General features: G+C 41.7%; 2 protein-coding genes across 2 annotated transcripts; both read left to right on the forward strand.

Moving 5' to 3' along the window:
• The first annotated feature begins 38,055 nt into the window (after positions 1–38,055).
• cox10 (cytochrome c oxidase assembly factor heme A:farnesyltransferase COX10) lies at positions 38,056–68,944 on the forward strand. Its single transcript, XM_080048867.1, has 7 exons — positions 38,056–38,161; positions 40,294–40,436; positions 40,584–40,983; positions 41,638–41,762; positions 62,443–62,513; positions 65,966–66,198; positions 68,023–68,944. The coding sequence occupies exons 1-7, from the start codon at positions 38,131–38,133 to the stop codon at positions 68,439–68,441; spliced, it is 1,422 nt and encodes a 473-aa protein (XP_079904993.1). The 5' UTR covers positions 38,056–38,130; the 3' UTR covers positions 68,442–68,944.
• Positions 68,945–73,435: 4,491 nt separating this feature from the next.
• hs3st3b1b (heparan sulfate (glucosamine) 3-O-sulfotransferase 3B1b) lies at positions 73,436–95,196 on the forward strand. Its single transcript, XM_080049226.1, has 2 exons — positions 73,436–74,302; positions 92,040–95,196. The coding sequence occupies exons 1-2, from the start codon at positions 73,713–73,715 to the stop codon at positions 92,656–92,658; spliced, it is 1,209 nt and encodes a 402-aa protein (XP_079905352.1). The 5' UTR covers positions 73,436–73,712; the 3' UTR covers positions 92,659–95,196.
• Positions 95,197–144,179: the final 48,983 nt, after the last annotated feature.

The following is a 144,179-nucleotide window of genomic DNA, read 5'->3' on the forward strand; positions in this document are numbered from 1 at the left end:
CACTGCATAAATATGCAGTTTAGGAGTCAATGACATTTTAATAAGGTAAAGCTGACAGCTTACGGCTCGCACACAAACACCCAGTTGTTTCCAGAGTCCGAGAATCAAAAAATAGACAAGCTTGGGAGTCCATGTCTACACAGAGTCACACTGTGAGAAAGAATGTTGTTTCTTTGAATATGCATACCCCCCCTCAGCTGTCATCACACACACACACCCCTTCAAATTGTCAGACACTGGTGTGTTCCCCTCACTCCCTCCCCCCCCCCCCCTTCAAATGTTTCTATAATTTTTTCCAGGCGTTAACTGGATTCAGCTGCCTGTGAACTGCTTTGGCTCTCATCTCCACTTTCCATATTATTTAGAAGGGGGCCCGTTTTGTTGATGTATGGCGCTGAGCTTGTTTTGCTGACTGTTCTCACCGACACCTCTCAAAGTCCTCATTGTGTTCAGACAGAGGCAACGTGATGTCATGCCTCCAGAACACCTGGGAAATCCTGGAGTTGGTGTCGCAGTCTGTTTGACTGGAACTTTTCACTGGCGACTTGCATGTGTAGGGTGCATTTTGAGCAGCTTATGTTTGTTAGACAAATTATAGGTGTCAAGGAGAGAAAGCTGTCCGATTTCTCAGCATGATTCATAAATAACACCAAAGGTTATGGTATTATCATTTCTACTTATTAATTAAAAAGAATTCCATTCACTCGTCAACAAAAGTTCGCTAAAAATATAAATGTGAATAACTCCTGGGAAAGCGTGTTTCCATCCAACGGCTTTAAAATTAAAAACAACCTGTGCGTAATGACGTCAAATGCTGTTCTGCAATATAATTGGTATATTGTTAAAATTTCAGACATTTTAAGGTGTTTCCATTCATTTTCACTCTCAATCACACAACATTCATGCAAACATTTGCGAACAAAGGTGTGTTAGCCTAAATGGATCGCACTGTCTACCAATAAATGATTAATATTGCAAGTTGTAATGGTGCATATGTGCCAGCTGATAGCCACATACTGTATCAAGCTATAATAAGACCACAACAACGATGGTATCAAAACATCGCTACGATGCAGTTGCACGACAACGGCGGTGACTGTTACATCATTTATTAAGCAAATAACATTTCCATCAGTATTTATCGCATAAGCCTTTTACGGACTAAGAGAAAATCCTATGAGATCGAGTGTACAAACTTTGTGTCGATATTCATGAAATTCAATCACATTTTACTGTTTCCATATGGCATGTTTTATTCCATATTCCTTAATTCGCAAAAAACTTGTTTTAAGAAACATACTTGTTACTTTCTTATTATGTTACAACAAAACTGACATTAATCTCTAATGCCCCTTAAATATGTCACACACTCAAAATAGTTTGACTCTTCTGTGAAACATCCAACAAATTACCGAACACAGTTTATGTATTTATCTCATAAAGACCCAGAGTCAGGCACTTTGTTATTTCATGCCTGGGCTTCCACTCTGCCTTGTCAGTCAAACGTAATGCCTGCTGTCATTGCGTCACAGTCGCAGACAGACAGCCACCCTGTTTCACGACCGGGGGTCAACAGACAGGACTACGACGGCTCCAGATGGGCTGGAAAAACATCAGCTTCACAAACACACACACACACACACACACACACACACACACACACACACACACACACACACACACACACACACACACACACACACACACACACACACACACACACACACACACACACACACACACACACACACACACACACACACACACACACACACACTTTTTTCCACTCTTTAAGCAACTGCGATTAAGTCCCCTCACTCTTTTTGGCGTGTTGTGTCAACTGGGATCTCAGTGCAGTTGGCGGTGTCCCTCTTTTAGTCCCTTCGTCTTTGGAAAGAATTTCCCTTTTAACGATAGTAATCCCAAAACTCCAACACACATTCTGGAGCATCTATTCTTTATTTGGATCCCCATCATTAGGTTCCGTTGTTAGAGGGAGTTAATAACATTTTTTTTCTAGCCTCTGTTTACCCGCTGGCACCTAATGGATCACATTTAGCATAGCCTATCACCCCGGGACACTAGGCCTAGAGAGGAATGTGGAGATGGATACAGGCAGAATGAAGGGCTAATGGGGATGATCCTTTCCAATGCAGGCTGTTGCTCATTGTCGCTGTGGTTTGGCCATTCTTGGCATTAGAAAGATCAGTGCGAGGACATGGCTCATTGGACTCCAAACGTTTGTAGTCGCGCTTCCTCCCTTTTGTAATGACTGAACTCGGAGTGAGCTCAGACTAATGTCGACATGATAGATCTCAGCTGTCTCTTGATGTGGCAATAAAAAGGCTAAATCTGAAGCAAAGAAGACAGTAAAGCACAGAATAGCAAGGCTTAAAAGTCTGTCTTTGTGTTTGTACTTAGTACTTAAAGCTATAGTGCCTAACTGTTTTCATATAAATGAATGTTTTTTACATTCAAGCCATTGCTAAATAAGTTGACAAAAAAGGTGCTTAAGCCTATCAGCTCCACAGAACTCTCTCTGTATTTATCAGTATCGCAGCGTAAACAAACTAGGGTCAGCCCCAGACACTGGCGCAGGAGCTCAAAATGCGCCCAAGAAATGTTTCAGTTGTTGATTCTACTGCTAAGAAAAAACCTGGATGTACAGCAGAAGGTATAAAATCCATGAGCGATCACCAAGGCTTACTTCATGTAGATGCGTGGACAGTGTTGTTGAAATTACTAAGAATTCCTCATGGGGGCGACATAAGTTATGCACTATAGCTTTAATTCGGATTTACAAATCAACTAGGAACCAGGCATAGCTTAAACATAAACATTGCTATGGAGAGACTTTGAAATCGTCTAGACAAATCATTGGTTAGTCCGCACTGCGGTCATTCTGCCATTCATACACATGTTTTTTGGCCTCCATATTTTAAAAGCAGGGTGGCTGATATCTCATTAGGCGACAGCCAGGCCGGTGATAAGCTGCAGTCAGACAAGATGAATCCCTGTCTCGTCTGCAGGACTTAGACACCACACCCAGTCCGGGCCAGGGACAATCACACACACGCACGCAATATATGAACCTTTGCACACGAGCATACGTATACAGTACTTGAATGTACACACACACACACACACACACACACACACACACACACACACACACACACACACACACACACACACACACACACACACACACACACACACACACACACACACACACACACACACACACACACACACACACACACACACAGATACACACAACATCCTCAGCTGTCACGGTCTTCACAGTTGATTTACCGTCTTGCCTTTGAAAATGTGGCCTGCCATATACTTACTGAGCAGGGCAGAGGAAGGGTAAGGCTAGTTTTTTTAAGCGCGGTCATGCATCACCTCTGATTGTAAAACGAACTTATAACCGTGCTGCTGATGCACTATAACATCTAATTACTTTGTGCTATTTTCTCCTGTGAGGGTTGTCCTATTTGTAATGTTTACTACGCTGCGGTTGAAGACAAAGTAGCGCATATTATTTTGACATGTGAATATAAAAACTACAACTTGCAATTTGAAATTGTGCCATTTAGGAGATGTTTTGAGCTTTGGTTATAAACAGTTTTAACAACTAATTCTCTCAAGTAGCACCAGAGACGGCAAAACACATTATTCTTCATACAGTAGTTATATATTTGCTTGTTTAGTATGGGCTCCTAGGTCCAGCTTCCAATGCAGGCTATTTTTTGCATGGAGACAGCATGATGATAGCATATAAATCAAAGCTTAAAGCACCAACGTGCCTAAATACAGCATCACAGAGCAGTACCCATACTACCATACCATTTAGTATCCAAGAAAAGGATTAAGGATATCCCAAAACATGCATATCAAAAGCTGTATGGCAAAACTATCCAGATGCCCTAATACATCCAATTGCATTTTATAGTATGGAAACCAGCATATTTAAGTAGCTTAAGTATTAAAGTAAAAAGAAGAAGTATGTGGTTTGGAACGTAGGGTTCAGAAGTGGTACAAAAGGCATTTAAGTAGATATTTTAGGATGTTCTACTTTAACTCAGTTCTGATTTTCTATCATTCATGATAACAGCGTCACCAAAGCAACAAATTGAATTGGTCAAGCAACACAAAGCTTAGACGGATTGCTGCTACCTTAGCCACTTGATCTGGAGGTTAATCTAAAAGTGAGCCAAAAGACCTGCAATGTCAGGTATCCCTTTTTACACAGGAACAACTTATTTTCAGAAAATCTCAGCAGTTAACTGGGGAAATAAAATGTTATTATTCCCAATAAAAAGAATCACTAAATATGAAACTAAGACCCACATTATAATAAACTGCAATCATCATTTAGTCAACATGTGCAAAAGTTCTCATACACAGTATGTTTGGTTTACAAATGACTGTTATAATTTCACCCCAAAGCTTCTTAAGTATGTGGAGCATGAACTGCCAAAATGTAAATTGTTTAATAGTTATATATTATATATTTGGAAGGTCTTTTCTACACCACATGGTAAAACAAGCATGTTGGGGGATGGACGTATCTGAAGGACATGTTTAAGTGCACATTTGTGTGTTATGATTTAGATACGCTGTGTACACTATGGATATTTTTCTCTTCATTTTAGCTCATGTTTACATTGTGCCCTCGCCGTATAACAGTTTATTTTACACTTAAATCAATCTTTATTACTTGTGCCGAGTGTGCAGCGGTGCAGACAGATGGAACATCTCCAAATGCTGCAATATGGCAACTTCTAGGCATGTCAGTTCTCCCTAAACAAACCTGAAGGCTTTCCACTGGGGGCTGCCTTGTATCCTGCACAGCTCTAACTCATCAATGTCACCCCTGAAATGCCTCTTCTCTCCTCTCCTTCTCTCCTCCTCTGCTCTTCTCTCGAGAACCTAATTACAAGTCACGCGTTATAAGAACACAGCGCTTTGATCCGGACACATATTCTGCGCCAGACCCACATATTGAGCCATCTAATCCCCGTCACGCTAAATGAGTACCTGCTTTGCTAACCTTTCATCTGTTGGGGTTAAGACTCGCACTGGTCCAATTACATTCAAGCTCTTTATGAGAGGGCAACATCGTGCTCTTTCAAAACCACACAGAGTTAAGCCCCCATTTTTTTTATTACAAAGTGGGGCTAGTTTTCTCAGACATAACCCTAAAGTATTAAGGATTAGGGTTGAAAATTGAGTTGGCCAGTTTTTTATTAATGTATGGACATATTTTTGGCTTGTTAAATGGTTTAATTCAAACCCCCTGGCCCTTGAGGACCCTAAAAAAAACACCACAGGATTTCAGCGAGGCTGTTTTGAGGTTAAGTTTTAACTGTGAAATTAAATCGTTAGATGGAGCTTGCATAATGGACTTATGCATTGTGTTGCATAATAACTGAGATTGTCCTTTGGTCACTTCAAAATATCACTTTGAGGTTTAGCATTTCTTGATGATGTGAGTGTGTGTGGCTTTTTAAAATAGGTTGTATTAGCAATAACATGAACACAGCCTAGAGAGGCCAATGTCATATTCAACGCATATATTCTAATGGCAACCGAACAGTCCGAACACAGCCTTTCTTGATACGGCTAATGCATGACAAGAAGTAAAAACTAAGCACTGTTAATTTGCCCTGCATTGGCCATATTTAACAATACTCTTTTTAGTAGTACCTTGATGTTCACACTGTTTTGTTGACATTGGATCACCCCTGCACCAAATAGCACTTTTTTAAGTATATATTTTCCTACACACTACCAAAACGAAGTGCTCATTTTCTCTGCCTTTCTTACATATATATTCTAGTTTGTTATGCTAGTAGGTTTGTTTCAACAGGCCCTACCAGCCTTTGCCGTACACACCTCCATGTCTTTGTGTGTTCTCTGCAGCAACAGTTTCAGGCGTCTGGTTAGGAGCCCCATGGGAACACTGAGCTGTAATGGACAGAAAACTGATGAAACCTCCGTTCCCTGATAGCCCAGCGCTTAGGTGTTTGTTGTGTGAAGGGGGGTTGGGTGTGTGTGTGTGTGTGCGTGTGCCTGTGTGCAGCAAGTGTATGAATAACTGCTCACTGGGGTCTTATAGAGAGACTGGGATGGACCGATTCTAATAACAACCCTCTCTCCATCCTCTCCTCTCTTCACCACTGCAAGCCGCCACCCCTCCTGCTTAACATTGGCAGAGATTAAAAAAAGGAGAGAAAAAAAAGTCGAGAAGATCCAAAGGACCAATTTCATTTCAAAACTCAATCCACCAGTGTTTGGGATTTGCATAGCTAATTAGCGGCTGCCTTACCCTCTTTTTCCCTCTCCTCCTCTGAGCTAGGGCTTTGTACTGACAGCAAAGGGAGGCTCAGTCCCATGCAAAGACCTCTGAACCGGGCTTATCTGGCTAAATGAAACACCATGTTTTCTAATGTAAACTGTTTTGTAGCACATCCACGATGCCTCAGTGTCGGCTCAGGCTGCCTCTGGTGGGGGGTTTCTTTCCCCTCAAATAATGTACTTGTAGAGACATTATTAAGATTTATGGCTGGCCTACTTTTTACTTTTCACAGCAAAGGGAGGTTGTTGTCCTTTATGGCTTTCTTTAACTTGTGTACTGCTATTCTGCTAGTGTGTTGAATAGTGTAAAGATTAGTGGTGTACAGTAAGATTAGGGTATTTTACTCTCCTTCTAGCTACAAAAGGATGATTAGGAGACATAAGAGATGTGTGTTACATAGACATTTAGATGTATTTAATACAGCAGAGAGACTTTCCTATTCCTCAGGGTCCTTTTTAAACTTATAGTGACCATTTTTCTCTGTTAATAGGATTATTTCCATTATCTTCGTCCGTGTCTCAATCACTCATCCAGTGTCCTCCTTCTCCTCCTTTTCTCTCATATCTCAGAGCCTGTATACATTGGAGAGAGGGTTTTTTAAAAACACAATGGGTCACTAGAGTCAGGTTAAATCAGCATACGCCACGAGAATGCATTGGTTTTTCTCAATGACGAATAACAAGGGAATGATAAGACGCTACATTGAAATGAAGATGGACGCAGAAAATAATGGAGAAAAAAACAACAGTACTATGCAACCATGTGTCATACTGGGGATTCAAATGGGTATCACTCCATATAAGGCGATTTATTTTCTTTGCAATGCTTTTACACCTAATTACCCCTAAGTGCTTTTTGGAACGAATGCGAGGCAGGGGTCTCGTAATCATAATAGAAAATAATACCAGTCCGATGCATATGTAAATGACCGGGGAGACGGATGATATTTTGGCAAGGTGGAAATGGATAATGAGGGTTCAGGAGTTCAGCGGGAGCATTAGAAAATAAACATGTCCGCCGCGTGCTCATAGTGGAACTACCATGCCAGATGAACAATGGCTTTCCTATTGATTTCCAATATTGTATTCTTGTCCTAATGACAATTTAACGATTCCAGGATTAGATGGAGATAAATATTTACCTTGATCTATTACCCCGTGTTTGCAGAAATCAGGACACAAATTCCTGAGAATTGTGGGGGCCTATTGCGAGCGTCTCTCTATAATCACCCATAATGAATGTAAGTAATAGCCCCCTTTTAACATACTTAGTTAGAGCAGGTTTGTTGTGTGCACGTCCGCCCCTCTTTCTCTTTCTCCCATTCATTTGCGGTGTCAAACCTCTCCAGCGCCCCGGAGTCCCCCCTCTGAATCTCTTGTGTCGCTCAGAGACTTAACACTGTGTGTTTTCTTAATCATGTGCAAATTAGCCCTTCGTCGCCGATAAAATCCTCAAATCCCCCTTTGGCTTCCATCGCGAACAAGGCTCGAGTGAGTGAGTGAGTGAGCCGCTGGAAAACTCTGCCTCACCATCCCCATCACCATCATTTATTTTCACTACGGCAGAGAAAAATATGCTCTGTTTGTGTTTGTGGATGTGTTAAAGGGCCTTTCGACGTTTGGGTTGTAAAAACCCCTCTTCTGCAGGGCTGTTAATTCCAAGTTCAACATCGGTTCCTTGTAGCCGACTGTGCTGTCTGTTTTGCTACACGTGTAGCTATGCCGCAGCTGGGTTTGCACAGCGGCCTATACTGGTTGCTGTGTGTGTGTGTGTGTGTGTGTGTGTGTGTGTGTGTGTGTGTGTGTGTGTGTGTGTGTGTGTGTGTGTGTGTGTGTGTGTGTGTGTGTGTGTGTGTGTGTGTGTGTGTGTGTGTGTGTGTGTGTGTGTGTGTGTGTGTGTGTGTGTGTGTGTGTGTGTGTGTGTGTGTGTGTGTGTGTGTGTGTGTGTGTGTGTGTGTGTGTGTGTGTGTGTATGGGCCCCCCCCCCTTTTCTCTGTCTCACACATCAGGGGCTGCTGCTTGTCTCACGGTTAAGGCAAAGATCTCGCTGGTATAAATCACAGGCGGTTTTAATCAGAGTGAAGCAGCACAGGCCCGGGTCCCTACTATAAATGATGGGCGAAAAACTTAGTTCAACTTCCTCCTCACCTCTCCACTCCTCTCCTCTCCCTTCTCCTCTATCAGTCCTCCATTCTTTCACCCTTCTCTCTCTCTCTCTCTTTTAACAAGCTGCCCTTTATCTTTTCCCCGCGGTCCCACCATCACTTGGCCTCCTCCCTCCCCTTTACTATCTTGACTTTCTCTCACTCGATATCTATCCGCGTCCTTGACTGCCGGGCTCCTCCTGTAAACAAGCCCGGGGGAGGGGGGCGGATGGGGAAATCACATTTTGGCATTCCTGAAGCACAACTCTGGATTTGATTTTACAACCCAATTAAAGTTGAGTAGTAAATCAGCAAGAGGCCAAGGAATCATTCTTTACACTTCTCCTTTCGCAGTGGGCAAAACCGTGCACAATTTAGCACTCCCTTGAGCCACAAACAAATATGTGAACAGGTCCACTTTAATAGATACAAGGCAGTGGGAATATAGGCGACGTCTGATGAGCCCGTTTACGGAGCGCAGACGCCTCTGTGGGTGTCCTATCTTAGTGAGGAATGCCAAACCGCACACACACACACACACTCGCTCACACACTCACAGTCATACAATCATTCATTCGCACTGTAGCAACTGTCTCTTGTGCTTTATACACATATCTCCCGCATGCACACACACAAACACACACACACACACACACACACACACACACACACACACACACACACACACACACACACACACACACACACACAGCAACCCGACAGACCTGACTAGATATATGGTAAACCTGTCACTAAAACGGAGGCATTTGATTCATCAGAGAGAGAAAAAATCAATAGTGGAATATTCTCCACTCCACCACTGCGCCATTAATCTACCGGTAGATTAAAATGTCACACCGAGTAGCGGACGGGAGCCGCGGCGGCAAGAGTCTGTTTTTCAAAGCATCTCTGTGGCCCAGACAGTAATTGCATGTGCTAATCAATCAAAAAAGGGATGTGCACGATTGTCATTTTTCATTATAAAGACAACAGGTTACGACAGCCTGTCAACTTAACTGGAGAAATGTGGGCTAATACTTAACTGGTTTGCGGTCACTGTGGCGTATAATGAGTCGAGTGAGAGATGATGTGAATTTAAAAAAGGGGGAATCCACGAATTACAAATATGGGCTTATTTACTTTTTCACTGAAATATATTCAAAGGGAAAGCAGTTGCAATGTAGTAGCTAGAAATGAGACGCTCTCGACATATTAACTTATCTTCTGACTCATTGTTAAACATCTTCTGGCAAAGTGAGAGAGAGACTTGCCGAACGCCTTTGTAAACTGTTTGCTTTGAGGTCTGATTGGAAAAGCTCAGCAGACATAGAAACCATCGGGGGAATTCTCAGTGTGGCTTTGGATGAGCTGAATAAACGAATGTGAGTTGTGCTCATTACATCAGTAGCTCTCTCTCTGTCTGAACAAAGAAAACACACAGTCACACTCACAATCAAAGCCATATTAAAGGTGGAGTCAGTATTTCTGGTGAATGCTTGTTGTCAAAATCCGTTTTTGTCAAAATCTGTGAATATCTCCTCATTATCCACGACCTGACCGTTCTGTGTGTGCACCGAAAAAAAATAATCAGGTGTTAATGGCCCTAGGCTCCGTAAACTGGTATGTAAAAAGGGGGCCCACCATAGCTAGCAAAAGGCCAGTCTACAAAGCCTATAGGCTGTGTATTGACACTGGACATTTCACAACGCACACCCAGTACAGACAGGTAGCGAATTGTGAGGAGATATTAACAGATTTTTAACAACAAGCGTTCTCCAGAATCGCTGATTCCCCCTTTAATATGCTCATACTGAAACTCCCGTAGGAAAAACTTTATTTCTGGCTCATAAGCTTGATGCTGCTCAGTGATAAATGAAGCAAGCACCTTACAAAGACTGGGAGACCAAAGTTAATTTGGCCCCAACAGACTGACTGACGAAGTTCCATATTTCTGCCACTGCCTCACAAAGGCACCATTATGCTGTGTGTCGAGACGTTGTTCAACCACGGAGCTGCTTTACGCGAACGCTCCCAACTCCTTTATTAACTCTGTGGAACTCCTGTTGTAAAGTTGGAGGCGTTACAGAAAGAGGCATGAGACTAATCACACTCCAGACTCAAGCTCTCTTCTTTTTGCCAAACTACTGCCACAGCACTTTGACAAATTAAGATTGCAGCCTTGAAAAGTCCACGGTTGGAATTTTTCTCGCTGTATCTATGTTATTGCTTTGTTTGGGCCGAAATAGCGGACGGGGGAAAAATTAGAAATGGCAATTAGCGATGTTCGAATGAGCGCATACGGTCTGCCATGCATCACGGTTACTCCTGAAAAATTACCTCAAATACTAAATTATACGTCCCGCTATGTAGCGTATAGTAAGGAAAGGAATCCCCCCTGCCAAGGTCAGTTATACATGGTCGTTATGTAATGCTTCTCAGCTAAGATACAGTGCCTTTTACTATTAGCCCGGGCTGACAGTACTCCACACATTATGGATAAGAAAGAGAGGGAGTGGAGTGGATAATGCAACCAGGGTCAAAAGGCAAGAGGCGCCAGAGTCTCTCATGATTACGCAGGTATCTCAACAATGCCATGCTTTGTCTCCCTCGAAGGAGCCATGATATGAACGTGAAGTCAATATGAGCTCACTTTTCTTTTGGCATGATTTAAATGATGGATGTCCATCAAAAGGGGACTGATTTTCAAAACCAAAGTCTCTTGAAAACACTGTTGAATACTCATGATATCCCAGTCAAAGGAAATTCTGTGTGCTTAGCAAATCCAGCGTTGTCAAACACGCATAAGACACTCCATTTATCACACGTTTTGGATGTGTTTTCTCAGCTGTGGCCCTCCAGAATATTTTGGCAAAGCAAACTTTTAGGGTGGAGAGGGATCCCACCTGTGAGAGTGAGAGTGAGTGTGACTATTAACAATGAAGGCGTGACTTTTTAAAAAGTTTTACACGGTTTGATTAATTCCATCGCAGCCGTGGAGACGTGAGCAGCAGCAATTATATTTTATTTTGCAGGAGATTACAAGAAACCCTTGGTTTGTTTGCACTCAAGATTTCTGAAGGTTGCGTCATTGTTGCGGCATGCGAAAACAACCGTTACTGTTGTAAATATTGTATTGAGCTGCTTTTTTTATCTGCACATTTCCCTCTCCGGCCGCCTTTGATGGATAACTTACCAATTTAGTGGAAGGCACTTGTCAGATATGAACTCAACATTTCTAAAGCTGGTGAATAAAAGCAAAGGGCAAATCCTTGAGGGCTGCATTAGTACTGGAATCTGTCATCACAAGCAAAGCAGTGTATAGATGAAATCGTAAAAGCAGTGTTGTGAAAATGATTCACAAGTTAAACATAGCTGCATCCGCTTTGGGCCTTTTCATTGATGAGCAGTTATAAATCATCTCAACTGTGAATTCCATTTTTCTAGAGACTCTTAGGCTAGTTATTATTATAAAACTGTTTTATGTAAGCTTAATTCATCAGATGTATTCCCTTTTAAACAAGGCAGACTGTCCACCACAACAATATTTCAAAAAATTGCAAACAAAACAATACAAAATCTAGAATGGACAACAGCTAAAACACATACAATGTAACAGTATAGAGTAATTTACCATATAATTCATAATATTTCTCATTTGCTCTCTTTCTGCAAACAATTCAGAGTGATTGGAACATAAAAACATGACGGCTGAGCATTAGGTATATGGACACTCTTGTGATTCAAACTAATGATTGCTAAATGTCAAATAAGTTTACAATGACATGGACTGAAGTTCGCCCAAAATGACGAATTCGCAAATGAGAATACACCGATGACGCATGGACTGACACGACCAATCAACTCTGAAATCCAGAGCGTATTGACGAGTTAATGTTTTGATTTAGCGACGAAACTCAAAAACCCTGAGAAAGAACAGCAATAAGTGAGTCAAAGCACTGCGGTATTAGCTCATAATGAGAACATATGGCGACTAAACAACCTTTTCCTAGCGTAACGTCACCCTTGATGCCCTCTCCAGCTGTACCTAAAACTATTGGCGGTGGAACCTCTACACAGTACATGGAGATTGTGACTCATCAATGGGTGGCCCTTAACGCCTTCATTATTATGGGTAGTAGGCCTTACACTGCGGTTTATGCCATTGGTGGCATTAAGATCTCATTCCGATAGCTGCGTGAAATAATAAAATATCTGGGAAGAACAAGGGTTGAGAAACATGGAAGAGGGTCCACAGGGGCTGTAAAAATAAAGAAGAACTTATTGTATGGGGGTCTGTGAAGGGGCTTGAAGTGGTGGAGAACGGGACGTATAGGGGCTTCCCCAAGGCTCATCTCACACACACACACACACACACACACGCTGTTCTCACTACATGTTCTTTCCAAACCACTCACAGATGCATGCTCTCTCCCTCACTCCCATTGTTTAGTGTGTGTGTGTGTGTGTATGTGTGTGTGTGTGTGTGTGTGTGTACATGCGTGTGTGTACATGCGTGTGTGTGGAGCATACATGACTTAAATATAAGCAAGTGTGTTTCAAGAAGAGTTTTAAAAGCTTACATAATCTCCCCAGTACCATATGTTTATGCTCAGTGATTGTGGGGAACGGGAATTTTGAGTGTTCAAGTGTGTTTTGTGAAAGGAATTGAAAGAGGGCCCGTGGGAGATGTTTTGGGCCTGAGTGAGAGAAAAAAAGGACAAAACTGAACGACGGGATGCTTTCTGGGATGAAGGGCATTTCAGTAGTAGAACGTCAATAAAGCTGGTTTGATATTGACGGAGCCATTAGGTCGTTACTTTCTATTACACTTAACACCTAGATAGGGAGTAAGCATAGAGTACACAACTTAAAAAAATCTAAGCCATGTATTAACAACATTTAAATCCCCCTCTTTCTCTCACTCTAATCCTTTTCTTAGATTGTGCCTGTGGAGGTTTAGGGGAACACATTCATTGTTAGTATAACATGGGATTAACGTGAGTGTGAAGCCGCTAAACCCCACAGGATTACAAAGTTTAGTTTTCCTTAATTCATGCTGATAAGCGCCGAAGGAAACTGCTTTTTTATATATTTTACCTAGCCTTAGATCCACAGACTGATACATTAAAAGGAACAGATAGTAACAGATAGAAGGAATAAAATGTTTCAATTTTTTTTATAATACTTTTACTATTTCTATCCAGTTATTTTCTCGTCAAAAAGGCTGACATGGCCAAAGTTTTGTTTCAGCTAAGAACAATCAATAATTAATTTTTCGAAATATGTTTTCTTGTGATATCCAATTTTTTGTCTGTCATATTGTAGCAGCAAGCAATACTTTTTCAAAATACAGAAAGCACAAAATACTGTAATTATCCTCCACTGGGAATTCTTTCTCTCTCTGTTCAAAGGTTTTCAGCTGAGTCACTTTCACAGCAGCGATGGAAGGAATGTGAAGAAATAGAACACAATGAATAACACAGTCTGGTCCAAAAAAAAAAAAATGTCCTGCAAAATGTCAACTCATATTCTCACTCACTTATTACTTACTACAGTGGAATATGGGAAGCCACAGTCTAAATATTATGCCAAGGCTTTTGCTGGCGGTGACGCATTGGCATTTGATCACGAATACCGGCAAAATGGTGTTATCAAAACAGCCGCCCCGTGGGAATATGCCAACTCATTCCTAATCCAACAGGAGGCATAGAAAAAAGGCCAATTTCACAAACCAAAAATGTTTTAACCACACTGAAACATGCAAACCTGAACAGTCGCTAGCAGTGTGGCTCCAAGGATGCCATTGCCAGTCTGTCGCTCAATTGTCCCACCATTTTTGGATCCAGAATGAAATATTTCTATCACAGTTGGTTGGTTTGCCATGACATTTCCTACAGACATCTATGTGCCCCAGAGGATAAATCCTACTGGCTTCGGTACTTATTTTTCCCGCTAGAAAACCAAGGGGCTGACATTTGTGGTTTGGAGTGAAATGTCTTAAACAACTTCTGGATACAAAAAAAAAATTGGCCACACACATTTATGTCAGGGTGAACTGTTATTACTTTGCTGAGCCCTCAACTTTTTTTGATATTTTCAACATTTCAGTTTTGTCCATTACTTTGGTTTACAACCAAATGCCTAAAAAACCAATGGCATTCCCATCATCTTCAGCTGTTCTATTTGCTTAGTGCTTATTGTCCAATGTTACCATGCTGACATGCTAAATTAAGAAATCGAACATTATACCAGAACTCCAACCGTTTAGCCAAACATCAGCATATTGGCATTGTCATTGGTAGCACTAGTATGGCTATAGACTCATTTCTTATTTCCTCTAATATTAAAGCTTTTTTTCCAATCAGGGAACAATCACATTTGCCAAACAGTGAGCCTTGTTTTAGTTATATAAACATTTTATTTTCTCTTCTATATTGTCATGTAAAACAAATATTTTGTCGGCAGCTGTAGAATGACCATTTCAACCCCAAGGGGGATCTGAGCAACTCCTTAATTCCTTTCACACTTGCAAAACCTAAAGGTAGAAAGGTATAATTGCATGCACTCCCTAATAAAACACGCACACAGAAGAAAATGGGCAATATGCCAACTCCCTTGGGCGTGATGCCCCTTGACCGTAAAACCCACACTTAACACCTCACCCCAGTATAGGCACACCCTCAACAAAAGACAAAGAACAAGTGAACGGCCCTTTTCCTCGCCATCTTGCTTGTATCTGTCTATCATCCTCCTCTGTTGGTCCCGCCTTCTCGTGTCTGCTTTTGAAAAAGAACAAAATGATGATTAATGCCACGTTAATGTCTTCACTCTTATTAATACACAGCTGTAGATTGGAAAGAACAGACTTGTCCCACCAAAGGGATTTGGAGGGTATAGTGTGTGTGTGTGTGCTGAAGGGGGATTTGGAGGGTATAGTTTGTGCATAAGTGTTTGTGTGTGTGTGTGTGTGTGTGTGTGTGTGTGTGTGTGTGTGTGTGTGTGTGTGTGTGTGTGTGTGTGTGTGTGTGTGTGTGTGTGTGTGTGTGTGTGTGTGTGTGTGTGTGTGTGTGTGTGTGTGTGTGTGTGTGTGTGTGTGTGTGTGTGTGTGTGTGTGTGTGTGTGTGTGTGTGTGTGTGTGTGTGTGTGTGTGTGTGTGTGTGTGTGTGTGTGTGTGTGTGTGTGTGTGTGTGTGTGTGTGCGTGCGTGCGTGTGTGCTTGCCGAATGGGGATTTCTGTGAATCTTTGGGAGGCAGACAGGTGGTGCTGATGGGGCTACGTGATTCACTTTGCTCCCTATTTGCATACATATGACGACCATCTGTGCTAATAGGCCTCTGTGATGTCTCTATTAGGCTCCGTGCCACACTGTTTTTGCCTGAGGACTGCGGCGTTGTACCAACATTGAGCTCATGTCCGTCGGCTCCCTGCAACACACCAGCTGACGCCATCCAGTGTATCGGGACAGGAAGTGAAGCTTTTGATTTGGTGGGATTACAAGTGTGTAGCAGGAAACCATATGGGGCTGTACACTCGGGTCAAGCTGTATTTTTAGCAGTTGTTTAGAACAGCTTGGAGTACCAGATAAGTGGTGTTTTCCGCATTCGACGCTATACGACGACTGACGAAAAGTTTTGAAAGTCAACCATTCCATTGATAAAAGCTCATCTTGGCATAACACATGACCTACATGAGGACTGACGCAGAACATATCTCTCAAAATAACAGTTAGTACATAAAGCAAAGAGCCATTTCAGGTATTTTGCAGTGTGCGTGATGTGTCAGCAGTACAGTGAGAAACAGCATCGCCCTGCATCACTGCTTCACAAATACTTTAATTTACCAGGAAAGAGAAATCCACAGTGGAAGTGACAATAAACTGTGTGTGTGTATGGTGGGTGCTCCACACAACACCATGCAATAATGCATTACGCTCAGGAAATTGACTTGGGAATTGTCCCTGGCGGTGTTTTCGCAACTCAAGGGGGCACGAGTGCATGACAATTCAGCTGAATGTGGTATTCTTTCCTTGACACTCAACCTGGGAACATGATGGAGGCAGTGACTGTGGCAGGTTTTGTAGTATAGAGAAAAGTACAGCATGGTTTGCAATAATGTTAGCTTTCTTCATCAGATATTACATTGCAGCGCTTGCTTGTTTTAGTTGGTTTATTTTTAAAGAGGAAAACGTTTTTTTTATTTATTTTTAAAATACACATAAAGACGTCTTGACTTAGCTCTAGAAATCTCTTCAGTTGTTTACTTTCGGTCTAACAATTCTTTCAGTGAAATGGTAAATTAAACTGGCATTCATCTCGAAGGGTTGAATGCCATACCACTGACTGACTGGTATTTGTTTGCGGTAATGTGACAAGTCACAAAAATATGCAGGACAATTAGATAGGTAGCCAGAAAGCATGGTTGCAAACAAGATATTTAAACATGGCCTGCAATTTGTTGTTGAAAATGTTCTATTACGAAGGATGTGCCTTAAGAAAAAAATGTTAGGCCTCCAGGATACCTACAATGCATGTTTTTGTAAAAGATCATTCATTTTCATAAAAAAATTACATTTAAATTATTATTTTGCAATACATGCTATATACATACATCAATAAATGGCACCACTTGGGAGATGGTCCTAGATCCCCCAAAATTGACCTATTAGTAGAAGTTGGATCCTTTTACATTGGAACCAAATCTGTGAGACAGTGGACACATAAGGCACTGAACAAGATTGGTAGAGAGAGGGAAAAGGCAGACAGAGAGGCAGAAAGAGAGAGACAGATTACCCCATAAGGGAAGACCGCCAACGTCAGCACTCCATTTTATTGTAGATTCCAAGCTTTTTTTTTCTTAGATTTTCCTCCAGCTTGTGTTAAAGGAAACAACTCAGAAGTGTGTGTGTCTTGGAGATACATAAAAGTCGTTGAACTTGTTGAGTTGCCGTGGCGCCTGCCGAGTTCCAGGCGCTGCACTTTGAACAACTGTCTACGTCCGTTTCCATAAATTTACTAATAAGAGAAGAGAAAACAGAAGGGGCAAATAAAATCAAGCTTGTTCTTTTTCCTCTGCCACGACTCCTCCTTCCAAGCAAAACTTCCAAGCGGAGGGAATTGTTACCAGAAGATTTGAAAAACTGTGATCTCTGCCCCATTCTTGTTCAGTACATTCGGTCGGCAATATGGCTTTTCACACGCACTTTGCAGATTTATTCCCCATCTTTGAGTGCTTAAATCACTGAGTCATCTCTCTTTTTTAACATTAATTACGTCCTCTTTGTGCTCGCCTCCCGACAGTCCAACCACAAGAACATTATGACACTGTGACATTTTCATTATGCTCATGAAGACAAATGGACGAGGCCATTTTAACTTACACTGCAGCTAATTTCAAACTGCTTCAAACAGCAATTTTGAAGAAAAAAAGAAAGGAAGATATTTGTGCACAGTGTTTTGGTTTAATTTGTGTTTCATAAGATCGTTTGCTCAGATCTCCTACTCATGGTATCATTGTGGACCAGAGGGTCATTGCTGAAGTGCCTACAGAAACTAAATACAAAACTCCTTCGCCTCTTTTTCCTTTTATCTCTTATCTATTCCTTTATTACTTAAACAGTAATGTATTACTTAAAAAACAGTTTTCACAGTGTAGTGTCCAAAATATACTTTATATTTCGAACAGTGCCATTGCTGAACCTCCTCTTTTCAGCCTCTGTCTGAAACGCTCTGTTTGCCCCTGAATCTTACTGCCAGTTAGATTCAGGGGGTATCTTGGGGTGTGCGTATCTAAGTGAGGTTGGTAATGAGGGGGTGTGGCTTCTGACTTCTGAAGGTTTTTGAACACAGGTTTTCAGATAGGTGGAGAAACAGATAGAGGTTTGTTTTTTTCCTCATACTTTGGGAGTCTTTGGTCACACCGGGAACCAATAAGAATATTAAAAAACCATGATAAAGTGCATTTTGCATCACAGGTGACTTTGATTTACCTGCCTCCTCCTCCGGTGAGAGCTGATGTAGTTAATGTAGGTGTGATTAGTTCAAATCTATTGAACCTCTTCTTGATACCGTCTTCTTTTACACATTCCTTTTTCCTTTTCCTCTCTGTGGCGGCTCCACTTTGACTGTTCTTTTCCCTGTTGATAAGTGTCAGTTTGCAGAGGTGGGCTGATCTCTGTCTGCAGCTGCTCTACTGTCCGGCTCCATCAGTGGTGTCTGGTCCAGACAGTAGACTCCCTAGGTGGTGATGGCCACTCAACAGATGATGATAACAGCAGCCAGACTGAAACCATCCCATAGCATCCCTTCTCGATTTCCCTTTCTTCGACTCTTCCACATTTTCCTTGCCTCTCTTTGTCCCTCCATTCAAACTCTTCTGGCTCTAAGGAACAAAAACGACTTGGCCTCGCAGGTTTTTATCTTTGAAAATAAGCAGTTTGCTAACACAAGGAAGGATGAGTAAAGGTTGATTCTTTCAAGAGAAGCCGATAAACAACCTAAAACTTTCTTCTTATACTCACAAACTTCCCAGCCGTGCACCCGTGCCGCATATAAAATTAAAGAAATAAAAGTCAGTATATTATTAACGACACCCAACCAAACTCCACTCTGCCGAGGATAGATTTAATTGGCGGTCTCTTCACCTCTGAAAAACCACAAGCGCCCCCGGGGCCTCTCGTTGGCCCTAATCCTGTTGCGTAATGCTTTTCTCCACGTCGTGCCTGGCTGAAAATCAATTAGTGAGCGGCTGCAATCGCAGAGTGCAGGAAGACTCCTCCTGGATGCCATCCAAACCACTTCATTTGCTCCTGAACGGACCGGAATTATGCTCTGCTTGTCGTCCCGCTCGACTTTTTCTTGCCTGTGTCATTTGTTGAATAGACACAGATTTCTGGGTTAAACCAAAAATTATTTTCCCCGAAAACCTCCCAACCGCATTAGCTAATGAATGCTCACTTTCCACACCCTGCTATTCCCACTTGATAATTCCTCTACAGCGTCATACGGTCATCTTCTAACTCTCCCCTACAATCCACTATTCATTTGCTTTTTTTCCCCCATCACCCTGGAGAACAGTCCCTTAACAGAGGGACTCAGAGGAGAGGGCGTTTGAGAGAAAAAGCAGCTATTATCTTACCCTCTGTGCAATGTAGCTTTTCACGTACTGTAGAGTGAAGGACAGACAGCAGATAAATCATATCACCCAAAGGATTAGGATGAGTCTAGCTAGAGTGAGACCAGACAGACAAGGACATGCGCAGTCCTTTAGGTTTACTCATCTTGGAAGTTTGTTAATTCACTGTCTAGGCTCTGTAAACGGGAACATTTACATACCTTTTGTTACCAGTTTACAGGGCCTAGGCTGTGTATTAACAGAAGCGTTTTTTTCAGCACACAGTACGGACAGGTAGCAGACGGTGAGGATATGTTTACGATTTAAAAAAGAGTGTTCTCCAGAATCGCTGATTCCACCTTTTAAAATAACCGAAAGACAAACAGGCGATACACAGCCACACTCGGACACACAGAGCCATGCGGCATCACTGATGAGTTGAACGACCTCTCTGCCACGGGGGATGCTTATCTTGGAAGTGTCACTTTTATGAGCGAGCGGACGCGGCCATTAATAAAAGCAAGTGCCGGTGTCTCATTAGACTCAGAGTCCCCACCGTCCTCCAGGCTCGGTGGACCGAGGCGCAGCCATGCACACAAGAACTAACGGGCCCATCAAACAGCGGCGCAATAATGTCCTCACTGCTCAGACACACTGACACACAGGCCCACAGCTGCTTGGCTTTCACAGCTGTTCTCCTCGACGCAATCTCCTCTGCAACAACATTTGTGTCTGATGATAGTTTGAGTGAATAAACATGGAACATCAAGTGCAACACGACCAAAGTTTTGCTTGCAAAATATTTGTCTCCCTGGAGACAGTTTGTATTAGTTATAACCTTGGGGAAAAGAAAACTATTTGTTAGACCTGTATGCATTTTGAAGAGAGAAAATAGTGGAAGAGAAGAGAACACTAACCCTGTATATCTGGTTCTTCTTTTAATTGGGGTTAAAAGGTCCAGCACTGAGTTTAATGATAATTATAATTTTTTGCAATATACAATACAATTCTACTCTCATGCCAGTGTCTTAAGAGCCAGGAGGGGATTGCCTTAGCTCAGCATAAATCCTCAAAACAGAAGAAAACAGCTAGCCTAGCTTTTTCCGCCTGCCAGCACCCATTCATTTGACTAATTAGATCTTGTTTCTTTAATCTACACAAACAAAAATTTAAAAAAACAAAAAAAACACATTGTGGTTTCACATGGAGAACGCCTTAAGTCAGGGACAGGTGACTTCCTGGAGTCTTTACTTGCAACTTCCCAGGGATGACAAAGCATTAAATTGTCCTCCTTTAGTGTAGGGAAGCAAAAGAAACATGGTAGAATGTGTTATTAATTAAGCTTTGGACAACCAGGCTAGCTGTTTTCCCTTCTGCCTCACAGTCTTTATTCTAAGCTTTTCATGGAAAAGGTCAAACTATTCCCTTAATTCATATTCACAAATATTAAGACTCAGATTACAGTAACTTTGGTATATACATATTCAGTCATTTTCCTCTAAAATGATCCATCCAAATTCACCCTGATCTACAATAAGCACATCGCGCCTACTCTGCACAATGCCCCCTCCCTTCCGCACTCTCTCTCTCCCTCTCGTACAAACACACACACATGCACACACACACACACACACACACACACAAACACACACACACACACACACACACACCCACACACATGCACACACACACACACATAGATCGACATACCTATCTGCGCTTCTTCGACAGTTTTTCCATTCCGTGGCCACCCTGCACTGACACTTTATCCTGGACCATCTTCACCGCTGTGCTTCCTATTTATACTGTCACTGGCCAGGGGTTATTTATATTCTTTGCATTCTTATACTCCTCATCTTACAGGAACTGGATTATATATAGCCTATACGTATATATAATGTATATTATACTCACTACACTTATTTACATATGGTTTTGCATATTGCGCTTAAAACGACAGCTGCCTGTTTTCATGAAACCTAGGTTGTATTTAAAAAAAAAAGACATTCCTTTTTTTAAACTGTGTGTGTGAAGCGTATGAGAAACACAGCATTCTTCTTTGCTATATACTAGGTTTGCATTGGAATGAAAGATAAACAACTTGAACTAAAACCTCAAATTAAAATTGAACTTTTGAAAACACGGTGGTCCCAAACTATCCTGTATTCTGTCTGTGACTTAGGCTGATGCGTGTGTAAAGCCCCTGCTTGCCTAATGTTTGGATTAATTAGGGGATCTCATCTCCCTGACGTCCTCTAGGCAGACGCACTTCATCACTCCACAGTCTGTGTCTGTTTACCAAAGCAGACTAAAGCAATCCAAGCTGACAAAATGTCCTCTCCTTCTCTCCTTCCCTTATAGCTTTTCACCAGAGCGATCGAGCAATTAGGCGTGATTGATTGATTGGTGAGAGTGAGAAGAGGGAAATCTGCCTGGGGGGACATCGAAGGAATCCATACAGTAGCTTTAAATTAGTGAGAGAAACGGCAGGACTCTCTCCTCAGACGTCTGCCTGCAGTGTGGCTAGGCTTCATCTTAGAAGACAGATAAGGAAATTAAGCCGGTGTGTTTAACACTGAGGGGAAGTGTTTGTGTGAACATGTGCATAAAGGCCAGGACACACCAGTCCGACATGTTCCGACTACGCAAAAAATGGAGTCGGCCGTTTCAGGAAGCTCCAATCTTCCCGTCGCGGCCAAAGAACACACCGAGACGACTGTTTATTTTCCGTACACTCGCGGGACGTATGTCTCCACAACAGCAGGCGGCGCTAATCTGTATTGTGGCCCGAAAAAATACGAAAGCCGGAAATGATTGGACATCTCTCTAGAGCATAAACATAGATAGAAATACGTATTTATATTTATGGACCATAAGAGCACAATTTTTAGCAGAGAGTGTCGAGCATGGTGTCGAGCAGTCAACAAGGGTTGATGCATGTGAGTACTCTCAAAACGAAACGAACAAACACATTAAAACGATGGCTAGCTGTTGTTAGCTGTTTGTGCTACCCGCCTCACTTCCGGGCTTCACTGATTCGCTAGCCCTCCACCAATCAAATTGCTCCAAATGAAAGACGGTCGGCCGCCGATTGAACATGTTCAATCGGCGGCCGCCAGGCTCAAAACAAGCCCGACGACCTCTACGTCGGCCGACGTCACGGCACACACCAAACAGATTCGTCTTTTTTTTTGACGACGGCGATTATCGGGCTGGTGTGTCCTGGCCTTAAAGCTGCCTACAACCAGAGAGCAGATGGATAACGTACATGGTTAAGGGTAGACAAGATAACTTTAAAACTATGTTGAACAAAATAAATAGGGTGAAAATGTTATTAGTCTCTGAATGATAGCAGAGTGGGGTCCAACACCCGTCATATTTTCCCAGGGTACATTGCAAATACAGTGTACATACATTCCAGGGAGATACCACTGTAACATGCTGTTAAATTCATGTTATATCAGATCAAAAGACAACAGTGAGGAGGCCATTTCCTCCGCGCGCCGTCGACCTTAAGCTGTCATCCAAGACTCCAGCGGACTTTTTGAGGTCATGACTGATGAATAGTTGTAAAGATATACAGCTCTATTTGTTTTTTTATTCCACACTTCCATGTTTTTCCCTATCTGTAACTGAATCAAGACAATACCTGTCAGATAGCGCTGTGTTCCATTACCATAAACACAGTATATGGATATAGAAAAGAAGCACGTCGTCCATCGAAGGGTGGGATCTTGTTTTCAATATAATCCCCATCACTTTCAGTGCTTTGCTATTTGCCGGTTAGGTGAAAGGCCAACCCTAATAAACAAATCTCATTGACCTCAATTGGAGAATACTGGCTCCATGTGGTGCACAGTAATGTCGGCTATTTCATTGTTGAACCAACCGACCGATGTTAAACGGGCTCTGAAATGTACACAAGATTATCTATGGGGATCTGTCGGAGCCCTTCCTGCACATATGGCTCCTTCCTGTTTTTTTTTCCAGCCAATTATTGATATACGAGGGTATTAGAGATGACACCTGTGTCACAGACAAATCCCCCACACTGGGGTTCAACCATTCCTTTAACCGGCACTAGTTTATCCGCCGCTGGTGGCAGCTGCATGACCGAGATTATACTTCGAGGTCGTCTGCCCACCCAAGCAGAACAACATCCATACGTTAGCGGTGTCTTCACGGCTGAAGCCCCTCACACACACATACGACACATTAACGCTCACATGAAGGCAAATACTCAAACTACCATTGAAAGGTGGAGCCAGTGATTCTGGAGAATGCTTGTTGTCAATTTTTTTGTAAAAATCGGTGAATATACACTCAACAAAAATATAAATTTAAAAAAAGCATTTTTTTGCTTTATTGGGGGTCTGGGGACTCAGAACCAGTCAGTATCTGGTGTGACCACCATTTGCCTCATGCAGTGCAACACATCTTCTTCGCATAGAGTTTATCAGATTGTCAATTGTGGCCTGTGGAATGTTGGTCCACTCCTCTTCAATGGCTGTGCGAAGTTGCTGGAGACGGCTTATGGTGGAGAAATGAACATTCAATGCACGAGCAACAGATCTGGTTGACATTCCTGCTGTCAGCATGCCAATTGCACGCTCCCTCAATGCTTGTGGCATCTGTGGCATTTTGCTGTGAGACAAAACTGCACATTTCAGATTGGCCTTTTATTGTGGACAGTCTAAGGCACACCTGTGCACTAATCATGATGTCAGATCAGCATCTTGATGTGGCACACCTGTGAGGTGGGATGGATTATCTCAGCAAAGCAGAAGTGCTCACTATCACACATTTAGACAGATTTGTGAACAATGTTTGAGAGAAATGGTACAATTGTGTATCTTGAATAAATTTTAGATCTTTAAGTCCATCTCATGAAAAATGGGAGCAAAAACAAAAGTGTTGCGTTTATATTTTTGTTGAGTGTATATACTTCTGATCCATTACCTGTCCATACAGTGTGCACGCTGGAAAAAAAGTCCAGTGTTAAAAAACAGCCTAGGCTCTGTAACCGTGTGTGTTGCAAGCTATGGTAGCCCTCTTTGTTTACCTTTGCCATTTTAAAGAACCTAAGCTGTGTGTACACACCAGATTTGTTCTAGTGCACACACAGTACTTACAGGTAGCGGATCATGAGGAGATTTTCACAGAAATTTGACAAAAAGGGATTTTGGCAACAAGAGTTCTCCAGATTCGCTGACTCCACCTTTAATCCTTTTTTTAAATGACGTAATATTTCTCTCAACTTTCCATCCTACGTGGGACATTTACAGGAAATTGAAACACAAGAAGAGAGGCCATTTTTTACAAGAGCACGCGTCTGTCTGTGCTGATGGAAACGCACACAAGCACTTTTACACAGCGACCAATTACATCTAATACAGCATGATTCAAATAAGCTGGCAGAGGGAGCAGGTAGGAATTCCCGTTGCTGACAAAGTTGTTTTGTAATGATCACACTAGTCTGAAACATGCAGCAACACTTCATTTTCCTCTCAAAGTGGTGATAAAAGTGTAATAAAAAGCAATGGGCAGTTGGCATAAAGCGTGTGTCAACAGCTTTTACAGAGGCTGAATTAAACATGAGAAAAGTGGCTGAGTTATTCATGAGCTGGATGGAATAAACCGAGGGGTTTGGGACTCCTCGGCGTTAGGATGTGCTGAGTGTTTAGCATGCGTGCTATCTCTTTAGAGCGTAAACGATAGATGACAGAGTCAGCTGAAACGCACATGCACAAATCGTCTGTGAAATCTCAGATTCTCTCCTGTGTGACAGTTTTTTTCTATTCCTTTTTTAAAGCTATAGTGTGTTACCTCTGTCGCCCCCGCGAGGAATTCTGAGTAATTACAACAACACTTTCTGCACACTGACTTGAGGTAACCCTTCGGTGAATGCGCATGTATTTTATACCCTCAACAGTACGTCAACTCGTTTGGCGATGGCTTGAATGTAACTGACATTCGTTCCTATGAAAAAGTTAGGCACTATAGCTTTAAGTCTGGTTTCTGGCAACGGGACAAATAGTTCCGTCTTGCTCTCCACCATTTATTGAGGGTAATATCCGGCTCTTTAGCTGCTAAATGTTTGTCATCATGCCTATAAATGGGCCTGTCAGAGCTTTTTGTTGCAGAAAACAGCTGCCTGACGTGAGTGAAAATGGGATGGATGAGAGCAGTGTGATCAAATCAACAAAGTTTTGGGCCATAAACCCAAACACTACGCTAAAATGCTCTGTAGAACTGCAGAGTTGGGCGATAAATCTCGGTAGGCAACCACTTAACATTATACCTGGTACTGGGATCAATTGCTTATCTAAAACATATTGTTCAGTGCAGCCTCAAAGGAAAAACAATGTCATTAGACTAGACACAAGCAGGCTTCAAAAATCCATCTTGGTCTCATCAACTTTAAAGGAGATTTCCTCCCTAAAGGCAATAACACTTTGTACAAACAAGGTACCAGCGTGGGAGAAGGGGTCGTAAGTGGCAACCAACTCCTTAACACACTCTCGTTTCCAGACTTGAATTTCACTGTTTCCCAAAAACCTTTATGTCCTTGTCTAAAGCAGTCCAGTCCTCCTTTTGAACATGATCCAAACCCCTGGCAGTCTCCTCCAACACCTAATGATGGGAGTGTATCCGGAACTGCTTCGGAATTCCAGCTGCAGTCAAAGACTTCCTAATTAAAAAGGAACTCAACTGCTCAAACGATACCCATTCACAAAGAGGTTTTGCCCTCAGTTGATCTTGATGTTTCCATTGTTTCTCCATCCATTATTGCTCTTAAACACGCTGCTTGTTTGCACAAAACATTTTTTTTAAAGGCACATTATGTGATCCCGTTGCCATTATGCGGGGCTGTTTTGTTTCACTTGTGAGATGTCACATGCAATCTCTCCGCGCTTTTGTTCTCAAGGCTGAGAAGTGTGACCTCGGGATTTTGGTTTTTCCTTTTGAACTTGAAGAGCTGCCAGTAAACACTTTGTTTATGGAAAACCTCTTTGGAGAAATCCAGGAATGGGAACCACTTTATGTGTCGGGAAAATGTTGCAAGAACAGAACAGCTGAAACATAACATGCATTATTTTATGGACAGAATTAACACCAGGTTTTTTAATCAACTTTTAATAAGCAACAGCTAAACCAAAAAAAAGAACAAATGTTGTAAGATAATAGCCTACACGTTAATAAAAGCTTCACCTTCTGTTTCCACTCCAAAGAGGAACACAGCCCATGGGAAAAACAAATCATTGTGGTCTCATACCACTGCAGCTGCAAAACAGTGATGTTCTGGGTGTAATTAGAAACACTTGTCACGAGAGATTTGAACGCCTTCATGTGTCTAACTGGCATTCCTCACACTTTTTGGCAAAGGTCAAAATACATCTTAACAAAATATGAATGATTGTCTGCGTTTTCCTCTGTCGTTCCCACTGGGGTTGTACACAGGCCAGTCGAGGTCCAAAGGGCGAGATTTCCCCCACGGCATGTTGCTGGTGTGTCACATAAATACTGTATGTTCATCTTTAAGATCTGGACATGGAGAAATCTAATTTGTTTTGTTAAATGGCCATAGTAAACTATAGTAGCAGAGTATCTTAGTTGTATAAAGAGATGCAAATGTACTCATTATTAGCTAAGTATTTCCAAATCTGCATATTTATTCAAACATTTCTGAAAAAGTTTAATACATTTTGTTTGTTTTAATGTAAGTAATCAACTGGTAAAGTTTCATGATATCTACAAGTTCAAGTAATTGTTACCCCACCTGCAGTGTCTCAGCACATTTGTGATTCACAGCTATTTTAAGCTTTTGGGATGTTGGACTGCAGGAATGTTATTATAACCACAATTTGTTTTGTTATTATAACGGCAGATAAAGGATTGCAAAAAAAAGGAGTCCATCATAAATCACAGCTCCATATTTGTTCATTAGTACGGGAGCATCCAGCCAGTGCAAGCGCAGGTGTTCTCGACCTGCTGGTAATTCTTTCAAACTAAGTTTTGATGATCAGCAGCAGGGGCAACAAATGACTAACAAATGCATCTGTATTTTGCCAAAAGGTATACAGCTGGAGACAATGTGCCACTTGGGAATAAAAGCACACATACACACACACACACACACACACACACACACACACACACACACACACACACGTACCCTGAAAAAGATGGCTTCTCAACCTGGCTACCACATCTTCTGCACAGCTGTTTTTCATTGAGAGGTCAAAACATGTTTTCCATTTTCGTTTAAATCAAATTAGTCTTACAGTCTTTATAGGTCCTTCAAAGTATGCACACACCTGAATCTGGACAACAGAATTTGTTTTTTTACTACAACACTCACAGCTGCACACACACACACACACACACACACACACACACACACACACACACACACACACACACACACACACACACACACACACACACACACACAGTTATCATTGAAAGTGCACATGCTGCTTTTTGAACTTTAACGCACATTTACATAAACACACAAACTTGAGCGTACAGCAGTGTGTTGTCGTCTACTGTATATCCTCTATACGTATGTCCTCCCCGTGACTTGTGACATACTGAACTTTTGGAAAAGCAGAAACATTTATTCTCGTCTCCTCTTCCATCTGGAATTGTAGACATAGTTCCCTTTCCTTAATTCCCAACCACCGAAACAGCAACCATTTTTAAGTGTTGTCTTTTGTGAGAATTCTGGCCGTTAAACTTATATTTGCAGCACAGGAGCCTGCCACAGCAGCTCCAAAGTCCTATAAAGTATCCCAAAATTCCAGAGTCCGGAATGTCCATCTATTCTTCTTGTTTTCCTCCCGCCCATGTTTCTGTCCCAGCAAAAATGCCAGATAATGACTATCCCACCTGGCACAAAATGTCCCAAAAGGAAACAGAATCAAGATGGGAAGAAAAAAATAAATCTCAGCGATTCGTTATGCCTTGGCTGATATGGCATAAACACATATTTAGGAATTTCATATGGATTTCTCCTAAGCTTTTGAGTCGATGTTTCTGAGTGGTCATGCAAGGGGGGGAGATTTGGGAAGGAATGAGGGAAAAGCAAGATGACAGGGTGTCTTATTTTATGTTGAAAGCCGCAGGCGTTTGACTGACACACGTAACACATACATGCTACACATAGTCAGTTTTTTTTTCGCCCCTTCACAGAAAGACCTGTTTGATATTCTTAAGTAGCCGGGTAAATATTTGGCATAAGGAAGCACTTGATTCAGGCAGGACGATTTCGAGGCAGACACCGGATGGGGACATGAAAGAGGCCCCTTCATGAATCCAACTGGCCCCCGGGTCAAGTTTCAAACAACCAAGGCCCGTTATCCTACAAATTCACTAACACACACATGCATGCTCTTCTGGCGTATGTGCACGCATACATACACTTTAGATGCCCATTCACACAAAACAGGGCACTGAAACCCATGTGTAAAATGTTTAAGTGTGGAGACATGTACCCCATAAGGTCGGGCGATTGGTAGTTTATTGTTAACACGTAGGAATTCAGCCTAATGAAAGCTTTAAGGATCTGTAAATGAGATGGAATGGACCCAGAGGTCTTTTGAAAGACAAAGACCTTCAGGGAGATGCTCAGCTTCTGCATTACCATCTAACACGTTTAGGGTTACATACAGGAGTCTGGGGATGGAAACTTTTTGCAATAATTAATACATTCCCAAAACTGTTTCATGGTTCTGTTGGTGAGTGCATTCTGTTAGGAGCTTGTTGATCATTTATTTTAATAGGTTTGTTTGACTGTTTCTGATGCCTTGGAAATGGTTCTCCAATATTAGTTTCTTGTGACGTATTGTTACTTTCCTCAACTTAAACCTCCTACAAGGAACTGATCATAAATGACCTGTAACAGCAAACGAGACCATCAGTGAAAAGAATGATATGTTTAGTATTATTAATGCCTTTGCTCGGGTGCGATCCCACAGGAACTTAGACAAAACGATTTACAGCGAACAGACAGGAACATCCTGCGTTTCCTGAACGCTACTAAATCAAAGTTTACTTTGCTTCACCATTGTCATATTAGCATTTGTACCTACTTTTACTTACTAGCATCTTGCATAGTCACATAAAACATACATAACATCACGTGATTTAGCCCACAATCTCTCTTTTACTGTCTTCCTTAACACTACCGCTTTTGTCCAAAGGTGCCGCTAGAATCAACAAAAACCTAAAGTTCCTTGTAGTCACTTTAACCAACCAGGTTGCCTCACATAGCTGCAGAATCATGAATAGTTTTGAAAAGTGCCATACAGCTCTGGTCAACAATGTTGTCTTGGCAACAAAAGCACCAAATCAGAAAATGTTTTCTACTGGAAGGCAACGACAACCAAACCTGTTTTGTGAGGGGGGGGGGGGACAAGTCTCTGGAAAGGACAATACATCTCAAGGGCAGATGCCTCATAAAGAACATGGTGGTTTCAATGTAAAGACAGTGACAATTCAGCCCGTTTGGTTAAGACAGATTTTTCCTGAAACCAGAAATCACAGAACATTTCAATATGCAGCGTTATCAAGATGTTCAGCTTTCACCACCCCTGTCAGTTCCTGGACATTTACATCAGTTGATGTTTGAGCTGCATTTTTATGAGCATTTCTGGTCTGACCTGTTGAGGACAGCTGAAGAGAAATGCTGTCCCGCTGCTAAATGGAATCCCTTACGCTCATAAACCAGAGAAGATAAACAAATTGTCTAAATCCTGCACATCCTTAGTAAGCCTGTGAGTGCGAGTTGTTGGAGTTGTGTTTGTTTACAGGAAATTGCTTCCGTGGGGACGTTTGTAACAGCCACCCGGACTCAAGCATATGGAACACTGAGCTCAAAGCCTCACAGAACTGCATAATATTCACTGATTTAGACTAAATGTGATTTTGACAACAAGCTTTCTCCAGAATCACTGACTCCACCTTCAATTAGTTGCTGGTGCTCATTTGTTTCAGTTCACCAGAATGACATCACTACCTAATTAGGAAATTGACTATACTGTCTCTTTTATTGCCCTCCCAGGGCTGTTCTGGCGCCTGATGTAAGTGGTATTCCAGAGTTCAGAGACTCTGGTGGGCAGTCTGAATGCTGCTGTGCCATTTATTACAACAGGAGAAGAAAGATTAGGAGAGAGAGAGAGAGAGAGCACAACACTGATTCAACCACCTGTTTTCCCAATTGCTGTGCAAGTCTCTACCGCAGATATAATTCCTACTATGCAAATGTTTTTGGTTGAAAAGAAATTATTGATCATAGATCAGAGAAATGTAGCACCAGGCAGGATTTACCGGGCGGTGGTGAGGAAGCAAAATGAGAAACGCAGAATGAAATATGCAAGTCTCTCACACAGCCACCTTTTCCCCATTATGTGGAGCCATCTGAGTGGTAATTAAATTCATGCACTGATAGGATTCCCTCGTTTTCTGCCAACATGCTTTTCTTATGCACTTTGTCATTCTGGCACTTTCCGACGAGGGAGGGAGGGGGGTTTCAGCGTCGGTCGGCTGCTGTAACAACGGTACCACTTACAGAACAAGTTTCTTGGTGCACATTCTTACTTTTTCTAAAAACAAATTCTAGGTTTTTCCAAATAGCAATGATTTAAAAACTATGAGAAGGTCCTGCTTGAAATTGCAATCAGAAAAAGTAATCTGCTGCAATATTGAAAATCGTAACCTCCTTCTTTGTAACAGAGGCAGATTGTAAATAGGAAGGTTTGTACAAAACCTTATTCCAATGCGTGACCTTACTTGTTAATTATCATTTGGTTATTGTACAAATTGGATCATAATGATTGTAATTGGACATCTTATCACATCACAGTGTTACCCCCTTTTGCTACATCCACACATGGGTGGGTAGGTAGTTGGGGGTAGGGAAATTGAGCAGACCACCCCTGCTGTACAGTCCAGACACTTGAGATAATGTGTGGAACAGCTTTGTCCCCATAGATAATAGCGGCATCCAGAAAGGGTCCATTTTTTTCTGCCTTACTAGACCCTTCAGACCACAGCTGCCAAGACTCTGTCATACAACCAGCCATGCACACTGACCTGCAGTCGGGAAGGTCCTCCACTGGCCTTGAGGCTATCACACAGTATAAAGCTGGTTTTCCACTAAGAATATACAATTTTCTCAGAATAAAAGGAATGGTTCAAAGTCATTAAAGAAAGTGTGTGACAGGGATTTAGAAGTTGAAAATGCTTTTCGTGTCCATTTAAACAGAAGAGATTGTTAAAGTGTCACTTGGACCCAACAATAGAAAGTACAAAAAAAAATGTGTGGAGGAAACGAATACAAGGAACAAGTGTAGCCTACAACTGATTCAACATTTTCTATGCAAGAACATTTGAGTTGGACTCTAGAACATCTGAATCATACCAAGTCAAACATTTGGAGATGTTTTAAGAGGGGGTTTAGTTTTACATTGTAACCAGTTGTATTACCACGATTTTGTATTACCACGATTTTCTAAGGAAAATGTTCCCAGAGATGTAAACTGGAGATACAGAATATACAACGCTAAAGAGCAGGATTAAGTTATGGTTAATGATACGGTCAATTGGATATTATTCCCTTCTCGTATCAATAAATGTCAGACCAACTGGGGACAACTCTTCAGCAGAAATTACATTTTGTGGTATTGGCTGTTTTTGTATCCAATAGATACAGCACATGGCTGCAATTTCGGTTTGATAGAGTGGTTCATGAAAAAGAACGTATATTTGTTTTCCAGGTTTCTTTTGTGTAAGAAAGTTTCAGTTGCCAATATATTCACAGCCACGCAAAATAAATGATCATACATAATCTTACAAGTTTTTTAAGAAGTTTAGTTTCTAAATGTAAGCATCGTTGTAACCATTCATTCAGAGACTTATAGCTTCAAAGCTGCAAATCGGCATCTGATGGTCAAGAATGGCCCGAAACCCAACATTATTTCACAGTGGAGGAAGAGACAGTCCATTTGACAAATTGACTCCTTTAGGAGACCGCGGTTTTGCAATATTCCTTGTCTCCCGCGTGTTTTCCTCTGTTGGGAGATACACACAAAGCAGGAAACCGATGCTGCGAAGGCGGCCATAAATTTATGACATGGAGGCAAGTGCGACTGAACAAGGCCTATTCCCAGCTGGGCTGGGAGCCACTGCCGCACTTGGAGATTTATGATGAGGATGACACAGCTGATTACTCTCGGTTACTGAAGAGAATTGGACATGGACCGGCTTCAGGGAGGTTTAGTGTATGCATTTGTGTGGACAATATGGCAAATGGACACACAATAACCCAGTTTTGCTCTTGTTTGTTCTTCAAGGAACCTCCATGACCTTCATCGCCCAGGTTTCCAACGAACAAACCTGACTTCAATCAAAAGAAAAATGATTGATTGAAGCGACAGGGGAATGCAAAGAACGAACGAAAGAATAAATTAATAAATAACACACCCAGACTAATGGAAAAAACACATTGAATATTGCGCACCACATCTCTGGATGTGAAGAAATGTCAAGACACTGCTTTGACCCCATAAACCGCATGTGCTGTGGACCTTTTTCTTATTCCTCTTGACAAATGTGTGGGCTCGCCGATACACTGCAGCCAAATCCTGGACTTTGAGAGTTCAGCCAAACTAAATAATGTCTGCCCGATGGCTGAGGAGTTGTTATGACCTCTCTGACCCTGTCTGGAGCATGCTTCTGGATTATGGTCCCAGAAACACTTGCCAAGTGACACCTTGTCTGTTGCCACGCGAAAAGGCTCTCCTCCCACTTGTTCGGCACTGCCACAAAGCCACCAAAGATAATAATGATCAAATTCAGAAAAATTTTCTTGTTCTCGCCCGCTCAATAAACAACAGAAAGGTCAAGTTCGAATGAAAACAGCAAATAAGAAACAAAATGAAACCAGATGTTTGTCTGCTTTCCTTGAACTAACCTTACACGGGTGTAATGAGATTCCATCTAGAGTATATCAGCAGTTGGTTAACACAGCAATATATGCCAGTCTGTGCTCTACTAAAAAGCACTCTGTGTTTCTCTGCTATTAACCAGGGTACCACATACAGTATATACTTTATACTGTATATGTTTTTTTTATTTCAGTATTTCAGAGTATTGCATGTCAGTAAAAGACAAAGGAGTGACGCATACATTGCTTGACATCCACTTGGACTAAATGTGGTTTTCTCACAAACCGCTTGCCCCTCCCAAAGTCTACATTTAGGCCTTTGGGACGCATAGAGTCCATTCCAGGGGTCCCATTCCTCTTAGCAGTTTGGATGAGACTTTGGGTGAAAGGGGTTGCTCTGTGTGATTGATGAGCCATGGCCAATTAGAAGCTTAGCCTTGGAGGCCCACAAAGACACCCGGGATCTCAGACATAAACATTGGCGGCCAAAGGGTCCGAAGATACCTGTTGTCCAATGTAAAGAGTGCAGGCCTCTGGCCGGCAGCTGTGGTGGACAACAGATCTCCTCTGGAGGCTTAGGATGCTTCGCTGACTCAAAATACCCTTAAAAAAAAGTTGAGTAGGATTATTAACAAGAACAAGGGTCGGCCCCACATAAAAATTCCATGGTGATGTCATTTTTCCAGCATGGTGCCATCCCATAGGGGGAAGAGTGGTTGATGGCTGCTCTATCTGACACCCTGTGGTTGACAAGCAACTGGGCGCCAGTCAGGGGCTCTTTAGACAAACTATGACAACAAGATGTCGCCCCTTAAAATCAATTATAAACAGGAGAAGCGTCTCTGCATCTGTTCCTGGTTGGAGTTATGCAGCACTGTCTGCCTCTTTCTGTTTTTTTAGAAGGTCTGACTCCACTGCCATTCAGATGGTCATCCCTATGGGATTAGTGATGGCACTAGAGCCTCAGAGACAGTGCTTGTAAATCAGAGCAGATGAACTGAGGCGATGACAGGTCTGGGAGGCCTGTGTTATTCGACCACGCCATTTATTGGGGCTTCCTTGGAGGGGGGTGTCTCATTATGGTCGCTAAGTGTGTTCCCCAGTGTGAAACATGTAAAACTAGAGTAAAAAATGATTTGGCCATTTTGTGAGGACCATATGTGGGCAGCGGGGTGTTTACACGTGGAGTAACAGGGCCTTTCTTATTAATGCCTATTGATGACCCTTCAGCACTTTGCTTACACAACCTGGGGGCCCACGCTACCTTCAATTGATTCAACATGTCACCTTTTCACCACTAAGTGCCAAGGAGCTGTGTTTTAAATAGAAAAAACTGAGGGAATTCCTGGACCCTTGAAATTGCTAAAGAGACCCGTTTTTCCTCTCGCCACACCAACTTCACAGTAAACCAGACAGCCAGATCCTAACACTGTGCTAGACCATCAATCTTACTGACATCTGCTTTCCACTTTAGAATAATTTTTATTTGCTCTACTTGATAGTAAAATATGCTTGAAACCCTTTGGCTAAAATAACAAGATACTCTAAGAAATCATTACTTATTTTGTGAGGAAAACACACCAACTCATGCACATGTATTTCTATGGTCTTCACACCCATTTTTAGAATGCTTCTCATATGGTGCGATGTTGTTCAGTAAATGTTTCTTTCTTTTATTTCGAGCTTTTTTATTAAGTCTATTCCAACCCTAAACACATTTTCCCTCAAAGTCATATTTTACTATGACTCCAAATACACAAAAGTCAAAAACCCTTCCTGCAACAAGGCAGCACTGCAGGGATATAGCATCCACTGGCTGACATCAGCAAGCTTTTGCCCCTATAAACCGTATGTCATCACCCTCACATAATACAAGCCTTGACCCCTATTGTTTCGTTTTCTTTCTCTCTGGAGAGGATGTTTACAGCCATTTTCAGTTTTTCAAGATGCAGTGAAAGCAGCGTGATAAAAAGCCCTCATACTGGGACCACCACCAGAGCTGGGATAACTGTAAAGATCCTTTGAAAGACCCTGCTGGGTTGAACAGACCTCACAAACCTCCTCCTATTGTTCCTGAGCAATTCCTCTCCATTTTGTCCATCTGTTCTCCAGGTCCTGTCTTTTGGTCCACCTTATGGAGCGAAGGCATTAAAAGCCTGTGTGGCTCCCTCTTAGCTCACTTGAGTGCTCTGTGCAATTATCTAAATGAGGGCATCCTGACATTAGGAGAACAACAAGTCCTAGATAATAAGGTGTTGCTATAGCTTTTCACCACAACCCCTCAATAACAAATCGTATTTTCCACCTTTTAAAGCTATAGTGTGTAACTTATGTTGCCCCCATGATGAATTGTGAGTAATTACAACAACACTGTTGGCGCATGAGGTAAGCCTTCAGTGATCGCACGGATTAAATACCTTCTGCTGTACGTCCAGGTTTTATCTTAGCAGTAGAATCAACAACTGAAACATATCTTGGGCGCTTCTTGGGATTTTTCTGAGCTCCTGCGCCAGTGTCAGGGGGAGACACCTGTTTGTAAACGCTGCCATACTGAGAAACACAGATATAGAGAATGTGGAGCTGATAGGCTTGAATGTAACCGCCATTCATTTATATGAAAACATTACGCACTATAGCTTTACAGATTTCAGATACACTATCGTCCCACCACTAAAACACCAAATTATATAGCTGAGATGCTTTAGCCAGGCAGAGGGACAAGGAAAGGTTCCTTGGAATTGATTCCCCTGAGCTTGTCCAACTCATTGGCAGGACATAAACTAGTCCTTGATGCAATAAACAAATATTATTCCATTCCAGTCCGGGGGAAGGAGGAGCAGCTGCCTACTCATGAATGAGCCTGTCTGTTAATGTGAGGCCCTGACATTCTGTTAAGGGTGTCAGTCATCTGTAGCGGGAGCTTACAGATTGCTATACAAAAGATTATGGTTTGACACAGTGCCCCACACAGCCATAAACTTGGCAGGTTTGATGCTACCCTCAGAAAACTGTATTTCAGAAGCCCATGCACGGAGCAGCAAACATGGAACATTGAAATTGTATAACGGTACCCTAGATATTAATAATATGGTGCAAAACCGAGCAATAAACCTCCTTTTCAACACTCACATTAAAAACCAAACCCAAAGAGGTTGACCGGGTCAGTGCGGAATGAAATCCTGTAGAACAGCGCATAATGGTTATCTCCTGTAATAAAGGTGGCTCTTGTGCTGGATCCGGGATGGCCTTGTGTGTGTTGTTGGCATTCATCAGCCACTGCATCTCGATGGTGCATGAAGATTACACAACACCATGTAATCTTAGCAGGGAAGCAGGAGCTGGCAGTAGAGGGGAATGAATGAGATGAATCAGGAGAATTGGATGCTCAGGCTCGGATTGGAGCACGATTTGAGTTCACAGACAACCCCTGTGATTGTTAAGGGTATGACCATTCATAAAACTAAGAATACACATCATATGATTATGTGTATATGAAATACTGAATAACGAGCCACTATTGGACATTACTTTGCAGTTGCAAAATTAGATTATATTTAATTTAAAGGTGGAGGCAGCGATTCTGGACAATGCTTGTTGTCAAAAGCGTTCTCCAGAATCGCTCACTACAACTTGAATTATTAAGAAATACAAAACAAAAAAAATCTTCATTTTAAATATGATATCTACAATCAGAGCAGTATGATAATCGTCCTATGGAGTCAATAAAATGTTACTGTTAGGGGAAATGAAACACTTCAGCGAAAACAGACAACCACACTGTTTTATTATCATTGTTTCATAAAGCAAGCTGCAAAGTGAAAGCAGTGCCGAGGGTGTTAATCAGAAGGTTTCCATCTTGTTGGCCATGGCAGCCAGGGCCAACACCATGATCATACACATAAATAACAGGACAAACAGCTGGGCAAGTCAGAGGACACACAAGGGCAGGAGGCAAAAGGCCAGACACTGAATTAGAGGGCAATTTTGAATTAGATGAATCCCATTTTCAACTCAGATTTATTGGTCATGTCTTCTGGTAACCTCACAAAAATACATTCCCAACATTTTTTTTACACATTTTCAGTGTCAAAGAGGAACTAAAATGTAAACCCAAATTAAATGAAGATGAAATTTGAAAAATGTACTAAAACAATGTATTATATGCCATTATTTATCCTATTTATCAGTTATTTTGTTGTGTTATCATTATTATTATTTTTCTTAAAAAATAAATCCACAATTCATGTAAGAAGGTGTAGGAGTCATTTAATATTATTATCATACAACCTAATTACTGGACAGACACACATTAGATTCAGGGAATATGATTATTTCAATGGTTCTTTGTGTAATTATTTGCTTCTTGCTTACAGGACAAATACATAAAACAGAAAAAGAACAAGGGTACACTGCTCATATAATTCAGCTACGTGCGAAAAGTGTCCGCGTGATACAGACTGCGTCACGTTCCATGTCCCCGGAAGTGATTCTCTTTACCTAACGAGGTCGAAATGGCTACTTGCTGCATGTGAAGGACGGGAGCCGGCTTTATGTGTCGAGAACATGTATAAAACGCCATGTAGCAGACTGTCAGGTAACGTAATAACAACTTTGGCATACCCGTTAACATGTCTTTGCATGTTAGAGTCGTTTTCAAGTAGTGTCCGCTGAAAACAGTCCTCGAAGCTAAGGCGGAAGCTAGCCGGCTAGCCCTAGCATGTAGCAGTTGTGATGTTTGGCAGCAGGCTTCAAGTGACCTTAGAGAGGAGTCAACCGCATCTGCATGGCCAGAATTAGCCTCTTAGTGACAGCTTTTATATCGAGATTATTCAAGCTGTTCTGTTGTAAACGTGTGTCTTCAAATAACATGAAAAACTAACGTACAAATACCTATTATAGAATGTATAAGTAACCGACAACACAGGAAGTCTTCATTGTCTTTTACTGCAGTCTTACTAATGTCTGGTCTGCCTGATGTAAATACGTTATTTAAAATATTAGCAACATAAACACTAATTGAAAAAGGGTGGTATTATTCTGCATTCGTTTTAGCTGGATGCTCCTGACCCACTGGGTCAACAGTCTTTGTTGTTGTCAGGATTTCCATTTGGGAAATTGCCAAAACTACCATGGAATTAAGTTATCTTAACTTTGGTCATGCTTCAGCTGTGTCAATAACATTTGCATAATATTACATTTGTTTTTAATAAGGCAACATGTGTTGTCTGTGTTTACTGATCCTTAAAAGGCATTGTATTAATTAAACTAAAAATACTGGACAAAATAAGTAATGTTTATGCAAAATTGTCCCCAACCCAACTTTAGTTTTTCTCTACAGTTTAGTAGAGGTCTTAAAAAAGTCTTGAATCAAACTTGCCTTAAAGGCATCATAGGAGATTATCTGCAATATGCACTTTTTAATATGTTGTGAAAAGTGCTTTTTACACCCCAACAGCAATAAATGACTTATGGGCAATGAAAAAGAAACGAAAAACCCCCAAATTCTGTACCTTCTATAAACCTGTTAAAATGCTGACCAATCGGAGACGATGGACCCGTATCTAAAGAACCAATCACAATCCTGCGCGTTCTCTCCCCTCTGTGTGCGAGCCTGAGCGCGTTCACGGAGGGCAGAGAAAGCGTTCGTGCCATATCGTCGTGACTTGAGCCTTTTGACTTGACAAGACTTGCTACTTTCCCCAAAACCCAAAGATTAAAAAGTAGGCTATATTTTTAAGTAGGCTACTGCTCTGTATCTTTCATCATGTAGGCTAGCCTAGTGTAGCGGAGGAAACTGGTGGATGTCGCCTACCGGTACCGCGCTGATCTGCTTATCACTGGTTTCACTTCAGAGGTGTCGGCCAGAACACCACTTAAGGCCAAAAACGTCAGACTATAAGCATGAGAAGAGGAGTATGGTTTTTCCGCTCTTTATTTTCCTTCTTTCACAGGCACAGCAGCATAGATCGCAGGAAAAGAGACACAGGCTTACATTCCGCTCGTGAGGAGACGTTAGAACAGCTGTTGCGACCTGCGAATCGCGGCCGTCAATAACATCCATAAACTGTAACTTATAACAGCGATCGGGACTGCATGTACTTACTCACACACGGGTGATTCACATAAACACGTTTCAACTGTGTCGACTACTGCGGCAACATGCGCGCTCACACACCTGACCGAGAGAGAAGAGAAAAGGAAACTTACTAGACAGACCCTGCGGCCGACTGACGTCACGGCCACTAACTGACAGCTATACTGTCATCCACACTGAACAAAACTCATCTCAACACTCTATAAGAAATAACAACACTGTAACCTATAAACTTTGGGGCCTTTTCTGCATGTAGCCTATGTGTGAGTGTTTGTGTGTGTGAGTTAAATGTTAACAATCACTGGTAAACAGTGCAATTGGGAAGTGCAGCCAGCAGCGCTCGTGCACGGCTGTGTGTCGAGGGGTGGGGGAGGGAGTCCCGAGGGGAGAGGGAGGAGTTAAACGGAACTCCGAGGACAAGCTAATTTCAAATCATGCTAGCTCTCTCAGATCGTACAGTATAGCTTTAAGTGTTGTATCTGTTGCATCCATGTTCCATGAGAGATTTAATACATGCTTTCTTTTTCATTTTTTTGGTATATTGTGTATATCAATTTATAAAAGACGTGAATAAAACTAACATGAATACTTCAATGATTCAATTTAAAGTTTGTATCTCGCTTGTCTTGTAGGTTTGGTTGGTATAGGCGTGAAACAGAAATTAGCTCAAAATGTTCCTCGATGTCACCAGACTGCTCGCAGCCTTATTCTGCTGCACAGAAGAGATCCATCGCGCTGGCTGACGTACCAGCATCTCAACTTCCTGAAACGCCAGGTAACTTTCCCTGAGCCCAGCATATAGTTTATTTTTACTTCAGCATCTTTAAAAAGGTTGTGTTGTTCGTCAGTAATTCAATAGTATTGTCCTAATTCCTCAGTGAATTATCCCATAAATCATCTTTCTACCTGTCTTCCTTTTTAGTATGTGACGAAGAACAACAGTGAGCTTCACCAGCGTGCCGTCCCTAGACAGGCTCCTCCTGCCCTGATTATTGTGGATGAGAGAGATGACAGCGTTGAAAGACAGGTGCATAGAATACCAACTCTTGATCCTGTGGTCACTGATTCAGTGTTACAGCCAGAGGATGTCACCAGTAACAAACAACCAGAAATATCCACTGCAAAGCCTACTGCGGAAGAGGTTGCAGCACAGAGCGATTCTGTGTCCGGTACGGTTATAAATTCAAATGAGACTCCACACGTCCACGCAGAGACGGAGGAGGCAAAGGAGGCCCGTCTAGACAGACAGTGGAAACAGCTAAAGGTTGATGTGGGCGACCTGCCAGATGTCTACGCCAAGCTTGCCAAAATCAAACTCACAGGTAAAGTATGGAGGAAATCTTGAATTTACCATATTAAATGAACTGTTCACTGATTTAGTTTTGACCCAAGCAAAGCATTGCCCTAAATAGATCTGAAATAATGTCAGAATGTCGTAATCGTGCCAATGGATAAAGTATAACCAAAGATATGCTCATAACTGCATACAAAAGTACCTGCTTGTTTACCATATACAAGAAGATTTGCAGAAAACCGTCATGCAGTGACAGTAAGTCTATGGGACTACGGCCTTGTTTTGTTGACATGAGTCCATCCTTGTTTTGTTATTGTTCAGCCATTGTCACAGTAGACAAGACCTGCAGCATAACCCTATCCCCAGCTGTTGAACTGTATGCTCAGTATGTTATAAATAATCCTTGTTTTGCCATACATCCCTTATTGTAAATATGCTACTTCTTTTTGAGCATCAGGGCTTTGATAGTCTACTGGTAAATATTTAATACATTTTTATTCATTGTTTTGTTATAAAGCAAATCCAATACCTTCACACTGCTTACCTGTTTACTTTTAGTCAGGCTTCTACTGCAACAGATATATCGTTTAGTGTTCTTTAAATGTTAGTGTTAGAAGTATAATAAGGACACATTTAAATATCTGTTTTGATTCATATTATTATTCTTGTTTGGGGATTTCAGCACTGGTGGTTACGACTGCAGCAGCTGGCTATGCAATGGCTCCAGTGCCCTTTGACCCCATCATCTTCTTCGTGGCTTGTCTGGGAACAGGCCTCGCTTCCTCTACTGCCAATACAATCAACCAGGTAAGTTTACTCTATATATGAGTGTGTGTGTTTTGTATTTGACTCTTTGCACAACAGGGGCGGCAGTGGCGAAGTGGGTAGGGAGGTCGTCCTCTGAAGTGCAGGGTCGTAGGTTCGATCCCCCGCCTACTGGCCACATGTCGAAGTGTCCCTGGGCAAGACACTGAACCCCAAGTTGCTCCCAATGGTTCAGAGAGTGCCTTGCATGGTAGCTACTGCCATTGGTGTATGAGTGTGTGTATGAATGGGTGAATGAGATATGTAAAGTGCTTTGGGGCTGAGAATATCGTCTAAAAAGCACTATATAAGTCAAGTCTATTTACCATTTATAAACATGTTGGCCATATTCACAGCATGAGCCGTCTGAATGGCATATCCAATAGTGTGTGAATAATGTCATTCAACATTTACTGTTTGACTGTGGAGTTTAATCAACACCTACTCAACTCGGTGTCAATAAAAATGAAACATTCTAAACTTCAAAAATATGGGAGTCTTTCCAGGATTTTACAGATGTATCTCATACACTGGCAACTGTCTAAAATGAATGATTAACCACAGTTAATTTACTCAAACCACAAAGTTTCATTGAAGCAATATTTTTTTTTGCATGGCTCATGTACTGTACTTGTTTCAAATAGTACAGATGTTTCTGGTCTTAAATCAGTTTATTTTCTTAAGTTACATTTTCCTTTTGGATTGATAATGATGAAGACTTGTCTCAAAGCTGGCAGGATATCTGTTGCTATCATAAAGCATGAAACATTTTTTTTGTTGACATGTTATACAAACACGAACGTGCTTGTTGACAGACACTCACATCCACAGCTGTCCTTGTACTGATGCTTTTGTTTTTCTAGAAAATGCTGAAAGAACCATGCACATCCCCTGTTTTTTACATTCTTCTTTCGCTACGCATCTCAGAAATGCATTGACTTGACTGTAATGCTATTATTACTGCCCTGCTGAAAGCTTTTTCAAAGCAATAAACCAAGGAGAGGTAGTGTGCCTAGACACTTAGAAGTAGGGCCTGCCTCTGCTGTCTACTGTTGACTTTGTACATAGGAATTTGCTCCATGACTTAAGAATATTAGTATAATGGGTGACCTCTCCCTCAGCCTGAGATTGAACTCTTCTTAATAGTGTCTTTGGCCTGTAATTTGGCAAAGGCCTTGATTACATTGCAGGTTCCTGGCCTTGAGGCCAACCCCCCTTATCCTCCTCCCAACCAAGTCTATCCTGAACAACAACGTTCCAAATGCTGTCTGTACTGTTTTACAACAATGATGAAGTGCCTCTCCAAGTCAAACAAACTTTGCTTTCTGTAATACAACTACAGTCATACCCCCGCCCAACCTCTACCCTGCATCACTTTAGGGGGTTACATCTATGGATACGAGTGTGCAAATGTTTACACAGTTATGTTTTTATGGTCAGGTCTGAATAGTGTCAATCAGTCCACCGCCCAGGTTAACATTGTATTGTCTCTCCAGTGGTCTGAAACGGAGCTTCGCTGCACCTCTACCTCACACTGAGCAGGTGTGTAAATACCCTTCAGGTATTTGAAAAATGTCCCCCACTCCATATGTTGCAGAGAGTAGACCAGACTCAAGGTCCAAGACGTTGAGCGTGTTGAGTGATGTAAGAGGCGGCTGTCATTGTTGGTAGCCTGGGTGTCCCTTTATCTGTGGGCCCACCCTCGCATCAGCCCTGTCTGTCTTCATTTTCTCCCCTAACTCAGCCCGAGGTTAGGATACAACATGGCCTCATATTTCATTTAAACAATGTTATTTGCCTTTCAGTGCCTCTCTGTTGGCCTCCTCCAGTCGGGTCTAGTTTCATACCTACAGTAAAGGCGAAGGCGTGGGCAAAGGTGAAGTTCGGAGCAGATGTAGCCTGAGAACTAGTTGCAAATTAGATAAGTGTGTGTTAAAACCTGCAGGAAACACTTAGAGTCAAAGTTGAGATATTTTCCAGGCCTTTTCTAAATGCCACGCGTTTGGAGAAGTTTGTCAATTTAAAAAAAAATTCAAAGTTAAAATGAAAGCTACATTTAGAAAACAAATACAGAATTGAGCACACCATCCTTGTTTCTTACTCCTCCCTGTCTCATTTTTTAGATCTATTTTAGAATAATATACATTTTTGCTGCTCAGCGCATTCTTAAATATGTTCTGCACTATACGAGACCAATCCAGCCATAAAACGTCAGTGTGAGGTTGTGAAACGTTTTGATGTTTGATTGTATAGCTGGACCCTCCTGATAGAAATGATATGAAGGAGGCTGTATGAATAAATTGTGGATGTCTGAAAATATTTTGCGTTTTACATGTGGGTAAAAAGTGTTCTATGGTAGAATGTGTGGTATTTTGGGAATGCTTCACATGGTTTCTGTAGATAAATATACAGTGAATTGTAAAGAGATCCTGGTGGAATATTACTTCAACATTTCTCTCTGTTTTCACAATTGGCCTTGAGTGTATTAGCCAGAAATGCATCAGTGCTGACTCTGTTTGAGGCCAAGGGCTCCCTTTTTTGTTGCTACAAGCTGGTATGTGAGTCTGAACAATCATTCACACTAGTCAGATTTATTCTGCTCCTTTATGCTCCCATTTCTGTCTATGGGGACATGTTGCATGTCATCATAGCTTTAATTTGGAAGAATTGAAAATGGGTTTATTGCGCCAGACAAATTAGCCACCTGTCTTGAAGTGACTTCAAAGTCCAGACAAAGTCGTGCGAAGACACATTTTTCATTTAAAAGGATAAACATCATTAGGAAAGTAATTTTACTTGAAGTCTAGTGTCTCAACTCCCTCTGCTTGTCTGGCATGACAAGAATGTGCCATGTGCAATGTAATAGTAGTTGTTGTTGTTGGTGCTGCTTTGTTTGGACAAGAGGGTCATTTTCCAAGGGATGTCATGTGTCACGTAATTGCCTGTTGCACTGCTACTGTGGTATTACTATGCACTTCTATGCAATGGACTAATACTCTGTCGGCTCTTGGAGTCAAAGACACGCCCTCACCTGTGTGTAAATGATCTCAACACCTAAGTCATCCATTTGTTTATTGTAATCCTGAAAAGAAAAGGTGGAATGAAGAAAAACATCCTACCCTCAGATCTGCTGCCAAGGTTCTTTTTGAATGTACTCCCTTTTCATCTTGTGGTTCTTCACCTTTAGTGTGGTTAGTTGTGATCAAAGCTAAATGTCTTTCGTATGAGAAATCAAACAAAAGCTTGACAATCTAATAAAGAAGAAGAAGGTGCTATGAAGATCACTTCCTATAGATTTTGCTGCTCTGCCCTAATCCCTTAATGCTTATGATCTAAAGAAGCAAAGGAGTGTGCTAGTGTGTGACCACACAACTGTTGAATTACCTTGAGCAAAGGAGGAAAATGCCTTGAGGGATAGAAAAATGCTTTGGCTCTTGGAAGTGGCAGCCAGACCTTCAGTGGAGCTGTCAAAAGCCAAGGCTGCTCTTTGTCCCAATGGGAAGTGCCCGTAGGGCAAACAGAAATGCTGTGGTTTCCAGTTAAAATGTTACTCGATTTAGGAAACTGACGGAAGGGTGTAAGCACTTGGAGTCACGTAACAATGGCATTTCACCGTCTACAGTTTCTTACCACAGTCAAAAGACTTGATGCTGTCATGTCTATCTTACAATCAGACAGTCAGCTCCAACAACAAAGCCATTATTTGAGCTCCCAATTCTCATGGTTTGGCAATTATGAATTTTTCTCAGCACGCTATTATTTTCTCAAAGCTCTGTCTTGAAGCTTACACTGACATTAAGCCTTTGTGGAGGTGTTCAGTTAAAAATGAGAAATACCCTATAGAGAAATACCTCTCCAAAGGGTTCACTATAGAGTTCTTCTGTTCTTGCGGATGATAGTATCCTGGCGAGTTAGTAGAAAAACTGCTGGTTGTTGTGGTCTTCATGACCTGTGGGCCCCCCACACCGGGCCATACTCCCACAGGTGTCCCAGCCGTCATCACCTCCCAGTCTGGCCACTACTTTAAGCTAATTGGATAATTGGGTCAGACGAGAGTTTTAGGCTGTAGCCCAAAAGACCCCGGGGGAGTCTGAGGCCCCCCAGCAGTGCAGCAAAGACCTGATCTGGCCTTTTACTGTCACACATGTCCTGCTCGTGTGTTTTGACAGCGGCTATAGGGTAAGTCACACCATGTCAGCTCGCATGTTTGTTTTGATGAAAATTCAAGCTGGCTTGTTTTGTGGCTGCCTTGTGTCATTTCAGCTTTCGTGACCATGCCAGCGAGTTTGCTTTTGTGTCTGTGTCTCTCCTGTGGTGTGCTGTCTGAGGCTGGCACGCATAAGCGAGCCCCCACAAGCCCCCGGCCCATCCACTCCTACCACTTGAAAATACGCCCTTCTCTCTTGTCCTGTGCAGGCATGCATTATTTACCCTCCTGCGTGCCTCCTCCTCTGTGCATCTTGATCAGCCTCTTACAGTATATGGGTGCATGTCTGAACAGGGGGATAGGTTACGCAGAAAATGGTGTTTTAAGTATTATGATAACATGTTAATAATATATTAAATACATCTTCATTCAGTATTGAGTTCAATGAAATGAAAAAAAAAAGTTCAAAAGAATTCATAACCTTAAAAAAAAACATTAAATCTGGTTTCATGAATAAAAAAACTGTGTTGGGACCAGGACAGCTGAGTAACTGCCGTTTGTAGTGCAAATCTGTATAAAAAAGATGTACAATGAACATGTATGACAATGTTTCAGAGGATTTCTATTGAAACAAGTAGATTTTTATCAGTAGGTTAATGTAAATTGAATCAAATTGATAGCTCTCGGATATTCCTATATCCTTAATTCACAATGCAGCGTCATCATATAAAGCCACTGCATGTAGTGGAAGCTCATGCTTTCCCCATAAAAAGCACTGTCAAGCGCCTTTATAATCTCATGATACCACAGTATCCTTTTTCAACCACATGCTGTTGCTACGCTGGCATGTTGCCACAGTTGTGATCTTTATCTCAAACTGTCTTCATATTGTTTGCAGTGGCAGTCATCTTGTTAATCAGATTTATCCACACATATGGAGGTCAGATTGGTGTTCTGCCAACTGAAATGTGATCTTAGTTGAGCTTGGAAATTCAAGTTACTTTACATATTGAATCCTCCCTTGAGGCATATCTAGTGTAATGTCTTGTGACTCCGTAAAGATTTTCAAACGGTACTGATGCAAATTTGCACGCTAGTCTGTAAAAGTCCCAAATCCTACTTGGTTAAATTGGGTAACATTATCACAGTCAAGTTTGGAGTGAATAACTCAACTTGACTTTACTGTATGTATGAAGTTTAAAGACCAACTTTCATCTTTTAATTTGAAGCTGTCCACATCCCCATCAGATGAACAATGTAGGACTTGTTTACCTTGTAGGCATAGTCCTCCATTGTCACAGGACATAAGGTAATCAGACGTGTCATCATAAACTTTAATGAAGTAATTCTTTAACGCTATTTTTAAAATTAAAGTTGCTTTTTAACACTTTTCTGATGGCATACTATTCTTCATAAATAACTAATAGATAATAATTGTAGCTGATAATCATCAATAGCCACCAACCAAGTCTTTCTAGTGAACCCTTCTGCCTGCTATTACCTTCCTGTCCATTTTTAAAGATGCTTCTTGGCACAAAATGGCATGTCGCGAAGACTGTGCAGATGTAAGCTCTGTTAGGCCTGAAAATTCACAGAGGGATGTCAATATGACACAGTTGTGTAAAATAATTACTGCCTGACGTTGCTTTCAATGTAATTGTGTTATTTTATACTATATACTTTTATGTTCATTAATTTCTAAGATCATTGGCTGTGGCTGCAGTGATGCTTGCCAACTTTACTACACCAATTTTTCTTTCACTGCTTTAGACCGACTCACAGTGCAGATAGGGGTCAATCAGCAGCACAGTAGGTGGTAGTAGCTTACCTCTGGCTTGGTTGGCGGTAGATTTACTGTGCCCCAGCAGTCAAGGCTGCTACAACAATTTTGTAGTTTGGGGTACCTCAACATAACATGGTACCTTTTTGAGAGGATCATTATTTGTAACAAGACCTCATAGCCTTCAGAACCGTACCAACCATTGAGCCCTTCAAAGATAATGAAACCCTTCCAACACTGGATTTGTGTCTGTTCCCTGCTGAGAAGCAGCGACAGAAGATATGGTTTCAAACAGATGCTGTAGAATACCTCTACCATGATGCCATAGCTGTCCTTTTTGTGAAATGTATTTTCTTTACTTGGGAATTACAGTTTCCACCCCACTGTTCCCATACCAGAGTCCATTTGATGAATTACCGGGGATATCTTCAAAATAACCCCTATATTAAAGACATGTATTTGTTTTCCTTGTGAGGAAAGCTTCAAAGATATCTTGAGACAGAAAGAGTTGTAAAAGTTTCAGTGCTTGTCATATAAGCTCCATTGTCTATGTATTGTCGCTGACTGTTCAAAGTGTTTTGTCTATCAAAGGATTGTTTTTTGGACATTTTGTGGGGGGGTTTCTGAGTTAAAGGCCAAACACATCAGAGGCTTAACCAGACGGGTAATTTAACTAAAAACGAGATCCCATCCTTAGTGCAGATGCTGCTCTTAAAATCCTTCCAACAGCTTAGTTAAAACAAAAGAGCAAGCTGATCCTTGACATTGATAGGTTTGAGTTTTTTTGTTTTCCTTGTGTCCACCAAGCTGTTAGTTAAGCCTGGGAAAATGAATGAATGGAAATGTATTTTTAATTGCCTAGGAAGATGACAGCAAATGGAGGTGATGGGTATCTCTCCTTTCGGTGCTGGATTAAAATGAATATTTAAATAGACAGCCCTGTTTAATAGTTAATTTCTTTAAAGGCTTTTGTCTTTGCTAACCATGGGGTGCCTGTCCGCTTCAAACTGTACAAATGGATCTCTTGCAGCCTCAGATGGGAGACAGATGCTTTCGTCTGATAAAGACATGAAGGGTGAATCCACCTATTATATAGCCCCAAGATAATACCCGAGGGGAAGACAGAGCAAATACTGTTGCCAGGCAAAGTGTTAGTTAGGCACAGATACAGGGGTGTTAATATTATGGTTCGCAGAGATTTCCTTAATTGTTGACTTTGTATTTTTTATTTATTTACCTTTTCTTTTGAAGATTCATTTTGCATCAGTGATTGGCAGACAGCATCAGCAGTCTAAATAAGTACTTGTAGGTTTTTCATTTCAAGCAGCTCAAGCCTTAAATTACCAGCTCACATCAATAAAACATTCCTTATTAAATGTTTTGAGTCCAGCGGAGTAAATTCTGAGAAATGTTGGAATCAGCTTAAGTGTTTGTTTAGTGTCAGTTTTAATCACTTCCTCAATTCAAATATACATTTGTATCAAAGGAAATAGGATATAATATCAACCAAAGTTCATTCTTTAAAGACTTCAGTAATTATACCACATAAACCATAACATTTTTATTTCATAAGGCAAAATATTAAGATTGCTAATAACAGCAATTTTCCATATAAAATGCTAGCTCTATCATTACAAGATTAAACTCCACTGGTTGTCATCCACTGACCTGGCAATCACAGATAATACATGGTGTATAAAAGCCAGTTCTGGTTGTTAATATTTTTTTACTCCAAGGAAATGATCATGACCCCCTAACCTCAATTATACCCTTCCCTTTCCATGGACACCAAGCTAGTTAACTCAAGCTAACATAGTAGAAAAAAATAAGGACTCTTACAAAACATGGGTCTTCATTTTTGGCTGTGTGTCTTAGAGGGTAACTTATGTGTATCATTCATTTATCATATATTGTATCAATATAGATTAATAGGGACATCTTTAAATGTTTTACATTTCAAAGGCCTATTCCTTTTGATCATGGTTTTTCTTAGCATTTATTGACAAAAACGGTGTGTCCCTACTTCAAAAGAAGAAGAAAACATGGCCTCTCGTTAGCGTTGTCAACAACATGTCGTCATCTTCTGTGCCGATCACACTTACGACTCACAAGACACACAACCACTCACACGCAACGTGTCTCTCTGAGCTTTCAGTGCCATAGCTTGTTTGGACAAACACACCTCACCACAAAAGAGTTGCATTCACCCGAGGGGATGAGCACGACTGACTGATGGGCAGGTGGAGCCTCTCCACCTCCCTGATTAGCCTTTATTTTGGACAAAACACTGTGATTATGGGCTTCAGTCAGTGTCCAACACGGCAACATGCAGACACACACCATTGAGACTTGAGTCAGAGGAGGGAAACCACCCACCTAAGCACTGTCAGGCACCAATGAACCTTTCTACACCTCACACTGCATTTGGAAATGACTGACCTCATGCAAGCAGAGTAATGTTGTCACACCAATTCAGGCACTCCATCTGTTTGTGTGTAGTCAGCACTGCTCATGGCAGGGTTTTCTGCAGTTGAATGGTCATGCAGAGTCTCGATTTCAGTTTCCTTGGACCGTTCTAGAACTGCTTTTCCACCATAGATAGTTGCATGTCAGCACCTCCACCGTGCATTGTGGAGGTATCAGTGAATAGAGGCCCCTGTATGTCTAGAGGACAAACGGTTCCTCTGGCACTGTTGTCACACTGAAGCAGATTGTGAACGTTGATAATGGCATCAGCCCTTTGCACTGCTTAATGTTAACAGATTGGGACCAGAGGTTTGCATGACTATATGATGGATTTACTATCCCTAAATAGTGCCAAGCTGTAGCCCAAATGTGTTTTGTTTTGTTGAACAGCTCAAGATTACTCATTATGACATAAAGAAGGTATTATGGCCAAATAATAAATGTCTTTTCAATGCTGTAGACTGTCTTTTGTGACACTAATCTTAGTCAGATGAATACATAATCTGTTTTGATCTGTGGTACTGCTGCATTGCATTAAAATCAGTGACAGAGAGGTGAATAACAACTTTCTTGAAATGTCCTGCTGTTTTATGTTGAGCTGAAACTTTATAGTTGTTAAGCTTGCCTTCTTTGTTTTGTTTTCTGGGGAGTTACATGTGGATGCAAAGATGGTTCAAAGTTCACTGATATCGTTGTAAATTATTTTGATACATCAAAAATGTTCTATCTGTTCTAATGTTCAGGCATAGACCAATACATTCAAAAAACACTTGTCTTGATAATATAAAGCGTGACAAAGTTCTGTACGAACCTATTTGGTTTATGGTAGCTAAACAATAAACAAGTGGAGGAGAACAGTTCATTTATGCAATGCCAACGCGAGTTATTGATTTAGGAAAATATGTATGTTTAGAACATCCACGCAAGACATCACGGTTGTGTACAGTCAACCGTTTTTTCCCCCATAAAACTCAAGTTTGCCCTCTCTATCTGAAAGTAACTTAGCCAAAGGCAAGAAGGAACACTCTTTGTAATGCTGAGATCCGTGGATAATTAACAAAAGCAGCCCTGTTTATGGCGTGCCCGTGAGCCACCACTGAATGCTAATTTGATTCAAACTGAGAAAGGGGCAAGGGCATCGTTGCTGGAAAACAAAATGGTCACCAACATGCACCGAGGCTTTCCCTTCGCCTTTGATTTGCCTCAAATTATCAAAATCTCAGTTTAATAGTCAGGTCTATTTATTTATACCAATAATACAATGTTTTCTGATATGGCTTTACACACCATATTACTTTTTTGTTTTTTAACAAAACTTGTTTTGGGATATGAATTTTAAATGGCAGATCAAGAGTTAAATTCATTAGGCTTTCCATTCTGCCATTTGCTCAAAGAGTCATTTATCATCTTAACGTTTGCTAGCGGCAGGATTAATTAAACCAGATTAGCATTTATGTTGTCATCTGGTCAATGTCATCTTGGCAAATTACCATACAAAGGGAACGCTACAGATCTCTTGTTTATTTGTTACAACTTTGACTAATGACACATTTTTCTTGTCTCTATTACTATGGGTTCATAAGCCCCTAGATTCTTCATATAATTGGCTGTTCTGAGTAGGTATGTATTGAATTGCACCTTATCTGTTGAATACAAATCCTCATGCTATACTTTTGTTAAATACCGTGTATTGGCTGAGCATTATGAAGACATCACATTATTTCCAGACACCCTTGATTTAGACTGCCTTTCATTTCTCACTACTCTGTATTTTGAGTAATTGTTTCTGCGCTTTTCAGCGTCTGCTCTTAATACTTGAAATTTGAAAAAAGGCTCTTGCCTCGTCTCCAATGACTATTATTCAGACTGAATTTCCTGGATCTTAACTGCCACCCAAGTCCTCAGCCCTTCATTATGTAATCACACAGCATCCCCTGTTTGCACACTCTTTTTGTATTACCACAATTTTTGGTTTTGCTCATAAAAGTCAAATTTTAAAGCAGATATTAATGAATGAGTGCTCAGTGTTTGGGGCAGGGGACACAACCGTATAGGCTATCTGAATATTGTCTGTGCTATATGAACCTACGTCTCCTGCTGTTGTAATTTCAATTCCACACAGGTTCATAAAAAAAACTCTGTTCTCACAACTTTTGGTTACATACACAAATCTGCTGATGCTTTTTAGAAGTGAACTTCAAGTAAAGCCAGTAGAATGCAAACTCAGCATCTCTGTATCTCCTACTGTGTTATCTTCCTTAAATTCATATTCTTAAAGGATAGAGTTTCACTGTGTATACGCTTTAGGGGCAACCCAGGTGATTTGGTTGAAACAATCTGCACTACCTGAACAGTATGCCTATTCCTCTAATCGGACTGTTAAAAAGTATCTAAAATGACGCCATAAAAAGGCTGCTCTTCTCCCCTTTTTTCAATATTTGTTATTCCGTTAATTCATCAATCACTTTACAACAACAACATTGTGTGTCACAAAACGCTGAGAGTAGTAACTTATGCTGTCGAAAATCAACTAGTATTGAGGTTTGAGGATTGTGACGACCCCCAATAAATTGTGGTTGTCAACAGTAACAACCTGGTTACTGTTTCTCATATTAATGTTTTTTTTTCTAGGCTTTGTCCTATCAGTGTAGCTAGCCCTTAGGTAACATGAGCAGTTGCACAGGCCCTTCCCGATTTAAAGTTTTCCGGTGACATACAACATATACTGCCCTTTTTATATGGGGTGGCGACACAGAAAAGCACAAAAGGCTTAGGAAGTCTACCTTTGTGTGTCTGCCTCAGTATAGCATTACTTGTGTCTTCTGTCAGCATGTTCGTCCAACTGTTCCTATCTCACCCGAGGGGAGCCTTCCTTCATGTTGGGTGTGGACCTCTCTCTTTCTCTGTGTCACAGGAAACACTGTAGATAGTTAAAAGGATCTTCAGTCATACAATGATGGCATGGCAGTCTGTCAGACTCTGTCATGTAGTCACTGTTGATTACTAGGTGTGTATGTCTCTGGGTGTGTGCGGCTTGAACATGTGTACTCCCTCTGCATGTGTTGATGTCAACTGTATACCTATCCCCCTTCTCTTTTTATTATTATTATTATTATGAGGTAATGCTTTTTACTTTGAAGCTAAACCCAACTGAAGATCACAAAGGGATTGTAGATGCACACATTTTTTCTGTCTTTGTTTGTGTCTGCAGCATAACATTACTTTAGCCTTCAATGCTTTACGTCCTAATAACTGTTTTCTGTCATTACCGAGGCTCACCTGTAAGCTAGCTTTTAGAAACATTGCTGCCTTGTCTGCATACAACTAAATGTGATGTATCTTCTGTACGTGTGGCTGTATGACTTAAAACTATAATTAAAGGGGTGTTGATTTATACAGTACCAAAAGTCTAAAGAAAAACAGTGTTTTATTTTTCTTCCTCTTGAACATTTGTTGCCATGTGGTAAAGGAGACCTTGTGTAATTCATTCACGACCAATTCAGCAAAGGCTCGTGCTGCACTCATCCTCTGTGGCACTATTTGGCTGCCCACACGCCTCCAACACAACCACCATGAACACACAAAAAAGGCCTTGAAGCGCAACATGTGTGTTTTACTATGACCCCCATTAATGTCACTCATTCAAGCAGTAGGAAGTAACCACTGCTGTGTTCCCATTCATTATACACCCACACAATGGTAATCAGTTGGAGAATGATAGACAGTAGGGTGTGTGTTCATGAGTGGTTATACCCATGTGTGTGTGTGTGTGTGTGTTACTTTGAACGTCTTTTGTCCCAGTTCCTGTGGATTAAACATTTCCGCTGTGTGCTTTGTTAACGGTGCTGAGGGGGGTTTCTTATAATTTTAGCTTCAAAAAGGCAGACTGAAAGTTTCTCGATTAAAAGAACATGCTTTAGTATGGACATTGGACAAGTTTAATTGTTTAATATATTCTGTTGTACATTTTAAATATTCAGATATTTGTTTTAAAGACTTTATTATTGTGCTCCAGTTTGTCTCTCACCTCACCTAAACATAGTGTAATCCTTGGGTTTGTGACCATCAATGCGACTCACCACTAAGAACTGTGCCAGCACTTGCTTTTCACACTGGAAGCTGCATCATGTATCATCCCAACAGGAAGGTTTTCTGTAACATTCACTGGAATGGTTGACAGCTCACTTTCAAAACCCGTCGAGAAGCAAACAAGTCGACTTTCCACTTGAGGGCATAGCGAGAGAGGCGAGGGGACACGGGGAATATGGCTGAGAGAAGGATGGGTCTCGGGGGCAAAGCTCTGGCAGTGGAGGAAGACAGACTCTGACAGGAACTTTGTTACTCTGTTCACACAGTCTCATCCCATTTGCTCCTGCAAACAAGACTGAAACTCGTGGATAAATTATTTATGATACTCCTGCTGCTTTTTGCCACTGTTTTTCTGTTTACTTCTATTGCTTGAATCAGCATATGCTCCAACGCTAAATAAACATAACTCAATCTTTTTCTTATTCTGTTTTCTGTCACTCAAAATCATGAAACTAAAAGTAAAGGGCTTTAGCAGCACACTAGGAAATGTATTAAACTGAGTTTAATGGTTGAAACCCACAGCTCCTTCTCACTACATGCAGTTGGATTCAGTTTAACAGTTTTACTTCATTGCAGAGATTTAAAGCCAAAAACAAGGCCTTAAAAAAAACGTATTTGCATACCTATGCTTTAACTATAATCTCCCCAGACCTTCCCTTTTCTTGTCCCTGAACCAAACTGCACTGCATTGCGACAACCTGAGCTGCATGTTCGTTATCAAAAATCTGGTTTATAGAACATGTTGGCAAGAAGAATGGGAGGGAGAACAAAGATGCTGATTGAACAATGTAAAGCGTGTGTCACTTTATGTTCAGTTTGTTGGATCTGCACAGGATATTTTCAGAAACGTTACCCCTGAGGAAAAGCAGGCAGTACAAGACTTGTGACCCGTGTCCCAGCATGCCAGAGTGCTCACCACAAGCCAGAGATAAAAAGAACAGGAACTGTAAAGTCAGTTCTGTTTCAGTTTCCTACAGTGTGGCAAAGGAATAGAAGATCTTTCTCATAGATGGTGAAACCAGATGGGTTATCTGTTTGGAAATACAGGGATTTTTATATATATATTTTTTTTAACCAAGAAACGTTTTGTTTTGTTTCAAGTTGTGAGCAGCTGCAATGTACTAAATATACTGTTAAAGCAAGTGATTGTGAATGCAAAGATTGAAAATCACAGCACACTTTGTTATGAAAGGCAACATGTCGTATTTATATTATATATTGTAGCTTATTGAAAGACTATTTTATCCTGCCAAGTTGACTTTGTTCATTGATAAGTAGTTGACCATCCAGATTTAAAATTGTATATCCTCAAAAGTTACTGCTATGGCTGTTTTTGGAAAACGCTGGCTGCACAGAGACAAGTAGACCTCACTATGTGTCGTGGTCCTCTTCTGAGGTCCTCATTTTGATATGAAAGGCTTGTTGAATGAACCTGTCTAGATGAAGGGCTGGATTTTGCCACGGGTCACTGCCACAAATGCAAATCTGCCAGAGGTGCTGATGGCTGCTGTCATGTTTTTAGAGAACAGTGAGTGCCTTCATATGCGTCCACACCATGTGTCTTCTAATATTCGAAAGGGTGCATTTCTTAAAGATCTTCAGGACTATCCGTATCAGAGCAGTTTTATAGCTGGCAAACACACACACATTCCCATCCCCATCCATTGCAGTCTCCTTGTGGTCAGACGCAGCTGCGGACAAAACAATCTAAACACTCACATTCCCTTCAAACATACACACGGTCATGCACATGCCTCTTTTTCAACTGCACCCAAACTGTTGAGAGCCTTTCAAACTGCATGTCATGTCAGTCACACCCTCACAGCTATTTGCAAATGTCCACTGATGGCGGAAAGGACTGTTTATTTCTTTTTAAACAAGTGACCACACACACACACACACACACACACACACACACACACACACACACACACACACACACACACACACACACACACACACACACACACACACACACACACACACTCACAGACTAGTTCTATGTATTCAGCTTTCACTGATATGTTTTCCCACAGTTTGTGAGTGAATAGAAAGCAGTCAAGTGTGTGTGCATAGTTTATGGTGATCAGGAACTGGAGTGAAATGCCCTCATTAGTAGGAACGTTAACTTATCAGGCGCAGACTAGAGATATGACCAAGACTCCGACAAAGGAATTTGTCTTGTTTGCACAGTTGACATGTTTACATTGGCTTCATTATGAATGTGTCAGTCAGCATTGGCTTTATTTCTAGATTAATAATCCAACTTCAAACCATTTTAATAAAAGCTTTGGTCCTAAATCACAGATTTTGTTTTCTTTAACATTTCTAAGATTTTATGCTATTTTTTGACTCAAATAGAAAAAATGCCTGAATCAAGGTTTGGTGTTATCCATCATAGGAGCTCTTGCTGTTACTTTAAATCCTGAAGATCTACTGTCATTCCCACAGCCATCCACAGAGTTTGGCTTGTAATCCGAGTCCTCCCTCACACTAGGAGGCACTGTGGCATTAATGATGAAAACGGTGATAGGTTCTGACACACAAGGCATACACAATAACCTATGGCATCAATTCTAAACACAATGCACATAGTGCCCCAGACCCCCTGCCATAGCACTTTAAAATGGTCTTCAGTACAGAACAGGAATAGACAAGACTCATTTATCTTTAGCTGCCAACCAATAATTTTTCTTTGTTGTTTATGGAGCCAAAGCAGCGGCTGTCAATGCCTCCTTTGATCAGATGAAGAATAATCGTCTACTTTTAGCATTTTATTTTCCTTTTCCAAGCTTGGGCCTCTTTTTGTTCCACCCCTCCTTCTTCCTTGTCTTCATGGCCCAGGAAGTGAGGGTCTAGCATGTTGCTGCCCCACCAGTAAGCTTTCCCAGATCTTGCCCGTATCTTCACAGGCAAAGGGACTGATTAGGGCACGAGGTAATGTGGCTCAACTCAGCATTAATTGGCTGATTAACATAAGGACAGTTTAGCACTTCACTGTCCCACACTTGGTCCATTAATCAAGAGAGAGGCCGTGCCAGCTGAACCGCTGCCAGCAGCTCTACACAGACCACTATAAAGAGAATGGGAAGAGGTGTGGGTTCAGCCAACCGCTTAAAGGGAGACGTGATCCACTCTTTGGCCAGACACAGGACTGCAATCTTTACAGTGACACTCTCTAAGAAGAACGAAAGCAGACTTTAGTGTACATTAGCAGGAGGGCGAAGTTCTTGTATGTGGAAGACCAATAATTAAGTAGTTTCGACCTGGCTTGTCGTGTACGTGCATGCATCTAATGATTCTATTCCACATAATGAGTCACAGTGCAAACATGGAAACATGGACTACTTAATGTAAAAACAAGTCTGGTCCACATTTTAACTAGATTTTTTATTTTTTTTCGATTTCTTCTTTCATGAATTAAACATTGCAAACGATTTGAGCTTTTCATGTCTAATCACACCCGCCGATCCCATATCATTTCACCACATCAAAGGATTGCAGAGGGCGAGGAACCCCAGAAACATCTGCCAGCTGTCCATATGCAGCATTCCAGAACCAGACATGTGTCTCCTGTTTTTATCTTGCACCTCCAACACCGATAGCATGAACTAAATATTATTACTATTTTCTCAATGACAGAAATGAAGTGATGGAGATGGCCTCAGCACTTTTTTTAACACTTTAGTGCCAAAATCCAGTTATTTCTTGGCCTAAATGTATGTTTTCCGACTTTTTATAACCAAACCATGTGCAACCTAATGCTCATTGGGCTGATATGTATAGCTGAATGCACACACACACACACACACACACACACACACACAGCTTCTTGCAAAAAATTTAACAAGTACTTTAAAGTGTTTAACAGGTTCTACATGGAAGCAGTGTAAAAAAAAAACAGCATTGCTCAGATATTTCCAAGGCTCTTCATTTTACAAGATAAATCAGTAGCATTTCTATGACACAACATTCTACCCCAAAAACACCTTGAAAGAACCTTGACCTTCCATACCCGCAATTTTTGTGTTGTAACAAGTCGAATTGCACGTCTTCTCTGTTTTGTTCCATTTCTTTTCATTACATCTTGTTTGACTTGACAGCATTATAAATGTCTTCCAGAACCATTGAACTGACTTCTGAGGAAAGCTTAATCTATGTATTTCTTAGGCCTCTTGTTTGTCAAGTGGTTGATCAGAGACGGTTCACAGTTTGGATTGAAGGGGGCTTTGAGCGCTCTCATGCTTTTTATAAAAAGTAGGCTTAGCTCGCATGCATTTGAGCACCTCCCAGCCCTGTGGATGTTTGAGTCTGCCATTCAACTCTGGTGTGCAAACAGGTGACATACTGACAAGTGATGACTTGGTCTTTTTGTAGGGTTTATCCCGTGCACCTGGGTTTCCCTTTGCAAAGTGAGAGAGATACATTGTTTAGACCAGCTGATGTTCCTGTCAGCCAAAGCCATACAGCTGCTCAGCTGTGTGTGTTCTTGTTCCTGTGTTTAGGCACACTCCTGAATCTCGAGTAAACACAGCCAATGCACACGTGTAGTTGCTGTATCGCTCCTTTCTGACCTTCAATGCCCTTCCGATTGTGGTTTTTTGCACGCAGTTAGGAGTTGTGAGGATAGTAAGGAACCCAGTCACCCACAACGTTTTCTTTTGATTTTACTTAATTTGGTGCTAATGCGGGCCAACTACACAATATTGACTGAGTGAAAATAGCAGTCACATCTACGCCATCGTTTCCCAAAACCTCTTCCACCTGTAAACACGAATACAGGCAAAACACACTTTTAAAACATCTTAACCCTGGAGGGCATTTTCCAAAAGCTCAGTTTTCAATTATCTAAAAACTCCACCACTTATGTGTAGACAGAACAAGGCCGAATATCTAACTCCGATGCTTTTTTTTCTGATTGCCATTGCCAAAAAGTATTGCAAATGGTCAAATCTCTGTATAGAAAAGGCAGATCCGATTAGACTGAACAAATTCCAAGTTAGGGAAAGCTCTAATCCAAACTACTCAGCCCTTGAATTTTTACTGCGTCGGTGTCCCAATAAATAATAGCATGAATATCACAAAGCCAAGTTATCTTCCGTAGCTTCCATACAAGAGTAGGAAATGCCTGCCTGCGGCCTGTTATCAATTGATCCCTGGTGGTTGGCAGTAAATCACGTTCTGTATGGTAGCTCCGAGGATCTGGCAACAGAACACCCCCTCTCCTTTGCTTCTCACTTTGGTCTTTGTTTTCCGTCCTCATCATGTGGCAGATAATTGTCGCTACAGTTATGGGTTTTATATAGTCTGTGTGTGTGTGTGTGTGTGTGTGTGTGTGTGTGTGTGTGTGTGTGTGTGTGTGTGTGTGTTCATAATTGAAAGCAGCAGTCAACTCCATAACTTCCTGTTCAATCTCTAAGCTATTTCTCTAAGTATATGCAGAGGTTATCTATAGGGTTTGGGGTTGGCATTGATTCAGTCAGTTTTGATGGAACTGTATCGTTATCAGTGGCCCGGTCAATCCATTCATCCATATCCGAAACCTTTTGTTTGTTTTGCTGTAGGTACGCTACATATCAAATATGCCCCATTTTGTTTTGCTCCACTGCTCAGCATTGTCAGTGAGTGACTCAGAAATGAACTGCAGAGCTTGCAATATAAACAAAAGCTGGCAATATCAATTGGATTTGTCACGGTGAGTCAGTGAGTGATGTGAGCAAAGCTACATCCGGTTAAAACAGACAAATAAACAAAGGTCTGTTTTTCTCTATTTCATAGACATTTTATTCAGCCTTCTAAATACTGAATCTAATAATATGCAGTGCTTTGGCGTTAGCTTACATTTTTTGTGGCAACTTTATTCAAGGCATATTAGCATTAAGCAACTGCATTAGAGTATACACTGGTGTACACTAGTCAGATGTAACCAACTGGAGATTGAGCTTGTTGCTGAAAGCTATAACCTCGACTCGTGAAGTCCTTTCGATTTTAAACTGACCTTGAACCAAACTTTTAGACCTACCTGTAGCAACACACACAAGAACACAAATGGGCAAATCATTTTAATGCCATCACTATAACACATGGCAGTGCTGGGCGTAAATAATGACATGCGCTGAGAGGGCCACTGACGTGAACCAGATGAGGCACTTCGACTTAGAAGGCAAGAGAGGGAGGAACGAGAGCAGAGCAGGACAGACTGTGAAATGACAAAACAGCATAGACAGAAGGTGGACTGAGTGACTTTGACATTCAAATCATATTATCCGAATACACACACGACAGGATCATCCAAACATTGGCAAAACTGTAGGTTTTCAAATACTTTCCTCGAAATTCTGGAAAGTATTTCTTTTTTGCTTCTTTAATTTACTGTACAGGTGCCTTTATATACATGTGTGGACTGTGGAGCTTTGCACAGAGCACTGGTATTTAGTATTTTGGTATTTTCTTCTTTTTATACATGTAAGATGTTATTGGAAACAAAATTGGACTCTTTTTTTATGTGAGCAGTGTTGCAACGGGCTTGGCCCCGGGCCTACTTGAGGCCTGGTTCGGCACCACTCTGGCCACAAAGTGCATTTCTCTCTCAGGCGGCCCCTGACCTCCTGAAGCATTTCCTGACCCAGGAAATAGAATTAACACCTCAGCCCGGGCCTTGAGGTCCCACCACAGCCGCCTACACAGCTGTCCCATTAGCCCGGCCCAGTCCAGTCAGACCCAGCTAGCTAGTGCTCCGCTACAACTGAAGCAAAGGTGGAAAAGAAAAGCAGGAGGTTTTCTTTGGAGCATATGGAGAGAGCTTTTCCACCACAAATGTTAATGTCTTTGGGCGCTTGCTTGAAGGGTTTTAGTGCCTCTGCAATTTCAACAGTAACTGGAGCCAAATAAGGAAACATATTTACTTACCTTTTTACTGGTTGTAGGCACGACCATCAAAGGCTCAATTTCGATTGTTGCTGTGTTGTTAATTTTTATTTTCAAATAGTACTATTACTATGCTTTGACCAAAGGGTAGCATCATGATCCACTTCTAGCCATCCCCAACGGCTGAAATGGAGATTTGTGGTAGGCGTTTCAGCAGTCATTCTCATGGGTTTAGATGTTCCTACCAAACTCCAGATCTCCTTTGAGGAAACCAAATTGTTATCAAACATGTTTGATCTTTGCGTTGGTCATTTGTATTTCGATCTCGACTCCCAAGTCCCAGTCGAGGATTGTGAGATATCTTATGCAGCCCACTCCCTAATGTTCTTCAAAATAAAAAATCTAGACAAAATGAAATGCAATGCCTGACAGCCAGTTTTTTTAAATAATATAGTGGCTTTCCGGTGTCATGAGTGCAGTAAATCTAGGCACTGGGTTTTAAGAAGAGCAACGTGGAAGAAATCTGTTTATTAGATATTTTATGTGAACCATATATCAGAAGAGATGGATCTTGATATCCTATAGTCTAAGTGCTTAATCTGTTTTCTTCATTAGTCAAAGGCTCTTATACACACATCTATATCCATGTGTGCGATAACACACACACACACACAAACACACACATACGCGCACACACACAGATTAGCCAGTTCCTGCATTTAAGCACCCCATGTGTTTGCATTTTAGTCACACATTGCCAATCTCATGGGAGCACTTTGAAGCGTACTCCTCCAGAGCAGATCATAAAACAGGAGTATAAGTAGTTTTTCACATAGTTTTATCCCAGGACACCCCCCCCCCCCCAACAGCTCAATGCCTCCACATTCCATCTCCAGTGCATTTACTATCCAAGTGCATGGTGGGCATTTCATTCAGAAAATTTCTATGAACGTCCCTTAAGCAGATGTGGCATAGAAAGACTCAAAGAGGCAGCCATCTTTCCAGTCACACCTTTGTTTGTGTGCCTTTTCAGAATGGTTGAACTTCAAACCTTTGTTCTTCCTATGTACTGTATCTCAGCCCAACCTCTGCACTTAAAAACTCCTGAATATTTACATTTTTATCACCACATCAGTACCACTACCTTTTTAGAGCTGCCGTGTAGGAGATGTGCAAGAAAATGACTTAAATGCATCCATGTTGCTTAAATTCTACTTAAACACCTATAGTGATGACTTTCTAAAGTCTTAAAGATAAAGTGTATGTGCACAGGAAAAATATGGATGTGTTTATGGGTTTCCTGCATTAACCCACTTTTTTTTTTGTCTCCACAGTACTTTGAGGTGCCCTTCGACTCCAACATGAACCGTACAAAGAACCGGCCGCTCGTCAGAGGTCAAATCAGGTAATCAGCTTTCTGTATTTTTCATATTTTTCATGAACTTGTGTGAAATATTTGGCATAGTAACCTCCATGTGTGCTTTTTATCGCTTTAACAAGTGAAGGAGGAGAGACGGAACAGCTCAGCATGAGTTGGAGTTCAGTTCAGTATAGATGCAGCGCAGCAACACCACATTAAAAAATACTTAGCCACCCAAGCTGCCTTTGGTACAATTCATACGGCTACATACTCACTGACCTTATCCTTAGCTAGTCTTTCCAGGGAGGTAACATGACCCCAACAACTTGTGATGCCAAACGCCTATGCGTATTTGAAGGCAATATTATAATCGCACTTTAAATAAAACAGTAGCACTTCTCATATTGACTTACACAACCTTCTGTTCCACTTTTAGTTATTGAATTTGTATGGCCCCTCAAGCAGAACTGTAGCTGTGTATGTGGAGTAGCAGCGGCTGCCTGCCATAGGCCTTAGGTGCCAATAACAGAAACGCATGCCAGCAGTGAGGATCCCTCTGCTTTACACCTGTCGGTCGTAACTCGAGCTCGTTGCCAGGTTTGGAAGGAGGAGGTAATGGTGTAGTTTACCTGTCCACCCCTTATGTTGCTACCTTCACTGTTTAGATGTCAGATAACCTTTTGCATTGGTGCTCAGTGAACTGCGTGCATCGCCACGCTCCTACAAATCTGACTCAATGGCTGAATGTGCTCGTCTCTACCTGCACAGATAGTCACCCAAGCATGAAACAAAAAACCACAAACCAACCACATATCCTCTGCAGCCATTGTCCATGCCAGGAAACTGCCTCCTTAGCATTTCACTCTTACAGGAACAAGCTCCCACCTCTCCTTTCATTTTCAGTCAGGAAGAACTAAAGCAAACAACCTGTTGACATGAGAGGATTAAATGCTCCTCTAACAGTCCGATCCACATACAGAGCTGAGCTAGAATAAACTTTTCACATGGTCAACATTTCAGTATTTAAAATCCATTTTTAATTGGTTGTATGTATTATTCATATTTCATGACTTACTAGATTTTTTATAACATGAGCTGTAAGCTGTAATCACCAAAATAAAATAAAAAGACAGACCCGACACACTTTACTTTGTGTAATGAAGTTTACATTTTTTCAATGAACTTTTCCATGATTTTCTAATTTATTGAGATGTGCATGTATAGCAGCATTGCCACTTTATGACTGAACAGCCTGTTGGTAACATAACTGGACTTTACCCTACAGCTATCTCATCCTACTTTCAGGAATTTCTCCACTGGCACGCTTTTTTAAAAGTGGACTATCGTGCTGTTGAGCTGGTGATTGAAGATGTTCTTCCGCTGTCTAAACACAGCCTCGTCTATCTAGCTTTTAGTGTTTCCCTGAGAAGAGGTGTCAGTCTTTTTAAGAGATGTATAGAAACACCAGATATCTCTCTCTTCGGCCCTCCCTGCGTCTCTCTCACACATACAGTCTTCAGACAGCGAACAGATGGGAGGCTGGACTGTCCTGTCAAACAAGCCATCACTAGGCCACATTTTACACATTCTCCATGTTGACTTCAAGACAGGGCTGTGTAATGACGCCCCTTCCAATACATCTGTGTTACTGCCGGAGTCTTGTTTTAGTATGGGACACAGCTTGTCATTGTATGTCAGGGCTGCAAGAGTGTCATCATCTTTCTCATCTTTTATTGTTTGCTGTAAAATGTGGATCGCAGTCCCTCAAGCTTTGTAGAAGTTTAACAGGGTTTGAGGTTACCACATGTGGTGATGTTGAACAAATATTAGTTACGCATTTATTTTGCATTTTTTCCAATTTTGGAGCCTGAAGATAAAGATTTTGTCACCTTTGTGTGTGTTGTTTAAACGATTCTTCTTATCTGATCAAGTCGCTGTCAGTCGGTCACACTAAGATTGCTTCATTCATTTAACAATCATTTTCCATTCCACTTCAATTTACAAGGTTTTCACCCACATCTAATGGTCTTTTTTGGCAAAGGAAGTTTCATTTGTAAAGATAACTTCAAGAAATAACTTTCATTTTAAACAAAGTTTGATTTTAAGTTTTAACTGAATGATAATGAAGAAATATGATATTTGTAATAGGAATTTCACGTCCTGCTTTGCTTTTGTTGTTTGCCATCGTATCCAATGAATTTCAGCATTTTCCCCACAAGTTGCATCATAAATAGCAAAGCAAAGTGTTTTTTTACGGATGCCTGTTTCTGCTTTGATACAGTAGCACACTAGAATGGTCCTCTAGGAAAAGTCATTTCATGGTGTTCTGAGTATTTACCTTCAATATTTGCTTCTTCTGCTTGTCCTCAAGGGAAAGAAAATGTGTGGAAGTAGTGCTTGTATTTGAGATGTCTCGTGTTTGTAGGTTTTACCAATCTACAGTATGGTCTGTTCCCATTTCTACACCAGTCCTTGAAGCTGCTGTGTTCTAGGCACGGTTTTGAATTTGGACAGTTCAGGATTTTACAGTTTACTTTGCCCTTTCATGAGCACTTGAATATTTAACAGGCGTCTTAGTTTTAAGTCAATTCATCCTGTTTCTTTAACCTAATAGGGTTTTGCCTTTGGTCTAACTAAACGGCCACGTCATTGGCTTTGTGTATTGACATTACCCACCTGATGTTAGGACTGAGGCTGTGTCCTACTGTAAGCAGAGGACACTTAGCCCACCTCAGACCATGTGACGCTGCGCCCCCCCACCCCACACACACACACTCCGACCCCCACTGAGCTAGACTGTCGACAGCCCACAGCCAGCCTGCACGGCCCCACCTCAGCCCACATGAAACACACATAACCACTAATCACATTAATGCACCAATCGCCCTGCATGGCCGGCCACACCACCAAAATAAAAGCCCTGTTTGCTTTTTGAAGAAAGGCTGCGTTCGGTCAAGATTTTAATCTTACCCTCTCTTTAATTTATGGGGCATTTACTGGTGAATTTGAACCAGACCTCGCCATCACTGCTTTCAATAAAAGATGAGAGGAGGAGGAGGAAGTAGTCTTCATCCGGTTGAAAGCGCCTGTGTGTGCCGCAGTGGTTTTCTTCAGCTAGTTTTGATCTCAGGCGTGTGCACATGTTCTTTATCTCGCGGGGCTACTTTTATTCCTGACAAACTCTTATCAGATGAGCTTCCTCTAAGCCTCCTGTTTTGAGACTCAGCCATGCAAGGCTGCTGACTGTCAAGTGTGTGGCCCCCTGTGGGTCTGTGCGCGCCTGTGTGTGTGTTTTGAGCAATCATCGTCTTATCTGGTGACTGCACAAGCCGACACAACTTTATCATTCCATAATTCCTATGACGTTGATGTGCTTTTGTTTAAGCCTGCAGATTCTCAGTATTGTATTTTACCTTTTTATCAAAAAAAAAAGAAAACTTCTGACAACTGATCTTTTAGTTTCTTATGCATTTCTTCCCTCTCTTTCTTTCCACCAGTCCCCTCCATGCGGTGTCCTTTGCTCTGGCCTGTGGAGTCCCCGGCCTGACTCTTCTCACCCTGGCAGTCAATCCGTTGACGGGCTTCCTGGGCGCCATCAACATCTTCCTGTACACCTGTTGCTACACGCCGCTCAAGAGGCTGAGCATCAGCAACACCTGGGTGGGAGCCTTAGTAGGAGCTATTCCTCCTATCATGGGCTGGACCGCCGCCACAGGCTCTATGGATCTAGGTATGACTCACCGGCTAAATTAATGGAATATTTATTTTTAACAAACAAAGTGCTTTTCTCTGTTTTATATCAGTGAAAATGATATGTCTTTGGTTTTGGTCTGTTGATCGCATTAAGCCATCAATTCCACTTTGTTCTCTTGGAAAGTGAATTGGACTTACCGCTTTTTTCTGACATTTTATACAAGGAATTGATCAATTGTCGAAAATTATCAAAAATAATTTATACAGATTTATAATAATTTTCACCCCAAGTGTACACAGACGATGGGACATTCATTAGCCAATCGACAGAATGCACACATGCCCAAAACTCACCCATTCAAGCTTCTCAAATATAAATGATTGCTTATTGTCTAAACTAATTTAATTTAAATCTTTTTTTCTAGACCAAACGATGACTCAATATTGAAAACAATTGTTAGTTGCAGCTCTGCTTTAATCACTTTAATGTGTTCCTTGATTAAAACATGTTTGTGCCTGGTTCCTGTTGAGTTTAAATGTACTTATTGTGAGATGCTTGGTGGGGGGGCTTTTTCTGCTTGTTTGCTGGACACATTAAGTGTTCTGTTATGGCAACGGTATGAAATGTGTTTTTGTCGTGTTGCTTCCCTGAGAAGCGCTCAACACAAGTTTATATTTCTGCTACAAATATTTGGTTTGCCCTTTCCACATAATGAACATATTAGCCTTTACATCTGTCAAATGAAAGCGGTTCTATCCGTTCAATTTCCGATGTTGAAGGAGATGGCCATTGAATCCATGGTAACTCATCCACGTTCATCAAAGCCTTAGAACACATTTAGCCTATTCTGTGAGCGGAACCTTCCCCTCTGAATAAACGTTATCAAATGATTAAGCCAAATGAATACAGCAAATACATCTACATGGCCAATGTTCTCAAAATGTCCCCTCCAATCAGCAGAGTCCAGTCATTTACAAGCACAAAAAGTCTCGAAACTGTTTTAATATGCGATTTGACATGTTGACCAAAAGCCAGACAGAAGAAAAACCTGTACTTTGTTTGTCGCTCTCTGAACTAAGTGGAATTTTCTGTTGTTTGCTGTCCTGACTCACTAAATAGTACTTTAAGTAAACATAACAAAAAGTCCACAGGTTATGTGCGTCAACCTTACACAGATTATGAAACACAGGCGTTTTAGAGTGGGTGGGTCTGTGGGTCGGTGGGGGTTCTTGACTTCCTGTAGGTTTATACACTTGTTCTTCTGGTTTTGATCCATACATGAGTCATGACCACAGGTTTACAGTAATGAGGAACGGAACCGGTAATGATAATCTGCAACATTTGTGTTACTTCCGACAATATTTAATGTAACTGTACATTAGAGGGAAAAACTGCGGGGTTAATATTTATGTAGTGTTGCAAAAACTGGCTGGCTATGTTTGAGCATAAAGCTAAGCGCATTTTATTCTCTATCATTCACTCATTAGCTGTATGAAAAGTTTAGTTAACTAGAGAACATATTTTGCTGCATTGTCGGATTTTTTATAGTACACACTACACAGCATTTTATTGGAAAAGTTGAATTTTTTCGTTAAAATGGTGCCAGATGTTTTTGGTTATTTCTGGGTGAAATATTCTTGGAGGAAGGATAAACATTTCTCTTGGTTTTTTTTGCGAGATATATGTGTTTGAAAGAACTGCCTTGTATTGTCATTATAAGATTAAAGAGGAGGTCCTTTCATCCACATTTGGCACGCTGAGTGTGAATTAAACCATCAGCAGATTAGTTTCCGTCCCTCAGTCTGTACTTCATTAATCCCCTCCTTCGTAATTCTTAAATCTCTCCCTCCCCCCCCCCAGGTGCCTTGCTGCTGGGAGGTTTCCTGTATTGCTGGCAGTTCCCCCACTTCAACGCTCTCAGCTGGAACTTGAGGGAGGACTACTCGCGCGGGGGCTACCGCATGATGTCGGTCACCCACCCGGGCATGTGTAAGCGAGTGGCCCTGCGTCACAGCCTGGGCTTGATCGGCCTGTCCACCATAGCCCCTGTGTTGGATGTCACCACCTGGACCTTCCCTATCATCTCCTTACCCATCAATCTGTACATCAGCTACCTGGCCTTCCGCTTCTACCGCAAGGGAGACCGCAACAACGCCCGCAAGCTGTTCTTCTGTAGCCTGTGGCACCTGCCTATGCTTTTGCTGCTAGCGCTAACCTGTAAAAAGCCTCGCAAAGATCCAGAAGAACCAGCATCTATAGCCCTCGCACTGCCAAGCTAACTGGCTGATTTTAAGACATCTGAGACCTTTATCTCTTCTGAGACACTCCCTCAGTGTCACCCGTAACCACTTATTGTGCTTGGAAGGATGGATTATTTTTAACTATGTTTTCATTTAAGCAAAGTGGTACTCCGCAGATCAGGAAATGAGCTGCAAATGGTTTGGATCAAAAATAGCTGATTGACAAAGAAAAAAAAACACATAATTACATCGGGTTGTAGTAATAATTTCAAAGTGTATATATTCTGTATTTATTTATGTTGGGGCCCATCAGTACCTCTCTTATGTTGTACATGACTGATGTTTAATGATCTTGTAAAGTGTAAATCGCTCCTATGGATCCACACACACAGGGATCACAATCTGTAGATTACTAATGAGAGAAGGGGGGGGGGGGGAGGTGTGTGTTATGGATATGAAGACATCATGTTATATCAAACGATTTACATTTGGCGTTCAGTCAGTGTATGAATATAGGACAAATATATATTGTGAAGCAGCTACACACACACACGCACACAGCGCCTGATATCTCTTGATTGTTGTTCAACTTTCACTCAAACCCTGTTACTTGACAGTTTATTTTACGCCTCTATGCATTTTGCTACTCAGCAAATGCACTGATGTGTCTTCTTTATTCCTTTACATAATGCAACACGGTTACTTCTGCACGGTTGGCCTGCACCAAAACTAAGGGAATAGGTGACCCCTGTGTGAAATACAAGGGCAAATGTTCTCTAACAATAAACTCATCATTATTGTAAATCTATGTTGTCGTCATTTACTTTTTACTGTAACTTCTCTCTCTCACACACACGCGCACACACACACCTTGTTAGGTGCTGCTGCTTATAGCCTTGGTAGATACACTCACTTTAAGCAAAATCCCCATCCCTCCAATAAGCTCTATTTAGCAGGCCACGTCCACACCTGTCAGTCAACATGTGCTCCACTTCCGCCCCTTTACCCCTAGTTTTGGTATTCGGTTACATTTCCATCAGCGCACTCGAGAGAATCAAGCGCCCCCTTTCCCGTCACTGCCATCCTCCATCCATAAAAGTAGGACTGTGGGATTTAGTCCAAGGCTGAGAGAGAGAGACCTGAAACGGCTCGACATCCTCGTAAAAAGCAACGTCCGACCGGATCCAGAGTTCCATATCAAGAGAGGGGGAAAGGGGAGCGTAAGAGCCAGCTGCTTTACAGTCGGGAGAAAAGTTGGGGAAAAATACACAGAAAAACACACCCAACTTCAACTTGTGCGTAGATTGAATGTCGTAGCCAACCTCCAGGGCTCAGTGTCACAGCCTGTCATGGTTTACAACGTCCGCTCCTATAGGGGTGGAGTGATGACTGGTGCTGTCTTGTCCTATCACTCAAAAGAACAAACTTTTTTCAATGTGTCCTTAACTCTTAGTGCTACTTCTACTTGTGAGGGTGATGTTTGAGGATGTGCATTATATTTAGTATTCAGCATTAGGCCTATATAAATGAGCCTTCAGCTGCCTGATTTATTAAGACTCATCCTACAGCTGCAATCCTCCTCAGATTATTCAACAGGGACGCCTCGGAGCTGCTGTTCTGATGAAAGGTAAATTCATCTTAATTATCCTTACCCTTGAGCAAGTTTATCTTTACATTTAAGACATTGAAGTTGTTCAAAAAACTTTTCTCAAACTGGTAATTAGGGAATGTTAAAGCCCCTCTCCACTGAAAACTGTGTTTTAGTAACGTCACTGTGAAACATGTATGTCTTCACTAGATATTTTAGTTTTGAGGCCAACTTTAACTTTTAAGGAAAACAACCTACATTTAAGCCAATCATTTGTGGAGAAAACGTATCTTAATGAAAATGTATCTTTCTTAAGTAGGCCTATACAAACTTCATATTTGAGTTGTACGTAATAAGGATGTCAAACAATAAAAGTTTTACCAACTTATTCTCTACCAAGCGGATTTAAAACCAAGTCGGTGGAAATATTGATTCAAACATTAAACTGTGTAAAACTGTCTGAAAAACTTTATGAACCAAAAATGATTTGGCAAAACTTTTACTTCTTAGTACGTAGAACTCAACATTTCAGATGTGGAAACTTTAAACCTCCAGTGCACATAATGCTGACTTGTACTTTTCAGTGAAGGTGGAACTTTTGACCAGTAATTAAAACTTTGTATTTAATTAATTATATTTTAGTACAGGGATGGAGTATGCAATTTCCAGACTTTTTAATGAGGTAACTGGCCTTTTTGTTCCACAGAAGAGCATACCAGACACATATTATAACTCAACAGTATTTTATACGTATTACAAGATGTCTGGAGGTGATATTTAAGTATTTTAGTGACTATGTATTTGATCAATCATGCAGGGATACCATGAAGTCATGTTAGGTATAATTCATTATTTTACATAAAAGAGTGAATGGTTAGTACATTTTTTTTTTTGTACTTTAGATCTATCACTTGAACTCTCATGCAAATTGAAGAAAAACTTCAAAAAGTCCATGTATCATTATTCCTTAAGCCAACAGTATTCCATGTTCTCCTCTCTCATTTCCAGGCATAAAAACATTGAGGTTTCTCTCTTTTCCCACTGCTGATATCAGTCATTAAACGCGCCATGTTGTTTGCCGCACAGTGCGAGTCTGGACTTCCGTGCCAGAGTCAACAGACTGAAGAGCAAAATATGCATCTGTAAACAGGACAGAGTCCCCGAACGGCAATTTTGCACACGACCCCAGTGGGGGCAGCTTTAATATCCACAGACTCAGATCAGAGGAAGGGGAAATAGTGTACAGTACAACAGCTCGTGTTCCTCCTTCAAACCAGGCAATGAAATCTCAGGATGACTGATGATCTCTGGCCTCTCCTCAGAGATTGTCTTTTGCCCAAAGAGCTGCGGTAATCCTTGAGCAATATTTAGACTGAATCTACACAACCAGCATTGTAAAATCACTACCCCTTTAAGGAATTAAAAAAAAACTTTCAGCATACCTAGACTGTTTAACACGGTGTGAGGGAACGTCTCGTAGGCTCATCACGAGGAAAATAGACTATTAAATGACATGAAAAGACAAGTTTCTTCTTTTAAAGTTAATTCGTCTTACCTGACTCGTTCCATTAGATGTCCTATTCATTTAGTGTATTTATTTTTATTTGTATTATAAAGACTCAGGCCGTTACTTCAGCATGGCTTTAACTACTTTAATTGCAGCCAAAACTGGAAAGAAAATAATATACTATTCGTCTCAGCAGACGTTGTGCACATTGAGTCTGTCTGCCCGCTCGTTTGAAACCATGAAAATTATTCTGTCAGTGAAAGTCCTTTCATACGCGGCTGAAAGTTCCCGGGGTTTGAATTACATATCTGTTTTGACTCATCTTCAGTCTCAGTAGAAAACTATTCGCCGCAAGTATCTGGTTTTCCTTCCCCTTCTGCTTCTTCTTCGGTCTAAATTGGAAATTAAGAGCACATTCACTATACGTGGAGCTTTATACATTTAAGCTGGGCTCTTCAAGATATTAAGAAAGTGTGTGTGTGTCACTCTCTCTTTCTCTTTCTCTCTCTCTGCGTGTGAAGGCTATACGCGCTGGTTTTCAGAAATGACTGAATTATTTCCAAAAATCCTCTCAAACCATAATGGCATTTATTACCTTGCTCCATATGTAGAGTGGAGATTTTCTTTACTATGCAGACTCTCTTTGCTACGATAAAGTAAATACATTTCGACTAATATTACCCTAAAAATCATCGCGAAAAAATAAATAACGATTCATAAAAGCAGCCTGTTAATTATTTTTTTGTCTTTTCTGCTTATTTGCTAAATTGAAGATACTTGTCAAGTTCACCAGGAAGCCCACATGTCAAAATAATGAATTCATAAAACAATAAATCCATGGTAGAATAGGCTATAACCGTCGTTTATGGTGATTGCCTAATATTATGAAGTAGGTCCTAGAGATTTCTCTCTCCACAAAAGCACGGCAACGGTTTCAACCTGTTGAATTTAGTGATCGAAGCTTTATTTTAGCCGTGTGTTGTTGACGCGCTGCAATAGAAGCGCAATGATCGTGCGTAAAAGCAAAGTGGAGAAGTAAAGAAAGTTACAGTAATGCGAAAAGACACATTTAGTGAAGACACATGTTTATAGGTACAATTTTTTATAACCAAAACAACTCATAATAGCTCTTGTGTATAGTCATTTTGCAATAAAAGTTATTGAATATGTGCTCATTATTATTATAGTCATAGATTATCCAGTCGTCATTTTTCAGATTAACAATTACTACGAGTACACAATCTCTCTCTCAAATTATATGATTAATTATATAATTAAAACAATTTATTTTTGTCATTCAGGATATGTTTTAGTTCGTTTTTCTCTGTTTAATGTTATACATATAGGAGCGTGAATTTTATAGTTAACTCCTTATTACTTTTCATTTAGTGTCAAAAGTTAATAGAAACTTTCTCAATTTACAAAGTCTGTCAAATTATTTATTTGGACCTGTTTGTGATTTTTTTCCCCCCTGACACTTCTCCTTATTTTCAAAGCTCCTATGAAACTGGCTGTGGAGTTTATTTTGTTTATTGCATAATAAAAAGTTTGCAAAAAAAAGAAGGGTTGCACTAGCCTACGTTAACCGTGCCAGTATAATCCTGCATTTGAAGTCGTTTAAACTCATTTGAACAATATGTCTGAACCGGTTTCTCGAGACGTGAGGGTTAATTGGACGCTGTGCCCAATATGAAAAACTTTTCCAAACTCTCAGCAGCAGCAGAGTCCCCGCACCGCACGCGCGCTTCATCTCCACACTGAAGGATCCCACGGCCGGTCACCGCCCACGCCTCGCTCTGATTGGTCCTCTACTGTAAACAAACGGCTGCATATTTACCTCCTGCGTGTCTATTGGCCGCCGCTGCTGTCACTCTCCCGCGTGCGTCTCTATAAGGTCTCCTGCTCCAGCAGCAGTTTTGACAAACCTGAGATGAGCCCGGAGCAGCACCGCGGTGCGCCTGTCGCAGCTCAACAATTTTCCACATTATCGCTTCAGCTATGAGCCAAAATTCCTTAATACCTTTTCATTCCTGGATATACATTTATCTTCGATTGTATTTAGATTAGGTGATTAGGTATTTTTTCTTGCAGGTTTTATTTATGTGTAGTTCTAGGTGAGCGTATGCGTAATTTTGCGACAGTTACCGAGGTGCCACCGGGAGTGAGTTAGGCAATATGCGCCGCTTGGATATGCTATTCAACCGAAATAAGGCTTATGGAATATAGCCTGGTTTGCCACAGCCTGTATGCCCTCTGGTCTAGCCCCGTCAAGAAGAAACTACTAGTGCTCAGCATCATGTTTTTAATCTGGGTCTACATGCTGTACTCCTGCGTGGGCTACTGCTCCACCATGCCGAGTCTGGTGGTGGACAGTTACCGGGGCAAGGAGACTGTTTCTGGGGTGGCTAAGAGGACAGAGACCGGTGGTAGTAGCAGGACGGACCTGGTGTCCAGACTTTTGGCCAAACAGCAGCCTTGGGAGGATATAGAGAGCGACTACGATGAGCCGTCCATCAACGTAAAGATCCCCGCGTCCAGGGACCTGCTCAATAACGAGCTGGAGACGGGAGACTGGGAGGACGAGATGCGGGGAGCCGGGGAGAGAGCTCCGGAGCCCAGCGCCATGTCCAGCTTCTCCAACGGCTCCGGGAGCAAGAAGCTGCCGCAGGCGATCATCATCGGGGTGAAGAAAGGAGGCACCCGGGCTCTGCTGGAGTTTCTCCGGGTTCATCCGGACATCAGAGCCGTGGGAGCCGAGCCGCACTTCTTCGACCGCAACTACGAGAACGGACTGGAGTGGTACAGGTAAAGAAGCAAGTTCCTTTATATCGCTTCACAACGTTCGGTTGATTGAACTATATCCAGAAAACATTTTTAATTGGTTGAATTAGGCTACTCCATACATTTATAGCGGATTTGTCAATGCAGTGCTGCTGCACAGTTACGCTGATATTGATCAGTAAGCCAATACATCTTCATATAAGCCCAGGCCTGTGTCATTTATAAAATTAATTCTAGTGTTTTGTCGATACAATTAATCTATGGGTGTCTTGATTCATTCGCTTACTAATATTAGGACCGTCAAATGCAGCTTAACAAGTTGAATCACTCCAAATTGATCACTCATTTGTACATTATAAAAGTATATAAATATAGATACATTTTTCCATGTTAATTACCGCCCATAAAGTTTTGAGCTTATTCCAAACTGAAGCCATTATGCTAAATAAACACGGTGACAACACTTTGGCTGTGAGCCGTTCCATGTTTTATGTCCATTTTACGCATTACGCGCTTGGGTCTCACAGGACATTCCTCACTAATTAAATGTGATAATTTTAATGGTTCATTTCAATGTATGATTTGAAGCTCATTTAATCGTTCATGTCGTTTTAAGAAGTATTGACTTGTGTGACATTATGAGGCTGTTTGGGGGCTCCGGTCGGAATGGCCTGTTTCTGCGATGTGCAGTGATCTCTATTGGACACAGAGCAACACTGCACCTTCACGGTGACCCGTCTTCAAGCTTTTCCGTGAAGTTAACACAAGGAAAATTGGTTGTTTTTCATGTGTTTTTACGAATGTGATACGTTTTTAAAAAATGGTGTTATTTATTAGGTGCAGTTTTTGGCATTATAGTTGAGTTGTGCAGATGTAGGCTCTCGGTAACCTAGTGTTACACTTGGGTGAGCGCCTGTTTGACAAAATGTAGCCCCAACGAGATGTTTTATACAATAATACATCGTGATTTAAGAGCTTAAGTATTTGCACAATCCTATCTGAATCCAATATGATAAGATCCACACATAGGAAAACCTCCAAAGCTTTGTTTTTGGTTGACTTTTCAGAACATTTCTTTTGAGAATTGAAAATAAATAAATAATATAACATTAGTGGTTTAATTAATTAATTTAGTCTTATAGAATATGTGAGGTAATAGTGCCCGTAGACATGGACGGGCTTTATGTAGCCTAGTTAAGACCATTCTTATGGCAATGGCCCCAACGGGCCTAAGAGCCTTTACGTTGCTAGAAAGCAACGGATCTGCAAGACAAAGTGAAGACCCTTCTTAAGACAAAAACCCCGCTGCAAAACCGTTTAACGTCTTCAGAGGTCGACGAACTAACATTATCCTTTTCATTTACATCACAAAGAGTTAATATAACGAGCTGAAGGACTGTTGAGCCGAATGACTGTTTGTGAGAGAGCCATTAATGCCCCATAACAAATAAAAACTGGTGGAAGACTTGACTTTTGACTTCCACCATTTTTTAATTAATAATTTTACATAGTTTTAGTTATAATTATCTCTAAATAATGTAAATGGTGATCACACTGGTTATTCCGCCATGCATTTAGCTAATATATTGCCGATGGCCCAATCAATAAATGGATTGACTATTGGAATCCCGCTTAAAATGAGCTAATTCGTGTCTGCCTTCTGCGGACCTTCACATTTGATAAACTGTGTAGGCCTACTGTCAAATCTTGTGTTTCCCTCCAGTGTCGTTTTGACTAAAGTTTCATAAAGTTTCAACTGAAGTTTTTAAATGAAAAGTTCATCTGACAAATTGCTAGAAGGGCTTTTTGGATGTCGTGGCTGCTTGAATGAACGGACTTTTTCTACACGTTTAAATATGCAAAATCCTCGAAGGGGGCCCCAACCATGTTCGAATAATGAGAGAGAGAGAGAGAGAGAGAGAGAGAGAGAGAGAGAGAGAGAGAGAGAGAGAGAGAGGGGGGGGGGGGGGGGGGGGGGACATCTTGCTGAATAAGGAAGCCAGTGTTGGAAGCATTAAAAAGTAAAGACACTGCTCCTTGATTTGTGTGAAGTTTCCCTAGCTGTGTGTTCGCTTTGATAAGAGCTGCAGATTTACTGCAGGTCTGTTGCTTTGAGTTTGGAGGAAGGCTGTTATTTAACCCCACTTCCATCTACAGTAACTCTTCTGGACGGTTGGAAAAGTGGGTGTCTGCTAGTTTTTTAGGCCATGAAATTTAAATTGTTCTCGAGCCCATGTTAAGAAGTCATGACTCAAGTTTTTTTTTTCTATTTCTTCATCTATTGAGATACAGTGAAAGCACATTGTCTGCAGATACAATACATTTCACTCACTTTTTCTTGCCAAAACAAGAAAAAAAAAATCAGCTTGGCTTACTTTACTTTTACTTTTTGCAGAGTTTTTCGAACTTCGAACCACTTCAGCCGTGTGCAGTTCCAGATAATGCCTGTGATTTTATGCTTGCAACGGGATATCTAAACAGGGGCATTTAGAAAAGCCATAGTTAAAAAATCCATTAAGTTGTTTGTCTATTACAGAACTTCTCTCAGACTGGGGTTACAGAACATTGAAATGTGTCTTGACACACTTGTTTAAAGGAAGATTTGTAGTAGAAAATTGTCTGTTCCAGTCAAACAGCTGGTGTTTTCTGCACTACAGGGACTCCTGAAGTGGAGGAGGAAGAAAAAAAAAAGTTTTAGTGAGTGTGAGATGCACAGAGAGAAAGGGAAATCGTACTTGGTTCACTGTTGCTGATACTCCATTAGTTTCCCATTAAGGAGCAAAGACCAGATACTGGAGATGGCTTTGGAGAGAACGCTGGAATGTTCCAGACAGAGGCAAAAAATTGCATGGCATTGACATATATTCTGTGGGAATATGATCTGAACACAGTGAGGGTCATTTTCCGGAGGCGGTTAAAGACTGTTACTGTGTGTGTGTGTGTGTGTGTGTGTGTGTGTGTGTGTGTGTGTGTGTGTGTGTGTGTGTGTGTGTGTGTGTGTGTGTTGAGCAATCCACCTCTCCTTGTTTGTTCATTTGCACAACATCTCTGCCATCCACTATTGTAACTCTCTTGCACCATTTTTTTGTTAGCTTACCCCTCCAATGGACACTGCACATTTAGAACTGGAATTCCATCAAATTAAATTCACCCATAGAGGCAACAGAAAAGCAGGAAAGACTTGGGGAAGTAGAGAGAGGTTGAGACTGAATGGAGGTGGCAATAACAAGTCTCATTGTGGTTTTTCTGATGTACTTTGACAGTTTTTATTTGTGCCAAAAGACAAACACAGGATTCACGCTTTTGACCGAGGGGTCCCGTCCTTGTACCAGGAGGTGCACATTATCGCAGTGAGGTCATGCATGAACCGGCCCCAAAGAACACACACACACACACACACACGTACACAAATAACAGACACACGCAAGCACACACACACACACACACACACACACACACACACACACACACACACACACACACACACACACACACACACACACACACACACACACACACACACACACAGACACATACACACACAAACACACACACACACAAAGAGAGAGAGAGAGAGAGAGAGAGAGAGAGAGAGAGAGTCAGAGCTCAACAGGCCAGTGTGACTGAACGTGAACATTGGTCCATTATTCTGTTTTGCACCTGTTCAGTGTTATGGTGAAAGTCGACCGGTGTTATCGGACCAAGATAAGTTTTAGAAAATGTACTCATCTTCAGCACGTACATTAATGGAAAATTCAATGAGTTAATTCATGAAAAGATTAATAACCCATTCACAGTATTATGTATTTTAACAATAGAAACCAAAGATGAATGAATTTTTACCATCTGTCTAGGGACTGCAGATGAAAAATAGCCTTCTGGCTAATTCTGGCATATTGACAGAAATGTTTGATAATATGCACTGTCCCTGTATTAAATAAATAAATAAATAAATGGGAGATTGTGAAAAAGCCAGAAAGAAATTCAGGATTAAAAAAATCTTAGCTTCTTTGAGAACATGTGGGGGAGGGTATCCCAAAGTTGAGGATCACCTTGAGTTTTAGTTGAGCGGTTGTATATGGGATAGCTGATGTCATATCCATTTATGAATCCACAGCTTGTCTAAAGGGTTATGTCACTTTTTCACACAAATGCATCTCCTGTCCGTATAAAAGTTTTACCCTCTCCACGCTGCCCCGGCTCTCTTAAAACTCGAGGTATTTTATTTACTCCTAACTCTTGTTGACTGCGGCCCACATCTCTTGCTGTCAGTCTGCGGTACACGTCGCTGTCTTCATATTCCGTTGAGCACTATTGGCTATGAAGGGGCTTTGATATATAATTACCGTACTGCGGTTTTGCTGTCGTGTCGCGGGCTCTGGACTCAGCTCGCTTGTCAGGAGAAAAACCGGCAGTGTTGATGCCATTTTTCTCCTCCTCTCGAATCGGCTTTAGCATTGAAAAACAAGTAGTTTTTTGGAACATGTTGCAAGAGAGCATAGGCTATACTCACACAGCTCATGGCCACACGGGTGGTATGTGTTATTTTAGGGTTGGTGTTATGTTTTCAATGATGTCAACATTATTTAAACTTTCATGGAAGTTTCTGGAATGTATCAGCGCGAAAAGACATTTGTTGGACCTCAGCAGTTGTACTATTTTTTTTAAAGGTTAAATGTTTGGCTCTAGTTGCAAAATGGAAGTGAAGTGTTCTGTCGTAATGATGAAATGTATAAGTTGGAAGGAAGAGGCCACACACTGCACTATATAATAATCTCCAGTCCCTGTGTGTGTGTGTGTGTGTGTGTGTGTGTGTGTGTGTGTGTGTGTGATGTGGTTAGCGATCAAAGGTTAGGCTTCAATCGCTGTCGAGAGAGAGAGACATGGTGGTGGGATTGAATCGGCGCCATATCCCCCCTTGAGCAGGATGTCTCTCCCTGCCTGGTCAACCTTTGTATCTAGTCTGTGATAAAACACCGTGGAGGTAAACAGACCTACAAAGCAAAGTGTCGGTAGAAGCTACTTATAAGTGCCACACACACACACACACACACACACACACAAAAAAGACAAGTGGAGTATTGTTTGAAAAGGGGGGGGCTCCCTTAAAAAAAAAGAATAAATCACGTCACGCTATCAGACTTGGGGATGCTTGCGGAAGTCTGCGCAAGCCTGTTTGAAAAGCCGTTATCTAAAGGCTGGGCCACCCCCCCCCCCCCCCCCCCACTGGAGTCAGACTGGAGCTCCTGGGCCATTTGAAGGGACAGTTCTGGATGGGTGCACGCTCCTTTTATCTGCTCGCCACAGGGGCGCTCCTGTTTCCATGTAGGTGACCCATCCACTCTCCACTGCAGCTGACCTCGCCCTCCTTTCCTTCCTTCCTCCCTCTCTCTCTCTCTCTCAAAGGCCAAAAGAGGCCACCTGCTTCTATAGACGCCCAGTGAAAGGCATCAAATCATCACAATACAATATTGTGCTGGTGTTTGCATACATGGGGAATTAAGGGTGGAGTCATTGATTCTGGAGAAAGATTGTTGTTAAAAAACACTTTTTGTCTACATACCTTTTGTTGACATAGCAGTTTACAGAGCCTATAGGCTGTGTATTAACCCCAGTACGGACACCTCAGATCATGAGGAGATATTCACTGATTTTAACAACAAGCGTTCTCCAGAATGGCTGTCTCCACCTTTAATGTAAGAAAGCAGTAGGCTACAGAGACATGTTGCGTTGCTGTAATGGGCTAGGCGGTGAAGCCACAAATCATTTTTAATCTCAACTCACAAAAGAATGATGCGCTCAGACAGACAGCGTACACAAATGTGGCTGTGGCCGGCTGGCCCCATTGGGATAGCCAGTATTGATCGGTCAGGCCTGATTGGAGGTAATGTGAAGAGATGGGTTAAGAGCCTTTTGACTGAGGTCAGACCCACGTCTGCTTGCTGACAGGCTCTGTGTGCTGACCATCTGCAGAGCTACGGAAAGCTGCTGGACCCTACAAGCCCCACTGGGGATTTTATTATAGCCACTCCTAGCAAAGAAAACAATACAAAAGACAGCACACAGTTGTTTTTCTGAGGCCTGCTGAGTTATGTAAATGAGAATGCTTTTGGCTTTTTTGTTTTAAAACGCTGCATTTGACATAATCAATGAGCGCTGAAACTTTTTAAGTGGAGCTCTAACCCCAGTTTCAGCTCCGGGGAAGAGGACAAAGATGAATTCAGATGATTGGATACTTTGGCGCTCTGATTGTTTCCTGATTCCTGGAACTCTGTGCGGTTCCCTCGAGGGGAACGGAGCGCGCGGCCAGCCAAGCGTACAGCTGACAGCAGGTTCACATCCTCCGCTCAAAATCCTCAGCCCGCTGCGGCCAACAGAAGAAAAACAAGCAGTTTAGAGACTTTGCCTCTGTGTTGGCTAAACCCTCCACCTTGAGTTCCCAAAACGAATGGATTATTTGTTAATGGTACCACCGTTTCCCCTTCAGTGCCTCACAGCTCTGCCCCCCCCCCCACCCCTCCACCCCCTCACCCCAAACATCATCCTCAAATCCCTTCCTTATGAACCACTTTTTGTCCGTTCTCCAGCTGTGCACCGTGCCAGTGATGTGTTTAAAGCTTCTGCAAACCTGGAATAAAATAGTCAAAATGATAATATGACATCAAAGTTGGGTGTCTCAATAAGCTTTTACATAAAATAATTGTTCATAAATGTTATAAATCTTAGTTAAAAACAATTTTTTTTTTACCATTTGACAGGACTGTGTGGGCATGGCCAAAGGAATCAGAGCATAGCCCGCCTCATCTTAACCACATTTCTGTAAAGTTGATCAAACTTAAATAACAATATATTTAATTCTTTTCAGATGCTTACTGTCATGCAACAAACTCCCCCAACTTACACAGTTAAAAGGGTTTTGTGGTTCTGGGTTTACAGGGGCTTTAAGTAACAGTGTCACATGTCATGCCCGGTTCGTCCAGTCCTGGGCGGGGCTCGCTGCAGGCCTCGCTGGCCACGAGTGGGCTGTCTCCTAGAGAAAGCCTTTGGTCAGTGTGGAGGGATGGAGGGCCTCCTCTCTCTCTCCCTCACTGCCTTAAGCTGCCACAGCTCATAGGAGAATGGAGAGTGAACAGAGAAAAGGCAGCTTTCACCCCCAAATTACAACCGGTTAATTGTGAATGGGGGGGACCTGTGGAGAGGGGAGTGGCTGCGCTGCACTTTGGTGGCCTGCCTTGCCTCCCTACCCCCCCCCCCCCCCCCCCCCCTCCCTTCCACCTCCTCATAGTGTCCAGTGAGCACTACCCACACCACTGAAGACAATATGGCTGCCACGGACAGGAACCTCCTGCTGGAGCCCAGGATAAAAGCCACAGGAACTCACTGTCAAACATTCACACAGTGGATGCAAACAGAAAAACACAAAAAGTGTGGACCATTGTTTGTGCTCATTCACTCCGGCTCGATGACTCATGTGAGTGCTGCAACTGTGTCCCTGCGTTCCAAATCCCATACTCCTTCTTTTTACTATTCTACATACTACAGCTGATCATAAAAAGTATGTAGTTGGCATGCAGTATGACACAGTTGGGACGTACTTTTACTTTGAGGGGAAGTATGGGTATTGGAACGCAGCCTGTGTCTAAACATTTGCAGTCTGTGCAACAATGGAAAAATACTAATAAAGAAGTCTTATATACTAGTATTGTAGGAAGGAAGGAAGCGTAGAATGGAGAAAGCGGTGCATACAAACCCTCCCTCTGTGCTTTATACGTGTGAATTAGGCCCATTTTTAACAAGGTGATAATTTGAACGTTGTTACATGTTTCAGAACAGAACCAGACATCCTCCAAACCAGAGTTAATGGTCAATCATTATGGCTAAATAAACACTCTAAAACACTCTACCCCTGGAGGCTGGAAAGAAACAAACACGCTAATATGGTTTTTGTTAATCATTCCGCTATTGCTCTTATTAAAGACAGGTCAGTCAGCGAAGTCTTTAGTGCTTTCCAAAGGGGGAAAAAAAACATACTGTATAGTGGAGGAGAGGTTGTATAGGAAGAGGAGAAAGTGATGACAGTTAACCTGTAAAGCTTCACTTGTCCCAGGTATTAAGTCCCAGAGGTAGCCATTAGGGCGCTGCGCAGTGTGCCTGCCTACGAGGACACACACACACACACACACACACACACACACACACACACACACACACACACACACACACACACACACACACACACACACACACGCACACGCACACACAAAAGTCTCCAGAGGTTTCTATTAGGCCGGCAGTAAAAGCGCACAGCTCATTAGAAGGCCCCAAGTCGTTGGTCCCTCTGCACCGTACCTGCTCTCGACACCAGTCAATCTCTCTCCATTTGGATCTAACTCCCAGAGCAGTTGAGCTCCTCTCATAAGACCTGTATGAACACTTCAGCTCCAAGACAACCTGGGCCAAACTCCACTCACGACCAATTATTTTTCCGACACGAGTAGTTTTTCTCTCTCCCCCTTCTTTAACTCATCCAAATCAGAAGGCAAGCCAAGGAAACTTACAGCAGAAATACTACTCTGCCCTGCTATCAAACTGCACTTCACTGTGGCTTTAGGATTTTTAAACCTAAAATTCTCGGACCAATTTTTATTACATCTATTCCAAACATTGAAAAAGTACAGAGCTTTATAGAACACAATACACTACTGTACTCGCATAAAATGAGAAAGAAATCTGGCACTTTTACCCTGTCATTTCTATATATAATTTGTTACAGTTTATTTCGAATAAAAAAAATCATAATTTTCAAATTAGAAATTGTGGGAATTGCGGCCTCACTTTGGATGTGCACTGACGATGAAAAAAACCCAGCGGTTATCTAGGAAACTTTACTTTTAGCTGTTGAAACCATTCATGAAAACAAACATCCTTCTGACATGTAGTATTAGGCTGGCATTTCTCAAAAGTAATTCTATTTACGCCTGCTATCCATCTTTTTTTCCTCGTTCCTCCCTTTCACAAAACAGCCTTTCTTTCTCAGAGCTAGACCAGATCCCTCTATCACTCCTAACCAAGAGGCTTACTGAAAGAGATACTGCAGGAGGGCTGAAAACATTTCTCATCAAGCTTCACAACAGCCCCCTTTGAGTGAAATAACGCTTCCCCTAAAAAACTGAATTTAGCTTTTGGCTCTGTTGCAGAAATGGAATACAAATGGTGCCTGTTGTTCTTAGCAGTAATTATCTTGTCTTCGGGGCGCTTACAGATATTATAGGAGACACATCTAGGCTCCCATCCAAGAATAACAGTAGGGATAGCCTGAGGTTCTCTGCTGCCACTCTTTCCATCTCTTGAAAGAGCGGCGGGTTAATTGTCACGCCTGCATGGTGCTATATCGTTAGTCAATTAAGCTAATTATATGTTCGCTCGGGAGGCACGCTGTCTTTGGGAATTTGTAAACCATTAACTTTGCACCAACAGCTGCAGTGTGAGTGTGTGTGTGAGTCACGGAATCAAAATAATAATAGCCCTCAACACACACAGGAAGATGGTTTTTCTGCTCATTGAGTGACATACAGTGTTGAGGAAATCCCCTCATTCTCGCTCACACACACAGCCACACACACACACACACACACACACTTTGTAGTTCACCTGTCTTCAAAAAGGTGTGCAGGCAGTTACGGATGACAGCCAATTCAAACAGGATGCAAAGCAGCTTCAGCCCCGTCTCCATCTGTCTGTTTGTGTGTGTGTGTGTGTGTGTGTGTGTGTGTGTGTGTGTGTGTGTGTGTGTGTGTGTGTGTGTGTGTGTGTGTGTGTGTGTGTGTGTGTGGCTGTGTGTGCATGCGTCAAGGGAGTGGGGGGCTGGTGGCATCCATGTTCTTCTCGAGTCTGTTTCATCTTTTATTCATCTCTGCTGTAGCTAGATCAAGGAGTCATGTGCCTCTTGGTGCATGTCAAGTGTCAGGAAATCAGTCAGAATGCCTGATATTCTGCCTAGCACACAACAGCCACACCAAAACACCCAGGAATGCACACACACACACACACACACACACACACACACACACACACACACACACACACACACACACACACACACACACACACACACACACACACACACACACACACACACACACACACACACACTCGATCGCACACACAAGCTAACTCTTCACCTGCAGCCCTTTCATTGTTGTTTTTCATTCTTCCACGGTTCGTAGGTTTATGTGGTCCGAGCTGTCAGTCAGTCGCACCCTTATACTGATGGAGCGCTGGAATGTGTGGCTAGCTCCGGGCTAACACCTTCGGCAAACATCCAGCGCAAACACACTGATTAGTGGGGATTACTAGGGCTAAACAAATTCTGGGTACTATCCCCAAGTGCTGGATTTCATTGAGTGTGTGTCGCTGCGGCAGTGTCACTTCAGTAATCTTTTTGAAGGCGAGACACGGCAGGCAAAAAATATAGTTTTTTCAAGCACTGGTCAATTTTGAGATTTTAAGCTATTTTGCTTCCATTACATTTCTTCTTTCATACTAGTATCAAAGGTCCAAAATGCAATTGCAAATGAAAACAAATATTTTTTTAATATAATCTTCTACAACTTTCATGATCATATCTTTGAGTTAAGAATGTCACCCTTCTTACCTGAAGATTTTTTTTCAAGCTTTTAAGGGCATCCTCTTTCGAAAGCCCGAAGAGTGAGCATGCTTTTGCACATTCATGAGATAGCACAGGCAGGAGGTATGTCTTCTACTTTCTGCCCTCCGCCGCCCCCTTTCACCATCTCCTCTTGTTTTATTTATACCACATGGTGGGCTCCCTCGCTCCACTGCAGGGTTATTAACACTCGGTAATTCCAGGCAGCCGTCTATGGCCACAGGCCCGATGTGGTTCCTGGCCCTGGAAAAAGCCCTGGTGGCTCCAAAACATTCCTGCGTTGTTTTCCGAAGGTGCCAAAAGAGCAACAAATATACTCCAAAACAGATTTCCCCTGTGTTGGGGGAAAAAAAATGATAGTTACCCTTTGAATTGAATAATTTGTGCTTGTCGCGCTTTCTGAGATGCTGCCCATCACGTTGCCACCGCAGTGGTGTAAAGAGCTTCACTTAAGTATTTTCAGTACGTAGTGGAGGGAGGTATCGGGAGCTGTGGCTAAGGGGTAATATGCTGTTGGGGTGTCTGTCATGTAAGTCCATGACATTATATTTATTTATTCTGCTCCTACTCTACTGATGTTGGCTCCAAAACCGAGCTGGGTACGAGCCCGAGACCAGTCTGGATGGGCTGTGACCGCGAGGCCCGACTCCTGACTCCCCTGTCATTTTACTCCCTCATTGACTCCCATTCCCCCTGTCAGTCACTCACACATGCAAACGCAAACGCTCACACACACGCGCACACGCACGCACGCACACACACACACTCACACACTCACATTCACACTCACTCACTCACACACACACACACACACACACACACACACACACACACACACACACACACACTCACACTCACACTCACACTCTCACACACACACACACACACTCACACTTACATTCAGGCTGTAAGAGACACTGGGATGAAATAAATGCTCTAGTTTCGCAAAGCATGACTCCCTGATTCCAGTATACAAAAAAATGATGGATGGACAGGGTTGCGTCGGTCGGGTTAACTGCTTTGTTTACGCGGAGGGTCAGTGGATTCCCAGGCTTCCTCTGGCACATAGTGCAACTTCTTGATGGAGTTAAGGGGGTTCTGGGAGCTTCATTTATCAAGCAGATTAGGAGACCAGCACTGAGTTTCTGGTGTCAAAGTGTCAGTGAGGGAGAAGAGAAAGAAGACAAGGGATCCTACCAGTTTGGCCGTTGCACTCAGTAATATGCTGTTGTGGACAAGCATAACATGGTAGCTGCTCCGATATACTTTGACCTTAGATCCAGTCATTGGCCATTTCCCTTACACTCCCTTCCTTACGTTGTTAGTATAAAATGTTCTGTTGTTTCTACTTTTATCCTAAATCTACTCCAAAAACAGCCCCTAGCCTTCGTCTTCCCAGAGAATTTGGGAGTACGGGCCACCGGTTCCCAACCTTGTAGACTTTTGACCCTTTATGTGCCCATTTCCATGATCTGTAAGCAGTTTCACAAAATATTAGTAATATTCCCATCCCCCTGAAAACAGTGCAAGCGTTTCACAAAAATTTATTTTTTCCTCATTTCTTCCCATGCTGTCCATCATCTCACTACTTCTCAGATTGATGTTTTTCCAGACACTTATTTGGAACCATTATCCTATCCTAAATGTAAGAGTCTAGAATCTAGATGTCATCCCCAATTTTATCAGTGGGAAAAATAGCATTCCCAGTAATCTGTGGGATCCTCCTTGTAGCCATTATGATATGCACCACCCCATGCAGGACCCCGGCAGCCCGGTCTGAGTGTATGATACTAGGCCAGTCTGCATTATTAATCCTTTTAGCAGACCTATGATTCAGAGGGGGGGCCTTCCATTTAGCCACCTTCCACAGTTTCCATTGACACCGTTATCCAGTGAAGCTTGTAAATGTGAAACCTCAGGCTTGGGACGAGCCCTGACAATAGCGATTCAGATTTTGGCTATTCAGTCATTTTATAGATATGGAGATATTGTAACAGCAGGTGCCAAGTTCAGCATAACTTCATGCTGTCACAAACGCCAAACCAAGACACATGCAAGACACAGATGCACACAGACTCGCTTTCATTCAGTACACCCCTGCAAGATCTCAGGTTTTAAAGCAGGGGATCTCTGTCTCTTCTCAATCCAGGAAGGGAACTGTCAAAAGGCTCCAAGTGGCCGCATACTAACACCTGGACCCCACTCCAAGTGCTTTATATAAGAGAGCGCAAGACGAAGCTTTGTGTGAGTGCAGTCAGAGCTCTTCTACAGTGGCCTGGCCCCACTGCGCCATAAACCATCTTCTCTCTCCACTCTTTTAATTTACAGCCAAAGCCATGCTCTGTGGTTCAATATAATGTTAGACTCTGGGCACAGTGGAGTGTATTTTGAAAAAAAAATGTCTGGCTTCTGTATGTGCTTAAATGCTACTTTGAAAAATATTCAGTGAGCCCCGGCAGCAGAGGCGTGCTTGCCTGCCTCCCTTGTAGTGGCCATGGTGTGTGTGTGTGTGTGTGTTGGAATGTGTGTTACATAAACATGTTGCTCACTCAGTTCAAATTTACAACATGTAGGCTTCTTCTCTATGGAAGTAATGAAGACTAACTTATTAATGAACACTTTATCTACCATTTACTCATCCGCGAAATCAAGAAATAAATTAATCTGCATGGAGCATCTATCATCCTTTTCTTACTCACTTTAAACACACCAGGAAAGGGCATTTTACAGTGTCAATTGTTCCAATTTGCACGTTTACACTCGAACGCCCCTTGTATCCGAGTTGGAAATGGATCTAATTTAGAACACGTTCGACTGTGAACGAAACAAGTGGTGCTCCAGATCCTTATCATCTAACGGGAGGGAGGGGAATAAAGATGTTTCTTTGTATTTTCCCCCGAAAAAAAACGCTTGTACGTCCAGCACCAATGGTTCATGTGAAGGGCCCTGGGTAAGAGGCCCTTGGAAAAGAAAGGCAGTCTTTCAGTACCTCTCTCGCTCATTTCCTCCCTCTCCTTCATCCCACTTGTGAAGTGTCACTTTGCTATCGGACCTCAAGGCTTGATGTGGGGGGGGGGGGGGTCAAGGGGGGGAGGGGGAAACCTTTGGGGCTCAATGGAAAAGAGTAGAGGGTGAAGGGCACATAGAAGTGTTGATGACGACTGCTAAAAATGTAGCAGTAGATGATTTGTTCGATTTACTTCAGAAGGGTTAATTCAGACCCTAGCTACTTGTTCACTTGTGTGTACGCTGTTGTTTTGCATGGTGTCACCTCCCTCCAGGGTGTTCCAGCCATAGAAACCTGATATCATTAGCTTCAAATGCCCATAAGAGCAAAGCCACACCCTTCCTCCGCCTGTGGATACAAAATGTCCTCCGGTTTGTCTGTATTCAAATCAACAAACCCCCAATTTGACATTCAAATGCTTTCCGGATCCAGACATGGCAGACAATTGAAAACCTTTTGCATCCAATAGAAAATTGACACACACACACTTGCTATGGATTTTTTTTTTGTCTTTTGTCTATGAGTAAACATAGTCATTTTGTCAGGGATGCTATATGACACAGACAGCTCAGTGGCAGCCCGTTATCATCAAATCAAAGCTGACAGGAGGGAGGCAGTAGCATCAGACAGAAATAACCCTTTTCCTGCCTGCTGGCTATCTCCGGTGGGATGAGGGCTCTCTCTTAAAACACAGGCCAAAGGGCCACTCCGCCGGCCCCACCGTTTGATGCTGTCATGTGACAAGGGGCTTCTGCTTTGTGTCTTATCGCTGTTTTTGGCATGTCTTTTAACTTGGGAATATTCTCAATGGACAAACGGGTGCAGGGAGGTACGGAGAGGAAAGAAAGGGGGACAGTCAGATATATATCATGTGAAAGTACAAGCAAGAAAGGAAAAAGTTTTGCGTTATGATATTTGAGTTAGGGTTAGTTTTATTGAGGCCTACAGTTTTTACTATTATTGTTTCATATACGATAATGTGTCAAGTCAAACACCATAGAAGAACATTGTGAGCAGTAAACAACAATTTGATGCCAGCATTTTCCAAAATATCCACTTTGGCCACACTCTTCAAAACGGTCCAGTTTTAGTGTGCGGTTGTAATGTTGGCTTGTAGACAAAAGGCCCATCCGCACAGAGAAAAGATAGGGCTACAAAAATACCCTTGTACGTGTGGACATGGCCTAAATGTCTGGGGAGTCCTTGGTATCCAAGGGGGGCACAGGCTGATGTTTGCAGGGCAATTTTTGGCACACGCTCCACTTAAGGGCTCTCCAAGAGGCTTCTCTCACTCGAGGGTTGAGTAGGATGGAGAAGTGCTCCACTCAGCCCTCGATAAGCACTCCCCCCCCCCCCCCCCCCTCCTCACTCCCACCTCCTCCTCTATCTGCCCCCGCTCTCCCTTGTACCCCCCCCCCCCCATCCCCGCCCCTCTGCCCTGACCGCTGCCCTGCTCACCCCTTTGCTCGGGGACAATGGCTCACTTTCAAAGAGAAGCAGGAAAAAAGAGGAGCCCGGTGTCACAGAATTGCCTGTTTGCTGACGGAATCTTTAAAAGCGGCACCTCATAAATCAAAAAAGAGCATAATAGGCATTGTTTTTCTCCAAGAGCTTCTTGTCCCTCTAAAATTCCCCTCTTCTGTTCCCTTTTTGTCTGTTCATGGACATTTTTTTTTAGAAAGCTCTTTTTACTGTGAGAGTGGGCCAAAGTCAGAGGCTGAGTTGTTATAAGGAGGGGGGGGGGGTCTCTCCTTGAGAATTTGGCGCTTTTTAGGGTTTGCTCACCACTCTTTCTTTCTCCCGCGCTATCCAACCATCTCCTTGTTTTTACGCTCCTCCAACCCCCAACACTTGATTTAGGAAAAAAGGATTCCCGGAGCTTGGATCAGCATAATCTATCACTATGCACATTGTAACTCAGGCCTCCTCCCATATCTCCGTGCCGCATTGTCAGTTTGAAATCGGATTAAATGGGGAAGCCATTTGCCTCTTGTGTGTGTCAACCCTGGACCCTTTTTGTATGTTAGCACAAGCGATGACAAAAAACCTCGCAGGCAGCATCGCCATTGTGCACATAGAGAATGACGAATGGCGTGCAGTTTTAGTCGAGCACGTTTGGTTTATATTCCTCGTAGACATTCAAGAGGCGCTGTATAAACAGTTTGAAGTTGTGTCAGGGAAATGAATGTGCGTGTGTTGATAGTGTGTAGCTCGCATTCACATCTCCAGAAACGGTTTGTTGGTGCAAAGATCTGTCATGTGCTCTCGCATAAAAACCACATGCTGTATCTGTTTTGATTTCGGTAGTCTTTTAATGAGCCCGGGCCTGCACTCCATTCACCCCTCTGATGTGTCAGCAATCAAGAAGATATTATCATAATTAGATCACTGGCACTGCATTAGGATTACACTAATCTGCCAACACCATTTCCATCAGGCATTTTATTGGTTACCTGGCATTACCCTTGGTATTTTTCCTCTCTTCCCTCACCATTCCCGCTTTCTTGCACATAAATATGTGCATAGATGGAAAGCTAGTGTTCCATGAATTAGCCATGAGCTAGATGGCCGTGAACTAGATTCCAGCTTTTAGAGTCTATTTCTGAGGAATAGCTCAAGCTCTTTGGATGGATCGAGTATTGCAGACTTTAAGTGTACCGAATGAGTCCAACGTTGTAGTTCCGATGTGTTCTACCTTTCTCAGTGTGTAGGATTACACCGTAGTTGAATGGGATCGACGACTACAATAGTACTGTCTACACAATGGTGTATCAGTGCCCCAGCCTTAATAACAAAGGGGCAGGCTTAGGGTACAACCGGCTAACAGAAGTCTTATCTGGGAGAGTGTGTTCACCCTGATAGACCAGTGCCCTTGGTTATCTTGGCGTTCCTTTGTTGTTCTTTCTCCTTTGAGTGCTATAAACTGCTTTTTTGTTGTTTTTGGTTAGCGGTGTCGTTGGTTCTTGGGGGTCTGTGATTGTCTTCTTGATTTGACTGTTGCCTTGACACGGCAGAATAAACAGTTTTAACTGGTGGAGTTCTCAGTCCATGATCCACAACCCCTCCCATCCATCGATCAATCCAGCTTGCACCAGAAACACATACGGTCCCACATACAGTACATCACACAGGCTTGTTTTCTATCTCGGGCAGGGGGCCAAAGAGGGAAAGGGGAACCCATCTCCCAATGTCAGTCAAACCACTCTTATCGCCTCCACCATAATCGAGACTCCGCGGTTGGCCACCAATTCTGAAAGCGAATGCTGAGAGAGCGCAGCACACTCACTTTTCCTTCAAAAGCAGTTGATCTCAAGTACCTTGTGATTATATGTTTCCATGTAACATATCTGTCTGAAGACCATCAGCCAGAACCTCACCAAAAGCCAAAAGTCCTGCTCTTGTCAAAAAACAGATTCCCTTTCTGTAACAAACCTCATCATCTTTCAGCACTGGAGTATTTTCTTCTTCTTCTATTGCTGGATGGATAGGGGGCGGGGCACCATTGCAACGGCTGTGTCTGAATCAGCAAGGCAGCTTGAGTGTTTTTTTGCTCCATTGCTATAAGGTGTGGGGGGGGGGGGAGGGGGGGGGGTTGGGGTTATAGGAAAGACGAGTCCAGGGAAAGACCAGATAATGGCATTCACCATGTCGTGAGATAATTTATTAAAATGCATTGTAATGCTAATCAAAACTTATTTTTAAGGGGTAAAAGAGCAGGTTAGCTGCAATAAAAAGGAGGATTAAGGGGTCGGAGAAGAGGTCCCTAATCTCTATTATGGTTCAATTCAGGGTCGTTCATGTTTAGAAATTCCTGTAAATGTTTTCCTCTTGTTTGATTGTGCATTAAAGAAGGGGTTTCTGTTTTCTGTCAGAAGTTTAGATATCTTATGAGTGAGTGAACATGTTGATGTTGGAGAGCTGCCTGCACTAATAGGCTTTCGAGCCCCTATAATAAGGCTAAACAGGCCCAGTGAGTCATTGATTACAGAAACACAGTACACTCCATCAGCTTGATTACATTATGCAAGTCTTTGCTCCACCTTACCCTTCTCCTAACCTCATTTTCTTGTTGTTCTCTTTCTTTCCAGGGAGCTGATGCCCAAGACCCTGGAGGGCCAGATCACCATGGAGAAAACCCCCAGCTACTTTGTGACCCGAGAGGCTCCAGCCAGGATATCCGCCATGTCCCGGGACACCAAGCTGATCGTGGTGGTGAGGGACCCGGTCACCAGGGCGATCTCGGACTACACGCAGACGCTGTCTAAGAAGCCAGACATTCCCTCTTTCGAGAGCCTCACCTTCAAAAACAGGACTACGGGGCTCATCGACACCTCGTGGAGCGCCGTCCAGATCGGCATCTACGCCAAGCACCTGGACAACTGGCTGCAGTACTTCCCCATGGAGCAGATCCTGTTTGTGAGCGGAGAGCGACTGATCAGCGACCCGGCCGGAGAGCTGGGCCGCGTGCAGGACTTCCTGGGGCTCAAGAGGATCATCACAGACAAACACTTTTACTTCAACCAGACCAAGGGCTTCCCCTGTCTCAAGAAGGCAGAGGGCAGCAGCAAGCCCCACTGCCTGGGCAAAACCAAAGGGAGGACCCATCCCAACATTGACCCCGAGGTGGTGCAGAGGCTACGGGACTTCTACAGGCCCTTCAACATGAAGTTCTACCAGATGACGGGACAAAACTTTGGTTGGGATTGATTGTGAAGATCCACGAAAAAGACATTTCATTTTTTTTGTTGTTAATTTTGTCGAGAAGTTATTTTTTTGTTTCTTCTGTAATTCAATGGCAAGATGTGGAGAAATTGCTATATATATGTAAAATGTACAGAAATCTATTTTATAATAATTTATTTTTATTTCTAAGCAATTAATTCACTAAGCTGCCTAACCATATTTGTACATAACATCTGGCCCATATGTTGTTTTTAACATTCCCAACATTTCTCCCTCTTCTCCCTCGTGGTGCTGTTGTAAACTCAGTGGATTTATCGGTGCTTCGTAATGCAGATAATCAGCGATGATTGAAGTCGAAGTTTTGGTCAGAAAATGTAAAAAGCACCATATTACGGGTACAGAGTGCTCATAGAGAAGTGGAGAACAACCTATCCATCCATATGCATCCTCATTTACATATGCATCATTACTTTACCTTCATCCTTTTCAAACCCTGTCATCCTGAGTGTGATTCTTATGTAACGTGTTTCACTGCTACACAGACCTTTTGAGGTAACTTTTCTACAATCCCATTTTCCTACACTTGCATTGGCCTAAACTACAGAGCTCATGTCGCTTTCCACTCAATAACAGGTGGATCAATAGCCCTAATTGATCCTCATTGTGTCACTCATGCTCAAAGTATACAGCTGCCCTTTCATTCTCCGCGCTCCTGCTGCCTGCCTTAATGAATGGGCCATCCATCAAACGTTAAATCCTATCCCGGACCACATAAGGGCCCATGTTAACATTATGCTAATTGGGTAAAGGTAACGGGCGGATCGATAGAAGCTCCTCTCTCTAACTCTCCATTAGAAGCAGTGCTGGCAGAGAGCCAGGCTCTTGCCCCTATCCACTCAGTTCAAAGGTCACACAAAGTCTCAATCAAATCTCCTTGAGAGGCGTTTGATTTGTTGAGGAAAGCAGAGTCAGGGGGGTGGGGTAGAGTGGAGTGGAGTGGAGTGGAGTGTGCGCCTGTTTTCCACGGTGGGATAGAAAATGTTTGCGTGAGTTAGCGGAGGCATATCTGTCCGAAATGGAGCATAAAGATAGAAGAGATGACAGACAAACAGCAACTAGGCTTCGCTTCACTGAAATAGCGCTTCTTCAAACAGAAGTCCACCAGGCCCCATCTTAGATCCCAGACTAAAGAGATCAAAGGAAGAAAGGAAAAGGGTTTTTGTGAAGCCCTCTCCGCACAGCAAGGATTGCCTCAGGCGGGGTTCAGAGTCTCTAACCTCCCCCAGTGTATATCATAAGAGAAACCTCACGTGCCATCGTCCATGGCCTTTATATTTTATGCCTTATTCACTTTATCGTCATCCTCACACATCTCATCTCTCTACAACATATCTCAGCTCTCTACTTGTTGCCAAAAAGAAAAAAAAAACTCTTGCGTTGATATCCTGTTTCACACAGCTTGAGCCGCTATCTCTGCTTTCCCCTGCACCTCTCCTTTGTTATTGTCTTTTCTACTTGAATTCTTGATATGCAAGAGGGAGAACAACGCGTAGCTATCATTCTTTGATGTGCGGTCCCATCTCTTTGCAGCGGGTGGTACGTTATAATTATAAGGGCACAGGGAGGCGGCCATGCTGTGCTAAGTCATGCCGTGCTACACTACGCTATGCATGCTCGATGTGGTGGCCATTATAAAAATGCAGGGATAATGAGAACGGGGTGAGATTAAGCATGGCCCAGACTGAATGTACACAACCTATCCTCATTACAGAAAGTCCCTCAAATCAATTGCAAAAGGTCAGACTGTCAAAAGTAAAATATCATTGTCCCTCTTTTACAAAATGTTGCGCCTCCTTATTCAATCCAGCCTGCTACTGTCATTAAAACAGATAATGACTCAAATTCAGCTATTTCCCCCTATTTTCCAGTTGAAACCAGCTTCTTGGTTTAGCGTCAAACCAGTGGTTGGTATTGCAGGGGGGATGGAGGCTTGATACGCTGTATTTTATACAGTGTTATCCTGTTCTTTCTCTCTGCCAGAGCGATGACACTCCCAGTGAGAATTTATGTGGAGAAAGCCTTCATCCTCCCTTCTCTCCTTATAGTGCAATGTGTGATCTGTATAAATAAAATAAAAAGCATTTATGATAGCAAGATGTCACATTCTGGAAGGAAGGTTTTGACAATTTCCCCGTAAACTATGGAGTAATGCATTTAAATTCTGGGCAAGTTTGTGTAACAGAGGGGAATATGAGAAAAAAAGAAGAAAAAAAAAACTGACACTCATGGGTTTTTTACTCCATGTTGCTGCATCGGTTATGGTTGAGTTTTATTCAACCTGTTTTGAGGTCTAAAATAAAATGTTAGAAAATGTTTGTCTTACCCACATATAATAAGTATTTAGACTAGCAAATCTGTATGTACAAAAAATGAAAAAAGACATGTAAATCAAGTATTTTGTGGTATGTACATCAAAGGAATTAATTTTACACAATGCAAAAGCAAAATGGAACAGATGTTTCTAGATGATTAAATACTGAACATTCATAATATTTCTTTGTATGAAGAAATAAATAAAAAAGTATATATTTTACCAAAACCTCTTGTGCCTGACTTTTCATTTCCTGGTTTTTCTTATTCAAATGGCAAATGACACACTGAAAGTGAAGCATTTTCTCACACTTTACTCTTTACTCATACTACCGTACTACTGTATAAGAAGTTAGATTTCATTAAGGCGAAACATATCTCATAAGAGCTGTGACATTACATGTGCCAGCAGAGCCAGGTATAACTGTGAGTTGAATAAGGAGAAAAGTGATTCTCAGTTTTTGCACAGAGAGCGTCTCTGACACATCAAATGCATCTCTCCCTTACTGAGGAGAAATCCATTATTCAAGCGTGTCCATTTTCCCACCTCCATTTACCAGGAGTATGAGTGCAGGCAGAACTACTACTTGGGTGTTCAATATTAAAGGGTTCATGTGCCCAAACTACTAGCATAATAATTGGAGAATTGGATGTAATGGAATTTCAATTCTGGTGCCCAAAAGCTTAAAATAAAGTTACATTTGGGCTTCAGAAAATCGACAGCAACATCCATTTCCAGAGAAAATATCCTCTGTTTTGATTGTTGATAGAAACTGTTCCTATTAAAACAGTTTAATGATGTTCTCTAGTTCATTCAGAGTGAAGGGGCACACAATGTTTCTGGAATTCTTTTATTTGCTGTTTTTCTTTATTGACTTTTTTCAATGCTGAGAGCACCACAAATTAAATTCCATTCACCTGCATCCGGTGGTCATACATAACATGAGTCTTCTTTGGGAAAAATAGAGTATATCTAACACACCTTTGGCAGGTGGGCAGTTTCTTAACCTCCACATGCCCCGCCCACTCCAATTTGAGTCTTCATGGCTGCCAGCTAATGTAGCTAAGGATGTAGCATCTTGAAACCAGGACAATCTACTCCACTACACCAAGATAAAGTAAGTGCTTGTGCTAACACATGCATGCTTTGAGTTGGTGTCTTGGCTCTGTTTTGTTGGTGTGTGTATGTTAACAGTAAAGTGACCATTTCTGCTCTTGAGTGTCTGGTTATGTGCAGTATTTGAAGTATACAGTATTTTTTGGTTCTTAACTGTCAATTATTCTCCTTTGGTGGACAAGCTTTGCTAGAATATCGTTGAACTTTGCTGTTATTTTTATGTATAGACAATTAGGTGGATTATGGGCTGAAAAGGTTCCTGTGGCATATTTGCATTTTGAGGTTTTCCATTTTGCCAATGTAATGGGCCTCCATGTTGGTTCAAGGGATTTAGACACTAATTGATGCCCATTTGCTTATCTACCTTACCTGTAATACTAACTTCAGATTGGAAATGCACACACACACACACACACACACACACACACACACACACACACACACACACACACACACACACACACACACACACACACACACACACACACACACACACACACACACACACACACACACACACACACACACACACACACACACACACACACACACACACACACACACACACACACACACACACACACACACACACACACACACACACACACACACACACACACACGATATCATCTCCAACTTCAAACTAACTTGACTGTGGTGACGGTAAGAGAGCCGTCACGGGCACTCCCCGGTTTCCTTACAGTATGTATTTGATTCTCAAATAGCGCAAAAATACCTGCTTAATAAATAAGTCACAACAAACACACCGTTCTTCATCAACAATGCATCAAACAGTTACAGGGACAGTTAAAAAATATAAAATGTTGAACTATTCCTTTAAAGCTATAATCAAAAAGGTGAGCAGTCAGGCCTGTCTGGCTCTTGCGGTCAACACTTAAGTGAAAACAGTATGTTAAGAGAAACATTTGACAGTTCAATATTTACACTTCCAATAAAGCGTGCAAAATGTAAAACAATATTTGTAACCACCTTGGTATTCCTATACAGGTGGAGTGATTGAGTGAGCGGTGTAGGCCGAGTGTGTGTGTGTGTGTGTGTGTGTGAGAGAGATGTATACGGCTGGCTTTCTGTGGAGTGTTTGCAGAAGAATGTCCTGGCTAATTTTGAAGCTTTTCTGTTTCCTGCATCAGCCTGGCACCATGGTTATGGAAGTGGGGGGTCTGTGTGGTTTCAGGTGACCCGTAGCTGTGTCTGTGTGTGTGGGAGGTTTGGTTGCTGGTATGATGGGGTCTGCTGCATGCTTATCGGAAATGCCCCCTCCCATTACCCACACCCTCACTCCCTATAAAAGCAACCAATGTTTCCTTATGGCTCATAATGAGATACACCTCCAGGGCTGTTTATTTACAAGGTTCTGAAACACCTCTGTGTATCAACAGGGCTCCCATTCACAATATAGCCGATGTATTTACAAACCTGTCCGTGGACAGGGATGTTGACATCCGTAGCAAATTGTGGGCAGTTTCCTTGGTCATGGGGATTTAGGCAATTCATAAGCAGAAATGAATCCAAACGGATAAATATCACCCAGAGTTTCAGATCATAAAATGGGGAATTGCAGAGGACTTCTGTTTTGATACACAGTATATTATACACAGTTTTGTACTTTTGTTAACTTACACAGCTTACATGAAGTTGTAGCCTATGGCTTCACAATATTAAGAAAAATGTTGGTCTTTAGTTTTTGACCTTTTAGCTGCAGTTGTGATGTTCCTTCAGAATATAATGGCACACAATTCAGTCAAATGTATTATTCACTGGTTCAAACTGCATAGAATTGGCATTTTTTTGTGAAACGTTCTTCAAACTGCAACTTAACCAATGAGGCAGAGTGAATCAGAGTCAGTTTTCCCATCAATAGTAGTTGTATTCAAATTAAAAAGACAATTGTATTAATATCAGATTGCTTCAATCTGTGTGCAGCCATATTGAAGACAGTTTACAGTATTTCTAGTCCACCAACTAAAGTGATAGGTACATACTGATCTAGATTTCTAAAGTTAAAATTAGCTCTGAATCGTTGTCTTCTTTGTGTTCTCTGGGGTATAGATGCTCTATATTTGACTGACACATCATGCTGGATGTTTGTGTGGATCCCTTCAAAACCAACAAAAAATCCCTGGCGTAAGACGCAACTGGAAATGGGGGCTTATTCAAATAAGGAAATATTTTTCTAACGTAAACAGTATGCAGCAGTATAGTGTATCTTTAAGTCCAAATTCACTTTACCGGGGCTGACTTGGATGGAATAAAACATTCTTTTTAACGCAGTTTAACTTCCCATCCCAATTTGTATTGGCTGAGCTCAACAAACAGTCCAGTTCATGCTTTCCATCCCCCCAAGGAGAAGGTTGGCTGTAATGAGTGGAACATAGCAGAAATCCCCACAGTGTGCATGCTGTGATGCAGTGGCAAATAAAAAGGTGGGTAAACTATTTCCTTCCTGCCAGTCACAGACATGATCCTGAGGGAATAAACACAATATACAATAAAAAAAAAAGGCATCAGCGGTATTTCCACACAAGAATTAGGTCTAATAGAGTGGGTGAATTAAGATTAGTATTGAATGTATGTCAACATGCCAACTGTGTTTCCATTGGGTGGGGAGAGAAGAGTCAAGTACATCACAACAGACATTACAGATTTCCAAACAAGGACACACATGTGGCTGAGAAACTGCCAGTTCGAAATATTGTCTAATACTGCTGTGGGGGAGGTGTACTGTATGCTGGTGGCACTGTGTGCTATTGTACATAGGCACTTAACCTCCCTGGAAAATGTATCGCACAAAGTAAACAGCGGTCCATAGTACAGCACGATATAATGCAACGCAAACAGAGCTATCAGTATCCATTGAAGCACATGCATTATGTGGTTTTTTTCAAGCTGCAGCTCCTTTTTCCTGGGCAACATGCAGGTAGCGACTTGCTATCATTAGAAATCATCGCCTGATATTGTAAAGTCTGGAGCTGGATAATTGCTCAGCTGGCTCGCTGAAAGACACACCGGAGAGGAAGACAAACAGGATGTGGTGTGAACGGCGATAAAAAGGGAGAGAGAGAGAGAGAGCTTGGCAGGTTGAAATGGAGCATGTGCTCTTGGCTAGCGACCAGCTTGTCCCCTGAATCCGAGCCACCTGTATATTAACTCATGACTAACCTGATTAACCTGTTCACGGATCGGACAGACGCAGACACAGGATAGAGTGATAGATTTGTGGGCTGGCAGCCAAGAGAGCCATCTTTGAAGGAAATGGTTTGTGTAATTAACAGAGAAGCTCAGCAGAATGACAGGGGGGTAATTGTAGCGTTTGCAGATGATGTCTTATTGTCATCAAGAGGTGCCTGCCGGGGCTGTTGTGGGTACGAACGGCTGCTGCTTTGGGCTTTGGGATGGGAACAGACACCTGGCAGCACTAGACACGCGAGCCCCCTATTGACTCCATTCACTGTCTCATCCCTCTCTCAGATCCAAACCACCCTTCTCCCCCCCTCAACCCCCTCGCCTTGACACCACGTCCAGAGGAGGGTTGCTACGTGGTGTGTTTGATCATATTAGCTTCAAGCTGCTGCAAAGCAATCGCACAATATACGGCTGGAGACATGGCAGAGGGGCTGCATGGGGGGTGGGCATTAAAAATGTAGCTGTCTACACCGCTCTCCCTTAAGAGATCAACACAGAGTAGCTATTCAACATGGTGGCTTGGGTGGGATGGCTTCACACGCAATCTTGCACTTTGGCCTTTGCTGTACCCCTTGTTTAGTCTGCATCTTGTGTGTTAAGTCAGTTCTGCCTTATTACTGAAGAGCTTACTGTGGAAGGACATGTTTTATTAATGTATTTGTTTGCTCAGGTTTTGAGATATCTGTCTCTAAGGTGAATTATCTCAGAAGAAGACACCCCTAAAAACATATACTAGTGCATGGCTGTTTGTACATTGGGTGAACAAACTCCGGACCTGGATATATTCCAGTATAATGTGTGCTACCTCTCTGGTGTTCTTTTTTCAAGTGTTGACTGTAATGATGCACAAATAACAAAGTGAGCCAACACCATCCTTTTATAGATGCTAGATTGGGCCAGGGACATTGGCACAAATAAATGACAAGTCAGCAAAAAATAGATATAGCATACAGTAAATTTAGACTTGCATATATACATGTGTCAGAAGAATTAGGGGATGAAGGGAGATAAAGAGCCGCCTGTGCATATCTTAAAAAGGCACGGTTGTCTCAGTGGAATTCCCCACAGTCAAGACAAAACAGCAAAGGAGATCAAAAAGCGGCCTACAGCTTTACTCCGAGATATAAGTCAGTTTTCAGAGGAATTGTTTAAGAGGAAGTGTGTCGTTTGCTGCATACTCGACCATCTAAATCCAAATTTAGATCACACGGACGTCCAATGCTGCATTGAATTAACTTTTTTGGGAAAATGAAAGAGTTGACTTAAACTAATTTCAGGTGGATATAAGGGTCTGCTACATGCCAGATATAGCCACTACATCTGGAGCCTCATTGGATCATGCACTGCCCCCCCCCCTCCCCTTACCCAGTCCCCCTCCACTGTTTCCTCTGCTTGACAGATGTCAGACATGCTGCGACAGGCTACAGCCCTAGAGTTGTTTCGGCAAAGAGGAAACGCTGGGATCAAGAGGCAGTCTATATCTTATCACCGCAGGTATAAAAACAGATTAGCCCCATGCACACCTGAGGAGAAGCCCGTGCTGCTTTACACAGGGGTAATGACCGGTTAAACAAAGGTGGTGTTACGTTGGGGCCCTATATACAGCTGCCCTATCAGGTTTTGCTTTCCTGATATCAGTCAATTACACCTCACCTCCGTCCCTCTTATCAAAGCCAACATCCGGCGTTGGCTTGTCCTCTCTTATGCCCCCTGGCCCCCTTTTCATAAGACGTGAGAGTAAAATTGGAAACCTTTTTATTACAGGAAATCCAGGATCATGTTATATAAATGCATAACAAATTCTCATTCATTATAAATACATTGATTGGAGACAGCAGATTGATGGGCCATCTCATGACAGGCTATGTGACAGGAGTATTATGCACGCCCTGTAGATGTGTCCCTATTACAAGCAGATGCCGGAAGCATCAAAGCTGGCTACCACACCTGTCGGTCTCATGGTGGCCAACGCGAGGTTCCGTTTTTTAACAATGAGGAAGTGTAGAAAGGTAGAGTATAGAGGGAGGCAGGCTCCGCTCATTAAAGAGAATGACTAAAATGAGTGAATGCCAGACAGATGTTTTTTTTGACTGGTGTGTGGGCACACTTGCAAGAACTGCCTCCGTGTCAGTGATCAGCCCTGCCAGTGATGTTTTATGGTGATTGGTGAATGATTGTACTGTTCCCTGTTTATGTTAGGCTCCACTGTGCACTCCATTTCCACTTCCGCTCAAGAAGAAAGAATTGCTTTTCTGATGTGTGATTTATTTGCCTCTTAAGCATTTTATAGCTGTTACCTTGTTTGTGTCAGCTCAAATGCGCAGCACCAAGTCCATACGCAATGATGGTTATACACTGCATAGGTGTATATAGTACATGCTGCACACACGCACGGCAGATGGTGCATCTGTATAATGGGGTTACACAATTCATCTCTGACGCATAGCACATTAACAAATGTATAAGCATTTGTTCCTGTTTGTATGCCTGTACGTGGGAGTGACGCAAATATATAAATAAGTATTATTTTAGTATTACCTAACATGTTACCTGTTAACACGGTGAATGAGCACATCAAATGTTGGATATATACCTATGTGTCTGGGCTACAATACACTGTCCTACTGGATAGTCAGCAAAAACCAAGCTTGACCTAAAGTGTCTCTTGGAACTTGTTTTGTATTGGAGAATAAGTAGTTAATAAGTCAGTAAATCTTTATCAGAATTTGTTTCCCAGAAGTGAGCAACTCAAAAACCACACCATTGACTTGAGGCATTGTTTTTCCTTCTTGGGTGTTGAACTGTAAACATGGAGGCCTGTTTGTGCACATCCTGTAACGACACCACTGGAATTCCACGATGACAGAAGACATGATTGCTTAATTAGTGACACAGCTCCGGCCTATAGTCAACGACAACACTGCAAATACCTTTCTGTCAATCTGTTTTAATGCACCTTTTCATTAGCGTCTTTTAGGCGTGGAAATGCTGAATTGTGATACAAAGTCAAAACAAATTTTTCGACTCTTGGCTGAGGGGAAAAGTTGGCAGAGTTGAAAAGAGGCTGATAAATGCAGTCTTTTACAATACATCTTAACATGGTGGGTGCTGTGTCTGCTTCATTTTCATGTCAAACCATCATATTCGCCGTGTCATGGCTCCACTCCGGAATAAAAATAGCTTTTTTTAATTATGTAATCATGTCACATCCTCTTGAATATGTTTGCATACAATTATAGCTCATGGGAACATACACTGATTATTTTAATTGAAACATAATTTGACATAACACGCAGACAAGCAAAGGAAAGGGAAAATTAGCTTGCTGTGAAGAAACAACAAAATTGACAACCCCACATTTGCACTGTTAGTGTGTCAGTAAACAGGTCCCTGTGTACTGCATGCACGTCCCTGTATCCTCGTTTGTTTGTTTGCATGGGCCTAACGCATCACTTGTGACTGCCAGTTTCAATGTGCCAAAGTACACTTGATGATGGGACTATGGAGACTGTGTGAGCGGGCTTGAGACAGTGCTGTGTGTGTGTGTGTGTATGTGTATTTCGATCAGTGCACCGTCCCCCTGCTGAGACACTTAAATGTGGTCAGAGACAGGGCCGACTGATGGCCATCAATAATGCACACGGCGGTATAGGACTCGATAAGACCGGGCAGGCAGGCAGGCAGGCGTTATCATCAGGAACAATTGGTCTGTCCCTGCTGAAAGCCCCCCCCCCACTCTCCATCTCCACAGACGGATGGCTTCAATTTCCTATCTGATGACGAACTCTCCACTGGCCCGAGTCTCTGAGTGAGTATCATCACCCCGTTTAATGTGCGATTATTAACATTAAGTCCCTGCATGAGGCAGCCTGGGTGTTAGCGCTGGAAGAATAGAAATGGCTCTCTATAATGGTAGAAGCATTCGCTAACAGATGAGGCAATAGCTAACTGTTTGTCAGCAGGGGTCTTTACCCAGCTGTTGGCATTTATTGTGTGTGTGTGTGTGTGTGTGTAAAGAGAGAGTAGGAGGCAAATAAAGAGTTAGGGAAGTGGGGTGGCAATGTGTTGGTGATGCGAGGAAAAGAAAATCCAAAAAGAGTCTGTATTTCAGCACATCATTTCAGCCTTAGCATATAGTGTTTATCTAATGGTTATCATTCTGTCATCAGGAGTTATGAGTTTATCTCCTATCAAAGAAAATGAAAAGACTTTGGAAGTCAGACAGAGAGGAATGTCTGGGAATCGTCTCAGCCAGACTTATGTGGCTGATTTTAATTTTGTCTGAAAGATATTTCTCTCCTTTTGTCGAAGATGACTGTGGTTGCACGATGTGTGCGTCTGTGCATCAGAGAAAACGGGAAAGAATGTATCCGTGTGTGTGTGTGTGTGTGTGTGTGTGTACTCGTGGGCACGGCTCGTGTGTGTACACGCACTGCAACGTTTTCCACATGCGGCTGAGCTGGCATCACCGTTCACCACTGCATCTGCCTTGGGGGGCTAGATTTTATCTTTGTTTAGGTGATGTCACATTCCCATTTGCAATTGGTAACGCTTCCAGTGGTGCACAGTCAATAGCTACCACTCTTCAGTCTGGAAACCATTGACTTGCCACTTCCTCCTGCTGGTCCATGAGCAATAGCTCCTAATCGGGCCCTGATGAGCGCAGCCCCAGCCTCCCGCCATGCGTTCCTACACGGCTGCGGGGCTGTTTGAGGTGGTTAGCTAGCGATGGAGGTGGTGGAAACTCTATAACCACCATGCCTTCCCCAGAAAACCTGGCATGGAGACGGGGAACCAATTTGGGGTTTTCCTCTGGAGACGCGTGGACAAAGTAGATTCAGTAGACACAGTGGCAGTGTTGATGCTCGTGCGGTGGGGTTCGGTCAATAGAGAGAAGAATAGAGGCAAAAATCACAGGCCGGGGTGGTTTTCCCCTACAAATATTTCCCGCCCTCCTTAATGACCGTTACATCAATTGCCTGCATCACTGTAGCATTTGAACGCCACTTACAGTTTTAAGGTCAGTACATTAGTGTGATAAATTTATTCATAGGCTTCTTCCAGCCCCGGGGCTGCTGGGCATCCTCTTTAATAAGGCGCTGACATCTGTCTGTGGAGATTGCCCACTGAGCATCATCTCCCACAAATGGAGGCCAGAGACCCTGTGTGTGTGTGTGTGTGTGTGTGTGTGTGTGTGTTGTTTGCAGAAACAGACACACAGATACACGCACCCTAATATTTGGCTGCATGCCATCGACCCAACATGAGCACGGGAATGTAATGAACACATTAGCTCGAGTCATTGAGCAGCCCGCCACCCATACCGAAAGCATACCTGTATTTAGCGTCCTGTCCGGCGTGTGACTGTTGATTCTTCCCATGATATTGAATACAAATGGATATTTTTTTCCGCTCCAGCACACACACATATGTAACTTGCCATCAACAAGTCATTTGGAACATGCTCTCACATCATTACAGGGTACTTTTTTTTACGTCCTCTTTCTTTCCCCCTCATCCTCCCATCTTTCCTCTGCTTCCGTTCTGCCTTTATCATCCCACAGACACTGGAGGCAGTGTTTTTGAGTGAGCAGCAGCAGACGCTATATATAAATATGTATAGGCTGCTATACATGTGAGCTGCAAAGATAAAAAGCCCATTCTTCCTTCTTCCGTATCATTAGTTCTACCTTTTTTGATCAAACGATGAGAGTCATGCATAGTTCACCAGACTAAAATGTACCCGCTCCAGTTTTGAAGCCTATAAGTTCAAACGTTCATTTTTTGTGTGTGTCTTCAGGGCAAAGGCTTCTTCAACCCCTTTCTTCACCCTTGTTAAAAAAAGAAGGAAGAAGAATCAGAAGGGCATTAAGCTTTTGATAATATCTGCATCACAGAGAATGGAATCATGTCACTGTGCATATGTTAGTGTGACAGCAGAGGATATGGGAAAGGAACCATACATGTACAATGTATTGTAGCTTCTTGGGCAAAGGAAACAGGGATACTGGTAGTGTTGCATTTAGAATTCTCAGTTAGCATGTAATTAGTTACGATTAAACTTGTAGGCTCTTTCTGAACATTTCAGAAGTGAAGGGACAGCAATAAAATACCATATTAACACACACCAAAAAAAATTGTTGAAGTATTTTCTGGGTCACAATTGCCTGATGAGGCTTATTCCTCTGTGCCATAGACCTCCATTGTTGACCAAAATCTATTGAGGGAGCCAAAACAAATGTATTCTTGCTTGTGTGGTAACCTTTGATGGTCCATGGTTTTGATCCCATATACGCACACAATGATTTTATTCCTTGTAATGAAAACGATAATGGCCTTATGGACTTGACAATAAGGAAGTCCAATAATCTGCTCGTATGCTTCGTGATTTTGGCAGCCTTTCCACCCACAACATTTTCCAACACCTTCCCAGTGCAGTGCAGTAACTGATGTGGCTAAACCAACGAACAGGAACATTCACTTTCCCCCGTGTGGAAAGCCAGTCACATGGTGGAAATGTAGCAGCAGGTCTAGTCACGTTTTTTAGCAGGATGCTAAAATTTTAATGGGCTGTTCTAAGATAACAGAGAAGGCAAACAATTTGTACTAGATGGAATCATGTACAGTTGATATTAAGATAAAACAAATATGGCTTGAAGTGGTGCCTGTGGACGGGATCGAAATTTTTTCCAGCAGCAAGGAGAGCATATACTAACCTCAATGTCACCGTAGTCCATGTCCTTTTTTAATAAGCACCAATAAAGCAAAGCGGCCAGACTGCTGATATAACAGCTTCCATTCTATTGACCTCCAACAGGGCTAAAAGGGTGAAGGAGAGATAGAAAAAGTGTGGGTGGTCTTTTTTTTGTGTGTTTTTATAGGTGTCAGGCGGTGGTATTGTAACTTGCATAAAATGTGTCCCTGGCGAAAAGCAAAAAAATAAAAATCACCAGTGAGCTTAGGATGTGTTGCTATGCATATTTTACAGCTGCTGGAGAGTGCACAGAGTTTACAAGGGTGCAAGTGGTGAAAAGACGTGGTAGAGGCGCCTCCTGATTTTTCATATTTTCTTCCAGAGTGAAGGAGATGGGGGGGTGGGGGGGGGGGTAGCTTTTAAAGGCGCAGTCAGCGATTCTGGAGAACGCTTGTTGTGAAAATCATTTTTTTTTTTCAAATACAGTATACACGGAATATCTCCTCATGATCCGCTACCTTTTAAAATAAATCTAGTGTTAATACACAGCCTAGGCTCTGTAAATGGGCGTGTTGCTAGCTATGGTGGCCCCCCTTTGTTTACATACTCTTTGTTTACCTACCTTTAACCTATTAACCCCAGATTTTCTAATTCAGCACACAAGATACTTACAGGTAGCGGATCATGCAAGCTACTCACTGATTTATAAAAAAATAAAAATATTACGTCAACAAGCGTTCTGCAGAATCACTTACTTTACCTTTTAAGCCGGGATAAAAAAAATGGAAGACATTGCAGAGAGTGCAATACAAATATAACAGTGAAATTGGAGGAGAGTCTGCAAACCCTGTGCCCTCCATGCTACTATATTCTGTCCATTAGTGTGAGTGGTGCTTCTCCACACTGTGGTTACCCCTCTCTTCAGGTTGACTTATCCCTCTTGAAGCATGCGTGAGTGGGTAGAGGAAAATGGAAATGGTGAAGGCAAGAGGTGGGTGGTAATTAGAAACATCTCTGCCTTTTCGTAGGGGTTATCTGTCCTGCTTTTTCTTGCTGGTCCATTTTTTTTTCTGATACTTGCAAGTTCTACAGAGAGAAATTACCCCGACAGCCAATTAAAAAGGGCCTTTCTCTCTTCCCCCTGATAAGAAGGCTATTAATACTGTGGCAATGGTTGGCACTTACCCGGCAATGAATGGCTGTCAATGAGCATTGAAAGTTTTATCAACTCCTCCGCGGGGCCCCCACTTGGTTCTTCCTTTCTTCTAGAGAGAATGAGCTGATACCGCGAGGGCCTAAGCTCCAGGGGTCTTATCAACTGATTGCTCTCTAAAACCGTCAAGTGCATTTTTAATGGAGAAAAGGGGAAGAGTTGTTTCTACAGCTGAAATATAGAATAAAGAAAACTGCTCCGGGCAAAACAATGTATAAGCTATGTCATAAATTATAGCAGACGTGTTGTGCTGAGTTATAATCCAATCCCCTCATTCAGCTGGCTGGTTGGAGGCCAGTGTGTATGTGTGACGTTGTAATGGTTGAAGGATTTTTCTCAATGTACGTGTTGTATATAGCTCCAAATGGTTTGTCTAAATTGGCAATTCAACAGCAAGGCACGTGACTCAAGTTGTGTGTTAACGTGCCCCTAAATGAACAAGTGAAGAAGACTGGAGATACATGCACTCACATTCACAAACAATGATACAATGTGTTAGCTTTTGTTCTTGTTATTGTGACTGTTGGTTATTATAATATACTCAGATACTTTAACATAGGGAATCAGCTTTTCAAAATGAACCTCGGACAAGTCCAGTATAGCCATGCCTATCTACATCCCTTTTAGCAAAGTAAAAACAGAAATCCACACATGGATTTGATACATTATGTACGCCTCAGTGTTTTCTTAGCAGTAGAATCAACAACTGAAACATTTCTTGGGCGCTTCTTGAGGTTTTTCGGAGCTCCTGCGCCAGTGTCAGGGGGGTGACACCAGTTTGTAAACGCTGCCAAACTGAGAAATACAGAGAGTGTTGTGGAGCTGATAGGCTTAATCAACTTTGTGTCAACTCATTTGGCGATGGCTTGATTGTAACCCATCCATTTATATGAAAAGGTTTACGCAATATCGCTTTAAGGACCAGCTTCCGTTTATTACCATAACAGGGTGTGATGTTGAAAATGATCCTTCAATACATCTTGGGTTTGACAGTGCAGCGAGGTGAAAGAACAGAAATGCTAATTCACAGGTCATGCGTGATAGGATTGTGTTTCAGCATTAGCTCGCGGGCTAAAAACGTGATACCGACACTCGGTTAGGATGTCGATATCCTGTGGGAACGTCCAGGCTTGAAACATCCACTCACGGTTCATTGTAAGTCACTTCGTGCTTATAGGTACAGAAACAAACAAATGAGTCCAGATGTAAGACACTAAGGATCCCCATCAAGATGGAGCACAGTGGAATGTTGGTGTGTGCTACCTCAGTCTCTCTCTCTGCCTCTGTCTGTGTGTGTAAGTGTGTTTACCTGTCGCCCTGCCTGCACATTCCTATATATGTGTATGATGATTGCTTGCATAAGCGTGCATGCGACTGAGAGAATGAGGCTAACTTGCCGAGAGAGAGAGAGAGAGAGAGCGAGAGTGCCCCTTAAAAAAAAAAAAAAAAAAGATGAGCAGGCTGCGAAAGACAGGGCTCGACTGTACACTTACGGATGAAAATTTCATGACGCTAAATCTAGACAGACTTTTAGTGTCAGTCAGGATTACGAGAGCGGCCCGAGCATTCATGAATTATTAAACTGGTGGAGAGAGAGAGAGATCCCTGGGTGCTAAGGAATAGGCTAGAGGAGGAATCAAGCTAAAGGAGTAAATAAATAACCGGATCAATACATGCAAAAAGCAAGTAAAAGTCAGAAGCCTGCACCTTTTCTTTTGGGGGGGGGGGGAGGTCGGCACAGTGTTTAGGTGTGTAAACTTAACCATTGCTTCTGGAAGATGTCAGTGCCCAGTCTGTGTCTACTCAGCTTTTAGACTATAAGCTCACCGTGACAAGATGAGGAACTAGGGAGCGCTTGTTTGGTCCTATGTATAGTGGGGGGAGGGGGAAAGGAGGGCTAGTAAGGAGATGTGTCTAATACAAAAAAACCTATGCTGTGGAGGAGTATATCATGGTGCGGTGCCATGACAACCTGCCCCAGTTATGTGAACTCCCCGGCTCCTTTAAGTATATTTAGTTCTGGTACTGTGAAGAGGTTAAGTGTCTGTGTGCCGGAATACAAAATAGCAGCACTCCAGTGGTACGGCATGTATGTTTTTTTTTTCTGGAAGGAATGCACTTATGCACCTTGAGGTAGCAGATGAGGGTAGAACATATCTTCGTTATGGCGAGAACCTATATGGCCAGAAACTTTGCCAGTTGATTACTTAAATTAAAACAATCATTGTATTTAATTTGTACAACAAAGAGGTGGCCAACGTTTTTGAAGAACATATTTTAGATGGAGCATTTTTCCATTCTATAAATAAAAACATACCATGTACAGGTCTTGAAAAATGCATCTTTGGCATGTTTTTCCACAACAAATGTATCATAAATCAGAAAATTAACTATATATGAACAAATCCATCTGTAATAACCTTCAGACTAGGGCTAAGTATGATTATGTAATGTTTAGTTGATGTAAGTTTTGGTTTGGAGTATTGAAAAAAATGAATTCTTGAGATAATGGCAGTTAAGGTTGTATAGGAGAAATGCAAACAGACAAGGTTTAGAAAATTAAACACCCAAATGTACATTTTGGACATTTTTATTTATACTAGTATGAAAGAAGACATGTTATGGAAGCAAAATAGCCAAAACATCTCAAAATTGAGAAAAACAATGTTTTTGCCTGCAGTGTCCCAACCTTAAATGCACAATTTGTTCTTTTCAAATGCGTCAAATTGAGATTGAATGTGATAAAGACTGTCAGCTATTGGAAAACACAAGGCCGAAGAGGAACAAAAACAAAATGTTTTCATATTGAACTGGCTCCAAGTGTCTGGCCCTGACCTTTATGTGCAGGCTAGGCAAACAGGACGGTAAATTAAGACATGGACAGCTAAACAAATATTGTGGGACAGCCGCACTGCTCCCCTACTGTCCTCTGCTATGCCACACAGCCGAAACCAGGTGAGCTGACACCCCCGTATCTCTCTCACTGCTGGAATGTCCAAGGGTGCACTGTTGACCCAGACGGGGCTGCCACTCAGTGTGTGTGTGTGTGTGTGTGTGTGGTGTGTATCAAGGGGGTTTGGCAGACTTTACCCCCACGCTCCCGTCTGCTGTTCCCTTGGTGGCATAGGGACACCATGCAGAGAGCTGGACAGATGCAGGGTCTGGCTTCTGATTTGGTGTATCCACTGTCCCATACCGTATCTTATTTTTTCTCGCCCCTCCCACCCTCCCCCCCATTCCTCCCATTCTCCACACATTGACTCCTCTTCAGCAGGATTTATCTCTTTCGAAACGGCCTCCTCCTGAATTGGGTTTCCAAAACTAAACAGTCCATTGCTCTCTTGTGTCTATGTCTGTTTTTGTGTGAGTGTGTCGTCGTGTGCATCACAAGAGCCTGCGTAAACACTGAGAACGAATATTTCAAGTTGTCACCTTCAATAATATATGTTCAGCTATTGACCTTTTACCCATAACACTTAATTTTGACAGGAGATCCAAACATATTGTTGAAAAAACAGCCAAAGAATTCTATTGAAATTTGTAATTTGATGTTTTGACGGTATGAACCGTATATAAACATGTTTAGTTGCAACTAATTACTTTTTTCATCAACAATTTGGCAATAATTGTTCATGATTCATGTAAAACAATTATTTATTTATTCTATAAAAATGCCAGAAAAAAATACAAAAACGCCAATTACTATACCCAGAGACCAAGGTGAGTTAAAACGGTTTGCTTTGTCTGAACAATAGTCCAAAACACAAAGACACCAATGTTCAATGATACAAAACAGCTAGAGCCAGCAAACATTTGGCATTTTTTGTTTAATAAATAACTTTTATGATTAATTGATTTTTTAAAAGCATTGTTTATTCATTTTCTGATTCATATCCATTCATCGACTAATTGTTTTAACTATATGAATGATAAATGCAGGGTAGTTTGGGCTTTTTCAAAAGCTGATATAAGATTTGCCAATTGTCATTCATGCATATGGAGGTCATTGGTGGTGTTTAACATCTTGGCTAGAGAGTAAGATTTGATAAAATTGGATAGTGAAAGTGCTCTCCTGTTGTGCAGACCTACTAGGGTTTAAGTCTGGGGACGGATTCATAACTCAATGTGTGATGGTACAGCGGGTGACACAGGGCACACACGTGTCTTATCTCTTGCCATCTGCTCAGTCGATCATTATAAAAGATATCACACTGAGCCGGGACCCTCGGAGATGCCTCATTTGCCCCTCTTCATACCCCTCTCCCACTCCGTTACCCTTTGTTGTCTTCAAGCTTAATTTGAGGGCAAATATGCGATTGGATTAGCGAGGGAGTTCAGTTGATTGTTTTTTATTCAGCAAAGGAATCCCCATAAGATGCAGAGGTCATGTCAACAGACCAACGGGGGCCTCATCCCTTGTGACTTGGCATGAAAGGTCAGATGATGCCAGTCGGTTGTGTGTGCGTGTGCGTGCGTGTGTGTGTGTGTGTGTGGCGGCGGCAGACGCGTAACACTTGCATTTATATATTTGCATTTACACTTTTTGTTATTTGCATCGCCATAACACAGCCAAGGGCCACCTGTTGTCTTCTTTAAGGATGTGTTTATTCTTTGCCTTCCTCCGTGTGTGTGTGTGTGTGTGTGTGTGTGTGTGTGTGTGTGTGTGTGTGTGTGTGTGTGTGTGTGTGTGTGTGTGTGTGTGTGTGTGTGTGTGTGTGTGTGTGTGTGTGTGTGTGTGTGTGTGTGTGTGTGTGTGTGTGTGTAGTGTCATCACACTATGACTCACAGTTACATGTACACATACATAACACAATATGCGTAACACTTGGGATGTGTGACATTTACGTAAAACAAGCCCTGGTAGGGGAAAAACTGCTAATAAAGGATCACACATATTGTACAATTTCCATAATGTAAATAAGACATGGGACCTGTAGACGGTGATATATTTCCTAATGAGGGTTAACCAGTATGTGTGTGTGTTGCATGTTCAGATAACCAGAGATTAAATCTGCGACCTGAGGGACAGGGGGCACGCGTTCCTGCCTCGTGGGGCTTCTGTTCTTCATGCCCCTGCAGACCCCCAGCCAGGACCCCTCGACAGCTTGGAAGATAAATATCTAATCAATATACAAGCGCAAAACAATGCAATTTGCATAGAAAATGCAAGGCTTCAGAAAGAAATACGTTGATTGTAGAGCATTTCCCAAAAATTCTGACTTAATGCATTATTTGTTGATATAACTGGCTATTGGTTAATTTCAAATGAGGTTCTAAGTGCTTAGGTTTGGAGGGGAAAAAGTGAGAATTAAGAAAAGAGGGCACCTATATTTGTTAAGCACAGAGTTGAAATAGGGAGAGAGAGGGTTAAGACATACAGTAACCAGTCTGGGCCAGAGTCTAACCCAAGTCCGCTGCAACAAGGACTGACCCTTACTGGTACACACTCTACCAGTGAGCCAGCGGGGCGCCCCCTGCCTACTGACTTCTGTCTTAAATAAACAAGCCAGCTGTTGATGTGAGAGAGGGGAGTTGACCAAGCCACAGGACCTGCTCAATAAATCACTATCTTCTGCCCCTGACGAGAGACTTGGCTTCTGACACCCTGACCACAGAGCGGTGATAAGAGGTACAGATAGGAGGTTGATGGAAGAGCAGGTTTGATGGAAGAGGAGGCTGTACTATAGTGCACTACTTTCCCAGGCATACTATAGCTACGGGTGTCCACTTTAAGAATAGATCAAGAACCTTCAAGTGTTTATTTAATTTTAATTTTTTTTACAATGACGGCTTCAAATAAGAAGCCTCGGGAATAATCATTACTTGCAAATCTATCCAATTGGTGTCAGCTTGTTGTGGTGCCCAGTGAGGTCCGCCTTGTCCATGGTCCTTAGAGAGCCATCCTGAGTGACGTTGCTCGGACCTTTAGCCAATAGAAGGTCAAGTGAGAGCACATAGTCCATGCACCGCGTGTCACTGGTTCAATATCTCATGTCAAAGCTGGGGTCCTTCTTGATCCTTGATGGATCTATGGATGTTCTACAGGCCATAGCAACATAGTAAAGCCCCAATCCACTGGGAGAACATAAGGAACAACATCAAGGGGACAGTCAACCATCTGATCCCTGCACAAACCACACCAAACATTACTTTTTTGCAGAAACCATACATACATAAACCATACGTAAAAAATATTTAAACTTGCTAACTTAAAGGTACCATTAGCTGCGGTACCCCTGAGGAGTCTTGGGAGTATACAAACAAGTTCTGTTTACATGTGGTCTCCCTCACCCAAAAAACATTCTGTGTATCCCCCAAGGCCTTGGAGGAAACATGTTGAAGGCATTTTCCAACATCACGAAAAGGATGCGCAGACTTTGTTGTCAATGTTTTTTCGAAATCTGCATTGTTTAGATCAGCTTGCAGGCTTCTTATTCATCCCCTCTTTCATTGTTACCTTTTATGGGACATAATTGCAAACCGACTTACAATATGCATTACTGTCTTTTTTCGAGTTAGCATACGTTTTTACAATGGACAAATCGTCATCCCTGCTAGTGGCATGCATGTGGATTCTCATGCATATAGAACATGTGTTAACAGAGGGGCCAGCACATCAAACCATTGCTCTACAGTGCCCCTAGTGGTAAAGGTCTATGTTTAAGCAGTACCAAAAAGCAACCTTATGTTTTAAGGCCACGTTAGTGTATTCTAATTTTTTTAATAACATCTTAGTTAGGAGTTTTTTTAAACTTTTGGGTCCATGTTGTAATGGGATACACTACTTTTTGCTTAAGGCTAAATACTTTTTGCTTATCTATTTCACAGCAGCTTAACCTGATAAGCAATGTTCCCGTGTGGTCTTTTTATAGCACATGTTTCTTTCTCCACTTCAGCATTACACGACCCATCCACTACATCCTCGGTAGCTTAAGTAATATCCCTTTGCCGAGGAACAGAATGGGGGCAAGTAGGAAGGAAGAGTCCTGTGTTTATTTTTTAAAGTGTCCCTTGACGACGGTGCCGGGACGTATGACAGGGTGTGTGAGAGAGAGAAAGAGAGACAGAGAGACAGAGGGAGGGATGGAAGCAGAGGGGCGCGGACAAGCTGAGAAACGGGAGAGAAGTAAACTACAAGCGGGGTTGACAGTCAACCAGGGGCTTCTCTGTCACTTTACAGCCATGTATGGAATTAGCTCTGGGGATCCGTGCAGCACCCTGCGGAGCTAGCCTGACGACAGGCACTGGGGAGAGGTGTTATCACCCCTTTAATACACAGAGAGAGAGAGAAAGAGAGAGAGATGGAGAGGCATTAGTGGCTGAGCCGAAAGAGTGGTGACAGTTCTCTCCAGGACAGGAGTCCGGAGCAGATAGGAAGTGATAGCAGCTTCTTCCTTCAGGACTTCCTCAGGTGGTGGTGGGGACAGGGGGTGTGCAAGGGAGATAAGAGGTTGAGAAACAAGAAGGAAAAAGTACTTGAGCAAGTTATCTTGGATACAAGTGTGCACGCAAGGGGACTTTTAAAGTGGTGGGATGCTGTGGATTAAAGGTGGAGTCAGCGATTCTGGAGAATGCTTGTGGTCAACATCACTATTTGACAAAAATGAGGTTGACAACAAGCGTTCTCCAGAATCACTGACTCCACCTTTTAAGTATATTCACATGGCAGTGGGAAATGTGAAGGGAAGGGGGAATGCAATTTTGTATGATAATTGAAGGTCGGATTATGCTATAAAATAGCTAGTTCATGCAACGTGAAACGTGGGGGGAAAATCATTCTTAGCTGTCTTGACACTCAGAAAGAGAAAAGCAGTGCTATAATCCTGTAAGGTTAACCATAAACAGCCGCTATGCATTTGGATGTACCTGCTCGGTAGACCTGCCCGCCAATAGCCAGGAGCAGATTGTGATGAATGCTCCTGGAGGCCTCGCTGCTTTCTGTCTCTACCGAATGAGGGATGAAAGACAGTGAAGGAAACGAGGGAGAAAGTTGTGGCAGACGAAGACACTTAAAGGGACAAATTTAGGCAAATTGCAACTGCGTGGCCACCATAATCTTTGGGACAGGCCACCGCTGGGGTCAGGCCAGCATCAATCACCCCGGGCCTGGTCACACAAAATGTGCTCCCTCTCTCTGGAGACCATTACAATGGGCCCACAATAGGCTGTGGTCAGCCTCCGTCCTGCTATAGGAGGGGGTGGGATGGGGTCAGGGCTTGTCCTGAATGGGACAGTGGCCAGCAGTGACCCGCTCTTTATTGCTATGCAGAATAATGGACAGTGGTCAGTGACGTGGGGGGTTGTGGGAACGCATTTTGTAGAAGAACTGATTATGGTCACCACGTTTTGTCTCATAATGAAAGGGAGATGGAAAACCTCAAAACCCCAATTTTCTGTCATTTATTTTGTGCGGGCAAATTCTCTTTTGACACGTCTAAAAAAAGCAATCTAATGCACCTTTAATGCCTTTATCTGATCCGTTTTCCCTTGGCTCATAACATCAATTTAGACCTTTTAAACCACACCGCACCCTAAAAGTACTTTACGGAATATGACATATGTAGAAAGTGGTCCGTGGTGATTGACAATTTTCCTTTCAAAACCGTACATCTAAAATCCAATAAGCGAGCAATCAATCACGACAGGAGACAAGATTTTTTTTTTTAGCTTTGACATGCACATGATGGATGGTATAAAGGGGATACATCAAACCACCCATCATTTTTCTGAACCATCTTTTCTTAATCCTTTTCTCACCTGTACGTCTATACTTGTCTTTTTATATCTTCCAACTCTTATCTTCCTCTCTTCTAAGGGGTCAAGTAAACATTTCACTTTGAATCAAAGAATACTAGTCTTTAGTCAACACTGTGTACACACCATGAATCATTTATGAAACCCTAGCCTCGATCATGCCATGTAGAGTTTTGCACACTCAGTGAAAACTATTCCAAAAAAATTGTCTCGGATGGATTAATCATTTATATTTTGTGTATTTCACAACACTATCAAATGACCGCTTGCATGGTTAGCATTATTGTTGGTGGAAACTATAAACATATACCAGTAATAATAAGAGGTTTTGGTGCTTTTTTGCGAGTGTGTATGGTCGCCTCAAACATGGATTGCCAAAATCCTGTCAGCTTCACTAGACTCCCTCCCGCCCCTGTGTCAGTCACTCCTGATGGGAATAGCAAGCCCGTTCGCAAAGTCATGCTATAATTCCTGCCGTTTCACCTTTCCAGTCTTCTGGCTCTAATGGATAAAACACCTGAGACGCCCCCCCCCCCCCCCCCACCACCACCCCCCCTGTCCGAACCCAGACGTTTTGGTCACTGCCGATCCTTCTCTCCTTCTCTGTACCCCCTTTGTGTTCTTTGCATTCTTTTAAATCATGTGTTTCCTGTTCTTTCCAAACAAACGTGACATCCTCTAGTTCATCCAGACAAAGCATTACATTCTCCAGTAAAATGCTTTTTCCTTATGCCCCCCTTATATGGCTCCTCCCCATTTAAAGTATGCCTCAGGGTTCTCCATATCTTGATTTTGATACGTCGTCAAAGTAAGATCATGTAGTTCTACACTAGTTTACAATACACCAAATGTAGAACGCATTTTTTTACTTATAGATAATATAATGAACATTTTCCAGTTGACATTCAGACATTTTCAAAATAAAAATAAGAAAAAAAGGGTTTTGCCTGCTGTTTCTCCCCTTTATGGATTGGTTTTTCCATGCAAAAGAAGGTCTTCAGATTTTTTTCAACATATATTTTGACTTTTTCTTGTCCCTTTATTTTCACTGCTAATGTGTGGATAGCTGGACTATTATTGCATCATCTTTAGTGTTTTGTGTTCTTCAGTTATCACTTGTTTCATCTTTAGTGGCTGTGTCTGGCTCTATTTTTATCTGCATCCAATTTGTTTCTGCTGTCCAAACTTTCCCCAAGGGGTTATCATTACAGTTTGATGTGAACGACTGAAATCTTATCTCATCTATTAAAGCAAAATAAAAGGTAGAAGCAGGAAGCATTTTCAAAGAATATGGGCCCGTCTTCAAACAACGTTGCTTTCAAAGTCTTTTCGGACAATATTGTCAGCAGCTAAAACTGGACCCTTCAGCTAGCTCGAGGGCGACTTTTATGTGGCACTTTTACGGCCGGCCGTGTTATTGATCTCAAAGACTTACACAAAGAATTGTTTTTACGGTAAATGGAGATAGCTACAGTGCGACTAGTTTTCCATACCAGACATTGGAGTCATCTGGTCATATCAGAATGCATTCAGCTAATTAATCCCGACCGGCAAAAGCAAAAAATAGAAGGAACCAGAAGACTTTTTTTTTAACTTTGAACGTGGTTCTGATTTTCCACCTCATTTCAATGCTTGGAGCCAATACGTTGGCAGTCCATCTTCAAGAGGAATGGATTTTTTAGATTTATTAGCGTGTTGAAAGACGGACCTAAAACCTCTAATCTGTTCCTTACTGAAGATATCATTGCTGCGTCGCTTTCAAGTTGCATCCAAGTCTCATCATGGGGGCTCTCAGTGTGTTACCAACATTCGTAAGCTCGTTTGAAAAACAATAAAGTGTTCAGTTATGAGGTCAAAAATCTGACCCCTGGACTTGTCCCCCCCTCTGAGTTGATTGCATTAAAGATGCCAGGCTTCAATCCTAGAGTTTTTTTCAATTGCATTCCTGCAAATGCAATAGAATACTGCGTTCCCACAACCCATCATAGAGCACTAAGTACATACACAGCTGGAAAATGCATCTACTGCAGGGAACTGTTGTGTAGTCACTCGCTGGGGCTAAAACGTACAAATTCAAGTGTAATTGCTCTTGTAGTTGCTGGCATGCGTCAAGTCTTATGTTCTCGTAGGCAGTGATTCAGCAGTGCGGCATAGTCAGCTTTTTAAAGTTCAGCATAAGTTCATCTCAAAACAACGTGTGGGGAGAAGAAAAAGCAAGAGCGAGGGATTTAAATTGGAAATTCTTGTACATACTGTTAAATTCAATGCATGTTGAGCTTATCTGCATTCACAACAGCCATGGCAAACTGTTGGCCTCCCAGTACATTTCCATGCAAAGTTTTTAATAGATCAGAACTTGCTGAGAGGCGAGGCCTTGCTGAAATATTTATATAGAGCATGCCGTTACTTCTGCATGGGCGAACCCTTTAACATGAGATACGGTTAATTTGGGCAGAAAAATACATACTCTATTAATATGTGTGTATACTATGAATTTTTAAATGATTCTCTCAGTTGTGGCTGACGCTAGGGACAGGTGATATAAGCCTAACACGAATGATGGAATATTTACACTGTGTGTTAGTAAAGGAAGCTCCATGCCCTTCCCCGGCTCTGAACTGTTATACTTTAGATTCGCTCTCTATTGCTTCCTATAAGATCAGAACTGCATATGCCATCTCCCTGGAATAAAGCATTCGATTCAGCTAATGTAAAACATACCGGCACAGTACAGCCCCGGGCCTCCTAAATGAGATTAGAGGACCTCACATATGGCTCCTAATCCTCTTGATTTAAGGGCCAGTTAAAGCATTTCCCACTAACATTTCTGTAGTTCCTCTTAGATAAAGCCTTAGTACATGTTACCGTTTAAGAGGAGGCAGGGTTGGTTTGCTCAATTTGTGTTGGGTTTAATCTTACGAGTCCTTTAGCTAACGTGTCTTGTGGGCCACACAGGAAAAAAACTAAAAATAGACCAAAAGCTGCTGACTAAAATATTGTCCTTTAAAAATAAATCGATTATTAACCCTATCATTCCAAATCTAATGCCGGCATTTTGCCCATGTCGGCTTGCAAAGCAGAAATATTACAAACTTTATTTTATTTTGTTAAATATAGCCTACAGATAGAATGCATTAACAAAGAAGTTTAAAAAAATGTAATATATGGATATTTTCTTTTTTTCAATCTAGCTGTCTTTTCAATGTTGTCAATCACATTAAAATTGGTAAAATTAAACAACAGCTGATTTTAATGGATAGTGTACTGAGAATGCAAAGAAAGTGACTTTTTAACCTTTCCTTGTTCTGTTCTTTCCTGTAAGTTGCCGATTTCCCAATCTTAATACAACAGACGTTCCACAGGTGTGTGTGTGTGTGTGTGTGTGTGTGTGTGTGTGTGTGTGTGTGTGTGTGTGTGTGTGTGTGTGTGTGTGTGTGTGTGTGTGTGTGTGTGTGTGTGTGTGTGTGTGTGTGTGTGTGTGTGTGTGTGTGTGTGTGTGTGTGTGTGTGTGTGTGTGTGTGTGTGTGTGTGTGTGTGTGTGTGTGTGTGTGTGTGTGTGTGTGTGTGTGTGTGTGTGTGTGTGTCAATCAGTGAAAATGCTTTCAGTGTGTAGCTCATGTCCATGTGGCAACGGAACAACAAGAAAACACTCGCCATGAGAACAACCGAGCGCAGTCACCATCACAGACACAGCAATAGAATTTCAGCAACGAGACACAAAACAAATGCAACATGTGTAACGTATTATAGTCCGGAAGGAGCTGACCTACACACACACACACACACACACACACACACACACACACACACACACACACACACACACACACACACACACACCTACACACAGCCACACACAAAAATACAAACAAGCACACATAAACCAGAGCAGGTGGCTTCCACACTGAAGCTGACTTTTAATTGAATCCATCTCTAGCAGAGCCGACGGCAATGTTCAGTTCATCCCATCTGCCCTGTTACACTGTCCTGCACATGGAAACCTTTATTTACAGCATTTTGGGTTTCGTGCACCAGCTCAGTATTCATAACAAATGATAAACAAAAGTCTAAGAAGCAAGCATACAATCATTTCTGGCCCTCTTATGCACTCACACACATTAACATAATCAGATATTTTACAGCTTTAACTCTCCTTCTGTTTTCTTTTATACATTTGAAAAAAAAAAACTCTCAAAGGTGGAGGCAGTGACTCTGGAGAATGCTTGTTGTCAAAATCAGTGCGTATCTCCTAACAATCTGCTACTTGTCCGTTTGTGTGTGCGCTGAAAAAACAATCCAGTGTTAATACACAGCTTAGGCTCTGTAAACGGGCTTGTTGCTAGCTAGGTTGGGCCCCTTTTGTTTACATAACAATCATGAGGAGATATTCACTGTTGACCAAAAGTATTTTCACAACAAGATTTTTTTTAGAATCGCTGACTCCACCTTTAACTTGAACTCAACCTTCATCCCTTTAGGCGCTGTGTTTTTCATTAAACGTAACCATGAGAGCAAACAGGAGGGGATACATAAACATCCAAACGGACAAACAGAGCCGGTATACTCTTGCAGAGCCCCGTTGCTATGGCGTTTCCCTGGCACGCAGCTGGGCTGATGAGCGGCTGGTGAGGCCGGGGTGCTGACACTGATCACGTCCTGGCCACGGGGCAAACACATCCTGTCACAAGCATGAAGTGCTGAGAGGTGGATAGCCATCTGGCCTGGGCCCTGCAGGCACCCATAGGCTCACCAGACGACCAGACCCAAATTAAACAGAACATCCGCTCGCTTTCCTCTTTACAAGTTCCCAAGAGCTCAAAGTATCATCTTCTAATTGTCAACATTTTTCCCCTATACCAGCACTCCACAAAAGTGTTTAATCCTTTTTACTCAATGGGTGCAATATGCATCATCACCAAAATGTGCATCTTAACTAAGGCAAATTGGATCATGGTTTTACCTTTAGATCTTCCATCGACATAATCCAATTTAGGCTTCAAAGTCAAAAGTAATTCAGTTTGTGTCCTATACATCCATGGTTGCAGTGCATACAGGAACACATTTTACTTACTGAGACCATGGCAACAGTATACCTCCTGTTTACCTTAAAGCCTGCAGCCTATAAGAAGAAGCAACACGGCATCAATGACAAACAATTAAAATGAGCTTTTCACGTTTTTTTTATTGAAATGATGAACTCTAGTGATTTTGTCATTACCAAGGCTCAGAATATACAAAACTTATTTCATAAAAAAAATCTCCCTGTATATGTATAATACCAATGACATATCAAATAATGGCATTTTTGAATCACGTAACTTTTAAAATATCAATAAATGGCATGCATAATAATAGGCCATTAGCCAAACATAAACACACTGGGGTTTAAAGAGTTCCCTTCAATGATGTAAAACCAGAAAAAAACAGCACATTATCATAAACAAGAAGCTATAATCACGGAATGGTGACGGACGCAATTGATGACCTCAGTGATTAATCAATCACAATCGATGTGCATTCATTCAATGCTAACACTATATGTGCATGGCTAACGTGCCATCTCATGGAGAGTGAACCGGGTTGAAAGGCAAACCTGCCAACATATAGGAAATGAGATGGATGTACAGATGGACGAGCAGAGGGACACATTCTAATCTTTCCTTCCATCACATTTGGCCCATACTGCTATAAATAAAGCAGCACATTGCAAGTTGCTTTATGGCAAAGACGAACCAATATTATTCTAATGTTTCCTCTTCTGATGTTTGAACAGTATGATGAATCTGCTTATTTGAAGTTTTTTTTTATTATTATATACAGAGGACTATGGGGTCAGGACATACTTTTTGACTTTTTAACAAAAAGCGCAAATCCATTTTAATCTGAATTTACTTTGCGTTTCCTGACTTACTTAAAGTAGCAACCGGGACCTTTTTGATCTTCCCAATCCTGCCTGGCTGTCCTTTTATGAACCCTCTCGAGTCATGACTCTTCCCACCCCCTCTCAACCTTTAAATCCAGGCTTAAAGATAAACACTGGAGGATATTCTGCTTCCTTTTGCAGACCCTTTTACCGCTGATTGGCATTATATCCTTTTTTCCTGTAAGGCTCTATACCTTTTACCGCAACATTTCCGCCCCTCTATTCACAGTCACTCATTCTCTTATCTGTCAAAGCCATGTCATCGGCAAACGTTGTGATACTTCAATCTTATTCCCCCTCTCCCCTCCTACACTCATGGGCCATTTCAAACTTAATCTGTGGTACAGTCGTCATCTCCTTTTCATGGTGATTACATAGAGTTTCTGTCTCCTGTCTGGCTGCCTCCCCCCCTTACCCAGAAGACCCCTGTCTCCTTACCCTTCCAGCCCCAGACTCTTACCTCAGCTCCCCTAGTCGTGCTCATTAGGGGAGGGGGGTTTACGAGGGCAGTTTTATGGAGGGGGGGGGGACTATTCACCCTTATCATCGCAGACAAAAAAAGCCCTATACTGTGGAAGAGCTGACGGCTGTTTCTGGAACCAGTAGGTTGAAAGGAGATTACTGAACAGTCTCTCTGGCAGGCAACAGATTGCTCCTGCCTCTCGCATGGTGGTGGGTCTTGGTTGATGCATTGGGGGGCAGATGGCTTTTGGTTGAGCTGGTCGGTGCCCTGCAGGAATGATGCATGTGTGTGACGTGCTGACTGCATGGTGTCAAGGCCAGCAAATGCAATGCTACAGTATGGTGTTTTTTGTGTGTGTGCTGCACCTCTCTTCGTTGTGGAATTCTCATTTGTCATTTGTCGAAAAAATGTTTCTTGTGTCTGTGTGGGAGACTGCGCAGACAACCGCAATTCAATCTTGGTCATCTGGGACTAGGATAAAAAAGAGGAAACATATCAGATTTATGAAAGACAACTCTTTAACATCAAGCCTTCGTTTGTAAATCTAATCTCGTCGGCATCTATCAGACCTTGGTTCCGTCCGTGATGTCGTAATGTGTTTGTTCAATAAAGTCTGGGGATGTGTCTGATTTAAAGAGCGGGGAGACTGCCTATTGATCTGTGTTTCTCCAGGGGACAGTCAAATCAGTCAGCTGTAGTGCAGCAGCAGGGGCATTAAACAACGTCCAAGAACTATCTGAAATCTATCACTGTGGACTGATCCATACACAGCAGGGTGTCCAGACTGTGGTGGTGTCATCTCTGCCAAAAGTAACATTTAACCAATGTCTACTTACAAAAAAAGTCCTCCATTCAAAATTCAACTTTTGTAAAAGTAAAGACTCTGAAGTATAAACTTAACAGCAAAGTATTCATTCAAAGAAAGAGTATGCATCAGGCAGCAGGGTGGCCCCTTTATTATCATGCATGATATTTTAGTAGAGTTGGCATTTTCATAAAAAAGTAAGCCTAGGGCTTATATTGTCTTCCTTTCATTCAGATTTGTCTAAACACACAGTCCTAGTGTGAGGCACGCAGTATGTGGTCTTGGAGCGTTTACCTGTCGGGAGGTTATCATGAATGGAGTTTAAAAAGCAAAACACAAAGGAGGATCGTCCCACTTTTGCCCGAGGTAATCTTAATCGGAAGTCAATAGGCGGCCCTGGGAATGTGGGGGAATCCCAAACTTTGTTTATAGCAGGCAGGGAGGGCATCCCGAGGGCTTCCACAGCTGGCAATATAATGCAACACACCTGGTAATATGGGTAAGACGGAAATCACAGACGAGGCAGTTGAAACTATGAAAAAGTGTTGTTTGGAAATGCTGATGTGAATATTAGTCGAACAGCCTTTTGAACGCACGTAGTCAGTTTCTGCATGTTGTATGAACGCATATGATTAGATGTAAAATGTGTGTCACATTGCACTGCGTATACGTTTCCGCGGGTTAATCAGAAAACGCACTGCATGAGTGACTCCCTGCAGTCATGTTAATAGCCTCATACTGTGAACATTAATCAAATTAGCGGGGTTGGAATCTAATTTGATAAAAAAATGTATTCATCCTATTCATGGGGGGCAATTACCTTCACATGTTATATGATGTCATTTCATCAACCTTTCGAAACACTTTTAATTATTTTTTTCTTTTCCTCTCCCAGTGTGCAGGATGAAAGCTGCCAAGACACGAGACGAATGTTTTAGTTTCAAAACATCTGCCTCATTTTCATCAGCCATTGAATCACATCGATCAAGCATCGCGAGCGTGTTATTGGCTCATCCTGGGGGAAATTTCCACCTTTCAGAGGGAAATTGCAAAGCGCTTTCAGGTGAATTGGAGGAAATCATTCACATGTACCTTTTTATTCCACCCCCTCCCTCCCCTGATGGCCTTCTAATTAGTTTTTCAAACTTACAACGTAGAGCTAACTTTAAAAAATTTGGGAAAACATAAAGTTGTCATGTTGTTTTCAGGAACGTCTCCGGATATGACACCTCTATAGATGTAGGTTGACGGCGCAAATATTTCTGTATTTATTATTTATTTTCAAAGGCTCCATCGTATAGAACCATCAAATTTCCCTGGTTTTACATTAAGAGTTTATGGATTTTTTAAATGAGTTCCCTGAATCTCATTTAGCTTACACTTAAAAAGTGATCAATTTACTGATTAGGAAATGCAGTGTTTCCATGGAGCTCCCAGCTGAGGGCGAGTGATACATTTCCCCAGGCAGCTGTGTCTGCATTGTTACGGTCAACTCATCCTCACAACACTGGCTTGTCCTTTTTAATGCTTTAGTCTCTTGTTTGTTTCTCCCAAATGTGCTCTTTGTCTTAACGCCACTTTCTGGTGAGAGCAACATGAAATGATACGTTGCACTTTAGAAAAAGTATTTCTCCGACGCGTCCTAAAAAGTGAGTGTAAAGAGCAGACAAAGTATTATTTTGGTGTCACAGTGGGACCCTGGGGTCTATCCATCACCCCTGTCAGTGGCCAAACTGCAGCCCTCGCATGACTTACCACAGACACATCTGCAGAAAATACGCCATGAAATTGTGTGGCTCCTGCACCATCGGGGCCATCTGCCCCCCCACCACCACCAACACTCGTAGCCTGCCCTCCCGCAGTCCACTGGGGCTCCATGTCAGTGGGACAGCTTTACCCATCGGGCTGCCTCTAGCCTCCATTAGCTAGTTTTTCATATCTATGCCTGCTACTGAAAACTGCCACCTGGGCACAGCAATCAACGCATATGAGTCTCAAAAAGACAGACACATTTTTTTGAGGAGTATTTTTTAAATAAGGACTAAACTTACTTGTTAGGCTTCCAATGTTTGCTTCAAATTTGTTTCAGTTTTTGATATAATGTATTTTCCATTTGTAACTTCTGCTAAGCATGGGCAAATGCTGTAACATTATTCTAACTTCCAGTCTTTATGCTAAGCTAAGCTAACAAACCCCCAACTCTGCTCTTTTCAATGGCTCTTTATCAATTTTCTAGTCTTACTCTTTGCAAAAAAATTAATAAATGTCAAACTAAGTTGTTTAACTGCAAACAATTACTATACACTCTTAGGATAATTGCTTTATATTTTACAGTATCCACAGCAGTCATGAGTATTGCACTACTACTTGGATTACAAGTAAAAACATAATATCTTAATAGGATGTATCATAAATGTAAGAGACAATCCGTAGTAAAGAAATGCCTTTGATTTTTCCCCAATCCTTCCAACATTTGAACTTTTCTTGCATGCTTGCACACATTCCTTTGTCATCTGGGTTTCTTCTGTTTTCCTGCTCCTTTTCCAGGAAGCATTTACTCAGCCTTTTATGTTCCCAGGCGGACTTGATTGTGATGGTGTGACAAGTTGTGGTTCGGTCTAATTTGTGATTTTCATATCGAACAGCGTTCTGTGGTGCTGCTGTATGGCTAGCCATTTCACCATCGCCTATATGCAAAAATGTGACTGGAACTTGGAAGATTTTAGCATTTTTACCATTTTAACTCGGCCATACCCCATTAGTCTTAACCCTAATCTGTCCTTCATCTCAAACGGAAGACAGATTCTCCCTGTGAGCCTGGTTGCTCATCTTTATCTTGGCTCCAATGCAGTTGCTACGGCAAATAACTGATGTCCTAATAGAGGGAAGTAATTGAATAATGGTGGCAGGTAATGAATTTAGCACATTTGGTCTGAGACGCCCCCACTCAGACAGACAGACAGTTATTATCTGCTCAAAGATCCTGAGGCCCGAACTGCCAATTACACGCCACACAACTCACCAAAGCAATGAAGAAAAATAAAATGAAACAACTATTGGCCATTTTTACTGCCAAAGGACACAGGCATCATACCTGTGTGTGCGTGTGTGTCTGTGTGCGTGTGTGTCTGTGTGTGTGTGTGTGTGTGTGACACAGAAAAAGGAAAGCTACCAGCAGGAACGAGAGATTGAAATGAAACAATCCTCCCCTTATGTCAAATCAGATTGGGAACATTCTTGCCATTTCACACCGCCTAGCTTATATTATTTGGGAGGCTTAGGAAAAGGCAATCTAGTGTTGCTGCAGGCACCGTGGCGAGTACAAAAACGCTGTGATGCGAGCCTGCTCAGTCCTAACCAATTCAATGACTTAAATTCCCCCATGCCTCCTGTATGCGAATGTTATGAGAATACTTGCCCTTATACTTAACAAGGTTAGGCGTTTTTATTATTCCTTCCTAAATAGCCCTGTGTTTTAGCTGGAATGGGAGAGAGATGTCTCGAGGGTTGCCCGACTCCCCCTGCTCAGGTGTCTCTCCTCTGGGGTGCTTTCGCTCTCTTTCCTCCCCACTGCTGGTTCTCCCGTGTCCCGCCGCACACAGAGGTATGCGCGGTTTTGTAACAGGAATCGAGACTCTTCGGGCCAAGCCAAACAATGGGGAAAACCCTAATCCAAATTTACTGTCTGAACAGATAATTCAAATTCTCGTTTCTCTTCGAGCGTCGTTTGGTGTTTTTTCTTAGACCTACTGTGTCAGAGAACTATGCGCTGTGGGATTTTGCATATAGGGCAGGAGTTGGTATGCTATTCTTTTGATTATATCACAGCAGAGTGAGTGTGTCTGCGGAGAAATGTGAGATTTATCTAATTCAATTAAATTGATTCCGCCCGTTTTAACAAGGCTGTGAGAAAAAATGACATCAAAACATCAGACTTTATTAGAATTCAAGTTTTGCAAATGTAAAGTGAATGGAACACAGCTGAGTATACATACGGTGTGAATGCCTACACGATTGGATTATTCCCACTAAATCAGTCTTTAGAGTGCATGGCTCTCGTGGGTTAGCTCAGTTCAACAGTTGGCTGTTCAGCATTTTTTGTACTTGTTATAGTACGTTTGGCTTTTTTTCAGGAATGTATTTCAAGTAAGAGAATTAGTCTGCATAGTAGTTTTCAATGATACTGGCTAAATTCACTGTTCCAGGGCTGTATTTAAGTTACACACACCCACGCACGCACACACACGCACGCGCACACACACAATTCCCAGGTAAAGCAGCATGCAAGTAATCCAGCATCATTTTATGTAATTGATAACAGCCCTACTGTTTGCTACAACATATCAGAGCTAATGCAAATGGAGCACACAACTGCTGCTGCTTTATGTCAGAGGCCTTGACAGCACACCTCCAACTCCTCAGGAAGGTCTACCTTATTGTTCCTTACCGTTGTGTGGAAATCACTCGTACCGTGCACAACATAGAATCAGGTCAGGGTTGAAATTAGAAGGGATTGACTGACTTTGTTAAACATTGTGAGTTTCTGTGGCTGCACTGTAAATAGACACATCAGTTGCTCCTCTGTTGTTTCTGACAAAGGAGCGTCTATAGGAGCGCCTGTTCTAGTATTAAAACACATTCGCTGTTACCAAGGTAACAACGGGGGTCGGCCAATCAAATAGACTCAAATCATGAGCATTATAACTTCAAGAGGAGAAAATATAATTGAATTGACTCGAGTGTGTCACACAATTAGTTTATTGATGGATGGGTTGAATGACAGAAAAAACACAATTTGACAAAAGGTCTAAACTCGTTACGTTATTTTTCAATTAAAAATCCACTGACCACAGATCCTCACATGTAAAGATTTGCTGATAATCCATTTAGCAGTTTTTTCAGTGAAAATTGAATGTTTGAGTTTCATTATTACTTATTTTTTTCAAAACAGTAATTTGAAGGTTCCACCCAGTGCGCTTGTAATGAACATTACTGACAGAGTGAATACTCAAGTAACATATTCATTTGGAAATTCTTAGTTACTGCCCTAGTTATATCGACAGTGTAAGTGCATCATACCAAAAACAAAAGGCAAAAATTTGAATGGAGCAGCACTCATAAAACTTAAACACCCATTGTCCGCCCTTTTTAATTGGTCTCGAAGTCTAAATGCAGACAAGCTGTTTCCATGTTACGTCTGCACGGATAGACTCTCTGAGAAACACACAAACCTTATAGATCTCTATCTGCCTAACATCCATCTATTCTTTAATTCAAAACACCTCTGCCACAGCACGAACAAAACACACACACACACACACACACACACACACACACACACACACACACACACACACACACACACACACACACACACACACACACACACACACACACACATACACACACACACAGAGTCACAAACAACCTCCTCATTCCCATTTATTAGTTTCGCTGCCTTTGAACTCCAAGGGCCCACAGATTCGTCACAGCTGAGGTTGTTTTCTCCCACCGTCCCCCCTCCACAGTGCAGCTGAAGTAACTGCAATCCACTTGTTGCTATTATCCCTGTCTGCACCTGTCAATCACAGTGTGCCGCCCCCCCCACCCCCCAACACAAACACCCTCCCCAAGAGCAACGCCCGATCCCAACACCCCACTACATCATTCTGACGCCCCCAAGCTCCTCCGTGGGGCCATCAACCCAACTCATTGACTGACAGGAGAAATGCTCAGGCAGGTGCAGAGGCAGCTATCTTAACAAGCCAACGAGGACCCATAATGTTTTTGCAAGCTTTTCTTTAAGTCTGCTCTGGGCAACAGATAAATAAAGATGTGTCATTTCTCAACAGAAAAAGGGTGGTCACCAAAAAACAACGAGAAGAAGTTGAAGTGCTCGATCGTTATGTGATTAAATCTGCTGTTGGTAAACACAGTGGTCCCTCCCCCTTGGCTGTGTACTACTATAATAAAGCAATTTTTCCAATGGTTTACTTTGCATTGATGCTATACTCTTGCGGGCATGTCGTAAAAATGCCAATCGAAAGCCAGAGAAAAATCTTAGGTTTCCTCAAAAATTGTTCTATTTCTTTTTTTGTGTCGTTGTGGAACCAAAAACAGAAACCATAAAAATGTCCTCCGGTTGTTTGTAAGAGAAAAATGGTCATTTGGTCGGATGCATGTAAGGAGTCTGGCAGCGCTCGTGATAAACAAACAGCACAGTCTCAACGGTCACGGAGACGCAGAGGAAAAGCAGCCAATTGCATTCGTTTGTTTGAACTTCACTCCCGTATAAGTATAACCACGATATTTTTAAGTTTCTCCTATGAGCCTGGCAGCGGGTGTAATGCGTTCAAGGTTTAAACAAGGTTTAAGCACAAAAAATACTGGAAATAAGCATTTTCTTATGACTTCCATGTATTATTGCCAGCTTTCATTGCTTTCTGAACTGTATTTAACTTGAAAATAAATCGAAACAAACCAATTTAATATGTATTTTTAAGCCCATATGTACAGTGCGTGAAGAGACGGGTTTGCATGACACACGTTGCCGACTTTGAAATATGCAGAAAACCAGCAGTCCACTTCATTATGATCCATTACGTTTTCAGCTTCATGTTCTCTCTTTTCAACCGCACAGTTGAAATGGGACCGGCAGCAAAGTAAACACAGGTTGAAACGGCAGCGGCACTCTTTCTGACTGGCTTCGTTTTATGTTTAGTGGCACATGGTGAATGCTGCATGGGGAGTTACGTAATAGTCTTTGTATATGTGTGTGTGTGTGTGTGTGCTCACATGTGCAAGTTCATGTGCTCGTCATCCATGATGTGCATTATCAGAGGTAAGGGAGACATACTGTGTGTGTGTGTGTGTGTGTGTGTGTGTGTGTGTGTGTGTGTGTGTGTGTGTGTGTGTGTGTGTGTGTGTGTGTGTGTGTGTGTGTGTGTGTGTGTGTGTGTGTGTGTGTGTGTGTGTGTGTGTGTGTGTGTGTGTGTGTGTGTGTGTGTGTGTGTGTGTGTGTGTGTGTGTGTGTGTGTGTGTGTGTGTGTGTTTATATTTTAGCTATGTGAAGGAATTGCATGGATAATACTCCTCCTACTGGTGGTAACCAAATTAAAACAAGTATCTTGATTAGTAAAGATGGGCAAAGAATCCCCTTTAAAAGCTCCCTGTTTCGAATCAAAATATACTTAATTTTCAATAATGTTAATCATTGATGACAAAATAAGTCGACATTCTCAGGAGACATTTTGATTGAAGGAATTCCTGTTTTTGTTGGTCTTCTATGATTTGCAAACTGATTTCACCTCAGTTTTGCATTGAGTGATTTTTCATCAGACATTGTCGTAGGCACTGTAATAGGTGTTTCTTCATTTGATAGACAAAACAAATCGCTTAGTCTGGAAAATAGTCTGCAGATGAATTGATGAGTTGCAGCCCAAGAAATGATGCAAAAAAACATTAACATAAAAAAAACGTATAGAAACTACACAGTGTACTCATGTTGACACTGTATCTCCACACACTAGACATTGGACAGCTGTTTCCTCCGAGTTGATGGCAGGTATTTCTGCCCCAGCAACACACACACATGCCTTTTACCTCTTAATTAAGAAGTCTGAATTTAAAATAGTTTTGTTTGCAGCCAAAATGGGAAAATCTTTCCATGATACGTTTCTCTTATACATCTATGTATCTTTAAGTAAAAATGGATAATCTGGTCTCTAGATGCCTTGTTATAGTGGGTTGTTATTGTTGTTGTTTGTAAATGAATCTTTCTGAGTCTCTCTCTTTCCCTTGCAGGAAACCAAAACTTTTCATATTTTATGTATCTGTTCCCCATGGTTACCTCTGGTGATCCGCTGAGTCGACACCGCTGCTGAAAAACATATTTTGCCCTAAAGACTTCCAATTGGCTCCGATTGCTAATGAACCTCTTTCATTCCTAATGACAAATAGTCACTCCAGGGGGCCAATCAGCGCTACCACATGGGTAAACATTCACCATACTCTAAAATCCAATATTCAGCACATTATCTGATTGGGGGGTAGACTTTCAGGGAAATTTCCATGGAATTAAAGGAGATCGAAGTAGTGCCTGCGAGCGAAAAGTAACACAGGAGAAGTTTAAGGTTTGCTGACTGTGCAACAAAGGTAAAATTGCACCTTCTTCTGCTTCTGAGGTAAAATTGTCGCCTCATTATCGCAATGCCACATGCTGTTAGGATCTTCAAGCATCACACATTCATTTGTTTTATTCGGTTTCTATGAGAAAACCTAACATTGGAATCATTTGGGCAAAGACAGCTGTGAATGCACAGAATCACAGGACAATTAAGGACTTGCTAGTGCAGACAATCTTTCAGAACCTCATGTAAAATCGTAGGTGAAATGTAAAATGAGCTTTAAACTGAAAGGCCCCATTCACCCAAATTGCAAAAATATTCCGTAACCAGCCATGTAGGAGTTTTGTTTTGTCTTGCTTGGCGTTTTGAGATATCTGATACAGATTTCTGCCCCCACAGCAATACAATGGGGAAGATTTTGTTCTTCGGGACTAAACTATTTCAGTGTGCCTTTCCATAAGCAGTGTCTTTGGAAAGTTTTCCTCTGGAACTATACTTTTACTCTGATGAAATAGCCCATACAAATGGCTCAAAGCCTTTTTTAGTGCTGTGAGAAGCGAAATATGAAATTTCAGTCACAGCCATTTGATTGACATGATGGTCAAAATATCAGAGAATAAAACCATCACTTTGTGCCTCAGAGATAAGTGAAAAAATATGTTTTCCCAGCATGTTGGGTGAACAGACCCAAATAAAAAATATATTCCCAACTGAGCAGTTTGGAGCAGTTTATGTGCGCACAACAGGCCTAATGCTCTGATGACACTTTAATCTTTTGTGTCTTTGTACAATCAAATTGTCTTCGGAGAATTAAAGCTGTTGAGCGGACATTTCTTTCTCTTAACACTTATTTTTGTCTTGCACTTGCCACATAATGGAATCGATCGCATTGCCTATTTGAATTAGACAAGAGGGCCCGGGGCTAGCAGCACTGTGTTCTGTGTGTGGGGGGTCGGTTGGCATGCTGTTGACATGCCTTCCAGGGATGCCCACCTGGCTATGGCCTTGGCTCTGTACTGTTGGGTAAATGGAGAGATAAGCCCTGAGAGGCAGCCTCTATCCTTCCTAAAGTCCTCAGGGCCTTGGAGCTCCAGGGGTTTCCTGGGAAGGAGGCAGAGGGTCTTATCAGCCTGATAAGCCCACACAGGAACCTTAGGCTCCAGGACCCAGCTGAACAGGAAGACAGAGGGTCAACAGGCGGACTGGGGGAGTCAGGCTCTGATCTGGTTTGTTCATACAGTGCATGTTGAGAAGTGAAGTATCAATGGATGATTGGCATTCTGTGTCCATATACGGCAACAGATATAACCTCCAGGAAATGGAGGGTTCTAGCTTTTTCATCTCACAGTAAAGTAACGACTTCTTACTCAACAGCAGTGTTGGAAATTTAGTGGGCAAATGAGTTGTATTTTTGGGAGAATATATCGAAAACCCTAGTGACATTTTAGGTTGTGTAATTCCTGAGGACAGTAAGCTATTGGAATTTGCATTGATCTCAAAAGTCAGAGGTTTCCCTCAAGATGGGAAAAATTGATACCCTTCACTTCAAACAATGTGGACACCCTCATATCTGGATAAATATACAATATGGAAACAAAGACAGTAGGACCCAGACATGTAAAACTAACTTGATTTCCAGTTAAAAAAATAAATAAAATGCTTTGGCAGGAATTCCAGGCCTTGGAAACCTTTCATTGTCTGGTTTCTGATATATGAAGTCATTATGTTTATTTATTATCCATTTCTAATGTAGTTATTACATTTCTCTGTGAGAGAAGCTCCCACCTCACTCCTCATCTTCACGTCTGGCTTAAGTAAAGTAATAAAGAACCTAACAGTAGAACGTGGAAACCAGATATAATACCGTGGATACCTAATAGATCTACAGTAGCTGTAATATCTCAATTCCCCTTGCCATTTTAGATGTGCTTCTCATATAGTGCAAAGGAATAGTGAATATTCATTGAGAGAAATAAATGGAGATCCCAACGTTGGCTGGTGTGTCCGCCAGAGCAAGGAAAAATGTGTCTATTATGATTTTTGGGGTTCCTGTGGCCTCGGAACAGCCAAAACCCACAGATATTTTTTTTCAAGATTTTCCTTCAAGTGATTGATACTGATTTTCTCAGCAGTTGTTGTGGATCCTTTTCAGGGCTAGGTATTTCCTCCTAACTGCACATGCACAACATTAACAGCGGTGCAATTGATAAGGTATGAGTGTCTTTTTTTCATCGCGAAACAGATCCGATAAGTGGAGCTGACACGGACTGCGAGCCTGGCCAATAGCACATGCTCTTACGCCCATATACACATGTCTGGCTGTGATAAATCATCGTATTAGAAGTTGTCATGGGGTTACCATCACTTTTCACATAGCGTTTATCCACTTCTTTGACATTTAGAATGGGAGCCAGATACATTTCGGTTTGCAGTGCCAGACAAGGAAGCGAAGAGAAAGATGATAATGATGTTTGAGAAAAAAATATTGAGACTAAGCTATTTACAAAGAGAGCTATAGAGAAAAGAAAGGTGGAACAGGTGGACAAAGAGAGAGAAAAGTGGCCTTGGGAAAGTGCAGAAATGGCGGCATGAATTTGATCCGTTTATTGTCCCTCCAACACAGGATAAGGGCTGCATCTGGAAGAATGTTCTATTACTGTTATTCACTTTGAGCGGGGGATGTCAACAGCTTCTGCAGCGGCACGTCGCTGTGACCACGGAGGCTAAGTGCTTTCCACTGTTTCCACCTGCCACACGGGCTTCGCATAGGTGAATCTTTTCTAGCGCTACCTTACAGTCACACCTTGCAGATAAAGACACTCTTTCTTTTTAAGATAATACAGTATGTGTGGCTTTTTCACCTTTATTATTGGATAGTTTTAGAGGTGGAGAGAAAAGACAGGAAAGTGATGGGTGTAAGACATGCAACAAAGGTGGCTTGAATCGAACCAGCGATGCCGCAATTATGAGGCATGTGCAGTAACCACTTAGCTACTAGGGTGCTCCAAAGACCCTCTCTTTAACCTGAGATCCAACGTTTTCCCATCAATCACTCCAAGGATGTCTCTGCTATCTGCTTTGCTATCGAATTTAAACTGCTACATAGGCCTATTGATAAAAGAGTTGGCCTCAAAAATCAACCATCAATTGGAATTTTGTTATGATTATTATTGTGAGAAGTATCACACAATAAGACATAGCAGTGGAGTGGGGATAGGACGAGACCCACCAATATAAAGAGATTTTCTTTGAAACACGTCCTCTCCAGATTCCTTAATTAAACAGCACCCCTTTGGCAAAGTTACCAGCATAGGAATACTACTGTAGATTTCCCTTTTTTTCATCTAAAGCCAAATATGGTAATGAGTTCCTTGGGCCAAAAAAACTCTTGTTTTTAACCATACTGTACAGTATACCCAATCCCTCTACACCCCCCTTCAGATAACTGGAGTCCTACATGAATAATCATAGGTAAATAAAACTCTGGAGAAAAATCTAACTATGTAAAAGGAATTTCTTAGTTGATACTGTGGGGATGTTAACCTAGTCCCCTTGAGTGTTTTTACATTTTTCCTCTTTTAAATTTTTTTTTATACTTTATATGTTCTGAAATTTTCATCGCTACACTCGACTTGTAATATCAATGAAAGGTTGCCACACAGCACACATTTGCAGTGCACCTTTTAAAAAAGTGAATGCCTGTTTTTCTCTCTCCAAAAGAATCAATCTATAAAACCTCTGGTAACACTTTACAATAAGGGTACATTAATTAATGGTTAGTTAATGCTTAATAAGGTTTAACTAACCATTAGTTAACTGTTAACTAATGTGTTTAGTAAGCATTTACTAATGGTATTCATGTTAACTAAGGTATTAATTACTACATTATGTAATGTTTATAAATATCCTATATTAACCTTAGTTAACCCATTAATTAAGCTTGAACCAACAGTTGATTAATATAATAATAAGCATTAATTAACTGTTAACAAATGTCATTTCTGTAACATTACTTAAGCATAATTAACCATTTATTAATGCTCTTTGTGACCCTTATTGTAAAGTGGGAACCATTTATCCATTAAGTAACACTTAATAAATGCACACCAGTGCTGAATAGGCATTACTGAAGCATAATTAACCATAATAGGCATTACTTAAGTGTAATTAACCATTTATTAATGGACTTTGTGACCCTTATTGTAAAGTGAGAACCATTTCTCATGAATTAACACCTAATAAAGGCATACTAGTGCTGATTAAGCATCACTTGAGCATAATTAACCATTTCTTAATGTTATTTGTGACCCTTATTGTAAAGTGGGAACCATTTATCACTTGTTACACTTAATAAATGCAAAATAGTGCTGAATAAGGATTACCTAAGTACAATCCATCAATCAACAATGCTCTTTGTGACCCGTGTACATTCTCTATAATAACAATATTAAACATACTAAAATATTTCCAACTGGAAATCAATTCATGACAACAATCTGTTATCAACACAATGCAGTCACAATTTAAAAAAGAGAGAATTTTATTTTATTTAGAATCTTTAGTTTTATTTGGAAACACGGCTCTCACATTTGACATGAATACTGTCAAAGAACTCCAAAATAGTTTCTTCAACAAATTATATCCAGTTTAATGATTTTCTCTGAAAGTAACAAACAGGAGGAAATGGATTACTAACAGCAATGGTGAAACACACTGACTCAACAGTTAGGTTTAACAGGTAAATATGTATTTTCTACTCTCTTCCTTGAAGTGTATATCATTGTTGCAACATAAACAAAAATAAAATACACAAAGAACATAACAGTTCCATTTTTAATCATGGACTGAAGATATAACAAAATAATGATCACTCTCTTGTGACTAAACACTAGTTTAACCTGGCCCTATCATTGTTATTTGAATGAGCACATATGTATTTAATTTAACCTTTATTTATACTCGAATGATCAGTTGAGGGGTGACCCTCATTTATAATCTTTCGCTCTCTTTAGATCCAGTTCTTGGGTTTGCTAGCCACTCCAGGCCTGGGTGCTCCTCTCCAAATGAAGCAGTTGGGCTGGAATCCAAGAATCTTGTCTAATCACCAAGTTGATGTACATGGAAAAAATGAAAATAATCAGTTAACAGTTCAGATGCATTTTTGTTTCCTTTATCTATGCATTGTTGTTTTTCCTTGGAATTTGTTTGAACTCGACACCATTGAAAATGAGGGTCACCCCTCAATTGGTCTCTCGAGGATAAATAAAAGTTAAATGAAAATGAAATTAAATAAATCATTAAAGCATAGCATTACGGTTCCACATTATGTATTATTATTATAACATAATGCATTGCATTGCTTAACTGAAATATCTTTGGTACCTTAATCAAATAAAATTCTAACTGAACCTTTAACAAGTTGACACTATTTTTTCATTCAAAAAACATGTTATCTCTATGGCCATTCTACACAACACATGCTCAGCTTTAGCTCATTTTAGCAAGAAATAGCAACATGCACTTTGCATATGGAATAATGCTAACATTTATTCACATACGGTTTGGTGTCCATGAACACACACTTTACTTAGCCACCACTACAATTACTGCTAAAAGTTACCTGTGAAGCTAGCCAGCACAAGCCTCATGCTAACGCTGCTCATATAGCAGCGCGCTAATGCTAACGTTGCTATGCTAGCGGGAGGCTATGTCGCTAATATATTTCAAAGTATTCTTACACACACACAACTATATCATCTCACTAACACCTTAATTAACTCACCAATAATTTAATTTGGCTAATGGCAGCATAACTGTAACCACCACAGGTCTTTTGTGTGAGAATAATGGGTCGGTCAGGTCAAGCTGGCTTCAAGCACGTAGCTTAGCTGCTGCTTTTACTGTCTAGGCACACATCCGTCTTTCTATCCTCCCAGTAGCCAGGATCCAGTAAAAACGAGATCTATAGGTGATTTATATGATCAATAATAGGCTATTGATAATCAACAATGGCTGTATGTATGCAATGTATTTTCAACTTTGGGAAGGTGAAAATATGTTTGGAGACTTTACTTAAGAAAAATATTTCTTTACAAACCTTATTGACATTAGGATTACCCACGTTTTACAAGCACTTGAACTCGCCCAGCGATCAGCCAGCAAGAAAGAGGATGTGTGTCTGGACAGTGAAGCAGCAGGCCAGCATCTATGTGCTTTATTCTCACAAAAGACCCGTGGTGGTTACAATTACAGTATGCTGCCATTAGCCCAACACAATTATTGGTGAGTTAACTAAGGTATTCGTGAGATGATATAGCTGTGTGTGTGTGTGTGTGTATGTAAGAAATGAATAATGTGAAATATATTAGTGATGCAGCCTCCCGCTAGCATAGCACCGTTAGCATGAGACTTGTGCTGGCTAGCTTCACAGGTAACTTTTAGCAGTAATTGTAGCGGTGGCTAAATAAAGTGAGTGTTTATAGACACCAAACCATATGTGAACACATGGAAGCATTTTCCATATTCAAAGTGCACGTTGCTATTCCAGGCTAAAATGGGCTTAAACTGAGCATGTGTTGTGTAGAATCGTCATAGAGATTACATGTTTTTTGAATGAAAAAATAGTGTCAACTTGTTAAAGGTTCAGTGAGAATTTTATTTGATTAAGGTACCAAAGATATTTCAGTTTCAGCAATGCAATGCATTATGTTATAATAATAATACATAATGTGGAACCGTAATGCTATGCTATAATGATTTAGATAAAGGAAACAAAAATGCATCTGAACTGTTAACTGATTATTTTCATTTTTTCCATGTACATCAACTTGGTGATTAGACAAGATTCTTGGATTCCAGCCCAACTGCTTCATTTGGAGAGGAGCACCCAGGCCTGGAGTGGCTAGCAAACCCAAGAACTGGATCTAAAGAGAGCGAGAGATTATAAATGAGGGTCACCCCTCAACTGATCTTTCGAGTATAAATAAAGGTTAAATGAAATACATATGTGTTCATTCAAATAACAATGATAGGGCCAGGTTAAACTAGTGTTTAGTCACAAGAGAGTGATCATTATTTTGTTTTATCTTTAGTCCATGATTAAAAATGGAACTGTTATGTTCTTTGTGTATTTTATTTTTGTTTATGTTGCAACAATGATATACACTTCAAGGAAGAGAGTAGAAAATACACATTTACCTGTTAAACCTAACTGTTGAGTCAGTGTGTTTCACCATTGCTGTTAGTAATCCATTTCCTCCCGTTTGTTACTTTCAGAGAAAATCATTAAACTGGATATAATTTGTTGAAGAAACTATTTTGGAGTTCTTTGACGGTATTCATGTCAAATGTGAGAGCCGTGTTTCCAAATAAAACTAAAGATTCTAAATAAAATAACATTTTCTTTCTTTTTTAAATTGTGACTGAATTGTGTTGATAACAGATTGTTGTCATGAATTGATTTCCAGTTGGAAATATTTTAGTATGTTTAATATTGTTATTATAGAGAATGTACACGGGTCACAAAGAGCAATGTTGATTGATGGATTGTACTTAGGTAATCCTTATTCAGCACTGTTTTGCATTTATTACGTGTAACAAGTGATGAATGATTCCCACTTTACAATAAGGGTCACAAATAACATTAAGAAATGGTTAATTATGCTTAAGTGATGCTTAATCAGCACTAGTATGCCTTTATTAGGTGTTAATTCATGAGAAATGGTTCTCACTTTACAATAAGGGTCACAAAGTCCATTAGTAAATGGTTAATTACACTTAAGTAATGCCTATTCAGCACTGGTGTGCATTTATTAAGTGTTACTTAATGGATAAATGGTTCCCACTTTACAATAAGGGTCACAAAGAACATTAATAAAAGGTTAATTATGCTTAAGTAATGTTACAAAAATGACATTTGTTAACAGTTAATTAATGCTTATTATTATATTAATCAACTGTTGGTTCAAGCTTAATTAATTGGTTAACTAAGGTTAATATAGGATATTTATAAACAGTACATAATGTAGTAATTAATACCTTAGTTAACATTAATACCATTAGTAAATGCTTACTAGACACCGTAGTTAACAGTTAACTAATGGTTAGTTAAACCTTATTAAGCATTAACTAACCATTAATTAATGTACCCTTATTGTAAAGTGTTACCAAACCTCTTGATAGGAAATGTCACACCTTCTGTGGTTTACTTTTTTAGCGATCTGACATAGATATTTCTCCAAAGGCTGTCACGAGAGCCTGATGCTTAAAAAAAAGTCGAACTTCAAAAACAGACCTCTTCCTCTAATCTTTCCATCAGTGTTGAGGGAAATAATCTCCCACTCAGACCTCTTTATTCTCTCCCTCATGTGAAACTTCAGCCCAAGCTACGGAGGGTATCTGTAAATCTTTTTCTTCTTCTTGTTTGGGTTTGTCTTGAGTGAGGGCCTCGCCGGCTCTGTAACGTTTGAATCGCCCTTCTGAGAAACACTTCCAGAGAGCTTTGAGAGCCCTTAATATGACAGGTAGTGGGGATTCAAGCTACCATCTCCGCTTACTGCGTTGAAGAGGCAGCAACCGCAGTGGGGATTTCTTCAAAGGATTTTCTTACATAGACACAACGTTAAAATGCTTTTACAATAATTTTAGATGACATATTTTTCTTAAAGATTTATCCAAAGAAGGATTTACACTGTACTCAGGTTTTTTTTCTTCCATTTTAGAGCTACCAGGTTCAGATCAGTGGTATTTATTAAAGGGACAGCGCTGATTTACAACCTGTATTAATCACACATTCTGTGCATGTTAAAAGTACATAGAATTTGACAGGGGTTTTCTGTGTCACCCACCTAAATCTTATCTGCTCTTCCGCCATCCTGTCAATGGATTGTGGGAAAAAAACAAGTCGAATTTGTCTGGTTTTCTTCTTTGAACGCTCAGTAGCTCAGCCAACAGTTGAACTTTTTTGGGACTTTGTCAAGTTCTTTACATCTTTTACAGTGTGCCATGTTGTACGTGTGACAACCATAGTGCGCTATTGAGCAAGCGCAACAAAGCAAAGGTCTCAAGTTCAAGTGAGTGACTAACAGCACGGCTAGTGAGAAGAATAAAAACACATCTGACAGCAGCACAGATGAGCAACATGAGGAAGACTGAGTCACTGGGAACCAATTTATTAACTGTGCACAGGACTGGAAGGCAGAACAAACAAAATACTGGTTTGTCTGTGGAAGCTAAAAACAGATCGATTAGTTGAACAAAAGAAAATGAAGTGCAATCTATTCAATGGCTTCATGAATGGTAATATACACAGGTCACTAGGTTTTGTATTTTATGACATTATATTGATGATGAATGGATAAACAATACATTCATCTGTATTGAAGAGAATCACAGCCAAATAAAAGTTTATAAAGGTAAACTAATAGCAATAGCTTCTAATCTGAAAATGAACCTGCAATCCGTTTGTATTTTGAAGCAATGCAATATTTTATTATTTCTTGTCGACCATGATGAGAGACGGTCTTCATCAGATAAACTGCTGTTTAGTCAACGTCTTAAGAATGTGCTGAATACACAGTAAGAAAGGGCGGGGGGGTTTGACATATACAAAGCATCTGGTTTTGTCAAGTACCCATTGTTCAGTTGTCTGTTCTCATAGCAGTACAATAAATGACTTATCCTGTGTTCGATTGTCGAACAGAAATCCTTACTCTTAGTGGAGGAAGAGGAAGAGGCCTACGGTAGCATCCATTCCACACCCTTCCATCCAGCTGTTAAGGCCTTTTGGGTTCACTGTTGAGGGGCCATAAACATGGACTTAATGCACCCTCCGGACCCACTAGACGTCCATCTTACTTTTAAAAGAATTCAAGATTTTTTTTGTCCATATTATCCCATGAGCTTTTGTCAGCTGGAAATCAATCCAATTTCCAATAGCTCTTGAGTCATAAATCTGCCTCACGGGCCTATAGGATATATTTCTTCCCCCATTTATTTGCAAAACAGACTCCTCATGAACTTCATCAAAGGATCTCCACTCTCTTGGTGAAGCAATGGTATGATTAGAAATTGATCACAGTAATGATAGATTCACGGATTGCACCAGATTTTATTATAATATATTATTGAGACGGGTATATGTGTAAATAAAACGGTCCAAAATTCAGGATTTTGCTAATAGCTTGGCTCATAACATCACACTAGCAGCTGCCTCAAAAGTGCCCACTAGCTGGAATAACATACCAAAATATCAACCTAATAATTTGGTAACTTAAAACCCCACTATGTCTTAACTAGATTACATTAAGTATACATATTTATATACACTTTATATCTGCTAAATCTTCACAATTGTGTTTCATCGATACAATGTCAGCCTTATAAAATAATCACTTTGATCTCTCTGTAGATAAAGGGTTACATGCTAAGGATTGGCAAATGCTCACAGGACAGAGGATAGGGTATCGGCCTCCTCAAATCTCCCTGCCACTGAGAGAGCCAACTGTAGAGCTACTGTCTGTTCCAGTGTCTGGCTTTGTCATCAGAGGATGAGTATGAAAGCCCGACTGTAACTGAAGAATGCAGCTGAGCGCAGCTATGTGGCGTGCAGTGGGGATGATGAATGGAGTGACATCGTTGGGAGCGGGTGAGCAGACAGACAGTGAGTGGATGTCTGGAGTTGGGGGCAATTGTCTATCCACTGAACCCCCTAAAAGTCTCCCCCCCTGTTCTTACTTATGGTACTACTTTACTAGGCATAAGTCAGTGTTTGGGTTATGTAACTTGAACTATTGTAGTCCCATAAGCCAGGTGCAAAATATCAGTGACCAGTGCTCACTACCCCTTGTGATATGAGATTTCAGTTGCGTTTTCATGTATGTATGCTTTTAACTGTGCTTGTGTGTTTGCTGATGTGTGTGTGTGTGTGTGTGTGTGTGTATGTGTGCGTGCGCGCCCTGAGACTGTTTAGCAGCCATCTGCATATCATTTAGTTATGACTGCATCTTCCTCAGAAAAAATGTTATCTGTTTTTTTCTACTGATTTTAACCAATAACAGCCTTGTTGGCATTTTCAACAATATAACTTTTTGATCGTTATAGGTCTAGTATATAAATAGATAATACTTTGTAACTGTACTTGTGTGTTTGCTAATTTGTGTGTATGTGTGTGTGTGTGTGTGTGTGTGTGTGTGTGTTTTGTTACTGGGCGGACACAGAAGGCTTAAGCCTGATGTGTCTCATCTGGGCTCAGACATCATTAGGCCTCTGTTCAGTGGGCCCGTGGGGGAAAAGAGGCCGTTGTGGTTCACAGGTATCATCACTCGCTCCAACTGCTGATCCAGCTAACACTTCATCATCTGTGTGTGTGTGTGTGTGTGTGTGTGTGTGTGTGTGTGTGTGTGTGTGTGTGTGTGTCTGTTGTTTAGACACACTGAACCACTACATTAGAATGCATTTTAGGTATTTAGCTGGGTTCTGCTCCATAGAGGCATTGAATGAGCAGAAATTGCTCGATTGTATGAGTGTTTCGAGCAATGGAGACAGAAGTAGTACACAGTTTTAACATTTTGAGTAACCAATAAGAAGGGAAAACTGCTGCAACCTATGAGTTACATAATCAATTGAAAAATACATTTTTGCTCCACTCTTCATAAAAATGTATACTGTTGAAAATGCCATCCAGGTTTGTAATAGTCGATACATTTTAGCATTTTTTTCTGAGGACAAATTACCAAATTAAATTCAGATGGATGGTAAACACACACACACACACACACACACACACACACACACACACACACACACACACACACACACACACACACACACAGAGTAGACAGTATCCTGTATTCACATAGACCTGTGGTACCTAGGCTACACGTGCACAGCCTCCGTCCAGTCCAAATGGCAGTTCAAAGGAAAGGTGAATGGGAGTTAACAGAGATGAATTGCGTGGCATCTGCTCCTGTGGCTGCTCGTCATCACTGACTCTCCCCAGATCCCCGTACACCACATCCCCGTGTCTTCATCTCACTGAAGCATGGTCAGCACACTCTCTCCATCGACGTATGTAGTATGTATGGTAAACTCCCATCCATCCATCCACCCGCCCTACCTCCCTTTTTACCGGGGCTGGTTCGCATTATTTTCTCCTTAGAGCAAAATGGGATCTTTCAGTCTGCGCTACAGTCGACTGGCCCGTATCAAAGGCGTTTGCATATACTCTAAAACCCAATGGCAGTTTGATCATTCCTCTCCTCTTTTCTTCCATGGTTCCATGGTTAAAGGGGGGTGTTTCGTCTGCTGGGTGGCCCCGCCGCGTGTAATGCTGTTAGATCATCTCCAGAGTTACAGTACAGGGTTTTAATGGTGCCAGTAATATATGGCCAGCGGCTTTTGGAGAAACAAAATGTCAAGGCCATGAACAGTGTCCACAGGGCCCTTTCTCTTCCTGACGCACACACACACACAGACACAAACATACACAAATACACGCACACACATGAAAATACACACACACACACACACACACACACACACACACACACACACACACACACACACACTTACATAGGAAAATACCCGCAACACAGACATATACACACATGTGACGCATAAGCTAAGTAACATTGACCATGGATGGACGAAGGGGGGGGAAAAAGAGAATGAAATGCACCTTGCACTTAACATGAGCCGTCATGTTTTAGGGTTTCTTTTTGATCTGTCCCTTTGGAGACGTATACACTAATGTGCAACATAGCCTTGAGTTTGAGCTCAAGCAAATGGTATTTGCAGACATTTCAATGGGGTTTGGTTTAACCTGTTTATGAAAAGGGGTTAGCCACAAAATGGTGATTTTCTTTTTGCCCTGGAATA

This window comes from Ammodytes marinus, assembly GCF_949987685.1.
Source record: "Ammodytes marinus genome assembly, chromosome: 20".
In the NCBI taxonomy this organism is placed as follows: domain Eukaryota; kingdom Metazoa; phylum Chordata; class Actinopteri; order Uranoscopiformes; family Ammodytidae; genus Ammodytes; species Ammodytes marinus.

What these genes read in the sequence shown, in the direction of transcription:
- cox10 (XM_080048867.1), top strand. Translation starts at nt 38,131, where the DNA reads ATGTATAAAACGCCATGTAGCAGACTGTCAG. An exon ending in GCCATGTAGCAGACTGTCAG is followed by an intron (nt 38,162 to 40,293) that starts GTAACGTAATAA and finishes CTTGTCTTGTAG; the next exon opens with GTTTGGTTGGTATAGGCGTG. An exon ending in CACAGGCTCTATGGATCTAG is followed by an intron (nt 66,199 to 68,022) that starts GTATGACTCACC and finishes CCCCCCCCCCAG; the next exon opens with GTGCCTTGCTGCTGGGAGGT.
- hs3st3b1b (XM_080049226.1), top strand. Translation starts at nt 73,713, where the DNA reads ATGGAATATAGCCTGGTTTGCCACAGCCTGTATGCCCTCTGGTCTAGC. An exon ending in AACGGACTGGAGTGGTACAG is followed by an intron (nt 74,303 to 92,039) that starts GTAAAGAAGCAA and finishes CTTTCTTTCCAG; the next exon opens with GGAGCTGATGCCCAAGACCC.